Source organism: Acipenser ruthenus, chromosome 4, assembly GCF_902713425.1.
Source record: "Acipenser ruthenus chromosome 4, fAciRut3.2 maternal haplotype, whole genome shotgun sequence".
Taxonomy (NCBI): Eukaryota; Metazoa; Chordata; class Actinopteri; order Acipenseriformes; family Acipenseridae; genus Acipenser; species Acipenser ruthenus.
The window spans coordinates 70,334,311-70,464,963 of record NC_081192.1 but is presented as its reverse complement, the minus strand read 5'-3'; the positions used below and the strand labels follow the sequence as shown (position 1 = coordinate 70,464,963).

Genomic DNA, 130,653 nt, shown 5'->3' with positions numbered 1-130,653 from the left:
GATTGATAGATGGTGCCAGCCTGACATTTTAGTTACCCACTACTAATGCCTAATATTTCAAAAGTGTGCAGCAGTGTGGAGTAGTGGTTAGGGCTCTGGACTCTTGACCGGAGGGTTGTGGGTTCAATCCCCGGTGGGTGACACTGCTGCTGTACCCTTGAGCAAGGTACTTTACCTAGATTGCTCCAGTGAAAAACCCAACTGTATAAATGGATAATTGTATGTAAAAATAATATGATATCTTGTAACAACTGTAAGTCGCCCTGGATAAGGGAGTCTGCTAAGAAATAAATAATAATAAATACTTGCAACAAAAACGGTCTATGCATCTTTGGAATAATACATGTTATTTATAATACTGAAATTGAAGCTATGGTATTTTGGTGAACTATCAAGAATTTCCAAGTATTTCTTAAAACCTTTCACTAGGGAAACAACGTTTTGAGATGCTTCAGAGAATTCTCTGAAGCAACAAGCAATGCATTTACTTTGGCCCTATACCGCCATGCAGAAACTGCCACAAGCTTCCAAAGTAATTTGTGGGTATTGCAAATAGGTATAATGTTACAAAATAGATTTTTAATTTGTTTAGTTTAGTCTCTTCTCCATCCTTATGAAAGACTAATATCTAAGAATGTACTGCTTAAAAAGGCTCAATCCAAAAATAAATTGGATTCCCTTTATATTCTTGCAAATGGGATCTATGCAGAGTTGCTTGCAAAAAGCTATTATTCAAACTGCTGAGTCATTTGACAAAACTAATTAAAATGTTCTACTATCGTCACAGAACAGTGCACTTTGATATTTGTAGCAAGGTTTGTTTGTTGTTATTGATACATAATAAGGTCCTGAATGCATTACTAGGATCAGCATCATTCTATACTATAGCTGAACCAAGATAAAATGCAGTTCAAGGTGATTCAGTGGTTCTGAATGGCATTGCTTTATTCATTTTGGTTATACACTGGTAATATAAGGCCAGGTTTCTTCTTGTACATTTTTTCTAGCACTAAAAATTGAGCATCTTGTCTTTATTTATTTTCATATTTATAATGGCAAGAAAGGGGTTTTAAACTGAGCATCCATATCCAAAGTCAGCTCAAGCACCTTGAACACAAGCAGCCATCTATAAAAATGAATAAAACTGCATATCTGAATTACACAAGATTTTAATAATGGCTTTCATTATTATAGCAGCTTCTGGTTTCAAGCAGGTTACCATGGAATATGGAATAATTTCTGAAATTCAGCAGATAATGACAATTCCATTTAAGGCTTCATTTGATCCATACCATTTCCTGAACCAGTCTCTGCAGGTGAACCCCAGAGGACAGCATTGCAGTAAACATGGTGAGTATATACTGCTGAATCCGGCTTATTCCTGATACCAAGCTGTTCAGCATTACAGGCAGGCCCACCTGACACTTTGGAAAGCACTGGCAGAGTGTCGAGCAATTCAGCACAGTGCCTGTAATAAAATATATAGATGTTGTTTGTAAAATAAAACAACTTTTAAAATGTTTAGCTATTATTACCTTATGGGTATTTACCTCCTAAAGACACGAAACCTGAATAAGATATACCAAAGCTGCTCAGCAAGCCTGTGATGCAGTCATGCCCCACCCCTGAGGGTACAAGAGGACTGCGCTCACAGATCTCAGCGTCATTTTTTCCTTCAAGCATGCTGCAATCATGGATGCACTGACCTTGCAGGTTAATGGTTACATTTCTATTTTAGGGAACCAGGGTTATGATAAAAACGTTCCCTTTCAAGTACGAAATGTAACCATTACTGTATGGGTGAGTTTACCAAAGCTGTAGCAATGGCAATATTGCAGAACCACTGCAATGTTACAAGGCTAAGCCGAGAGGCTGCCTTGTGTGTTACCATACGGAACCCCAGTAACAGTAGCTAGGGCAAAAAAATTGAGGGAAAAACTCACCTCTATGCCTGTGTTGTAAATGTCGACAGGGAAGCCGCCCTTAACACTCCAAAACCAGGGTTTCTGAGGATCCACAACATTCAGTCTGTAGAACCTAGTGAAAGTATGGGGAGTAGCCCACACCGCTGCATTGTATATGTCCCTGACAGATACACCCTGGAACAAAGCCCACGAAGTTGCCATGCCCCTGGTGGAATGGACAGTGAGCTTTTCTGGAGGGGACCAGTTGGCAAGCTCATAGGCAGTCCGGACTCTGTCTGCTATCCACTTGGACAGCCGCTGCTTAGACAGGTCCCGCACTGGGCAAAGCGTATGGAGCTGTAACTCTCTCAGGTGGTTTGAGAGCCTCCAATTCCATAGGTTGACTGGTTGACATGGAATGCCGAGATAGTCTTTGGCAAAAAGGCAGGATTGGTACGGAGCGTAACTTTTGTCCTGGCCTCATAAAAATTAAGCAGGCTTAAGCTATGGAGAATGCCTGCATCTCACTCACCCACTTTGAGCGATACGTTTAGCCTCTAGCGAGCAAAAATGTCCTTCATAGGTGGCCAAAGCCACCAAGCCCATTTCAAAAATTGTCCCGCCAGGAAGCGAGCTCCTGGGGAGACCGGGTCAGTTTTGACATGGCAAGCCGAAATGGCTGCCAGATAAACAGTACCTTTAAAAAAAGGGGGTGGGGGGTTCCTTTGTCGAAAAGGTCCTGAAAAAATTGCAGTATAACTGCCATGGGACAGGACGTGGGGTCAAACCGACGAGGCAGACCATGTCTGGAAAACATCCCACTTGTACCCATACTGGGAACATGTGGACAGTGCTCTGGCATTCTGCAGGGTGTAAATGAACTTATTAGAAAGCTGAGTGCTGTAGGCCTGATGGGTCAGGATACCATAAGGTCCCCCATGCCTGACTGAGCAGGTTGCGACGCTTCGGTAGTCTCGACGGCTGGCCGCTCAGGCGCTGCATCAGGGTTGAGTCTCCTGGGCCAATAAGCAGCTACTAAGAGCACCTTGGCCTGGTCCTGTCTGACTTTCTCTAGACACAGCGGGAGACAAGGCATCTATTGCCAGCGGGTCCCTGCCTCCTATTATGGAGAACCACAGGGGGCAGTGGGTTGATTCCTGGGAGGCAAAGAGATCTATCTGCTCTCCTGAACCTCTCCCAAATGAGGCTCACCACCTCAGGGTGAAGCCTCTACTCAGCTGCTGGGGACTCTCCTTGAGAGGAGGTCCACCGCCCTCTTTGTCACCCCGTGGGTTCTTGTGTGCCCAGAGCAAAAGCTTGCAGGCCACAAGATGGAGACTGGGCGACCTGAGGCCACCCTGCTGGTTGATGTAAGCCACCACTGTTGTGTTTTCTGTATGGACAAGCACATCTCTCCCTCGAACCACCTGCAAAAAATTCTGCAAGGCCAGGTAAACTGCCTACAGTTCCAAAACACTGATGTGGAGACCTTGCAAAAGGGGGTTCCACACATCTTGTGCACCCCGGCCGTTCCACACAGCGCCCCAGCCTAGGCTGGATGCGTCTGTGGTGACAATCTCTCCTCTGGTGATACTGCCTTGTGCTACACCGAGGGAGTGCCTTTAGACAGTGACGAGACACTGTCAATAGGTGGTCGCGGTTCAACATGGGTTGAAAAACGCTGCTATTGAACCAGGCCTGCAGAGGGCGCATGCACAGGAGACCAAATAGAAGGGTCTGGGAAGCTGCTGCCATCAGGCCCAGAAATTTCAAACAGGTGGCTATTCTGTGCACTCTGCCGTCCGACAGAGTGGCCAGCATGGCCCTGGAGTCCAAGCACACTCTGAGATAAGAGGCTGCCTGAGAAGGCGTGAGCGGGCTCTTCGCATGATTCACCATAAGGCCCAATCATTAAAGGTGACAAGTTCTGTGTAGGCCTCTGCCTGTGCTGGAGACTGGGCACAAATAAGCAAGTTGTCCAGATAATTCAGCACTCTGATGCCTCTGCGTCTCAATGGGGTCAGGATAGCTTCCACGCACTTCGAGAAGGCACGTGGAGCTAGGGAGAGGCCAAACGTTAAGACAGGGAACTTGTACACTGTTCCCTGAAAGGTGAACCACCGTTATTTCCTATGCGCTGGTTTTATGGGGATGTGTAAATAGGCATCTTTGAGGTCCACCACGGTGAACCAGTCGCCTGGCCTGATTGACTGCAACAGCTGTTGCATTGTCAACATTTTGAACCTCCTTCGGCTCAGATACAGTTAGATTCCATTTTTTAGTAATTACCTAAAATGCATTTTAGCATTTTTTGATGTTTTGTTTATATTTCCTTTAATATGTTTAAGCATTTCAAACACAAAACGGCACAGTACTATATTGGAACTGTGTATAGTGGAAACCGGAAGTCAGCCATCTTGGGGAAAGAGAGTAGCTGCAAGTACTCTAAACCAGTGGTTACCAAACCGGTCCTGAGGAGTTCAATTAAGGGTCTAGTTAAGTAATTGAGAGCTCAGTTGGACTGAAAACCAGCAGACACAGTGGGTCCCCAGGACCAGGGTTGGGAAACAACTCAGTTGCAATCAGATACAGGTCAGACAACGATTAGATAAACCATGGCAACGGGCTGATTGCACACCTGTACTACAAACAACCTCTTAATCTTTTTTTATTGAATCCTAGTGTATTAACAGATGTGTTTGTTTTTTTAAACTTGACATACATATTTGCCATAACAAAACTGCACATGGGACACTGTGGCAGGATGGCTTGCAGTGGTGAGGTGTGGTGACGTCACGGACCAGGAAGTAACTGAATCAAAACAATGGATGGGCGGGTGAAACTGAACACAACGGCGTTCACCTGATTTTTATTAAATAAATAAAACAAAAGATTTAAACAAAACAACAAAACAGAAATCAAAGGGCACGAGGGCCAAACGAATAAACAGACAAACAAGTAAGTGTCGTGCTGGCTAATCCAGCACGTTTTAGCAATTGTTATTTTCTGTCTCCTCTCTATCTCCCCGCACCTCCTCTCTGTACACCCACCCCGCAGCACGGACAGCTGCAGGTTCTTATACTCTGGCCGAGGGGTTAACTAGCTGTTAATTATCTTATTACCCCTCGGCCACAGTCTGCACGTGTTTGGTAAGGATGCGTGACTGTCAGCTAGTTAAATAATCAGTAGCTGATCAGCCACACATCCTCACAGGTTTTAAAATTATAAATATAAAAAACAATACCAAAAGACGCAGCGCTTTTATCCGCGCCGCAAACAAATACAAATAATAATAAATAGGGGCGGGACACTCCGCCACAGACACCTACTTACCTAATGAAAGTGAATGACTTGATTTATGGAATTATTTAGGTCAGCTATAACATACTTTACTATTGTTTGTTATTGCACATTTGACCCCAGGCAGTTAACCTCTGTCCACAACAGTGTTCTGCTGTGCTGTTTAAAATGAAAAGTAAACTTACCGATCAATAAATTAGACCATTTTCATTCATTTTTAGAAGATACAGCCATACAATGTCATAGACTGATGTTAAACAGAAAAACTGGGATTACCATACTTTTTTTACTTTATGTTTTCTGAAAGTATTTGTGACAGGATAGCGTCAGGAAAGAGACTCAGAGGCACAGAAGCTGCAGTTTAATAAACAAATATAACAGAAATCAAAAAGGCACAAGGGCCAAAACAAAAGGTTTAAACAAAATACACAAACACAACAAAAGCTGTTGTCAGGCTGGGCAGTCGCCTTCACTGAACAGATCTTTTAAACAACCAGCAACACACAGAACAAAAACTCACCAAACTCCCCTCTTCCTTAATGGAGCCCCGGGCTCTCCTTTTATTCTATTCTCACATGTTTTTGGCAGGGACAGGAATTAACGCCATCCCTGCCAACCACACCAAAACTCACACAAACACCCACAATATTTACATGCAGAGCACTTGCTCTGCCACAATATCATTCAAGGTCTATGAGTGATTCAGACCATTACTTTTTCCCTCTCACTCCATTTTTATAAAGTTGACTACTACCACCTTGTGGTGTTTCCAAAGCGTTTTTCCCTCAATGTGTGTTTACACTACTTTTGTTATTAAATGGATAGAGAACATTGTGAATATATTTGAACTCATTACTATTTCTTTTTTGTGCAGACAATTATAACCAGCACAATTGCTAATTTTTGTGTGACCACTTTTTCTTTACTAGAGCATGTTAAGAAAGTACTCTGGATAAGGTCAAAAGTGCCTGGTTTCCACTATGTGCTTGCATGCTTTATATAGAAAGGTAAACACTCGGATCGGCAGTCTCCCGGAAACTTTTTTTAAGCATCGGTTTTGGATAGTGATACAGGACTATAACATACTGTATAAATATCCTCCAAACACTGTTCTATCTGAAACTGAAACTGTAGAAATATAATCGGTGCCACAAGGAATGCTAGGTGATGTAATTGTTATTAAAAATACATATGTTTTTTCTTGCTTTGACAGCATAATAAATAACATGTATAACTCTGACTTTTTCCTTAATTTCTCAACACCATACAATTTGACTGGAATATATATTCAAACAATATAATTATGAGTATAAAAATGCTGCTTAAAAAGATTAAAGTCAATTATATATATTATATATATATATATATATATATATATATATATATATATATATATATATATATATATATATATAGTGACAAAGCACAACTCACTCGGGTTCGTGCCCCTTTAAAAATACGACCCAGAACAATGAAATTGAGTTTTAAGCGCTGGTGCGCTATTTTTAATAAACACAAAAATCAAACAAAATACACAAAATAAACACCTAACTCCTCTTGGAGCACTGACACTGAAACTGTAGTGGTATTCCAGCAGCAGATCCCACAGCTGGGCCTGCTGCTCTGGGCTAAGTCCCTCAAAGCTGTGGTGCCAGACAGCAGTGACTGCTGCCAGGACAGCATCTTCACTGGCAGGTGACTGGGGCTTGTCTGGGGCTGTAGGCTGTTGTTCAGCCCGAGCTGGGCTGGCTGGTACCTGGGCGTGGATGTTGATGTCTTCCAGAGGTCTTGTGCTGATGTGGCCCGGATCAATGTGATCATCTCTGGAAGCCAGGCCAGGGCCAACTGGCTGGCCTCTGCCCCCCCTTCATGGATCTCAGCGTATCCCTGGCCTACCCTGTCTCGACCTCCCCGATCTAGCATTGGCCCAAGCACATTTCCTCTTGGTCGCCAGCTGAAGCACTTACTGCAGCGTGTGCGGTCGGGCCAGCTGGACTTCCATGCACAGTTCCCCGGGCCCCAGAGCCTCTAAAATCTGGTCCCAAGCCAGCTCCTCCTGGATCCGCTAGCGGCATGTGGGTGTATGCCTTCTTTGTTAGATCCTCTATCGCTGCCGCTCGTACCCTCAGTGGCTCCCCCGGCATTCTGCCTTGGCTGCAGAGCTCGTTGAGGAGCAGCTGGGCTGTCGGCTGCTCCCAAAATGGCACTGCAACGCCAAGTGTTAAGGTAACAAACACGGTAAGGCCTCCTCGGTTAAGGTTGCTGCCAATTTGATGGCCTTCTCGCCCTCAGTCCAATGCCCCAACTGTACAAATAATTAAAATTGAGCATTGAGAACGACAGTGCTTGGCTTGGACCCTGGTACATTTTGGAACTAGGCGGGGAGGTGGTGTACCGAGTGCAGCTGCCACCCAGGGAATGGAAAGTGGTTCTGCACTGGGACCGACTTGCCCCTTAGAGGGTGGAGCAGCAACCTCCCTGACCCTGAAGTGCTCAGCTCTGCCTTGCCTGAGAGCCCCCCACCAACTGAAGTCGACAGCCATTTTGGATACTTTGTTGGTGACAAGGAGGACTAAGGGGGGGGTTGTAATGACAAGGCAGACGAACCTGAGAAGAGGTTGGGAATGGTACCACTTGCAACAAACATTCTCTCACATGCAGCGCCAGCCCAGGTTATTAAGTGCAGGGTCCCCTTCATGTGGACAATGGGATTGCAGCCAATCACAGACATGACTGAGATATTGGGTGGTGGGACAGGGATGCATGCCTGTGATTGGAAGAGCGTGCACGGCGGCACGAATATGGGAGGGGTATTTAAGCCGGACAGAGGGAGGGGCTGTGTGTAGAGTGTGATTTTGGAGCTGTGGGAGAGTCAGACACACAGAGACTGTTCGCTTTGTGTGTGTTACCTGCCTGTTTGTTTAAACCCTGTTTGTTTTTTTTACTGCCTTTGTTTTATTGAACAACAAAGAACTGCTAGTTCTTTGTGTCTTGAATATAAACCGAGTAATTTGAGACAAGAATACCTGCTAGGATTGCTTTCTTTACCTCCACGTTACACTATGTTTTAACCAGTTATGTATCCATTTGAATGTACTTCCTTGTACTCCCACAGATTGCATCTTTATGATTAGTCTTTGTCAAAGGCTTTATAAAAGTCCAAGTATATGATGCTATTGGCTTTTATTGTGTCCATTCTTGCAGTGACTTCTTCAAAGAAATCAAAGAGATCTGTCAGACAGGAGCAACCTTTTCTGGATCCATCTTGGCTGTCTCCTATGATGTCTTTGCTATAGAGACACTATGCTTACTATTGATTTCATGATTTTACATATTATGGAGGTGAGGGTGAAGGGTCTGTATGTTTCTAGTTCTGCTCCCTTTTTAAATATGGGTACTACATTTGCAACGCGCCAGTCACCTCGGACATCTCCTGCCTTGATTGACCTCCCTTGTTTCTTTAAGCACTCTTGGAAATATACCACCTGGACCAGGGGATTTTTTAGCCTTGAGAGCCCCCTCCCCAGTCCTATTAGAACTACTAAATTCGTCTAGGATTGTTTGGGGACTAGCTGTGTCAGGATGCATGTTGTTGACAGACATCTTCACTGGTGAAAACTTGTACAAAATAGTCATTCAATGTGTTTATTATTCCTTTGTCATCCTCCCCATGTCCTTTAGCTGCTGATGTATTGGAAGGACTGTTTGGGGGTATGATTAATGTCTGAGGCAATATTATTATTATTTATTTCTTAGCAGACGCCCTTATCCAGGGCGACTTACAATTGTTACAAGATATCACATTATTTTGACATACGATTACCCATTTATACAGTTGGGTTTTTACTGGAGCAATCTAGGTAAAGTACCTTGCTCAAGGGTACAGCAGCAGTGTCCCCTACCAGGGATTGAACCCACGACCCTCTGGTCAAGAGTCCAGAGCCCTAACCACTACTCCACACTGCTGCCCTGGAGTCCTATAGCTCCTATTGCTTAAGCCTGTGCAACACTGATATGTTTCCCAACATCACTCCAGATGTATTTGCTGTAATATAGTTGTTAGTACGCAAGGCAAATAATTATCTAGCCATATACAGTAGAGAATCAAACACACAACAGGCTATTAAACTGGTAACAAATTAACACAAAGTGTAACATTAGCCCCTGCAACAAGCAAATGATATCAAAATAAAAATTATAAATGTTTACTATAAAGGGCAGGCGTCCTTAGCTTCAGCCATGGGAAACTCTATAGTTTTCCTAAATTTGTGTTGACGCTAGTTGTTTCTTGACATACAGGTCACTGACCGGCCAAACATGGACTTCGGAAGAGTTTACATTGCACACACTTCTGCCTTCGATTTAAGCCCTGTTCACAAGCCACTGTTCTACTGTGTTTAACCTTCAAAAGAATCATGATTCGCTATATAAAAATTAAATGTCAACAGACTGTCATTAGAAACAATGTTTGAGCTGCGTGAACAACATAAAATAACATTTGAAAATTACTTTATTATTCAACTCCCGTTTCTGTGCAGTCACTTGTAATGCTCCACCCCTCAGCCTGTCCTGCTGTGGTTGGAGATGACGTCATTGATAGTTCCACCAGCTGGAGGGGGAGTCGGAGGAAAAAACTGAGGGGATGAACTGCGCAGCACAAACAAACAACTGAACAGAAACACTTAAAATGATCCTAAAAGCAGGAGAACAATGTCTACAGATGACAGGAATTAACGTTGAAAAGATACATGCAAATATTGGACGTGGGAGTCAGGTGGAAGGGAGTGTATAATGGGTATAACAATATTGCAATGGAACGCAAGACGTCTCATTGCAAATGAGCAGGAATTTAAGAGATATATTGAAAAAGAAAAATAAATTGATATTGTATGCATACAAGAAACATGGTTGATTCCAAATCTTAATTTTAAAATGGCAGGATTTGTACAAATTAGAAAGGATAGAGAGGGTGGGAAAGGAGGGGGTGTGCTGTATTGGGATTAGAGAAAATTTTACATTTACGGACGTGAAGGTAAAGACGGGATTAGAAGTTAATGTACTGTAATAGTAAAGGTTGAAAAAGGGGAGGTGAAAATAATATTATAGTTAATGGAAGGAGAAAGGCAAAAAATGGCGGTTTGCAGAGACTAATAGTCCTAATACAAAATGGGGAAGTAGTTTTAGAGATGGTAACGGGAGGATGATAGAAGATTTAATTGAAGACAAAGAACCTCTGTATTAAATAATAAATAAGACGCGTATCAATGTAAGAACAGGGGAAATGAGTATGTTGGATTCAAGTTTTGTATCGGCAGTTAACATATAAATGTGAACGAATATATTGGATGATAATGATATGGGTAGTGATTATTATCTGATTATCATTAAGATTAACAGAAAATTAATTTAAAAAGATGACAGGTGTGGAAAGATTTAATTTTAGGAAAGCTAATTGTGTGAAATGTGAGGAAGTTTATAAAAAAAGTATAAATATTGAAAATATCAGAAGATATTGATGAATTTAATGAGAACATAATAAATGGACTAAATATGGCAGCACAATAATGTATTCCAATAAAGAAAACTAATAAAATAAATACAATAGCAGTTCCATGGTGGAATAAGGAATGTGATGAAGTGATACAACAAAGAAAAAAGCATTAAAGTAGAATGGAAATAAATACGGAAACACTGATACAATATAAAAAAGCTGAAGCAACGGCACACAGGGAAATAAGAAGTAGAAAAAAGCAGTACTGGCAAGAATATTGTTCAAAAACAACGGCAGATAAGAACATAAAAGAGATATGGGATCAATTTAAGAATATTGCAGGTAAAGGGAGGAAAAAGAGTTATGTCATGTCTTCAAAGTGAAGAGGAAATAGTATATGAAGATAAAGAGAAAGCTGATTTATTGGGAATAAAATTTGAAAAAAATAGTAATGGAAATTATGATTTAGTATTTTTGGTACAAATAGAGGAGTTTCATAAAGTACATTATAGAGAAATAAAAAAAAATCAAGAAGAAACATGTTAATTGTAGTACAATATTTTCATATCATTAACAGAGGCTATTAAACAAGGGACAAATACAAGTCCAGGAAAGGACAACATTTGTTATAAATTCTTTGAGTATATGAGTATATGCTATATAAGGTTTAGAGATTTTGTTGTAATTGTTTAAGGGTATGTACCAAAAAAATTGAACGAGGCAATAATAATACTGTTGATAAAACAGGGAAAAGATCCTACAGATGTTGGAGCATATAGACCTCTAGCATTAACATCTGCACTATGCAAAATAATGGAAACAATTATATGCACAAGATAAATTTTTTTCTTGGAAAATAGTAAGTTATTAAATAAGGATTGCTACATATGCAGAGGAAGCATAAAGCAACAGAGAAAACAAAAATATGTAAATTGTTAACCACAAAAATTAGCAAGAAAGGAAATAAAATGGAAACAAAAGGACAGGAATATGTTAAACAGAAGGAAGAAATGTTGCATATTTACACAGAAGGATCAAATCTGGGAACACAGGATATGCTTACAATATATACAGATTTGAAATTTACTGCAGAGTTGCAATACTTATGGTCATAGACAAAATAGAGGAATATAAAGAAAATAATGTTTTGATTTTTACAGATGCTCTAAGCTCGATACAGGCATTAGAATTTGGAAACGAGCTAGGATAGATATTATATATGAAATTATTCAGAAGTTACATACAAGCTATAAAAATTGTAAAATATTCTGATATGGATTCCAAGTCACTTGGGTATCTTAAGAAATTAAATTGTGGATTTTTAAGCAAAAAAAGCAACTGTAAATAGACAAATTGACATACTAATACCTTTGAGTCCTGCAGAGGTGAATGCCGTGGCTAAGACAAAGATAATTGGTATATGGTAAAAACAATGGGAAAACAGTGAAAAGGGAAGATTTTATTATAAAAAATCACTGAAAAGTAGGGGAATACAAACACATGGGGAAAGTGAAAAACAGTGAGGAAGAAACTAATATTAATAGACTAAGGTGAGGACATACAGCATTAAATCATCATTTATACAGGATTGGGAGCCATGAAAATATGTTATGTAGTAATTGTGAGGAACAAGAAACAGTGGAACATATACATATTAAACAGAAAATTAAGGGAAATAGAAATTGAAGTAACAACAGTAAATTATATTTTGAAGGTAGCAAGGAGAGAAAAAAAAATGGAGAAAGAAATGTACAGTCAAATTTATAAAAAGTATAGGGAAATGGGAGAAAATACAAGAGAAGAAATAAATATACATACATAAAGGTAGAGGGCGCTCATCATCTCCATTAGATGGCATGCGCCAACAACCCCTAAAAAGAAGAAAAGAAACTGAATGGGCTATGGCGAGAGGAGCCTGGAGGACAGCAACTGGTTTTAGGTCCTGAAAACCAACATGAGCACTGGAGAAACCGGCAACATCACCCAATATATCCACATTGATCAAAACCTGCTACTGTAGCTGTACGTCTAAAAAAATACTGATGATAATAATTAAACAAGAGGAAGACCAGTCACAACTCAGGAAAGTCTGCCCGTTAATGAACATTTGAATAGGATTACATCAGAAGAGGAAGACCCTTTCCAACCAACCAGCATTTTCTTTCGTTTATTGATGCTTTGTAATCTGCAATTGGGAAGTGCAAAACACAATCGAAAGTTCTGTACAATTGGTGCAGTTTTTAAACGGTTATCCTATGGTTAGTGTTTTCAAGGTTTAAATACACACTTTGCACTATTGATAGTGATATTACATTATTAGATTGTGTGATCACCAGCAGTGCTCTACAGTGCGGGAAACGCAGCCTTCCGCCCAGATATCATTGACGCACGGCGGACTTGATATAATTATACAAAAAAAAAGAAAGAAAGAAAAAAAATCAATCTCTATTAAAGATTTAAGAACGTGTATTTGGAGTCGGCCCCCGTCAAGATTAATTCATTGGTAAGTAGTAATGCTGGCCAGTAATGCTGGCCCTAATTTAAAGCACTATGCTATTTTGAAAAGCCTATCTTACCTATGCTAGTAATATTGCTGCTCCAGTAGCAGAATCGGTCATGTGCAGCGTTTTTTTATTGTTCGTGTATATTAATCACTCTGTTTTGCTTATTAGTTGCATACTATATACATATTTTACATCATAACGTTAATGTTTTATTAAGTGTAATGAGGATAACATGGATGTAAACACTGCAATACCTAGTGAGCTTCATTATTCATTCAGCCAGGACAGTATGCTGTCAGCATCCATCACTGATCATGACACTAGTGTTGTTTATAGAAATATGCATTATGAACTGCATTATTGTTAATTGTATTCACATAATATATCAAGGGTTAAGGGATAAGAATCTGCAGTAACATATCTGTACGTCAGTTTAATGTTATGAAAGGTGTCAGTAATAAATCGTCAGACACGTGCATTACCGTAGGGGGTTTAGTAAGTGATTTTTTTTTTTAAAAAAAGAGACTTATATACATTGCAGGGGAATTACACAAAATCTGATAAAGAAACGTGCCTTATGGAGAAACAGTGTTAACAATATTATTACTTGGGCTGGGTTGTACACGACGATGTACGTTGAAATGTGGTTGTGTGTTTTTCTATTGTATAAATTAATGCGCAATTACCTGTTATATATTGTATAAAATACAATAAAATAAAATAAAAGAATGCCTGCAAATCATCATGCTTCGTCGCCAGGGGACGTAACAGCAAAATGATATTGACAATTCTAAGACAATCACGACAATAGAATGTTGGTAGTGGGTCTGCATTGTACCGTTAGTCCATATATTTACAGTAATTAGTACTGCATATACAGTATTACGAACTATTACATTTTCTATAACACTATTTTTATAATACAGTTGACCTATGTTTTATATTAAATAAGAGATGGTGTTTAATATCACTGTTGTAAATTCCAGGAATTACCTGCAATGATGGTCAGAGCTTGCAGTAGAGCTGTTTAACTGGTCATGTTGACCTAGTTCTGCACTTATAAATGAAGCTCTCTGTTTTTATAGCAGCTTATTCACCTTTATGCGTTCCAATTCCCAGCTCTTGCTGGTCTGCATCTCACAAACAGGTCCCGGAAGTTTCAGCAGGGACGTGATATTATAAAATGCATGCTGCTCACTTTGGTAGAGAGCTGGTATTCAAATCGGTGGATCGTTAACTGTTTACATATATTTCAATCACATTCAATAGGAGTTTCATTTTGTAACCTAGAGATAAGAGGTAAACAACTCTTATTTAAAAGCTACAAAATAACCCATTAATTAAAACAACTATTCACAGTGTATTTTCCCTAGAGTTGTCTTACTGAGAGAGATGTTATGCAACAAGGTGTTATTAAGCCTCCTTGATAATCAAGGGTGGATACAAAAGTTGCACAGGAGAGATGCAGTGGTTTGATCCAACAAGCTTGGGTGTTTCCAAATAAGCTTGTATTAAAACCTATAGTGGTTCAAACTGCAGTGCAATGAGAATTATATTGCCATTACATGCAAACTATATGTCTATAGTAAGTGATCTGGGACCCCAGTGTTGGCAGGTCATGGATATACAAACAGGGAAATACATCTGACTCAGTCTGAAGCAGTTAAGATGTTTGCACCTTACAAATAAGATGCTCAATCTGTGATTTGGGATGGAACATTTCTAGATATGCAAGACTGTATTTAAAAAATATTTTTCCATACGTCTAGTTATGTGTGTGTGTGAATACAGGATAAACGACTGCAAAAAATAAATTAAGGGTGTAGACTTTGTTTGACCTTTTTTTTTTGTGCACCATTATTGCCTTTCCAGTCACAAGATACTCCTGACTTAAAAATTTTATTAGGATCATCCTCTTATACGTTTTCCACCAAGAAATAATTGACGCAAGAGCTCAATTTGGTCGACATGTGCTGTTTCCTTTTTTTTTTTTTTTTTTTTTTAACCAGTGTGTGTATGTGTAATATATACTGGAATTCTACCTAGTAAAGTGTTGAATCATCCAGTCCTTGATTGATATAGTCTTTCTCATGCAATGAAGACAGCAGACCAAAGTCTCACATGATGGAATGTGACACATACCAATTTGACTTATTCACAAGGGATACATATTTGAATTAGTAAACTGTAACCTAGACCCCATTCACAGTTGCGATTTAAGGCAGCCCAGGGCTGGCCTAAATTTAGGCCACCATTTTGATGAGGCCTAGGGCCTGCAGTTTCAGACCAGGGCCGGCCATATGTGTGAATGCAAAGCAGACTTAGGCCGCCTTTTTGTATTACCAATTTGATTTTCTATGATGACACGGAAAAACGTGTATTTTCTATGATTTTTTTAGTTTGTTTTACATTTGGGGAGGGGCAAAAAACATGCAAGGCTTTTTCTGTTTGTTATGATAATAACCAAATCAATACACTTACCATATATAAACATTAACACAGGCAACTTTGCTTTAAATTTACGTAAACATGCCTGTCTAATAAAACTACTTCCGGTATCCAAGTTCAGTGTTGAATGAGACTTCTAGCCTGGGAGCCATGTAGGGCAAATCTGGGATGAATGGGTCCAAAAAGTACCACAAATTTCGAGCTTTGTTTCACAAAATACAGGTATTGAGAAGTAAAACTGATGAAGTCTGCTCAGGATCTGCTCTTGCAAAATGGATTATATCAAGCAGCAAAGTTTATCCTATCCAGCGAAAAATCGCGTATATTAATTCTGCCCAATATTAAGATAAAACTCAAAAGTATATGCTCCTTAATGTTGAAAATTCACAAAAATGACTTAAATTGGTTTAACAGTCATTGTTGTACATAGAAAGACCATCACTGACTATTATTTAGAAACTTCGTCAGGCAATGGAGAGTGCTCTGCATCACAATGATGAACAGCTGGATGTACATAATGTTAGATGTTTACATTTGAGAGACTTTATATAGTTTCACAGTTCTTGAAATTTACAGTTGCAAAGGATTTACAGTTTATTATGGAGCATTGCTGGACAGTCGATTCAGGAAAAAGAACGACATACTGTTTTTAAGCATGCACATTCTAACCCCTTTTGTGAAAGCACGTGTTTTGGTAGTTAAAAAGCAGAACTACATAAGGTAGTGAGAATGTATTACACAAAAATAAATAACAGAAATCGATGCACTTCTCACGATTGTGTTTTGTCCACTATCCTACTCGTTTCATAGAGAGAGCTGCTACTTGAACCATGTTATAACTAATTACTCAGTTTTTTTTGTTTGTTTTTTTGGTGAATTTCAAAACAATTTCAGCAAAACAAGAATTTCAGCAAAACAATAATTATCTGCCTATTATGAGTTAATTTTTAGCGTTGTTGTTTTGGGGGGAATAACACCGAATTACAAAACAGCAACGATCATTGAAATGTCTGTATAAATTAGCAATGTATATTGAAGACATGAAAGGAGTTAGAATGTGTGTTGCATCGTTTTTAAAGTATTGCAATTTTAAGCCTGTTCTATCACAATTCAATTTAATTCTGACTAATCTCCTTTCTGCAGTATATGTAGTCACCTTGTCACCTTGTAGCATTCCCTAATTGGATTGTTTGGGAACTTTGAAATAAATTGCCTACCTGCTTAACTTTTTTCATGGAAAAGTATTTGAAAGGCATCAGCTGCAAAGTTTTGGATGTTCAAGTATTCCTTTCCAGTTCACACACATTTAAGAGCTTTCAATCCAGGAAAATTATTATGGCAGCCGTAAGACTTTACAAGGCAGTCCATAATGATTTGTGGCAAATCGTGAATATACTTTTTTTTTCTGGTATGTTGTCGCATTTTTCAAACAACTCCACTCCATCCAACAGCCACCTCATCTTTTACCACAGGGGAATCGTAATTCACACAAACAAAATGTGAGGAGCAGATAACACCAGCTTCAACTTCAGTAAATGTTCATGAAAAGAGAATGCAGTTGCAAGCAGCACTGACTCACTTTGTCTTATTGGTATCCTGTGGTATGAATTACTTAATACTTTGTTTTCACCTTCACTTTATTTCATAAATTTGTGTTTCCCAAAATTCCCTTCCATACCTAAAGGAAAGAATGGAAATAACTTTTAAAAACACCTTTCCAAAAGAGAGTTACTGTATGCCTCAAAGTGCAACCACTTCGCACAAAGCATTGGCTTCCTTTTTTTCCCCAAATATTCCTTGAAGACGATCAGAAGCAATCTTACAGTGCAGGTTCTTAAAGTTATAGAGGTGTGAGCACAGGGCTGTGCAATTCATATCGCACGACGCCTGGGAGAAAAGATTTGTGTGAGGGACAACACGTTTTCCTGTTATACTTTGCCCATCGGACAAGTACTTCTTTTCTTCTTTTGTCACAATGTTCTGTTGCTAGAAAAACTCCCGTAGATTTCTAGGGAGTCACGCAAGGTCCAGAAAACTCTAACCTGCAGAAATCTCGCACATACAAATTTAAATAAAAATAAATTAAAAATGTCTAACTCTAAACCACAAAGCAAAAATATGTACAGAGTACACAAATACACATATCCTTTTGATTTACAAACCCTCAGTCACACACAATAACAAACGTATTTAAATTAATGCAACAACACTATTACATTGCCTTTGTCTTCAGTAGGAGCCCAGTAAAGTTTGACCGCCAGCTCTAGGAAGAATATTTAACATAATAAAAATGACACAAAAACCTATATTACTATTTTATATGCAATGGTTCAGCAAACTGTTTATTTTTTAAAAAGCTACTCAATCAGGTAGGTGGCAGTAGGTTTGTAAAGCTATAGATTGACAATTATTTTTAATACAACTTTTGCGCTGTGAGACCAACAGGGCAACACCCTGTGAAATGGCCACAAAACAAAATTATTTATTTTTATCCAATGGCCACATAGGTGAATATTCTACCTATTTGAGGTCTGACTGTTATAAAGTGACTTTTGGCTTGTGTATCAATAGTGCTTTATATGTGGTAAGTTAGAAAATAAACCCTTTTAGGTTTAATTGTTCATTTAAATATGGTGTTTCAGCTGTGCAGATGTCTGATATGATGTGCTTGAATAAAACTTTTGAGTTGTATCCGAGAGTTTGTCTTTCATTTTAATACTAATGTTTAAAATGTAACTGTCATAATGACTACCCTGTGGCGGTTTTAGGTATGAGTATAACCGCGGCGGTTCTAGTGTTAACGTGGTAATTTTTGTGGCGCATATTTAGAATAATATTGTCTGGCATTAGGTTTGAGAACTCGAGTACTCAAAATCTTTAATGCTCGAGTACTCGAGAACTAAATTACTCGAAATTCCCACCCCTAATCAGGACAAATATCCACTGAAAGTATACAGTATTATACCTTTTTAAACAGCTGAGAATCTGAAGATTATTAAGAGAATAATGTTTACACTCAGTGATTAAATATACCCTACGATTACCTAGTTCGAATGTAAAAAAATACGTTTTAAAATGTACTCAAATTCATTTTTCTTTAGAAATGTCTCCATAAGTGTAATTTAGTGATGTACCGAAACACTGTAAAAGTATCAGTGGTAGCCACAACTCTCAGGAAGTAGGATCAGAAATAATTTTGTAAATACCATGTCTGGTTTTCATTTTACTCCAAATTGTTTGATGGGTGCGTAATGTAGTTTTTTGCGATACCTCATTTAGGGAGTATCGATACGATACCACGCACAATATCATGATATTCGATACTATCGCGATACTTTGGATCTTATGTTCATTGCATGTTAAATGGCTGCCAAATTCCTTTTTTTTTCAAGTGCAAAGTGCAAGAGGCTAAAAACACAGTTATTAATGCTACAGCGTGGTGGAATGCTCCACCATGCTGTAGTTCCAGTGTATTTAAAGGTCATTGCCATCGATTTATAAAATTCAAATAAAACTGGTAAGAAAGCGCAACACCTAGTGTAAAATACACCTTTTTTTTCTTACCTGTAAATAGAGAAATCTGGCATTTCGGACAGCTTCAAATACTCCAATTACAAGGAATCTTTTAATTCTTACAACAAAATAACACAGAAATGCTTACCTTGAAGCAGACTTTTTTGTAACTAGGCCAGATGTTTAACATACAGGATTATCTTGGAAGTGCTCTAAAAATGTGAGCAAGGAATGAAAACATGGAAGCGGATTCACACGGTACTTCAAGAAATGGCTTGATGAGGTTCTTACTTGGATCAATAAAACAACCAAATGAGCAAGATGCACCAAATGGACCTCCTTTTTTGTTTGTAACATTTCTTATGTCCTTAGTCACATACATCACGAATCTATACTGTTCAAATCTTTTACAAAGTAAAACAAGAGTATAAATGCTAAACTAGACTAGCCTGATTCATATACACTGTAAAACTTTTTTTTTTTTTTTAATGAACACAGTAATGTGTTACTTTAGGGAATACTTGTTGTATTCCTTCATTTTAAACACTATGGGCCTTATTTAGCAATGTTCGCAAACTCCTAATCGCAAAAGACTTTTGTGAACAGTTGGCACACCAGAATCAGGTGCAGGTGTGGGCAAACAGCGTGGAAGTGACCACAGGGTAGTTGGTCACTTCCATTAAGCGGAAATGAGTAAACTGAGTTCATACTGTTTTTAAAGCACACAATTGCAGTGTTTTTTTTTTTTTGTACTTTATTTAGCAGGAGAAAAAAGGTACATTTTTACATCTTTACCTCACATGTTTAACAGCGAGAGAGGTTGCCGCGGTTTAGTGTAGAATGACATGTTCTGTGTGGGTCTTTATGGTACAAAGTTAGGTTAAGGGGGGTTACGAAACTAATCCAGGTTGCCCAATATTTCATACATTTTTCTGGTTGTAATTTAAGAGAAAATGTTAATTTTTCCATTATGCAGATCTCTTTTACAATATCAGTCCATTGGTCATATGTTGGAGCTTCCTGACAAACCATTTTCTTGTGATTGCTTTCTTACTGGCTGCCAAGAGAACACCCAAAATATACCTCTCTCTACTTTCCATTAATTCAAAGGGAAGCTCTCCCGGGTAAAAAGTTGAGTAGGGGTGTCACGGTAGGGGTGTCACAGTATGACGGTATACCACGATATTAACTCGCCACGTTATTAACCCTTTGCAGTCCATTTATTAAGTGCGTGTCAGGCACGTCAGGTCCAATTTATTTTCACACGCACAGTTAATTTTAGACACACTGTTTAAAAGTATTTTTTTTCCCACAGTCAAACAGGTTTAAAAGGCCCTGCATATCAACAAAGCACTCACTAGGCATCTCCAGCCCCGCTCCACCTTTTCGTTCGCTATCGCTTTCACATATGCTAAGAAATAAATAGTAATAATAATAATAATAATAATAATAATAATAATAATAACAGTTGAACATACCGATCGATCATCTCCTGATCACTCATTTTATCACCAAACTCCTCAATAAATAATAATCCAAGTCATTATTTTATTACTATAACATCTCAAAAAAGCTCTGCAAATGTCCGTGTTATTCTCTGTGCGCTGATTCAGTAACAGGCAGCTTGTTTCCTTATGGCTGCCCCTATCTGATGCCAGGGGCAAGTATGACTATTCATGAGATGCACCCTTTTTTTTTTTCGGCTTGTCTCGGCTCCTGTCGCTCCCACTCGGCCATTGAATGGTTTTCTCGGCATTTTCAGGTGAGAAAACGACTAGAAACCCGTTTTTTGCGTTTTTTTGATGATGTCGGACAGGGTCCGACAATGGACTGGATAGGAATAATTGCAATGTCGGACCAGGTCCGACAATGGACCGCAAAGGATACCCTAGCAAAAAATATAATTGCGATAACCGTGGGATCACAGTATTGTAAATAAATTTTGCTATTTTAAATACAATCTTCGTCAGATTTTTATGTTTTTATAGGCAGTAATGAACATGTGAGAATTTCATTAGAATTTGGCCTTTTGTTTCCAAGTTTTATGTGCTTGTTTAAATATTGTTGCATTTGGAAGTATCGAAAAAAAATCCTGTCTATAAAATAATTTTTATGCATAAAGTCTTCAAAACTTTTGCCAGGTTTTAAATCTCTGGTCAAGCTGCACTGGTGGAAAATCTGAGTCATAAGCAATCCATTCCAGGTGGTATGTTTTCATAATCTTAAACCACAATGTAACAGTAATATTACCTGTGGCACCTCAGTTTTATATATCTCTTTTGCCAGTATTCTATCCCTCAAAAATGTTGACACTGTGGCTTCTTCCGATGGGATTTCATCATATATTTGTAACACAGATTGCTACCTGCACACCTCTACCAAACTACTGTAATATTTGGAGGCAACATAAGCGCAGGGTCTTTATGTAGTCAGAAGAAATTCACAAGAAGCTATTAAGAAACTTCAGCACAGCAGGCAATAGTTTTCAGCCCAGGGTACAAGATCAATTTAGTTGAACTGTACAATGATTGGGGGGTTATTTAAAACTCTTCCCTTGACTCAGTGTTTTATGGTTTTTGGTTGTCACCTTTGAAAAAGAGATTGTAATACGACTGAGGGTTTTCCTAGAGAAATAGTTTATGTATATAATGCAGCACATTTATTTTCCTATAAACAGCAGAGTTCACTGGTGATGTGAGAACCATAGTAACTCTAAGCGCCCATTCGCTGGCTAAATATGGTCTTCCCTGTGAGTATTTGTTTATTAATTTTGTTGTCATTTTACATAACAAAAATACAGCGTAGTAAAATTAACAAATACAATTTGTACAACATCTATTAAACCACACGCAGATAACCAGGTTACAATGGGAGCATTGACAATATATTCAGAAAATATTTTATGTTTTTATTTATGTATTTATTTGACGGACAACGTACAATTTTTAACATTCATGACATGTCATAAGATGCATTGCACCCAGATTTAGCTATGAGCTAATTTTCATTGGCAGTCCCTGGCCAAACACAAAAACAAAAAAATAATACACATAAAGTAACATTTACAGAAGGGAATATGGTCGAGCATCAGATAATTGTATAAGAAGGAAAAATAAAATAGAAAAATAAGGAGAGAAATGGTAGCTGAAAAAACACAGCAGACACATAAAAGCAAATGGAGAATTATAAACATTTAAAATGCACAACTAATTAACTAAAAAAAAAAGCAACATAACACAAAAACAGCCCAGAACAGCCTGTGTGCTTTTCCGATGTCCTTACACGATTGCCGCGCACACTGCTGCTCACACCGGCAGGGAAGATTGAATGCGTAGCAATCCTTAATTGGATGGTGTGACAGGTTGGCTTTGTGGTGACGTCAGACCCAGAAGAAGTAGCACACATAGACAGCACAGGGGTATGAAAAGTGCTGTGGCGCGTTTTAATTGTAAATAAACTAAAGGTTTTAACAAAACACAAAATAAACGGCATGGTGGCCAAAACAAATAGACAAACAAAACAGACATGAAGCGAAACAAAACAAGTGTCGTGCTGGTGTATAATCAACACGCACAGCAATTGTTATGTTTAAGCTTTTAGTTTCTCTTTCACGCACGTCTCGTTCCGCCTCTGAACACACTCTCCTCCATCAACCAAAGCTGCAGGTTTTTATATTGATGTGGCTGTCCTCAAACTGGCAATGAATTAGCCAGTGTGAAGACAGCCACATTCTACACAAGTATTTTCTAGCAGGGAAGGTTTTTAACTCCTTCCCTGCCAAATAAAACACCAATAAATAATAAATAAACAATAAGTTTTAAATAATAATAATAATAACAATAATAATAATAATAATAATAATAATAATAATAATAATAATAATAATATGCGGGGTGTACCCCTTCACAGATGGACGCAGGTGAAAACAACAAAGTCCAGTGATGTGCTATGACGCACACAGAACACTTGATGTTGTTGTTGTTGTTTTGAATGAGAAATTAAACAAAACAAACAAAACAGTAAACAAAAAAACACCCCTTTTGCCACCTGTCACTACACCCCAAAATAGCCAGTGTCGTTTCCCGATGTCCTTACATGATTGCTGCACCCACTGCTGCTCACATCGGCAGGGATCCATAGCAATCCTTAAAACAGGTTTTATCCCACGTCCCTCTAAGTACAGCAATCTTAATTCTCATTTTGGCAAAATGTTTCCAAGTTTTCTTTGTTTGCGGAAGACAATCAAGAAGTGTTGCTTCAGTGCCAGCCTTACAGGGTGTGAGTGCATTCTGTTTTTCTCATTTGCATTGTAGCCTTGACATCATCACATTGGATAATGTCCAGCCAACATGCCCACCAGCTTTTGTCTCTCTTTTCTGGCGTACAGCCTTTGTAAAAAGGCCTTTGCAATGCTGTGGCAGTCTTGTAGCTGGTTTGGGGGCCTTAAATTCAAAGAGCCACTATAGCTATTTCTCTAGATAAGCCATCAGACATTTTTTCATTAGGTAAATGAATATTGTGATCTGCAAGTACAGTACACAGTGTTTACAGTTTAGTAAAGGGCCTGTTCTGTGCCAGGTAGTATAATTGAAAATGCAGGCCTAAGCATAGCCGCCCACGGGAGCTTTAGAACAGTTGCTAAGTACATTTTGTGTGGTGTTTAATTGCAGAATTGTTCTATGAATTGTTTTGACCCCCATTGGATAATTGGTGGTAAACTGTAAAGTGAACTCTGCTGTATGTTTGTTTCTAACTTTGTTACAGAGACAAAACCAGTGATGTGAGGATATGTTATATGTGCTAGAGTTTGAACAGGGAAAAACATTTGAACCTGACATCTAATTAAAAAATAAACATAAAAAATAAAACTAAAAAGAACCTAACTATAATCAGCAAATACCAACATTTTAATATTATAAGTAACATGACCCACCCTTGGGTCTCCAAACAACCCCAAATGTTAGTAGACTGAGCAGAAGTCCCCCCCCCCCCCCCCCCCCCAAAAAAAAAAAAAAAAATCTGTTTAGACCCGTAACCAAAACCAAAAACCTTGCAGCACAAGCCATCCAAAATACTACAGGCTATAGTCAAAAAAAGTTCAAAAGTAGTAAGGTTGTTACACATAAAAATAAAAAGGGTAGATTTGGAGGGCTCTGAGGAGTTCAGACGTGGTCTATACAGTCTTGAAGGCCTGCACTGCTGGAGGGGAGGACCCAATGAACACACAACCCTACCATGTACCATGGGACTCTACAATCTTTGTTGTATAAAGGCGACTAGTTTCAGACCCTGGAAAGGGGATATAATCACTTTTTAAAAAACAAACAAACCAAAAAAACAAAACAAATGAAGCTATTATTTATGGGGGGAATTGCTAGCAATAAAAAAATGATAACAGAAGATATGTTTTGCTGACAGTTTACTACAAACTTTTGTCCTGAACTGTCAGCGTATAGTCTATAAAACAATAAATTTGTACTGATACAGTTCTTCATTTGTTACAAATTAAAAAAATATATAATTTTTTTTTTTTTATTTCACCCTATTTTAAAATTAAACAAGAACCACAGTCAAATGCATATGTACCTGCTAGATCAGGGGTTGTGAACCTTTTTTCTACCAAGTGCCAAAATTGTACTCGCTCTGAGTGTTGCAGTATCTTGAGTGCCAGCGCTAGGAACTTCAGTGAGACTTTTGCTGTTGCTTGCACTAGGAACGTTTTTCAATTTCTGCTGTGTAGTTGGTCACTTTGAGGCGGATGCATGATGCACTGTTTTCATTTGTGAGACAGCTGCTTTTGTCACACAATATTAGATTAATTTGAGAAAACAGCTGCTCACAGAAATATGTTGAACCAAATGAAGACAGGAGAGCTGTAGCCAGTAACTTCATTTGTTTGAATGATGCAGGCAAGGCATTCCAACATTGCAGAATCAACTGATCAGGTTTTTGGCAGTTTCTTCTGTGAAGAATGTTGACCAGATTCTAAAAGAGCTGCTGTGTCCCGCTGCAAATGTTCAAGTTTGTGGTTCATATTCACAAATTTTCCTGACCAAGTTGGGTTTTCCTGGAACTCAATCAGTTGCAGTTCAAGGTCATCAAGACCCAGCCGTTCAAATTTCTCCAAGATCATATCTTTTTTTTTGCTATTTGATGAGGCTGGACAAGGAATTTAAATGTGCTCTCTATTGTTGTGAACTGTTTGAAACACTCTAGAAATGTCGCAGTTAGATGCTGCAGGTACTTGCCATGCTTGTCATAAACTGGACTGATGTCTATGTGAGTGCACTGCTCAAAAAATGAGAATTATGCAATGGAATTGCATCAAAGGATGTTCCAGATTGTTTTCTAAAATGTTAACAAATCCTTGACGTACACCAGTCATACTGGGTGCTCAATCTGTTGTAACTGATACCAATTTTTTTTCCAAGTCTATCCCTCTTTCATCAAAATGCTTCTTAACTGCATTATACACATCCTCTCCACGAGTTGTGCCATGCATTGGTATTATTGCACACAACTCCTCTCTTAACTGATCTTCAACAATATATCATGCTACTACACCCAGCTTTGCAATATCATTAATATTGGTGCTTTCGTCAACTGCTATTGAAAATACATTAGCAGCTTTCAAGTCATTGGTTTGCTGTTCTTCAACATTCTGTGCCATAAACAAAATGCGGTCTTTCACAGTATTATTGGAAAGTGGCAATTCCTTCAAACACTGAATTATTTTGTCTTTTTTGGAGAAATCATTGTACATGTTTTTCAGCTGCTACCATCAAAGCCTGTTTTTAAATATGGACTGTCAGTAAATGATTTACCGTTCCGAGCCACATGCAACGAAAGCGCATAACTGGACTGCACAAGGCTATTGCCATGAGTAACAAATGCAGTAAAGGCCTGAGTTTGCATTTCATGATTTACATGCCCGCATCAAGTATTTTTTTTTTTTCATTAGCGTTTCGTGGGACATTTTGGTGCATTATGGCAAAGTGACGCTTAACACATGTTCGTGAAACCACACATTATTGCGGCCAATTAAAATAACTGCAGCAGACTTGGCCAAAACAAAGCTTTATTGGTCACCATTCCAAGCAGTTTATCAGTCACAGTCACATTTTACTACTACTAAAAATAAAAAATAAAATAATAATATGCTTACTCTTGTCAAGTGATTCAGGAGATTGGTTGTGTCTCAATGATACATCAACAGTTGTTTGCATTCAACTTTATTTCAGCAGAGCGGTTTGAGACATGTTTTTTCAATACAACTTACACTATACAACGCTTTGCTGTTGAGATGACGAAGTTCTGCCTCTGGATAACACAAGCTGGACGGGGGAGGGGCGGACGGTTTTTTAAATTAAAATTATTAGTATTAGCTTATATTGGGGGCTCCCGAGTGGCGCATCCAGTAAAAGCACTTGCGTAGAGTGCAGGATGCGCCCTATAGTCTGGACATCGCGAGTTCGAGTCCATGCTTTTCCTTTGCCGACCGAGGACGGGTGCTCCCAGGGGGCAGCGCTCAATTGGCCGAGTGTCGCCCGGTGGGGGGGTTAGGTCAGCCAGGGTGTCCTCGGCTCACCGCGCATCAGCGACCCCTGTAGTCTTGGCGTATATTTTGTATGTTTCAAACATATTCTAACTTAGCACTTCTCTTACGTTTTGTACATTAGGTATTCAGTACATATTTTACTGAAGCAATATAACCACTATAGGTAACCCCCCCCCCCCCCCCCCCCGTGCTTCGGCATAAAAGAACAAAAAAAAATAGTGCGTGAATGCCGCCTGACGAACGAACCTTTTGAAGACAGCCCGTATACTAATACTAGTAATAGAAACAACAATGGTAGTAATAACATTATCACTATTAGAATAGCCTCATGGAAAAGTATCCTTTTAGTTGGGGAATACTTCGGCTCGCACCCGTCTCAAGAAAGAGTCCAGCGCCTCTGACGAGCTGAAGTATTTTGGGTTGCCGTCCAGGTAGATTCGGAGCATGCTGGATGTCGCATACTGTAAGTAATCCCGGCGCATTTTTTCGAGCAGCAGACAGGATCTTGACCTTATCGTTGAATCGCAGGAGCTTTACCACGAAAGCCCGAGGCTTGTCTTGTTCTGTAGGGAACACTGCACCCTCTCATTCTCTATTGGGCTGTTATCTGGTAGGTCAATATGTTTAGGGTACATTCCTGTAAGTTATATGGCATTTCTGCCCTCCATCCACTCGGGGGGGGGGGGGGGGGAACACAAAAACTTTATATTTTTACATCTGACCCGATTTTCAAAGTCGTCCATTTTTTTATCTCGGTTCAGCATTGACTTTCATGCTCTTTTTTCAGTTCTGCAATGGCGTGGGTCCACAAAAGCCGTCTCATAGTGATTGGCTTTGGTTTCTAGCAAGGACACCCGTGCATTGGTAGACCTTTTTTGTTCTTGTTCAATTTTTCCCACTATGTTTCCAAACTGGCTAAAGCCAGTTTCAAGGATAGCCCTTAGCTGTGAAAAGCCCTTCTTCATTTCAGCTGTGAACCAGGGAAGGTGGCGGAACTGTCTGTAACTGTCTGTAAGGCACAGGCTGCAATATCTGACGGGGAGACCATGTCGCGCTTGTTTTCTATGTTATTTTTAAGTGCCATAATAGCACAAAATAACAGGAAAGAAAAGGAGATAACAAGGTAGAAGATAATAACAAAGTAAATCAACTAAAAGATGTCTTTGTTAAACCAAGATGAACAGCAGAATGCAAATAGATTCTAGAGAACCCAACAAATATGCCCGCTCTGTGCGATCCTATCTGGAAGTCCCCCCTGTACTTTATAGATCAATCAATACTGCAAATCCACTTTGTAAGTTAAATCGGACCTTTGTGGAGTCCACTTAAACTGACTGTCTCCCTGTGGAAACATAAAAGCTTACTAGTCTGAGGGTCAATGGACTTTAAATATAAGAAACAGGTTATCTTACTTGACAAGGGAAGGTCATTAAGTCAGTTTTAAAAGACAAAAGTGGATTACACTTTCAACAGGGAGGTCAAAATTTTTATTTTTTGTTTAGTTCTGGTTTTTTTCCCTTTTTTATTATTGTGACAAGGATGGCGTTGTGGTGCAAAATAACAAAAGACAGGCCAAACAGTAGAAGGTTTTGAAAGTAACCTTGTTGTTTAATTTAATTCAAAGCAACGAAAAGTTACTTAACTAATAACAAACACTGCAGGTTACCAGCAATCCTACTGTTAGGCAGCGCTGTGCAGCTCTGCTCCCTTTCCGCGATCCAGGTTTTTAGTGCTGCGGGGTCTGACCGTAAGGTGCAGTGAGTTGCAGTGCTGTGCAGGGCAGAGTGCTGTGGATCCTTTGCGGGCTGCGTGGTGGTAGCATCCCGTTCTTATTCCTTTGCAACACACAATCAACAAGTTGTTTTAAAAAATATATATATTTAAAATTAAGAAATGAATAGTCATCTTTTTCAAAGATGTGAAGTGTGCTAGTTTTCTTAAGAAAATAGGGTGTCCTGTATTGCATAAGAAAATCTGGAAAAGGTGGTGTGAACTGCATGCTGAAATTGCTTTAATTTGCCCTTTCTAATAAAAGGATAAGGCTGTATATTTAGAGAGGGCTTTATTTTACCGGATATATAACGGTCACATGAACTGCATGTTTTATTTAGCACCCGTGTGATCACACCCAATGAACTCATGTTTTAGTGATGGCAGCATGGCCTGTTATAACCAACCAGCCTAGTTCTCAGAAGGGTAACCTGAGGACAGCTGTGTTTGGACAGGGGACAGAACACATTATGTGTTACAGAGAACGATCGTGAAATATGAATATGGTTTATCATATCATCCCTGGTTAGTGTTGCTTTAAATGCTACTGTACAGACACTGTGTCAACTGTTTCTTTCATATTTGTGCTCTAGATTTGATTTGCCCATGAAGGGCAGTTACACAATAATGTATTGCTGTTCAACAGTATTTTTCATCCATAATTTCAGAAACTTGTCAAAGGTAAAGGAAAGTGAAGTGGTTGTTGGCGTTCAATCTTACCTGGTTTTCTTTCAGCCCCCTTCCCCATCCTGAACCTCTATTAAAGAGCAACCTGGTAGAGGTATACATACAGTCAGCACTCATATATCTGACCCTATAAAATGTTGACTTCAGTGATGGTTAAAAGAGTGTAATGCATATCTGACTGCAATTTAAAATTGTTTTTACTGAACAGTAAACAGTAACACGTAATCTTTAAGAGCTGCCTGCTGTCAGATCAGGACTACACTAATGCTGAGCATGGGAGCTGCAGCATGCTGTTTCCATATTACAACTGTACACAATTTAAGTTGAGGGCACCAATTCCATACACAACACTTGCTAAATGTTTAAAATATAAACATACTGAGTTCATTGCAGTCATCCGCTGCATAACAATTGGCGACCTTGGCCTGGAGCCATTGGCACTTAAAACAAAAAGTTTGTTTGGAGCCCTGTGATGAGAGGTATTTGCTATGAACTTTCAAAGTTACTGTGGTGAACTCTTGTAAAATAATTGGGTGGTGCCGTCACATTTTCAGTTAAAAAAAAAAAAAAAAAAAAAAAGGTTGTAATGGGGTAGGTCTCTGTTATACAACAGTGTTTAAGATTGCACATAGTTACTGGTACACCTGGTGGTACTTGAGATGAAAAGGTTGAAAACCATTGGTCTAGTGCATAGCTGTGTACTGGCAGTGATAAAGAGACTTGATATGAAGTAGCTTTTCAGTAGTTGCTGGCTCTTTCTATGAAGACATTTTGGCTGATCTATCTGGCACCTTACATTAGTCATAAAAAAACGAATACTATTAGCTCTTTCAAATCAACTCCAAAATCTAAATCTGTGATTTGTGTTTTTCTTTTGAATTGAATGACTAGAAACTTGGCCTACAAAGCTGCTGACACCCAAGTGCTGCGGTGTGTCACAGGAACAGAGGAAGATGGCCACTGCCAATTCTGTGTCTGAGATGCCAACCAGTTTTTTCTTTTTATAAAGTATGATTTATTAACAGTGTGTCAGTCTTTTGTTTCCATGGATACGTAGATAAACAGTAAAACACAATCCTTGAAAAAGGCAGGGTTTAAATACTTGGAATATTTCATGATCTGGGGTATGACTGGGAAACCACTTTCTGGAGATCTGCCATGTGGAGGGAATAGTTTAACAAACCCACTTCTAAACCTCAAAGTTGCTTGTTTTACCATTGTGAACTTTTTGTATGTGTCACTATAAGAGTTAATCGGTGAGTCAGTTCCTGCCTTGTGATTTCACAGGATAAAAGCAAATTGGTCACATTTTTTACTTTTTCAAAGCCTTACAGTTCACATACAGCCCAGTTATCTTCCTGGTGTTTTAAGATGATCAAGTGAAAAGGTTAAGGAAATCAGCCATTAATTTAAACGGTTGCAGATCTAAATTCTGCCTTTGGTTTAAAGTGTAAATCATGGTGGTGCATCAGTCTTCAGCTGTTACATCAATTAAACAGACCCCCACTGATGCTGGAGATCACATTAGTGAGGGGTTCGTGTACAATACAGTAAAATATGTGCTCCAGTCCAAAAAAATGTATATACACTAGGGGTGCACCGATAATTCGGTAGCCTATCGGCATGGCACTGATATGACGTAAATACAACAAGTAAACAATACCTGTTTGTTTTTGTCAAATACAACAAGTAAACAGTATCTCTATTTTTTTAATATTTATAATTATAAAACTGTTTAAATATAGGCCCTTATTCTAGTAGTTTAGCTGCACTGTATTTTATTATCGGTATCGGCCGATATGGGTAGATAACCATCAGCTATCGGTATCAGCCAAGAAAATCTTATCAGTGCACTAACATACACACAATGAGGTATCAATTCAACTGCAACAGCAGCTAACATATGCATGGCTCTCCACTTTCACACTACAGAATATCCAGTCGACTGTAATGACGTGCCATTTTATACTGCATTCAGCTGATTTCAAAGTCATTGGCAATCACAATGCACAATTCTGCCAAGCTGTGTAACATAGAGGAAGGAAAAAGCTCTTCCTGGCTCTTTTGACTGTACTTCTATATTTGCTCTTTAGCACGCATCACATGTAACTGGCTCCAGGCTTACTGTATTCTACATATTCTACAAAATGTGCTAGTCCTTTATTACAGAACACGCTAGTTTATGTGTAAATCAGGTTAACTGGGCATAAATGTAAGCTGTAGGAATATATGGGTGATTGTATATAATTAAGATCCCTAGTATTTACAGTTAGCTGGTGCAGGAAATGTAACTGGGGATGGGGGTGGGGGTGTTCAGGGCTATTTATAAGTATAGGACTTATAAAAAAAATGCTGGAAGGAGTCGGGATATACAGTGTGTGTGAGATGGAGGACTGGGTTAGAAGACAGACGGTGAACAACCAGCAGATGACAAGGTTAAAAGGATTCTGTGTGTGTGTGTGTCCTATAGTATGTATGTATGTATGTGTATGACTCTGAAATAACACTGTGGATACTAAAACTGCTAAGCCTAATTGGTTATGTACGGTATGGTTTCTGGTTGCTCCCAAGGATTTGGGTAAGTACTGCAAATTATCCTGTGTCTGCATTTCTGCTTTATTGTATTACAATGTTAAAATGAACACAACATAATATCATACATCTCTTCTATACATTTGTGATGTATCAGACAATAGCACGACTGCATGCTAAATATTTGAAAAACAAATCCAGTTAAACCCCTGCTTGGTTTATGGGGTTGCTTCTTCTGCTGCTGTGTTATGTAACTGATGGGGTCTTGAAAAATAGCTTGTTGAGGGGGCAGGGGCATTCAAAGAAGGCCAGTAGCTTTTAACTTTTTGTTATTGAATCAAGTTCCTTATTTGTTATGTTTATGAAGCCAAATGATGCTGATGCTGACAAAAAACATTCTAGCTAGAAGAAAATATCTGGGTCCTGACCAAATTCTTCGACGCACATTGTGTGCAAATATTCTGCAGCCCTGTGGAGAGTTAACAATTTGTTGTTATTAGTCCACTTCCTTCTGGGGCAGAACACCATCACTATAGTATTGGAAATCTGTGCATTCCTATGCAGTTACTTGGAGTTGAAGGGCACGAAGCCTAGATCTTATCCCTTAATGTGGTCTTTCAAGCAAACATAAAAAACCCAAACAAGCAAAATTGTAATAGAATTAATAATATCTCCCTCAATTAATGGTTGAATATAAATTATTTTTGCTGGCCATTATAATCGATAATTAAATGTTATGCAATATTATGTCAGTAATAGGCGGTACAAGACACAATACAAAGTGGAGTGCCTTTAACTCTTAAGTGTGTGGTTTTATAGCGTGTCAATATAATGCTATTATAAAACCATTATAAAATTATTAGACGTATTAACTGTACTTTAACACAGCAAAATAAAAAAGATCTTTCCAATAATAGACATATCACTACACACAAGAAAATAGTTATAGTGGAAAATAAACATTTGTTAGTGTTTTATTTTAATTTAAATTAACATCAGTTTATTCATAAATATAATAAATATTAATGTGTATTAAGTAAATCATTTCTGTATATCAATTATAACCTAGTACATGCTAATGTTACTATTTAATTAAATTAAATTACATACATCTGATATAAGTAATTACAGATCAGTTTGTAGAATAAATGTTCACGTGAGCATTGCCAGATATTGTGCAGTTTGAAAAAACATACTTTGAATGAACTGCTATTAATGGCTGTACTGCCAGAAGAGGCACTGCTACCAGTGAAAGCAGCGGTGTCCGTGTGACTTGCTTATTGCCTTCAGATTGTTTTTGCTTCTCCGGGTCTGCTGGTGTTGTTGGGGGATAGTGTGTTTTGTCTTTTCCACTTTGTCTTAGTTTTTTTAATTACTGCTATGAATAAGTTGTTAGCATTGTTAAATGCTGCATCTTTTGCCAAATTCACAAAAGTGATTGATCCCAGTTCGCAGACTTGTAAAACTTGATATGCTTTACTGCTCTCCATCTTCATTCCTTCCGGAACCATAAAATTCCCTGAGGATACTGTTCAACTTGTCCTTGGAAAGTAAATGAAATATAAGAGGTGAACCTTTTTCTTGGAGCCAGTTTTGTAGGACAAGGACAGCCCGTTTAGAAGCATTTATTGTGGGGTTTTTTTTTTGTGTTGGAATCAATGGTTCCAGTTGATTCAGTTCTGTTAATGTTATTTCACTGTGCCGTTTTTTTTTTTTTCCATCTTCATACCCTTCAGCAGTTTTCCATTAAAAGATATAAATTTGATTCTGGATGTGACTCTTTTTTTTTTTTAAGTTAGTGGTTACTTACAGATATAAAATATTATAGAATTAGGACAGGTAAATGGCGGTGGAATTTGAATCAAAGATGAAAGGTTGTGTGGGATTAAGGTATGACTGATAGATCACAGCTAACCAATCAGAGCGGGGCTTTTCCAAGCAGATATAGAATCCTCATTAAATCGGCGGTCTTCGCTGGGGATTCCGGAGGATGCGTCGCATTGGCTCTGGCTCTCCTTACTGGCCAGGTGCTGAGTGAGCTCAGGCGGACACCTGCAGGGCTGGCCTTTGTCCCCCAGGGGCCGGTAGCGCTCTGACACCGCTCTCGAGTTCCTAGGTGTAGACGAGGAAGCTGGCATGGTTGTGGGATCGGAGGACACCCACTGAACTTTCAGTTACCCTGAGTTATGTGGGGAATTGCTGCGGTGAGGGGAAAAACACATATTGTACATTCTAAATTGGGGAGAAAATTGGGGGTAAAATAATTGGGTACACTAAATTAAGAGGTCAAAACTATGGGATTTGTGTTTGCTGGCATAAATCTTAAAGGCATGCTATTTATAAATGTAGTATTCTGTACTGGAATAGAAAACTAGAAAATACGTTATTTAGGTTAGTTTACAAACTGACAGCCAGCCAGCAATCCTCGTTTTATGCACATTGGAATATCTACAGTATTGTAACATTTTAAATTAAACCAGTCAGACAGGTTTTAGAATATCAGAATATGTAGGTAATAGAGGTTTTATATCTGTCTGTCCGTTCCGACTGTCTTGTCTGAACTGTATGTCGTTACTTACATTCAAGCTGAGCAGCAGTGTGGTGTAGTGGTTAGGGCTCTGGAGTCTGAACCGGAGGGTCATGGGTTCAGTCCCCGGTGGGGGACACTGCTGCTGTACCCTTGAGCAAGGTACTTTTACCTAGATTGCTCCAGTAAAAACCCAACTGTATAAATGGGTAATTGTATGTAAAAATAATGTGATATTTTGTAACAATTGTAAGTCGCCCTGGATAAGGGCGTCTGCTAAGAAATAAATAATAATAATAAAGCTGTGATGAAACTCAAAAGGAACTTGTTAATTTACTACTAGTGTAGAAAGACTAGGTGGTGATTGCCAACCATATTAATATCCTAAGCTAAACTAAATGAATCCCTTGGTAGATAACATAACCGGATATAACCTTGGTTTTTTTGAAGCGCAGCCCTAGCTAGTATAACGTATATCTATTTTACACAGAAAAGGCCAAAGACATCTTTATCAGGCAGTACTGACTGAATATGTAATCATGTCCGATATACAGAGTAATGATACAAAGTGCTTGCAAAAATCCTTAGACGAGGTAGGCAGAAAGGTTGTCTGTTTCAAATATGTTGGTTTACAATGAAAGCTTATTTACAATTGTAATTGTTTCTTATTCTACATGATGTTAATATATTCTGCAAAAATATTTTAAATATAAATTGATAAAAAACACTTCTAGTTAATAGCATGTTGATGTTACATTTTCAATGGATTTATAATTTTGAATGTGTAATTTTTTACAGCAGCACTGTAATGTACAGTAATTACTCTCAACATAAATCCCAATAGTACTCTTTAGGCACTTGCCTGACTGGAACTGATCTACCAAAGGGAGATATGTGTTGCTAATATGAATTTACAACTTGCTGGATACAATAAAGTTACCATGGGATATGAAATCCCATTTGTGGTGAATGAGGCCATAGGGGGCACCGCCGATATATCAAATTCAGTGTTCGCGCTAGGCCGCGCCATTGCGCCAATGCCCCCCTGAAATAAAAAAAAGGCCCGTTGAATTTCTCTTAACGTGCCTGCATGTCCCCCGTCCCAGAAGAAACGCAATACCAATACGCAGTAAATTAATGCATTTTGTATTAACATGACATGTCTGGCGACAGGCTAACCTTTTTTACTTGTTTGTTTACACTTGCGTTTTCATAATTAAACTCCTGTGCTTTTATTCTGCAGTCCAGTAGAATGCGCTCGCACCCTCCCTGGTTAGTCAGTTTCACAGTAAAGCTTGGACGACATCATCAGGCTTGTTAACAACATGGTCCAGCGCAAATATAACCTTGTATCCCTGTTACACCCGACCATTACGAAGAATAAGTAATCAGCTTCGGCAGTGATTGTTGAAATGAAGGCTATTATATTTGTGCTTAAATATACTGTGAAATTCATCCGCTGTTTAACTTATCTATTTGCTAGACAAAATATCTGTCTGATGTTTGGAGATATGGAGTGATCTAGCAAGTGAATGGGAGAAATTTGAAATGATGCGTACCACCGGCGTAGATTTAGCTAGGGACGGTAGGGACATGTCCCTACCAATGTCAAGGGACCGTTGAATTGTCCCTACCAATAATTTTGATAAATCTGAAACGTCTTTTGTCAAGTCATTTTATCTGCTCCACAAAGGGTTAACTCTCTCAAGCCCCCCCCTCGTTACTCCTCCCTCCTCCAAAAAAACAAACAAACAAAAAAAAACGCTAATTTGATTGGCTTAGGCCCTTCCATAATGCATCACTGTAACACGGACTCAGTGCGTGGCTGAGGTCAGGGACCAGCAGAGTGTGTTGTTTTCATTGAAGTGCGAAAGTGCACAAGGACTCGGGAGTGAAAGGTAAATCTCCGGGTTTAAAATAAAAAAAAATCTAGTGATTCTTAAACGGTGTATATTGTGCCACAATTTTCACATTTATTTTAAAAAATAAGAATAAATATAATCAGTTTAATTCGATATTTAGTTTGTGTTTGTTGGTTAATGCGTTGTCACATTATTTCTATCCTCCTCCTTCCTCCCTTTGTAACTAACTTACTCCTTGCTTGATATTTTTGTATCGTGTGTGTAAAAAGCGAACACGAACATATGTATTTGATTGAATGGACAGTGTGACTATCCAGGCGGCTAAATAAATGCACTATATTATATAGGCAGTAATAAAAATATATATATTAAAAAGTCAAATTAAACGGGGGCGGGGGACGACGACAGATATACAAATAAATTTCAGTGGGGCGTGAGTAAAAAAAGGTTGAGAACCGCTGGCTTAGGCTGGACTCTGGAAAGACGCTCATCTGATGTTGCCGCTTGCCGGTCAGTCTGATAGGAGTGTGAGCCACTGACTGAATGAAAGCCAGGTGCCGGGGCTGAAGGTATTGTCAGCTCGTCAGCAACATAGTTTGAGTGAATAAACCTACCGACCTACTTACCTACCTATTACGTTAGCGACCCATTGCTAGCTGCTAACCCCACGTCCTTGGTGGCTAGCTAGCTTGTTTCACAGCTAAATCATTATGTGTGTGTGTGAGAGAGAGAGAGAGAGAGAGAGAGAGTGTGTGAGTGTGAGTGTGCGTGAGCATGTTTTGATATCGTCATCCAACTAACGTTAGCTAATCACTTCAATTTGGCTTTAGGTGACTAAAGCATAATAGCAACCAAAAAAAGAAAGATGGACATAAGGAAGTTTTTTTTTACAAAAAGTCAAAGTGTAAGTAGGAAGATGTTATTAAAGTAATAAACACAATTGATAATGATTCTCATAGCAAATGTAAAAATAATTTACTAATGAAGTTAGCAGAGTCATACTTTCTCTCTAAACAGCATGCATCAATTTATCATTTTATCAGGCTAGTGAAGCAGTGCAACCTGGTAAAAGCAGTACAGAGGCAGGTGGAGCAACAGGGTCGCAGGTGAGGTCTGTAATGGCTTAGTGATTATAACAGTGAAAGTGTTAGACTCAGTTTTGAGATATATTATTGTTTGAGGCACATTGTGATATGATAGTAGGCTAATGCTGTATAGTAATGCTCAGCAAATAAAGTTAGCATAGCCATATATTTTCTCTCTATATGGCATGCATCAATTTATTATTTTATCAGGTGAATGAAGCAATGCACCCAGGTAGGAGCAGCAGCACAGACACAGGAGAGGCAGGCAGAGCACGTAAGCGTGCATGTGCTCATGCTTGTAGCGCCAGGGGTATTGGTAGCTTACAGTAAGGCTGGGATAGGTTATAATTCAGGTTATTAGTAATTCTATAGCAGGAATGTCAAACCAGCTTCCAGGAGGGACACTTTATCATAGTGTTTTAAGTGTATACCAGCCAACTTCATGTCAATCAGATTGTCCTCGATTCATGTCCAGCATTCATTTCAAGCCACCAGAAGTTACCATTTAACAGCTGTCTCCTAAAAAATTTCTTCCCGGGGGGGGATGCATCGAACCCCCCTAGCGACTGTGACTCCGCCCCCCTAAAAAATGGTGTCCCCACCAATGTTCAAACCAAACCTACACCCTTGATGCGTACTGCAATACAGTTTATAGACGAAGTGCAGTAGATTTGTGAAACGAAAACCGCATCAATTAAAAAAAAGTAGCCTACGGTTACGTTATAAAATAAGTGAAATGTGTCTTTTCTATGACAAAAAATGTTAAAATGCAGTCCCAAAATAATTCAGTATGTGTTAAGCACCAACTGTCTCTTGGCCATTTCGCCAGTAGGCCTATAACGGCATGATTAAATAAAGAAAAAAAAAGAATATATATATATATATATATATATATATATATCTCAGTATGTGATTTTATACGGCACTGTATATAATACATCTTGTATTGAGATAACCTCAATGGAATCGGAATAAAGGAAATTATTATGTAATGAAGTTCACGTGGAGTCACGGTTTTGGTAAGTAGCATTTTCAAAAACATCATTATGTGGAGTATTAAAATATAGCAAATCCACAAAACCAACGAAATACATATTGTATATATGACATTTCATTTAGTGTTCTGTGAAACGGGTCATCGTTTAACCTTGAAAAAAATTCAATACAGTACCTGAAGCAGATACGCTCATATCAACAACATCAACGTGTGTTGTAAAATAAAGCAAAAATTGCTTTGAAAACTGTTCAAAATATTTACTTGGGGGCAAAGAATGAAAAATATATTAAAAAAGCCATTATTGATAGGCAATTGTCAAAATAAAGGGGCAGCTGGAAGGTAAGAATTTACCAGTCAGGTCAATGGCATTTAAATACGACTATTAAACTGTATCTGTTTGGTAATATGGTTTCTTCTATTACAAACTTTTATCATGTAATCAACATTTAGTCGCTAACACCAGACTGCTGTGCTGTAACAGGGCGTTCAGTGCACACATGGCTAATTTACATATTAAATATGTACGTTATAAATAAACTATGTTTAAATGTCATATAAACAGTTGGGCGGTTACTGCAGTCTGTCTTTGGTGGGAAAAAAATACATATTTTAAAAAACTAAAAGCCTACTCTTTAACTCATTTAATTTCTTGTGTGCGTTCATGCTTGCAAGTCGATTTTTATTTTTTTTCAATGACCCGATTAAAGTTTACTGTAACTTAAGTACTATCGGTTCATTTCAAAATACATAATGTATGGCGAATCAGAAACCGAAGTATTGCCATGCGGTCTAATTTGACAAGCCGTTACATCTGGTGTGAGAGAGTTTTTAGCTTTCAATCCAGTGAACAAATATGGATTTTTGGCTCAATACTAGTACATTACTAGCAAAGAGCGATCAAGACGAAATACCGTCAGATTGAAGCTCTGTCCAACTAAATCATCAGTGATTTGTGTGGTAACAAGCAGGGACATCCATCACACTGATACTAGGTAAGCGTTTTATTGTTGTTTTTTTAATTAGCATCAGTACTGTACTTTTTAGTCACCAAGAATTAAAAAATGCCAATATGTTTTCGTAATGAGGTCAGCTGTAGAGAGCCTTGGATAATGAACTTTTCTTTGCCGCCTTTTCTGTAATTGTATTATCAATAAAAATACATGATTTGCCATTTGCTATCATGGAATAGTCCTATGTCTTTTCGAGTGACTGAGTTTAGCACAGAGGCTTTGTTGATTTTAACAACTAGAAACCTGTTTTTCTGTTTTAATTTTATAATGACTGTATCTCAGATGGGGGTATGCAGTGGACTACTTTTTTTGGAAAGGGGTATGCAGCTTAAAACGATTGAAACCCCTGTTCTAATGTGATCTGGTACAATGAATGTCCTCTACTCAGTGATACACCAGCGTCACTGTGACACATTAACCCATATTTTCCCCAACAGTGACAGTGAGTATTTTAGAGACACCTTGGTTGTATCTACAACTTTACAGTTTTATTTTTTGTTCTTCAGAAACAAAAGGTAAGTAAACTGCTGGGATATTTAAAAACAAACAAAAATAAGAAATGGTGGTTGGTTCTGAATTATCAAATATATTGACCCCCTCACTGAAGAAAATGTCCCCCTAAAATTTAGAGTGGGGGCCACATTGACCCTCAGTCTGTAAGTCCTGGAGCAAACACTGCAAATTGTTAGAACCAGCTGCTGGCAGTTACCATGCTGACCCTGAAAAAAGATACTTGTACATTCATAGGATCAATTTAAATTGTTTTAAGAGTAAATTGGCTAGAGTACAAAAGTAAATAATAATCATGATGAGTTTTTAAACGTTTTAAGAATAAGGTTCAAGGATTTGACGATAAAAATAATAATAAAATACAACAGACTGGAGAAGAAAGATTTCCTCCGATGTCCGATATTGAGGACTGGCTATTGTTTTTGTCTCTATGATATTCCTCCACTAGGAGGACAGATTAGAATTCTTCCAAGCCGTGCTGCAGCAATTAACCAGGCAAGGATGTCCATGTAGTGTAGTTAACTTGAATTAACTGAGTGTTGGTGCCTGCTTATTTTAAGGTGCTTTCATTATTTACTTGTATCGGGTTTATTGGCTGCTTGGTGGCCGTAAACACAGGTTACATTCGGACCTGACTCAGATGCTTATTTATTTTGTTCACTCTTGCAGATACGTGGAGAAATCCATCAGTGTGAGTGAGCCAAGGCTGCTGCTGCTCTGCTTGCCTGACCCAGTTGCCAGTGCTGGCCTGCCTGACCCAGTAGCCAGTGCTGGCCCCACTCATGGCACTTTGCACTTCCCAGTGAAAGCTGCCACGCTGGACGCCACAGCTTTGCACCACAAAACCTCGGCCATCGCCCTGCCCTCCACAGACCCCAGCGATAGCCCAGAACTAGCCTGTGGAGCAGGCGTCCATGAAGAGCACTATGTAAGCGAGGCAACCAGTTTGGAGGATGCTCCAAATTACAGAGATGCTGGCACCATTACTGGTATGTATAGTAGTGTACAAGGTGCAAAGCAAGAGGGGGTGTTGTTGTAAATGATTATGTGTATAGGCCGTGTGATGTACTGCGCGCAACCTGTCGGAGCAATGAAGTTAAAGCTCTATAACCACAGATGCAGACAAGCTCTTTTACATAGTGGTTGAGATGCTTGCTTATGGTTTACGTGGTCAGAAGTTCATGCCCAGTCTCAATAGAACAGTGTATTTCACATAGACACTTGGCCTCAGCAGCTGATATCCCTAATTGACTAATAGCTAATTGGTGCGTAAATTAGGATTTTGTTCTTTAATGTTCAGTAAAATGTTTCTAAACAGTGCTGTGCAAATAGGAACTGTATAACAGCTGGGACAGCAGTAATACAATACAGATTTGGGTTAAAGTACTTTATTATAGGTGAGAAAGGAAATGGCTTAATCGTAAATCCCTTGTGTCCTCACAAGACAATTACCTGACAGAAATTCCTGTTTTGGAGTGAGGTTTTATCATCAAAAGGACTCAGTTGGCTGGGTCACATTTGAATGTGTACACTTGAAATCATTTAAAGTTGTAGGATGGGGGTTCATCTAAAAGATCACAAAAGGTCGAAGATCTGCAAGATCAGCTGCAGTAAATCCATGCAATTAACGAAAGGTTTGCTTGAACACTGAAGGCTCTGGATAAAATCTGTTGATTAATGCAATGAATTAGATATCTCTAGAGATTACAAATATGTCTCACAATTCACCCTAATGGACCAGCATTAGAGGCTAGGTGTCACAGCAAGCAATTTTATTTTCATGTCTTTAAGCTCTAGAGCAGGGTTTCCCAATCCTGGTCCTGGGGGACCCATGTGTCTGCTGGTTTTCATTCCACCTGAGTCCTCAATTACTTCATTAAACCCTTAATTGAACGAATAATGTGTTTAATTACACATTTTTAATTGTTCTCAGCTCCTAAAAAGTTGCAGATTGCAAGTTACTTATAACATTGTATAGTTATCTTAATCTCCCAACTGTTTTTAAAAGCCGAAAAAAATAAAAAAGGTCTAATTAAACTAATGAATAGTTCAATTAAATCAATCTAGAGCAGGGCGTCCCAATCCTGGTCCTGGGGACCCACTGTGTTTGCTGGTTTTCATTCCAACTGAGCCCTCAATTACTTAACTAGACCCTTAATTGAACTGATAATTTTCTTAATTAGACCTTTTTTATTGTTTTCAGCTCTGTCACAGAGCTCAAGTTGCTTATAAAATGTTATAGCTAACGTGAAATCTGCAACTGTCTAAGAGCTGAAAACAAGTAAAAAGGTCTAATTAAGCAAATTATCAGTTCAATTAAGGGTTTAATTAAGTATTTGAGAACTGAGTTGGAATGAAAACCTGCAGACACAGTGGGTCCCCAGGACCAGGGTTGGGAAACCCTGCGCGAGAGGCCTAGGTCACAAGTGAGGTGAGTTGTGTATCTCAACCTAAGATCAGGGTTGAGGTGCTCGCACTGCTGTAAGGGGAAGTTCTCGTGTGCCAGTCATCATCCTTCCACAGGAATGTTATAATGACTATGTGGCAGGGCAGAAGCCCTGCCCGTGTAAATTGTGTGTGTGTGTGTGTGTGGAAATGTAAGGTTGGCAGGGGTGAGGTTAAATCTGTCCCTGCCAGCGATCACAAGTGTGACCATTCACCAGTTAGGTAACTGGTGCTAATTGGAGAGTGGCCACATGTATAAAAAGATCCAGAAATAATTTGTTCGTTGGAGGAGTTTGGGGGGGGGGGGGGGGGGCGGTGAGAGTTTTGTTGTAACTTTTGTATTGTTGTGAAAACGTTATAATGAAGGCGAATGCCCAGCCTGTTTTGAACGTTTGTTTTGGCCCTTGTGCCGTGTTTATTTGCTCCTGTGTTGTGTTATTTTGTTTAATAAAGTGTGCAATAGCTCTTTAAAACTGTAGCTTTCTGTCTCTGGGTCTGTTTCCTGCGGTAGCCAGCCTGGGTGATGGCGCTACCCTGTCACGTGTAGTGTCTGAAGTGAGATAGTGCCCCTTGTGACTGGGGGGGGGGTGAGATAATTGGATCTGCTTGAACCCCGACACATTTCTGGATCTTTTATACATGTGGCCAGGTGGAAGCATGTAAATATTGAATAATACCGGCCCCAGAATGGAACGCGAGACCAAACCGAACAGACATCAGACTTAAACCCACCTAAGGTAACAAACTGCTTTCTATTAGACAAATAGGAAGTAAACACATGTATTTGCAACACATGACATCGATGACATTATACAGTACCTTCACTAGAAAAAAAAAATGTGTGGTTGTTGTTGTTGTTGTTTATCTAAATAGCAAAAAAATTGAACAAAACACAGGGGGAGGGGGAAATAGACCTCAAATCCCAGAGGGTTATGTTTAATTAAACATGTCCCACGTTAAGAGTTTACATAAATTAAGTCTTGCATCCTAGTCACTGTGGATACCCAAGGGGGGCATGATATCGTTTTCACATGTGTTGTAATAAACAAGTCTTTTTTTTTTTTTTCTTACTGTAAGTCCATGACTTTGAGCTGAAGGACATTAAAGGACTGTGCGGCGATTCAAAATGATACAACACTGCCCTCAGCTGGTAGAATATGTTACTGCATCTTATTCTGAGTGTGTTTCTGTCTTGATTTTATAATGCATTGCAACAATTAATATATATTTTTAAAAGATGTTAATGTAGGTTCACTGATGTGATTCTGGTTCTCAACGATGCCCTATCTGCGGCTTCACGTGTTACAGTTTCTATAAAGGATTGGGACTGATGAATACAATAAATGCAGAACAATTGGAAGGGGGGCAGTTATTACCAGACAAATCTACTCAGACCCCTTGCTTTCTTCATTTTACCCTAAAAAGTGGGTTTCTGCAATTGGTGACAGCCAAGACTGGTACCACATAAAGCCTCTCTTTGTGTTTTTCTGACCGTTCCATACCATACATTTTCTCACTATCATTTTATTTCACTAACCTGATCTCCTATTTCAACATAATATATTGTACCATCTTGTGGTACGGAAGTGTAACTGTATTTGTTAGGATTTCTTACTGTCTGTAATTTCATTTTCTGGTGTTGCATTGTCCTACTGAGTACATGATATGCAGCTTTGGGAATGCTTGTATGACTGCTTTGAAGGTTAGTTATAATTTCCAGTATCAAGTCTCTTATGTCACATGATGTATTAGTTTTTGAGTGATGTCCCCCTCCTGTATAGGCAGATTGAAATGCTTTATGTGTATCTAAAAGGACACCTGCTTTGTGGATTACTGCTTGTCACCAGGCTCCCTTGGGTTAAAGATGAGGCTAAAAGTCAGTTATGTAATATTTTTTGTAATACCAGTTAAGGCTGAATTTGCTGTAGTTATGCATGGTTACATGTCTCTAGATAAGTAGACCTGTGGTTGAAAAAAGGGTGAGAGGGAGACCTGAATAAATCATATCTGGGTAAACAGGTTGTGGGGACGGAGGGAATGAGAGTGTCTAATGCTTCAGCGTATGATGCTCCTTGAAGTATGGATCATTTTAATTAGGAGTTTTTAAATTATAAATAGCCTGGCTAAATGGCAGTCGGGAGTTCAGTTCAAAGCAACAGACAAGCAAACCAAGTCCGAGAAGGGGAACGGGTCGTTTTGCTTTTGTGAATTGAGGAAAAAGTTATTTCAGCAGTTTTTTTTGCAAAACTCCAAAAATGCTAATTCAAACGTATTCATACCCTTTGATGCTGTGATAGTATTGTCTACAAGGTGCTAGAAATGTCAATATGACAATGCAGAACCTAATTCTAGAAAATGCTGGATTGTAGGTGAACATTCTTAAAGAGTATAAAAGGGTTAGGCATAGGATGATTGCTGTCATTACCAATAAGTAAATACGGGAAAAAGTAAAAAGCTATCTGAAGATCTTAGGCAGAAAAAGTATTTATTGTCATAAAGTTGGAGAAGGATTGTGGCAATGTACCCCGTCCCTGTGTGTATTTTTGTGTTTTATGTGGTATGTTGCGTGTGTTAATGTTGGTGTATAGTAGTTGGTACACGGGATATAATGTGGGTAATGAGCACAAGTGTTTAAAATGTATAATCGTATTTAGGCACGGGGATTGCACTTCACTTCATGTGCATTTAAAGTATTTCATATGTGAGCACGGGGTTACACAGAATTAGTTCACGTGCTGGGATTCAAGTGAATAATTAATTAGTAATTGAATCCCGGCACAACAGTATATACAGATGCACAAAGCACTCATCGGGGTTGTGTGTTCGGTGAGTGGAGAACGGGTGTGGAGAGGAGAAAATAAAAAGTAAAACTAAGGAAAAAGTAAATATAAGTTTGTTTGACTCACCATGTTTGTTTGTCTGTTCATCCACTGTTTGTTTAGTGTTTAATCAGTTTTTGTCTATTTATTTTGGCCGTGTCCTGTGTTTTGTTCAACCTTTTATTTTTGTTTCTTTATTAAACGCACTGAGCGCAGCCATTGCACTTCAGTTTCAACTCCACTACTGTCTGTGCGTGTGATTCTTTCTGGCCTGACATCATCCCTGCAGCTAGCCTGTCACAAGGATACAAGAAGATTTTCAAGCATTTGAGTATCCCAGTTTCAACTATTGTTTCTATTATCAAGAAGTACAAGACTCGTTGTACTGTCACAACTCTCCCTCGGTCTGGAAGAAAGAAGGTTCTTTCACCAAGAACAAGTAGAAGAATTGTGAGGAAGGTTAATAACAATCTGAGACTGACTGCCAAAGATATTCAAAGTGAATTGGCTGCAAGTGGGACTGGGGTTTCCATTTCAACCATAGGTTGAGTATTGCATGGTGAAAGTCCAATGGTCACAGGCCAAGGAAAAAGTCACTCTCAGGAAAACATCACAAGGACAATCAATTAAAGTTTGTAAAACAGCATTTGAATGATGGTTATGAGTTCTAGTCAAAGGTTTTGTGGAGTGATGAAACAAAAATCGAGCTATTTGGTCACACTGGTAGTCGTTACGTTTGGAGAAAGTCTGGTGAGGCGTACAAAGATAAGAACACCATACCTACTGTCAAGCATAGAGGTGGTAATATTCTTCTATGGGTCTGTTTTTCCTCTAATGGCACAGGACATTTAGTTCCAATACATGGTAAAATGAATTCCATAGCATACCAAAAGATATTGGCCAATCATCTGAAACCTTCCGCTACAAAGCCCAACACGACAACGATCCAAAGCATACATCAAAATCTACTTCAGAGGGGTTAAAAAATAATAAAATTAAAGTTCTGGAATGGCCTAGTCAAAGTCCCTATCAAAATCTGATTGAGAATCTTTGGTATGAGTTGAAGAAGGCTGTGCACAAGAGAAGTCCTCAGAATCGGAATGAACTGAACAATTTTGCGTTGAAGAATGATCAAAAATCACTAAAGAATCTTACCAAAAGCTCATTGACAAATATTATAATCATTTAAAAAACATGAAGTGCACCATCGAAGGTCCACCTTAATATTACTGTGTATTTCATTTGCCATTTTATGAAACTGGAAAAGAGAGTCCTCTCCATGTGTCCAAACCCCCAAAACATAATATACAAACTGAAAATATTGATGCACAATGAAAATGCAACAGTTTGGTATTTGAGTGGAGTTTCCAAAATTAGCTGATTTAAGAATCTGTATAAATAGCCATTCGAAAATACATGATTTTAATTAATGCAAGAACAGCAAAAGATACAACCATGCGCCGCTTGAGTAATGAAGATCACCTGGTTGCGATCTGCATGATTGAAGGTGCTCTGTGTGTGAGAGAAGTTGCCCAGAGAATGAGATGTTCTGCTTCAACAAAATCAGCAGACTAGTCCAGAGAAACCAGGAAACTGTCTCTGTGAGGGACTGGCTACCTCCTGGAAGGCAGAGGGTCACCACACCGGCCCAGGACCGTCACACATCCGACTGATCCATCTGCGTAATCGTTTTCAGACTGCAGTGGCTACAACACGAGAAATTCCAGGAAGAAATAACCTGCACATCAGCAGAATGACTATAGCTCGCCGTCTGCATGAAAATGATTTACATGTTCGGAGACTGTTCAAGGGTAACATGTTGACAGCAGAGAGACGAAATCGCGCTCTTCTGCGGGCCAGAGAATATTTGAGGTGTAAGTGTGATGATGTGGGGAGGAATCTCCTTTAACATAAGAACGTCTTTGGTGCAGATTGAGGGCAACCTTACTGCTCAGTGACACATTGACGAAGTCCTTGAGACACCAGCTTTTCCGTTCTTGCAAGCCAATCCGGAAGTGTCGATTTTCCAGCAAGACCACACAGTGCTAGGATTACAATTGCATGACTTCAAGAAAACAAGGTTGAGGTCTTGTCGTGGCCAGCTGAGTCCAATAGAACATCTGTGGGACCAAATTGCCAGTGCCATTCACAGGAGACAACCGCGACCAGCCAACCTTCGCCAGCTGGCTGCAGCTGCACATGAAGAGTGGCGGAACACCCCTCAGCAGTCTGTCCAGAGGCTGATCCGGTCTATGCGTCAACACTGCCAGGATTGTGTTAATGCTCAGGGAGGTCATACCCGATTAGTAACTTTGTTTTCATTTTGACAGTGTGTCACGTTTCATACTGAAAACTAATTCTTTGATCTGTATTTTTGTTCACATTTTCTGTGATTTTTGTTTGAGATATCTGTTTTAAAATGTTTGATTAAATCCATCAGACCCGAGTGTTGCGTTTCATTTGTGCATCTGTCTGTGTGTGTGTTTGTGTTTATATATATATATATATATATATATATATATATATATATATATATATATATATATATATATATATATATTAAACACACAGTGGTTTCCAAAAGTATTCACCCTCCTGCATAGTTTTCAATTTTTTTTGCCAGCTGAGTGTACTCCACGTTTTCAAACTACTCCACATTGATAAAGTTAAAAAATGCATGTAGAATATAAATAAGTAAGATTTACAGAGGAAAAACAGATTAATCTCAGTTTCATAAGTATTCAACCCCTTTGCTACTGCAGCCCTAAATCAGCTCTGGTGCAAATGATTTGTTTGAAAGGTCACAACATTTGTGAAATAATTTCAGCCTGTGTGTACTCAGAGTGGTTTAACTTGTAGATAATTTCCCTCAGGAAATTATTTTTTCAAGCTGCAACTCACATAGTGATCCAGCAGGGACTGTGAAGCTTGTCAGGATAGAAGGGAGAATGGATGGTGCAAAGTACAGGCAAATCCTTGAGGAAAACCTGTTTGAGTCAGCCAAGACTCTGAAACTGGAGAGGAAATTCAGCAGGACAATGACCTGAAATACAAAGCCAAAGTCAGAATGGAGTGGTTCAACAAGAAGAGAATTAATGTTCTTGAGTGGCCCAGTCAAAGTCCTGACTTGAATCCAATCGAAAATTTATGGCGAGACTTGAATATTGCAGTCCATCGACGATTCCCAACATAGCAATTTTCCCGTGAAGAATGGGCAAAAATGTCCATCCTACTGTGCAAAGCTAGTAGAGACCTATCCAAAAAGACCATAGCAGTAATTGCTGCAAAAGGTGCTTCTACCAAGTACTGAAATTAAGGGGCTGAATACTTATGCAACCAGTAAATTTCATTTTGTACATTTTCTTTGCAAGTTTTGCTGACATTTAACCTCCTCCTCATATAACAGTGTTCAGTTTAACTACTACAGCTTTGAATAAATAAAGTTTGTTTGAAAAACTGTGCATACATTATTTGTAATTCAACCAAATGTCACAACTATGTGAATACTTTCTCAATCCTACAGTTTTTGGTGACTTTTGGCCATAGCTGTAGACTTGAATTTTTAATTTGCAACATACAGTATATTTTGACTGAATACTTTTATAAATGTATTTAACAAAATCAATACATCTGAGGTTTAATTGGACACGCACTAGCTATTGGGCCAGTTCTTAGCACTCAAATCACTAAAATAGTCTCCAAGCAGCCCTGTTCTCATTTCTGATCCAGACAGGCTCCTATGCTGGTATTACTACAGCTATACACAGTGAATGACATTCCTGCTGGAATAATGAACTAGCAAGAATGTCATTCAGGACATAGATGTCATTCTTTTTCTTTTCTTTTATTGGCACCTGTCACAAAGACGGCCGGAGTGGGTGGCGTCAGACCAGAATCAGGAATTCAAACAAAGACAGTGGTTGTGATGAGCTGAGTGCAATGGCTGCACTCAGCGTTTATTAACAAATAAAAGGTTTGAACAACGGAATACAAAACACGGGACACGGCACTTGACGCCAAAATAAACAGACAGACAAAACGACTAGACACTAACACACAGGTGAAACGGAGACGAACAAACACGGTGAGAATACACTTATTATATTTATAATTACGCTGACGATTTTACTCCTTCTCTCTCACCCGTTCTCCACTCTCTGAACACCTAACCCTGACTGAGTGCTACGTGTCTCTATATATACTGTTGTGCTGGGATTCAATTACTAATTAATTATTCACTTGAATCCCAGCACGTGAATTAATTCTGTGCAACCCCGTGCTCACATATTACATTTTAAATGCACGTGCGTGATGTGCAATCCCGTGCCTAAATACAAATATACACTTTTTAAATACACGTGAAACACAGACCCGTTTATATCCTGTGTACCAATGACTATACACCAACATTTACACACGCAACATACAACACAAAACACACAAATACACACAGGGGCGGGGCGCATTGCCACATATACCCCCCCTTGTGCGCAGCACACATGGCCTCAACGGCCACCTCCCCCCTTAAAAACCCAGCAGTCCAGGACAAAGTCTCGGGCTGGGAAGGGAGGCTTCAGTGGGCCCATGGCTGGCCATGCTGTCAGCACCCCTGCCGGTAGTGGCACGGCTGACAGCCTGTTGGTCCCGTCCTGCAGCGAAAAAGCTGCAGGGGCAGGTGGTCCCCCGACCTCCCCCTTCTTCGTAGCCGGCAGCTCCCTCCTGTGGGGCTCCGGCCACAAGACCTCCTGCAGCGAAACTGCTGCTGGGGAAAGTGGTCTCCTGACCTCTCCCCCTGTCTTTGTAGCCGGTAGCTCCCCTTTCTGGGGCTCCGGCCACCGTACTCCCCGTGGTGGAGGTATGGGAAGCAGAGACAGCTCCTGCTGTTCTGCTTCTGGCAGTGGCAGAGGCAGCTCCTCTGCTCCTGGAAGTGGCAGAGGCAGCTCCTGCTCCTCTGCTCCTGGAAGTGGCAGAGGCAGCTCCTGCTCCTTTGCTCCTGCCGGTGTAGGTGGCGGAGGCAGAGGCAGCTCCGGCTGCTCTGCTCCTGCCGATGTAGGTGGCGGAGGCAGAGGCAGCTCCTGCTCCTCTGCTCCTGGAAGTGGCAGAGGCAGCTCCTGCTCCTTTGCTCCTGCCGGTGTAGGTGGCGGAGGCAGAGGCAGCTCCGGCTGCTCTGCTCCTGCCGATGTAGGTGGCGGAGGCAGAGGCAGCTCCTGCTCCTCTGCTCCTGGAAGTGGCAGAGGCAGCTCCTGCTGCTCTGCTCCTTCCGGTGGAGGTGGCGGAGGCAGAGGCAGCTCCGGCTGCTCTGCTCCTGCCGGTGAAGGTGGGAGCAGCGTGTAGTCTCCTGCCGATGGAGGTGGGAGCAGCGTGTAGTCTCCCCCTTTTTCAGGGGACTGGTGCTGCTCTGCCTCTCTTGCAGCGGACTGGTGCGGCTCTGCTTCTGAAGGGGAAACCAGCAGGCATTCTTCCTCTGCTGGTTGTGCTGGGGAAACCAGCAGGCATTCTTCCTCTGCTGGTTGTGCTGGGGAAACCAGCAGGCATTCTTCCTCTGCTGGTTGGGCTGGGGAAACCAGCAGGCATTCTTCCTCTGCTGGTTGTGCTGGGGAAACCAGCAGGCATTCTACCTCTGCTGGTTGTGATGGGGAAACCAGCAGGCATTCTTGCTCTGCTGGTGAAGGTGGGAACAGCTGCCTCTCAGGCTTCGGATTCCCGCGGTCCCCCCGTCTGGGCGCTGGACGCTCGCGGTCCCCCCGTCTGGGCGCTGGACGCTCGCGGTCCCCCCGTCTGGGCGCTGGTTCCTCCTCTTCATACTGGGTGGGGCATATGGCTAACGTGTGCCCATAAGCCCCACAGCCAGGGCATAACTCTGCTGCGAGGTTCTTTAAAAAAACCTCCCAGCCATCATCCTCGACCTCCTCCCTTTTGGGCTGTGGACGCCCCGACTCCTCCCTTTTGGGCTGTGGACACTCGGGTTCCCCCCACTCAGGCGTAGGACGTTCGGGTTCCTCCCACTCAGGCGTAGGACGTTCGGGTTCCTCCCACTCGGGCTGTGGACGCTCAGGCTCCTCCCACTCGGGCTGTGGACGCTCAGGCTCCTCCCACTCGGGCTGTGGACGCTCAGGCTCCTCCCACTCGGGCTGTGGACGCTCAGGCTCCTCCCACTCGGGCTGTGGACGCTCAGGCTCCTCCCGCTCAGGTACTGGAGAGGGCAGCGACTGCTCCTCTCCCTCTTGCTCACTGGAAGGCATCCCTCCCATGTCTGCAGCTAGGTAACCCAGCACCACAATGGTGAGGTCACGAACGGATGCCGGGTTGTGCTGTTGCTCCCAGTCCTCCCATCGTTTCCCATCTCGCATCTGCAGTGCGTGAATAACCATGGGGAGGTCACTGGCGAAGTTCCCCTCGGGGTGCACCAGCCAGTCCCATATTTCCCGGGACGGTGGGGAACCCGGTGGCAGTGGGGGTAGAGGGGTGGCTACTGCCCCGTTGTGGCTGTCCTCCTCCCAGCCCGGCATGCAGGATGAGGGCTGCAGCTGTTGTTGTTGCTGCTGCTGCTTCTGCTGCTTCCTGCAGCTCTTTCTTCCCATCCTCGCTTTACTATTTTTTTTTTTTTTTTTTTTTTTCACAAAACCCCCTCTCCTGGTCTGACGCTTGGAGGCGCTATTATCCCACGATGACACCACGTGTCACAAAGACGGCCGGAGTGGGTGGCGTCAGACCAGAATCAGGAATTCAAACAAAGACAGTGGTTGTGATGAGCTGAGTGCAATGGCTGCACTCAGCGTTTATTAACAAATAAAAGGTTTGAACAACGGAATACAAAACACGGGACACGGCACTTGACGCCAAAATAAACAGACAGACAAAACGACTAGACACTAACACACAGGTGAAACGGAGACGAACAAACACGGTGAGAATACACTTATTATATTTATAATTACGCTGACGATTTTACTCCTTCTCTCTCACCCGTTCTCCACTCTCTGAACACCTAACCCTGACTGAGTGCTACGTGTCTCTATATATACTGTTGTGCTGGGATTCAATTACTAATTAATTATTCACTTGAATCCCAGCACGTGAATTAATTCTGTGCAACCCCGTGCTCACATATTACATTTTAAATGCACGTGCGTGATGTGCAATCCCGTGCCTAAATACAAATATACACTTTTTAAATACACGTGAAACACAGACCCGTTTATATCCTGTGTACCAATGACTATACACCAACATTTACACATGCAACATACAACACAAAACACACAAATACACACAGGGGCGGGGCGCATTGCCACACACCCCACACTTTATATAAGATAATTCAAGAAAACATGTTACATAGAAGCATTTAGTGAACATTAACCATTCATAGCTAATGACATTCATAATGAAATCACATTCATAGCCTGGATGTGCCACCACAAGTTGGGCATAATTTAAAATGTTGTGCATTTCTCTTCAAAATAAAATAGATTGCAGAGCGGCAACGCAGACATGCTGTTCTAGGTTCGGGATCTTTCTTCTACTTATTCTCTTATTCAGGAGCGACCCGAGGACGGGCACCATGTGGGAAGGAGACGGCACGTAGTGTGAAGCCCTGACATGGGCCCTGCCCCGCGCCAATCGCGGGAGAGAGAATGAGCTGAGTGAGAGTAACATGATGCCATGGGTGGGGAGGAATGCGGTGAAGGCAGGCTGCTATGAAGGGAAATCCCTATGGGAAGCGTACCACGCCAAGTTTAGAATGGCGGTGCTTACTAACGGCTGGGGGCCAACTAAGAATGCTGGACAGCTGGCAGCTACATTGGAGGAGGAAGTGCTGCAGGTTCTACTGGACCTGGGCCCAGACGAGATGGTCCAGTATGAGGTGTTAGCCAAGCCCTAGAGTGCCACTTTGGGAGGGCGGAGCCTGCAATCGGCCTGCGTCTATGCCTGGCTAACCGAACCCGAGGCCCAGGAGAGAAACTGGGCATACTGGCGGCTGATGTCAGGTACCTGGCCCGAAGAGGATACCCCAATTTTCTGCCAGCCATGCAAGGATCTGGCCATGGACTAACCCCGATTGCCCTGCGTCAGCAGGTCCGGGTCGCTGCCCCAACTTCCTTAGAGCTCGCCGTGGCTCATACAGAATGAGTCAAGGCTGTGCTCGAGGAGGGGCAGTGTGACATGGCCGGAACCAGTGAAGAGGAAGTCCCAGACAGCACTATCACCCCCACCTGGCCTACAGAGCTGGTCATCCTCATAAGGGCAGCGATCACCCAGCCTGCCCGGGCACTTGAGCCCTGCTCGCGGCTGTGCAGGGGTTGCGGCAAGTCTGGTCACCTACAGTGCCACTGTGGGACAACACGGGCCCCCAGCACAGTCCATTTCACTGTTGGGCACCAAGCCACAAAACCCATCACGAGGATCCACCAGTGCAGCTGGGAGAGTGGGGCCTCGCTCTCCCTGGAAGCCACGGACAGCACAGTCCGGCTGTAGTGGTTGGGAGGACCATGTCATTTCCCCATCCGAGTCGAGGGGGTTCCATATACTGCTCTAGTGGACACAGGTTCAACAGTGACTCTGGTCCGTCCCGATGTGCTCCCGGTCTCCGGTGCTGGCTCCCCCGGACCCCTACTCCCTTTTCCTGCTGGACACAGTGAGGAGGGCATTGCCACTGTTTTGTCATAACTGGGGCCTGAAGGAGAGCACATAGTGGTGTACTATAGCCGTTCAATCATCAAGGCAGGAGTTTCTGGCGGTGATTGAGTTGGACCGCCACTTCCGTCACTACTGCTGTGGACTCCCCTTCATCATCTGGACGGACCAGGCCGCCCTGCAGTGGCTGATGACGTTCCGGGAGCCAGAGGGATAGATCGCCTGCTGGATAGTGCAGTTAACGAAAGACAAACTATACATTTACATTTAAATGTGGATTGTTTATGTCTTTAAAATCTCTCTCTCTCTCTCTCTCTCTCTCTCTCTCTCTCTCTCTCTCTCTCTCTCTCTCTCTCTCTCTCTATCTCCTCAGACAGTGTTCATACAGCCAGATTACAATGTGAGGTCATTATTTTTTCTGACAGTTAATGGTTTCCATAGAAACATAGACCTACATTCTAAGTTAGCCTGGGGGTGACTTAGTCAGTCTTAATTTTTATGCAACTGGCTAACTTGCATTAGACTAGTCTAAATGACAAAACTAAGACCGGTCTAGCTGTTTAGACTAGTCTAATGTAGTTTTATGCAGCCAGCCCCTGGTCTCCCAGAGTCTTAACTCACTCACTGAACGACTTGAAGATCGTTACAGTATGTTAGCATGGTCATGGCTGTTGCATGATAGTTTAATATGATGTCAAATGCAGTAGAAAACCACATTAATGAAAATGAGTAACAACACCATTTACTTCAAAGGAAAAACTAATCTGAAAAGCCAAAAAAACACATACAGTTACAAAAGTTAAAATTACACAACTCAGTAATTGAATTCAAGTTTTTTTAATATGGTATATTTCTGCAAATGTTATTGTAAAATAGAACACAGACTTGATCAGCAGACCTGGTTACTGGCCTGGCATTAATCAGTCTATGTTTAGTCCGAATATTCACGGCCCATGTGATTGCTACTCCTGACATTCCAAACATTGCAGGACAACAGCATGTCCCAGCCATCCAAATTACAGCATGCCCTTTACTGCAGCTATTGAAAATGTAACTCCTAGAAAGACAAAACTGGACCAGGGTCACCAAAACCATGAGTGAGTAAAACACTTTGTGCAGCTGTAACCACCAGTGTTGTTTTTTTCTGTTTGCCTTTGAAATCTACAGTATGGTCATATTCCTGGTGGGTCTCTGTGCTATTTTCTAGAAAGGATGTTGTTGTTTGCAGTACAAGGTTATGCCGTACAAATGCCTAATGTTGGTGTATAATTAAAACACATCTATTTTAATATTAAAGGCAGTTGTTCACCTTAAATATAAATAGCTATATTTTCAGAACAAAAAGCAAACAGTATTGGTATCATAGCAGTAGGTTCATTTAAAATCTGCTATTTTAAAGTATAAAACATTAACACATTTTAATTAGATTTTGATTAGTTTTTCTATAGCAATTTTAAATTCAAAGTCAAGTTTGTATGTGAAAAAAGTACAATATACTTTGAAAATTGTATCCTTTGTAAAAATGAAGACGGGTGTCAAAATGAAGCTGTGTCCAGCTTATATTCAGAACAGCAGACAAGTAAGAGCCTAGATATTCTATTTGCCAAATAAAATGTGGGTCAGAAATATTTTTTTTATGAAAATCTGTGTGTTGTGCATTGATATTTTAGCCTTTTGATAGTAATGGTGGGACACGATGGTAAAGGAGAAAAGAACAGCAAGGTCAACATGGTCATAGTCTTCACTAGATGGCTAGCCAGAGGTGTTCCAAATATAGCCAACAACACCCGGGTTGTCGAAAGCATTGGTTTGGGGAATGACACTGTTAGGAAATGTACTGTATTTTATGTGCAGTACACAGGAAGTGTAGGCCTGGAACAGCATCCCTAATGTATGCAGGCCTCATTTCACCAGACCCTGCTGATTTGTACAGTCTGCAGCCAGACATTATCTCACTGTGAGGCATGTCTAAGGGCTTTTGTTTGGAAAAACAGAGTAACGTCCTGAAATGTGCTGCAGTAGTGTCTATTTTATTATTAGTTGTTGAAAGCCATGTAACTTTGGGGGAGGGGGAGGGGGGTGTCCTGATTTTACAAAAGACATTTCACATTTTATTAAGGTTTAAAGACGACCTACCACTAGAGTTGCCTACGTTTGAAGGGGTCAAACCTGGACTCGGGGAGCCTGAGAGCAGCCCAAGGTTTGAAGGACTTCACAATGTATGCTTCATCTCCTTGGTTACATTTAAAATACAGTAGCTCATCCACAAACGGTGTTGTATATTGTAAACATCAGAATACACATTACGAAGACATTAATACATATTGGATGAGAATATGGAGTCTAATGAGTCTACTCAGAAATAATGTGTTACCTTACTGACCAATCTTAGCAACTGTGAACATGCAGCACAAAAAAACATTTCAAGGATACAAATATTTCCCGTCCTGTAGCACCCTGGTGACTAATTAGCATTCACAGCTATTTTTTAACTAGGCAGTTGATTTTATTGTGTGTGATAAATAGTGTACATTAGTATTGGTGTTGTGCCTTCAGCTGCTGCTGCCGTTTTTGTTACTGGTGCTTGTAGTTTGGAAGGGAAGCGGGAGTCATTTTCCATGCTAAAGATACCACCCCAGTCTTGCAAAGAAAAGCCAGGCATACAGTAACATAGTGAGGGACTCAAACCCCTACTGAGAAACCATATAGCATGAAGACGATTTGTAATGCGTAGTTGGTGTGCATGCCAGGTAGATGAATTCTTGGAATCTGGAGTACCTGGTACTTAGAATGAATTACTGCACTGTAAGTGAGGCGCATTTTTCATATGCTGCACAAACCACTCAAAAAAAATACTGTGCACTGTAACACTTCACTCTGAAAGTCTGAATACGCAGTCGTTAAAATGTCGGTATTCTGTATGTAATTTTATAAAATCCCCTTTAATTCTGTAATTCGGATTGTTTTCAAATCTCTTATCTAAACTAAAGCTGAAGCCGAGTGTAACTCATTTTGCCACTAGGAGGCTCATAGCCCTTTGTTGAAAAAGAACATAGTGTTTATTTTCCAATGCTCCAATTTGTTTTTAAAATACCCCTTCATGCAAGTTAAATATCCAATTTTTAGGAAAAGGCAATATGAAAAGAAATGACATTCGTGAATTAACATGACATGGCTGTAAATGCAAATAGTGCAGTTAAAGTATGTGTGTATATCTATCTATGTATATCGATCTATATATATCTATATATATATATATATTTTTTTTTTCTTTACCAAATGGGATAAATCATACTGTATTAGTAGGGCACAGTTGAAAATAGGGCCCATAGTCATTGCCTTTTCAATTGTCATTTACCCCAGATACACAGGGCCAGGTTAACACATAGGCAAATTAGGCACCTGCCTGGGGCCCAAAGTCATGGGGGGGGGGGGGGGGGCAAAACAAATTCTGTACTTATTTTTTAAACAGATACGAAATTGTGCGCAAACTGGAAGAAATTCACTCACTGACATTTCATCCGAGGCAGTGTATCTCATTTGCGTTCACACAAAATAAAACTGGCTGACCCGGAACTTACTCTCGCTCACTTTCGTGTGGCAACACAAGTAAATTCCAGGTCAGTCTGTTTGATTTTACTTGAATACAGCAAATTATGTCTCTTTCATGGGCAGCAAAGAATAAACACCTTATCCCCGAAAACCTTATCCCCGAAAACCTTATCCCCGAAAACCTTATCCCCGAAAACCTTATCCCCGAAAACCTTATCCGCGAAAACCTTATCCCCGAAAACCTTATCCCCGAAAACCTTATCCCCGAAAACCTTATCCCCGACCCTGGAGAACAAGCATTTTCTTTAACGAACGTGTCAAAAAACACTTCAGATCAACAGTAAAGCAAGAACAGCTCACTGCCTTTGCTGTGTTGGCGATTGAGAAATAGTAAGCGACATTAAACTGCATTTGACTTAAGGTTGCCAACTGTCCATAAATTTAAGGCCAGTCAGTAAAAAAAGTCACATTTTAACACAAAAATGTAAATAATTAAAATGTGTCTGTGATTTTGTATCGAAATAAACATCGTATATTTTTCTATTGCTTGCGGCTTTCCCAGTCAGCTCGAATGACATATACCTGCACCTTATGTGATGGCAGTGAAAAGTATCAAAAGAAGAATGCCAATTAACAATACTGTGCTTAAATTAGTATGCGTTCTTCAACCAAGCAGCCAAAGCACAGCGAGCTCGAGAGACATCGTCCAGCTGGCAATTTTTTGTTATTGGAAATATGCTGGATAGCCTAGATTCAATTTATGCAGTAACAAATGACTGACTTGACGGATCTTAGACAGGATCTGGCAGCTGATGAAAACTGGCACAAAATGTCACTCTTGTCTACATGTAGTCCACGTTTTCTTACACTTGCCAAGGTTGCCATTAATATGTTGGCTTTGCCACACAGTACTGCAGAATTAGATTAACCTTGTAAAAACAGACATAAGACATCAATTGTCTACATTCTGAATGGAAATTTGACTATCAAAGCTTCAGACGAACGAAGCAAATGATCCAGTCTGCAAATGTGTCCACGTATGACCATAATAAGACCTAAAGAAATGCAAGTACACAAAACTAATTATGTCAGTAAAAAAATAAATAAAAAGGCCACTGTAAATCTGCATGTCAGTAAAAAGAAAATGACAAGGTTGGCAACCCTGATTTGACTACACATCAATGTACAGGTATGTTTGTTTTTTTTTATATATTTTTGTGGACTATAGGGGACCTACAGTTAGTGGACAAATCAACATATGGTGTTCTTGTCCATATTCGAACTGTTGTATTTTTATTCAGTAAATCGAGAAAGGTGGTTATCACGCTCACGTAGGCTTCAGGTTTTTCCGAATTTATTTTGAAATGTATTTAGCACACCGCCTTCAACGAAACTGTTTCTGTCAGATTAGGTCAGTCGTTCAGTTCAGAGCAGTGCGCGAAACTTTCGGCATAATTAATATCTAGAATTCGGCATAATTGACCGTTTCTGATCAAAACCATGTATAATAACTTAAAAATGGAAATTGGAGAAGTGTGAGTTAAGCTAATATGTGCATATATATATAATCATATTTGTTGTTATTCATATAAGAAGATAGGGTACACCACACCCCTGTGTGTATTGTATTATTTGTTGTATTATTATTTTAAATGTATGGTTTAGTGGGTAAAAACACTCTGTTCTATTGTTAGTGTTTCACTGCCTGGATGGGGTTAAAATGCCCCATCCAGATAATATCGTGAGAATGCGTGGTCGCATCAGCGAGTGATTATTGACAAACTGGCTGGTGACCATACATATGAGACACCCCGTGCTGAATGTGGCAGATGGATAAACTAGGTAATTGATAGCCAGTTAATCCCTCGGCCACAATATAAAAGACCCGCAGCTTTGGCTGAACGGGGTTAAGCTGCATCCACACTGGACGCGAGTGACACGAGCGAATAATTTAGAAGTCACTGCAATCAAATGGGAGTATCCACACCAGCAGCAAGCAACGCGAGCAACATCGCTTTGAGAAAATTTCACGTCGCTAAAGTAGAACCTGTTTCTATTTTTTTTTCGTTGCGCGATTGGAATGAAACTGACCAGTTAGAAGCAAGGTTAACACCCTTGACACACGTCAAACACACGCCTCAAAACACGTCACGCCTCAAAACAAGTTAATCATGGACGACGAAAAAGGTGCAGCAGTATCCATTATTATATGATTGCAAACTGACTACAACTGTATAATTACTACTAATAATAATGATAACAATAAAACTTGGATATATAGGGATGTTCAATAACTAAAGTCCAACCTTTATTTTACAACGGAGTTGCCGCAAATCAGGGTGGTAACCAAACAAGACCTGTTTTGTAATGGGACAGCCCATCTCTTGTATGTCCAATAGGAATGCATGGGCAGGGTCATGTATTTATTTCCGGTCTTTTGAATCGTTTCCAAGTCGTGTCTGGTGTGGATTGACATTCAGCGACTTCGCTCGTGTCCAGTGTGGATGCAGCTTTAGTGTGTTCAACGGGAGTAGTGAGTAGGAGTGAAACCTAAAGTAAACACTTGCTAAGCGTGCTGGTTATACACCAGCATGATACTTGTTTGTTTTATTCCTTGTCTGTTTATTTTGGCCACTGTGCCATTTTGTTTTGTACAAATGTTTTGTGTTGGTTAACACTTTTTTATTTATTATTAAACGCATCAGTTACTTACTGGTCTGACGTGACCACACAAGCCAACATGTGACAGAGCCAGAATATTATGTTTGCCTAGAGCCCTGTGATGGATTGATCCCACCCTGCAGATACACAGGGAAGATGGAAGTGTACTGTATGAAGTACATTGGTATTTCATTTGTTCAGTAACTATACTATATACTGTACGTTTGACAGAAAGCCATTATTATTATTATTTATTTATTTATTTATTTAGCAGACGCCTTTATCCAAGGCGACTTACAGAGACTAGGGTGTGTGAACTATGCATCAGCTGCAGAGTCACTTACAATTACGTCTCACCCGAAAGACAGAGCACAAGGAGGTTAAGTGACTTGCTCAGGGTCACACCATGAGTCAGTGGCTGAGGTGGTTACAAGCCCTTTTCTTTAACCACTGGACCACACAGCCTCACAATGTCTGCATTTGCACAGGTTGGGAAAACTAGTGAAAAGAGTATCTGTACTTCAGTATATTTACACAGGCATGGTGAGTCTGTTGAGCTTATTTTCCTTCTCGATTTGCTTATTCAAATTAGTGGTGCATGTATATAGAGGACCCTTTCAGAAAAGGATGCACAACTTCTTTATTCTTTTGTCCAGCCATTTTTGTGTTGCAGTTTTTTTTGTTTTGTTTTGTTTTTTTATATATGAGTACCTCTAAAAGCAATTTCTGTTGCCTGGTAAACATATTAATTGTATGGTGAGGCACAGAATTTCTATGGAATGGTGATTTGACTTGCAGGCATTTTGCATAATAAATCCAGAACCTCAGACACTCCATATTGAATTCCTAGGTCCATTTTTTTGTAGAAACTCAAGTACATAACAATTTTGGTTTATACTGTCTCATCAGCAGTGAAGATATTATCAAATGTATCTGACTTAGTTTTTCCTCATAGGGAAATGTTGAGAATCACTTTTGCCAATGCACAATTGAATGCATTTTTACACTGATTTGTCTTGAATTTGTTACTATATAGTGTTTCAGCTTGTAAAATACCCAACACCTTTTTACAATAGCAGATTGTTAGAAAACTATAGTACAGTAAGTCCATTTAAAATATTACAAAATAAATGTATGCTATTGATGCTTCTTCTGTATTGAGTTTCTAATTGAAATGTACATCACAATTCAGTTTCTGCTGCAGTTTACTATGTATTTGATTTTGTGAGTAAAGGAGTAAAGTGAATTGTAATATTAATATTCACCCTCATACCAGGTATCTTACTATACACAATCTGGTCCTGAATAATAATTCATATTTACAAGATTGAAGGTCGACGCCCTAAAATGTAGTGTAGCACCACAGATACTCACCTCATTAAACAGGTGATATACATTTTTTCTCATTAAACAAAGCTTGTTTTTCTTGTTGTTTTCTTCCAGATGTGTGCAATAGTACAGATCTTCCAGAAGTTGAAATCATCAGTCTACTGGAAGAGCAGCTGCCCCATTACAAGCTAAGAGCTGATACGATTTATGGTTATGACCACGACGACTGGCTCCACACCCCGCTCATTTCTCCTGATGCCAATATTGACCTAACCACTGAACAAATAGAGGAGACGCTAAAGTATTTCCGTAAGTCCTTGTTTTTGTACCAAGTACATGTGCTATATATATATATATATATATATATATATATATATATATATATATATATATATATATATATATATATATATATTCATTGCAAAAAACAATGTCAATTCAGCAGTTAGGGTTGAACTCATTGCCACAAAATCTAGGAAATGTGGCGTTAGGGTTTTTAACTCTAACTTGCCATTCCCACCCTCACACAAGCAGCCAAAGGAACCAGACGACACAAGCAATATGGTCCACTGGTGCTGTAGCCATGGTATACATGTACACTTCAACACACACACACCCACTTCAGGCTGCAGAACCGTATCAACTTCACAAAAATAGAACTGTATTTGCAGCCCACACCTGGTATGAAGAGATGGCTGCCAAGTGCACTATGAGGGCCGTCAACCGTAGGCCCGACTGGGAGGGACCAGAGGTAGACCAGTATGCTCGCCACTGGGCAGGACAGTGCCCTGACACCAAACAAAGGTGTAGCATTGGTGGGTCGACTGCTTCGGAGAGGCCTGAATGACATGCATATAATATTCTTTTACCCATTTAATTCTGTCTGGAAGTTTGCTCCTTCTACCCATCCGTGTGGTATCCTCCTCGGCACAGGCCTGTGACATCAGATGTTACATGCTGGAAGCAAGAATCGTTGTGCCATATATCAGGGGAGGTCGTGGGTTGTTTGATGTGCATCACATACCACTCCTAGAATTACAGTTACATGTGAGTAACCCTGTTTTCTAGGGACATGGATAAGGTACACTATCCATACTTATGGCAGAGTCCTAGCAGTTCTCTGGGAGGAGGGGTAAAGGCACACACTCCCTATTTAGGAAAAAGACAGAACCAAGGCTGCAAGACAAGCATCCCAGCGTAAGGTCGATATGGTAATGGGAGGTACAGGTGTGTGCTCTTTCAGTAGCAATCCTGCAGATTTCTGGATAGGAATGTCCCTGGAAGCAGCCATTGAGGCAACAGTATATTTGGTGGAATGAGCCTTAAGCCTCGTAGCAGGCTCCCTACCAGCCAACCTACACTATATGGTTATTTGAATGCTTTGAAATGCTAGAAAACAGTAATAGTGCATTGAAACATGTCAATTACTTTCATACTTGCATTGAGATCAAAAGTGCATGCAATTATAGTTCTATTTTTGTGAAGTTGATACGGTTCTGCAGCTTGAAGTGGGTGTGTGTGTGTTGAAGTGTACATGTATATCCATTGCTACAGCACCGGTGGACCATGATGATGGATGTCTCTTGTGTCATCTGGAAAGAGTTGCATGTTTTATGTCTTACCTGATGACGGCAGTCTGCTGTTGCTTGTGTCGTCTGGTTCATTTGGCTGCTTGTGTGGGGGTGGGAATGGCAAGTTAGGGTTAAAAACCCTACGCCACGTTTCCTTGCTTTTGTGGCGATGAGTCCAACCCTAACTGCTGCATTAGTGTAGTTTTTTGCAATGAATTTTCTTGCTTTTTTATTATAAACTACACCACTTCTTTGGAGGTGTTCATGCATGACTGCTGCATTTTAACACATTGTATTGGACATGTTAATGCAAAGAGTGCAAGCTCAGTAATTCTAGCAAAATAGTAAAACAATGTTGATCGTTTGTATCTACATAGTTTTTGAAATCTATGATGCATAATTGTAAGGTAAGAAATGAAGTGTCTCTTAAGGTTTTCTAGACAACATATGTGACAACGTAACGTAGTAGCCCTTTATGTCAGTTTAAACAGGTTTTAATTGACAAGACATAAGGTTCATCTCACTCAAAGTGCCTCTTATGTTTTGTCCATAAAAAACACTTTAATTATCATTTATTAATTAAACATTTATAATGCAATCTTCATTAACAGTAAGACAAAAAGAAAAATTATTTAAATCATGAACATGAAACATAAATGTAAATATTTTTTTTACAATTGAGAGCAAAGATTTAACATATTGCTCATTCTTTATTAGACCTTTCTTTTAAAAAAAAAAGTGATTCTATTAAATGTAATGTTAAACTGAAGTTAGCGTGATTTTTACTGCAGTTCCAATGTGCCAGTTTATTGTTAAACTGCAGGAACAATTCGACTGTACTGCAATGGGAGTTAGACTGCAGATCCAATGGAGTTTTACTACATTGTGGTGTTAAACTGCAGTTACAATGATTATTACAGTCTGGTTGTAAAACTGAAATTGCAAAGTTATTTTATTACCGTCTAGTGTTAAACTGCAGTTACAATGTCATTTTATTGCAGTCTAGTGTCAATGTGATTATATTACAGGCTACTGTTAAACTGCAGTTGCAATGTGTTTTGTACAGCTTTCTTGGTGTTAAACTGCACTTACAATATGATTCTGCATCTCCGTTGAAAATGTCACAACAAATTGTATCTAGTAAGAGTGGGAAACTTGTGCATTTTTTTGGTTAAAGTACACTCTGCTACCCCTTAACACATTTCTTAATATGAGACAATTTAAAGGATTTAACAGATTTAAAGAACCTAACCCTAATTATATGTAGTGGATTTTATTTCATTTTTTTTAGGGCAAAATAAATTGTTTTTTAGTAAATATCCTTATCCACAAGTAGTCCCATTTATAATTTTGAACTACACATTAAGTTAAGCTGAGTAAACTGATTTTAATTGAAACATGCAAAAGTAAGTAAATATATGTTATTTGTGTTGAATTGATGTGTTGAATTGTACATTGCCATTGAAAAGATCCACCAGGAGGCGGACTTGAGACAGCACTGAATTCATTTTTTTTTGTTTCTGTGAATGCGAGATGCTGTTTCAGCAGAACGGGAGTCAAAAATAAATAAATAATGACGTCTCGGATTTAAGTACTTTTTCAAGGTCTGTCAGAGGGGTGGATAATGTGTAGAAGTGTCTTTTTGTGTTTTTCTGTAGCGTTTACAAACTGCTAAAAAGACATTATTTGAAGTGACAAAGTCGGGGTGATTGAGTATAAGAGTGAGTTTTTTTCCCCCTGTTTTGCTATCTTCCAGTTCAATTAATTGTTCTTCTTCCAAATTGGCATGTCTACTTTTGGGATTTTTTGCTGGTAATTGGTGACTTAGTTCCTGTACATCTGTAACTGTAAACAAGATGGCTTCCTGTACTTTAAATTCAGTGATTTCAAATATGTGACAAGGCTGTAACTGTCCGTATCCATCCAATATATGGACAGCTGGAACCTTGCTCGACTGGAGAGCCTTGTGAAGGATTTTGTACTGTGCAACTCAAATGCTTCCCCACATCACATCTCCACAATCTGCCTTTAGTCTTTTCAACAGCAATGTCTGCTGGAATAGTTAGTAAGCATATCAAAAAACATCAATAAAGAATCACACAGAACAGACATGATTGGGTATTAAACTGGTTATCCCTTTCTTGGAAATGTTCCTAGATATTCCATAAACAGTTTGTTTATTGATATGTTTGTTTCATGATCACTCACAGTATAACGATGACTGGTTGTGTGATTTATGCCTCCATAGCCTGACAATCAAAATTTGAGTTCCATCCTTGGTCTGCCAGTGGTTGACCATGGTATATGATGAGTAAATCATGGCCATATCAGGGTTAACCATGTTAATAGTTCATGGTTGTTAATTAAGTTCTTAACTAAAGTTCGGGAGGAGGGTCAGACACCAATCTTAGCATTATAAATACCCTCTTCACTTCCCTCTCAGTTGCATTTTGATTTCATCGTAACCCACCACCTCCCCATCTCCACCTTTCTTAAAAACAATTTTAGGTTTTGTCAATGGGGGTCTCCTCGTCCAGTTAGCCAGGCGGCGAGCCCTCAAACCAAGTTAGGTTTGATGCCAAATGAATGTATATATACATGTGGCAATGTGCCCCGCCCCTGTGTGCATTTCTGTTTTATGTTGTATGCTGCGTGTGTTAATGTTGGTGTATAGATATTTGTCCCAAACTACTGAAATATTGTTGGTAACATTGTTTAATCATCAAACAAATGCCTGGGTGGTGCTTTAGGCCTTCAATGCATATTTGTTTTTAAGCTAGCTCAGTCTTACCCAATGCAGTGAGTGTCACATGGTGCAGGATAGCTCACAGATGAAGCCTATCTAATTTGACTGCAGACAAGGTGACGTTTGCATTTTAAATTCCGTTTCAAATTCTGTGGACAGCTGCTTTAGAGAAGACTAATCTACTGAGTTGCTCATCTGTGTGGAGGCTATGTGGTCTAGTGGTTAAAGATAGGGGCTTGTAACCAGGAGGTCCCCGGTTCAAATCCCACCTCAGCCACTGACTCATTGTGGGACCCTGAGCAAGTCACTTAACCTCCTTGTGCTCCGTCTTTCGGGTGGGAAGTAATTGTAAGTGACTCTGCAGCTAATGCATAGTTCACACACCCTAGTTTTTGTAAGTCGCCTTGGATAAAGGTGTCTGCTAAATAAACAAATAATAATAATAATCTTATTTTAGACTACATGGTTTTTGAATTACCTGCTTATTTGGCTGGTGACCTGCCTGATTTAAATAAACCATTTTGTTGAACCTACATTTCAAATTACCAACAAATACTGGCCACAGTTATTCTGATATAAAGTCTGTTTACCAACCAAAAAGCATCAATAAAAGTCGAAAACAAACACCGTCAGCATGTTCAGGCTAACAGATCACAGAATGTGAGAAGAACACAATAACGATTATGACCGAGAGCAAAGCAGCCCCTAATACTTCATGTTTATGGGAGATTGCAGTGCACTCTGTATGGAGGTTCTCTGTCTGATGCAAGTTACTTTGGGATACAAGAAAATGTAATTTAGAAATTACAAGGCAGAGTTCTGCTGTTTGCTGTTGAGTGCCTGGGTTGTATTAGTGCAGCTGCTGCTGTAAGGTTGCTACAACAAATACAGTGACCACTCCTAAATAAGAACTATTTTTAGATGCCACCCTTTACACAAAATGGGAAGTGGAATAGTGTGAATTCTATAAAGGCCCCTGGATGCCACATTGGAAATCTTGTTAATGTGAAAAGCCATTTGGCTCATCCCTTTTTAGTACATCATTCCTGACATCAGGGCACATCTATAATGACTTCATCAAATGACATGTATAGTGGATATCCTATGATTAGGGGTCTCCCTAAATCACGCTATCGCGGAAATCGGGAAATTGAAGGGTCACCGCAAAATTCACCTCTTTTAGGGGCCAATGCATACTGGACAAAGAGAGGAAAAAAAAACTCATTTAAATTAACTACTGCACAACGCAAGCGACGCAAACTACGTATCTTCCTTCTGTAGATAGGCTTTCTTTTATTCCTTCGCCATCCTGTGTGCAAAGGAAAACGTACTTAGACAAATAACATTTACAAAACAATACTCCAAAGCGGTTAATGTTCTTGTTTACTGTTCGAATGACAACAATGTTTTAATCAGCCTATCAGTGCGTCTGTACTGGCTTTTCTGTGACCTGTACTGTACAGTAGGGGGTGGGACAAAGTCAGTGCTGCGTTGTTTTGATTTAGGTTGCTAAAATCTGGTTTTCAGCATTGGAGGTAAAATACCAGAAATATTTAGCTTCAGAATCACTCATTAAATGAAAGGCTACTACAGAGGCTGCTGAACAGAATGTAAAATAAACAGCTTTCAGAAACCAAACTGGAAAGTCAGCGCAGACAAGAAGTATTCCTGTCGGTTGTAGCCAAGTTAAATCAGTACTAGAGACAGGTACGATCTAGCACAGCCACCTCGCTTCAAACAACCTGCTGCTTACTTTTTAAACGCAGTCAGAATTTTAGACCCGAATAGTCACGTTTTCTTTGTTTTGACTCGGTACTAATAAAATGAATTATTGGATGGGACAAATAACATAACAACGAACGTGCTGCATATATTGCCTTTATTAAAGTATGCCAGATGCCCTTGGGTAACCGAGTTTTGGGACTGTTTCTAATCGATTTCCACATCTATATAACTTGGCAGTGGATGCAGAACGTGCAGTCTAAACGTGTCTCCCGACAGTTCGAAACTTGCTATCCCCGCCTCTTTTATCCCAACACTTAACAGAGGTTTCCCGACGGTCGGAATGAGTGAAATTAGCATAAAAGTGGCGGAAACACGGTTCTCTATTGAAATGCGAAATCTTTATGTAAATGACGTATATGACGGTTTTTGCATCATCAGTCGACAGGTAGAAGGTAGAAAAGTTGAGAATCAAAGCAGACGGGATCCAGAATATTACGGAGAAAGGGGACTGTGTAGATTTAACAGAATATAATAAAGTAACGAGAAAGAAGGGAAAAAAACAAAACATGGAGTGTGTAAAAACTAGATTTACTGATGATGAGCTTGAACTTCTAGTTGATGAAGTTATAAAACACAAACAATCCCTTTTCACTTGGTCGGGGACCAACATGGCACCCAAAGGTCAGCGAAAAAAGATATGGGATGCTATAACTAAAAAAATTAATTCCCTCAGCTTTGCTGGGCAAAGTTGGAAACAAATTAAAAAAGGTGGCATGACATTCACCTTCTTACCAAAAAAAATGTCATTTAATAAAAGAGAGGCAACAAAAACTGGAGGAGGTCTGTCTAAAGAAATTCAGCTGACTCCCCTGCAGGAAAGAGTCTCCCAGCTCTTCAGCAAGGTGGCCATTGAAGGTGTGGGGGAAGCCCCAGTTGTGTAAGTGAACAGCTGCATCTTCATGTAATTTTTTAATATATGTTCTGTATTATTTCAGAACAATTTTATGTACACATTTGCACTTAAAAAAAGAATATTGCTCATACTAGGAAAATAGGATTTTATTTAAAGAAATATTGTTATTTTCTATTTTTCAAATGCATAAAAGCATAAAAATGCTTTATGACAGTGTTTATAATCCTGTAAATTATATTTTCTTGCATGTTTTTTTTAATGCTCTTTATTAATTTTGTTTATTTAGGTTACTTAGTAACATGCATTCTTATTACGTGCTTGTGCTTTTCAATATTTTTCTATACTTTTTTAAATTATTGTTATCATTTTAACTTTTCTCTTGTACAGTGCTTGAGTGCAAATCTTTTGTGAAAGACGTTATATAAAATAAAGATTAATTGATTGATTGGTGATCACTACTCTGTTGACGAGAGATAGATGTTGAAGAAAAGGAAGAGATAGGTGATGAAGAGGAACAAAAAGAACAAGCAGATGCAAATGAAGACTTCACAGAGGAGTGTATTGTTGAAAATGCAGAACTCCCCAAAAAGAAGAAACAAAAAAACAATCATTCAAATGGCAGCAAAAAACAGAGAGCTGTGCAGGCTATTCTATAGGCTAAATAAACTATCAGCACAGAAAATGGACCAGCACAGAAAAGAACACATAGAACTTAATGAACTAATTAAACAACAAACCGAAATATTGAATAAATTCACCACTTATTTAATGAAAATGGATGCCATACACGACACCGTGGCGGAAATAAATAATAATATGTTTGAAATAGCTAGAGATCTAAACGGATGTATAGATAATTTGCAACAACACATGTACAGGAATAACCAGCTGTCACATTCAAAAGGCACATCGCCCAATAACACCTTCACATCAGTCCGTTTCCCACAAAAGTAACACAGAAGAGTCACTAATGTGTACTGAGGCGCCTGTACAAGATAATGTTGAACTGTTACAAGAGAGTGTGGAGCCTGTACATTGTGTACAAGATGCTCCTACCCAGGTTCCAAATGCTGAACAAGGCAATCGTTCAACTAGAAGTGGCAGAGTAAGGCGACCTGTAAAAAAATGTAACATATAAATGGTAAAAAATGAATTGAAAAACAGACCAAAAAAAATTGTGGCATGGCGGGTGGGGTGGAAAATGCATTGTTGCCAAAACATTTGTATACTTTTAAGTTAATTTAGTTTTTTATTAATACAAACATGGCTTTAAACGTACACATTGTAAATCGGATTATTTTGTCAAGTATTTCATAGGAACATAAATTGTTACATTTACAACATTTAACCTGATTCTATGTGTGTGTGTGTGTGTTTACTACATCAACCTAACATTATATATATATATATATATATATATATATATATATATATAGTAACCGGACGGCACTCACGGTCGTTTGTTTGCCCCTTTAAATTATGACCCAGGACACAGAAATAGGTTTTTAAGCGTTGATGCGCTATTTTTAAACAAAACAAAAAACAAAAACAAACACCTAGCTCTACTCGAGCAGTAACTAAAACACAGGAACCTAAACTATCTTGCAGGACGGCTAAGCCGTTTACCTGACAAATAAACAAAACACACAAACAAAGCACACCACACAGGTTTTAGACTACCTTTTTCTTGTTACGCTTGAACACACTATCAAGCGGGCTTCTATACACACCAGCAGCCCTGAACAGACTGGCTGCTTCCTTTAAATACCCTGCACCTGGCTCTAATTTACAATGATCACCAGGTGCAGAGGATAATTAATGATAAAACAATTAACAAATATAATTATACAATTAAACAAACCGTGCATACGCACATGTTTTATGCAGGGAGGATATTAACCCCCTCCCTGCTGTCTTACTATATATATATATATATATATATATATATATGATATAAATATATATATATATATATATATATATATATATATATATATATATATATACACGTAATACTTTACTGTAGGCTCGAGAAGATGTATGCACATCGTTATATTTATTTTCAGCTTCTGACTGTGGATTTAAAATGGGAGTCATTAACCAGGACTTTAGACTATAGGCACTATCACCTATAAGCCAACCATTCACATCAGGGTGCGTCTCAAACCACGTACTCTGTGATGAGTTATCCAAAATGAAAGAGTCGTGGCTTGATCCAGGGAATTCAGCACACACATTCATAATGTGACAGGTGGTATTGCACAACACCTGCATGTTCATTGAATGGAACCTTTTCCTATTGTAAAAATCGAATGTATTCACAACAGGAGCACACAGGGCCACATATGTGCAATCAGCTGCTCCCAGGATCCCAGGAAAACCAGCAATGTCAAAAAATAAATCTTTTAACTCAGTCTGCTGCTGCAGTGTATGAGGAAAACATATGTATTTGTGTGACCTCTTTACTAAAGCAGCTGTAACCCGAGACACACAATTAGACATTGACATCTGACTGATTCCAGATGCATCACCTGCTGGAGTCTGAAAGGAACCAGTGGCAAAGAATGACAAGGCTTCAGTTATCTTGAGGAGTACTGGTAATGCATGACCTCTCAGGGTACTTGACACTAAATCTTCTTTCAGTTCATCACATAAATACAATATAGTTGCTTTATCCAGTCGATATCTTCGTAGCACTTGGTGTTCTGTGAGGTTCAAAAAGGTGACGCTTTGACGATACGCCCGTAGGGTATACCTTCGTCGGCGTCTTGGGTTCCGTAGTGAGGGGCAGCTACGTTATCGCAGCAATCCCGAGCAGCACATTCAGCTCCATCACCATCAAGGAGTCACTCCTCCCACATCAGATCATTTTTATTGTAGCATGGGCCTGTTTTGGTTTGTTCATTTCCATTAGTACACTTTGAAACAGGTGGGACTGTTTTAGATGGAAAAGACTCATCAACACCTCTAATTTTTGCACGGGTGGTATGGTAAATAGGTACCCGCTTCATTTGCATATTATTATTAATATTATTATTATTATTATTATTATTATTTGTTTATTTAGCAGACGCCTTTATCCAAGGCGACTTACAGAGACTAGGTTGTGTGAACTATGCATCAGCTGCAGAGTCACTTACAACTACGTCTCAGCCGAAAGACGGAGCACAAGGAGGTTAATTAACTTGCTCAGGGTCACACAATGAGTCAGTGGCTGAGGTGGGATTTGAACCGGGGACCTTCTGGTTACAAGCCCTTTTCTTTAACCACTGGACCACACAGTCGGGGGTGGCGTTTCTGACTGTTTTGATGCTTTCTGGCGATTTTTGATTTTCGCTCAGAGTACTAAAAACCATCATAAAGCTAAAACTCCAAAACCCAAAAGCCCTTCCCGACTGTCGGAAAGGCTTTGATATTAGGGGCCAAAATGTCGGCAGCAACTGCTGGGGGATGTTTGCCTTTAACAAATGACAGCACTCTGTTTTAGTAAGGAAGCAAGTACCACTATTTTTAGGCTTTTATAGTGCTCTGAAATATTATCTACTTAGGTTTATTTAATGTTTAAACAGGTCCGCGAAATCCTAATTTTATTCCATAACCTACCCATGAAAAATACGTAAATTTACCGCGATTTAAGTAGACCCCTACCTATGATGTTTAGATAGACATGTACAGTATAGAAATTATTAACACCGGTTTGGTATGCCTATTTACTTTATCTCTCCAGTGTTCTCATAGTAAAGGTATATTTAACCTGATTAAAATCCAAAAATCATTATCAATCCTCCCCTCCCCTTGTAAAGAGGTTATTTTGATCTGTTACCGTATTTAGTTATGAATTGTCTGATTCTTTTTATCCGAACCACTACAAATTGGAGACTGTTGGAAATAGAGAGATTGTTTCTTTAAAATACTATTATTAAAAATCCCCATTTTACCTTGACTGAGTGTGGTTGTGCCTTCCTAGCTTGTCTTCTTGTCTAAGTTTCTTGCGTTGTTTAAATGATTGACATCATTTAGGACATCATTGATTCAGAACTCAATTGAGATGGAAATTATTGATCTCTTTTTTCCCCAGTACCTATTGTAAATAAATCACTGTAAATAACAAATAACTGAAACCCATAATTAAATCCTGTGTTGTTCAACTGATTCGATATGCAGTGCTGCAATACAACCACCTGGCAAAAGTAAGGTGGGGTCTTCTTCATTTAAGTAGCACTGTATTATCCAAAACATTCCAGAAATAAACATGGAAAAACAAAAGCCCATAGATATGTGTTTTTAGCCAGGTTGTCAGTTTTCATACTCACTCTCAACCTTTGTAACCGATCAGATCTGTTTTTGAGAGGGAGAGTGGTCACACCCTCGTCTGTACTGTGTTTATCTGCCACCATCGCAACCTGATCTAATTATTTACTTTTTGTAATCTGTATTAGATATGCAAATGCCCCTAAGCATAGAAACAAAAGCTTTATACATGTTAGATTTGAATAAACAAAAAATGGAAAGTAAACCCATATAGGTAGTTACATTCTCCTATGCATATACCTGTTACTGTGGCATTGTTGTTATTTATTGAAAATAATACTTATTAATATTATTATTTATATTTACTTTACCATTATATTTTAAATTAACTAATTTTCACACTATGTGAATATCCCTGTACTGGGGATGTATTGTATATCCTGACTCCAGGAGATCTAGGCTATGGGAAACGTTTTGTAACAGCCTTCATAGTTTTATATATCTAGAAAAAAAACAGATATCCAAATGCTATGAACCTTTCTTAAGGACATTCCTGATAGTTATCTGTCTGTCTGTGTTCCACACTTGCATTTTTTTCATGAATCTAGAGATCCTCTTCTCTAATTGAGCTAAACCTTGATAAAGGCATTCTTTAGGCCACATTGTTAAGAGCAACATAATCTGAGTGTATATGGAAGCATCTGTCCATCTGTCTGTACTGTATATAAAGCGTATATCTGTACATATCCAGATAATGTATGTATTATAGTATGAGGAGAGTCCAAGTTTAAGATTTTGCCAGTGTAGGGGGGAATTAGCAGGCTATACACTGACCTGACCAAACTGTTCTTAGTCGGGATCCGATGAGATCAGATTCCAGGTTTATTATTGGCGTTGTTTGTGTAGCTATAGAGGAGAAACTATTTATTTAACATAACAGGTGGTAATGTGTATTTAGCTGAGGAACCCAGGACTGGGTGGAATACTAAGTGCGAGTTTCTAATCTAATCTTAATGATGACGAGTGAAGGTGTGAGCTCCTGTATTTGTGTGAAATTGAGGGTGTAATGTCTGATTATCCCCCACTGGAGATTAAAGTCAAGGATGTAGTGAAGACAGAGTGTAATGCAATAGGGACAGCACTGATTCAGTATTCCATCAGCAAATATAAAAGTATTAGGGTGGGCAAACCAGGGGTTTGAGAGTTCTGCTCCTATGGAGAGTTCTGCTGTGCTGCTCAGTTTTCAACTCATCATATAACTGAATGCTAATCAGTGAAGCCCAATCTTTCTACATACAGTATTTTAGAAGTATAAAGGCTCCATTAAACTAAATAATAAATACAATCAGTCAAACTTTGACTTTTTTTGTTGTACTTCACTTTTAAAATAAATATATTTTATTGTGATTTGACTGTGGCAAAGTGGGACATTCTTTGCCACTTTTGAGACCTTTTCACTCTGTCCTGTGTAAATGAACACTGGACCACAGATATTTTGCAAGACAGGCCAATGCCTGTATATTTATTTGCATTTACAAACAAAATAAACAAAACAAAAGCCTAACTCCTCCAAGGAGTACTAACTAAACTGCAAGTCCTTAAACTATCACTGGACAGCTACGCCGTTTACCAGTACCCAAACCATGTATACTTTTCAAGTATCACAATACCTTTCATAAGGTTCCCCATAAGTCTCTTCTCAGGCCATAGCCTTAACACAGACAAAACCCAAACACTTTTACCTGCTTATACACCTGCCTTAATTACTACCAGGTGTCACTAATTAAATTAATAAAACAGACACAAAACACACTCCCCAGTGTGCAGGGACTCACAGACTCACAAACAGCATGTACTCTTCCTATTACCCCCTGCCTCTTCCCTAGTGCTAGCCCGTCCAATCGGGTCCCTGTAGTTGTTACAAAAGCTTCACTTTTAAAAGGCATGGTTTTGTTTGCTATCAAACAAAAGAATTGCACTAAACTTATGTCTCTGTTTCTCTAGTACTGCTGTCAGTTCAGGAAGTGCCTATTTTTTTTTTCTTTAGAAACATACTGTAAAAACATCCCCGAAAGACTTTGCCCTTTTGTTTTACTTAATTGACTTATTCAACAAAGCAACTTTACAGATTAAGTAGCTGGGTTCCAAAAAACATGAGCGTTAAACATCCCCACGTGTTGCTACAACTGTTTGTTGTAGCAACACGTGTACCTGTAATGTTTCTTTTCATTGTTAACATTATTATTATTATTATTATTATTATTATTTGTTTATTTAGCAGACGCCTTTATCCAAGGCGACTTACAGAGACTAGGGTGTGTGAACTATGCATCAGCTGCAGAGTCACTTACAATTATGTCTCACCCGAAAGACGGAGCACAAGGAGGTTAAGTGACTTGCTCAGGGTCACACAATGAGTCAGTGGCTGAGGTGGGATCCTGACAACTTACTTTGATGTCTGTTTCAAAGGTCTTTTAACCCTTTTTGGAACCCCGCTACTTACTCTTTAACCTCAATCAGTTTTCCTGTCACATAATAATTATTGTGCTGTACAGTTATTTGTTCTACTGAAAGTTTGCTCAACATTGTAGAGTAACACTTGCAAACCGAAAATCCTTTGTACATGGTATTATTGTGATGTTGAGCACAATTCACAAATATTTAACTCATGAGTGAAGTTTACTGTATTATGTTGTGATAGAGGTGCACACACTGTTATGCTGTTTTTATGATTTAAGAAATCTGTAATCCTGGTAATCTTGCCTAAGAACCACTCAATTCATTTTTCAAAAGTAAAAGCCCAGATAAAGACTGTTTAGCCATCTAGCAAAAGCCAAAACATTCCAGAAATAAACATGGAAAAACAAAAGCCCATAGATATGGCTTCCAGCCTCTTAGGCAGGTTATCCAGGATTGTATCTTTAGCCAGGTTGTCAATTTTCATACACAATCTCAACCTTTGTAACCGATCAGATCTATTTTTGAGAGGGAGAGTGGTCACACCCTCGTCGGTACTGTGTTTATCTGCCACCATCGCAACCTGATCTAATTATTTACTTTTTGTAATCTGTATCAGATATACAAATGCCTGTAAGCATAGAAACAAAAGCTTTATACATGTTAGATTTGAATAAACAAAAAAAGGAAAGTAAACCCATATAGGTAGTTACATTCTCCTATGCATATACCTGTTACTGTGGCATTGTTGTTATTTATTGAAAATAATACTCATTAATAGTATTATTTATATTTACTTTCCCATTATATTTTAAATTAACTAATTTTCACACTATCTGAATATCCCTGTACTGGGGATGTATTGTATATCCTGACGCCAGGAGATCGAGGCTATGGGAAACGTTTTGTAACAGCTTTCAACTGTTTCTGGCAGATTCAGTCAGTCATTCAGTTCAGAGCAGTGCGTCAAATCTTTGTCATAATTAATAACCATAATTTACCGTTTCTGATCAGAACCATGTCTAATAGCTTAACAATGAAAATGATACCTTTTGCAAATTGGTGGAGCATGAGTTAAGCTAATATATACATATACATAATCATATATTTGTTGTTATTCATATAAGAAGATAGGGGCCCAGAAGTGTTTGCCTAGGGCCCCTTGATGGGTTAATCCGGCCGTGGGTAGATGTGTCCAGAGAGTACGCGGGACAAATTGTGTAATGGTGAACATTTTTAGTTTTTTTGTTTGTTTGTTTGTTTGTTTGTTTGTTTGTTTTGCATTCTGGAGAGTCAATGCAGGCGTACGAAATGTTGCTGGTTTTCACATTTCTTAAGCCTGCATTATCTCTCCATAGAATTTTTTTGCCTAACTCTATATACCACAATGCTTTGCACGCAGTGAGACAGAAGTCTCCATTGAAAATCAGCAGAGTCGAGTATCTTGTTAAATAGAATATCTTTTGAAACGCCCTTCTAAATATTATTGGCTGAAGCAATTTTGAGTGAGGCTGGATTTTCATTGATTAAAATATTAGTGTGTGCTCCTATTGGCTAGAAAGGTTGCAGTGTTTTCAGCACAGTGCGAGATTGACAGTCGGAAGTTTGTTTGTTTGTTGGGTAGTTTGTCTGGTTGATTGGGAATTTGCAGATCCGTGCAGCCTTTCGTATTAATGAATTGAAAAATTAATTAATTAATTATTAGATGAATTAACAAATACGTTTATGAATTACTGTATGAATTGACACATTTATGGACGAATTGCTGGACAAATTGACCAATTCACGAATTGACAAACAAATTGACAAACAAATTGACAAATTCACGAATTGACAAACAAATTGACAAACAAATTGACAAACTAACGGCTAGATAGTTTTGGCACAAATGGTGCTCCATACTGGAAGGGGTTACGTGGCAATCAAAAAGTTTGGGAACTGCTGTTCTATATTTCTCAAAACGCCGTCTAGCGGGTCTCCTGAGTGATGCATCCAGTAAAAGCGCTCCGCGCGGAGTGCAGGATGTGCCCTATAGCCTGGAGATCACAAGTTTGAATCCAGGCTATGTTACAGCCGACCGTGACCGGGAGTTCCTAGGGGGCGGCGCACAATTGGCCGAGCGCTGCCCGAGTAGGGAGGGCTTAGGTCGGCAGGGGAATCCACGGCTCACCAGGCATCAGCGACCCCTGTGGCCAATAGGGCGCCTGTGGTTCTGCAGTGGAGCTGCCAGATCTGTGTTGTCCTCCGGCACTATAGGTCTGGTGGCATCGCTGTGGATCCGCAGTGCAAAAAAATGACGGTTTGGCAGGAGCACATTTCGGAGGACGCGTGCTCCAGCCGCCGTTTCCTGAGTCGGCGGGGGGTTGCAAGTGGTGAGCCGAGGATACAGATAATAATTGGGCATGCTAAACGGGAGAAAACCGGGGTAAAAAATTGGCGACGACTAAATTATAAAAAAATAAAAATAAAATAAAAATAAATAAAAAAAACACTGTCCAGCAAAATGTGTCAAAGGGTGTCAGATCCACATTTTTAGTTTTAGCTGTCCTGGTCGATGTTGATTCATGGTTCTAAAATAAATGAAAAGTAGACAGTCTAAGCTTTCTGACAGTGTAGGCCTAGTAATTTGGACATAGAGGAGAAAATATCTAATTTCCTTCCTTTACTCTGGAATTTCACAACCTAAACCAATCAGGCCGACGTAAGATTTACACTATTTGCTGTTGAAGGTGTTTATAATGCATCATCACTTAAACCAAGAGCCAGCCAGGCTTGGGTTTTAATTATGTGGGTGGAAATATGACCCACGTTTGGAAAATTAGCATGGATGTAGTCCTTTTGCTACAACGAACCCCGCGATATAACAAACAAAAGGCTTGGACCCCAACAGGTTCGTTATAGCGAGGGTGTACTGTAATAGTATGAGCAGCGCTCCAGATAAACATCCAGTACACAGCTTTTTTTATTGGAAAAATATTGAATTAGGTATGATATTTAAATTGCATAGCAATTTTGCAGTACATTTTTGCTGCACAGCTTGAGTTTGCATGATATCAAGCTTCTTGTACTTCGCTGGTTCCTGTCGTCTCAATGGTCAGTGTTTTTTTCTGGTGGAAAAATAAAGAAAGGGACGTTTTTATTGTAAAAATGTTTTTGCACAGTAGTTCAAAGTAACATGGAAGGCTGTAATAACAGTTAAAATGCAAGGCAGTAATAATGTATACCCCATAAGTTAGCATTAAAGTATGTACTGTATTTCTTGAAAGACTTCAAGGTAAAGTTGCATTGTACTCACCCAAAATAAATTGTACTCACATAGAGGTACTAAGATGGGCCGGTCGCAGCGCAAACATTAGAATTTGCATTTTCGTTATGACAATTCGCAAAGTGCACATTTTGTCGTATGTATTAAAAAATATATATGTTGATGATAGACGCAATATACTAATTTAAATAATATTTGCGTCATCTTAGCGGGATCTCTAGCGAGAGTTGTGCAACATTTTTTCAAATAGCAGTTGAGTTGTGGTTTGCTGCAGCAGAGGGTGCCCGAAGGATAATGTCTATACATTATTATTTGTTTATTTAGCAGACGCCTTTATCCAAGGCGACTTACAGAGACTAGGGTGTGTGAACTATGCATCAGCTGCAGAGTCACTTACAACTACGTCTCACCTGAAAGATGGAGCACAAGGAGGTTAAGTGACTTGCTCAGGGTCACACAATGAGTCAGTGGCTGAGGTGGGATTTGAACTGGAAACCTCCTGGTTACAAGCCCTTTTCTTTAACCACTGGACCACACAGCCTCTGCAAGGGTAGCAGTGTGGAGTAGTGGTTAGGGCTTTGGACTCTTGACCGGAGGGTTGTGGGTTCAATCCTAGGTGGAGGACACTGCTGTTGTACCCTTGAGCAAGGTACTTTACCTAAATTGCTTCAGTAAAAACCCAACTGTATAAATGGGTAATTGTATGTAAAAAATAATGTAATATCTTGTAACAATTGTAAGTTGGATAAGGGCATCTGCTAAGAAATAAATAATAATAATCAAAATAACATTGTTTTTTGTTAAATGTAAACGTCATCTGTGCACTGCATTCTGTTCTGTCTTCATTTTACCTGTTTTAATACTGTTATATATAAAAAATGAAAGGCAGTTTTAATCCCATCAGATTCTATAGTGGGGCCCCAACCTTCACCCCCAAAAAGCTTTTCATAATCATACAGTAGCCCATCGCTAAACCAGACATGTTTGTCTGACAGAAGGAAGTGTCAGGTTTAAAAACAATACAATAAAATCGCACACACATACATTTACAGTTCATGTTGTATTTTGAATTTAAGTCATTGCGCTGAAATAACACTAATGTGTTTTGGGTAGGCTACACATTACATTATGTAAAAATATATATCTGTACAGTAGGCCTATACAGTATACAGTACAGCAGTAAAATCAAATGAATACCTAGGGCACTTTTTTGTACTTTAACCTCCTGGTAACACAAAATAAACCATGCTGCTGCATTGTACACATTGGTGTACAATGCGAATAAAAGATTATTTTAAATTGAAACTAAATGATTTTTTTAATTTTATTTGTATTATTATTATTTTTAACTTGGTCTACTTAGTAGCCTAGACAATTAACACACAATACATCATGGTCCTATACAGATGGCACATGTGTGCAGTCTTTTCCTCCCAACACACTGGGAAAACCAGAAATGACATAGAAATTTGTTTTCAAGGCTTGTAAGTGCATCCTGACTTTAGTGAAAATTAGGTACTTGGGTGTTCGTCTCAAATACATTGAGCACAACTGGCAACACACGAGAAAAAGCGGACTGGAAAATGCCAGCAACAATTGCGACTGTTTAAAACATGCTTTTAAAAGTTCTTAACAAATTGATGCAATTGTAAGTGTCGCAATTGCCCGCAGCTCGTTACAATGTTTTTGATCCCTCATTTGCACTATCTCCACCCAGTTTTTGCAAATTCCTGCAGGAACGCCCAGAATTACATATTAATTTAAGGCTAAAGCGCAAATAAGAACTGAGGCTGCAAAGCATTCGTTAAAATGATGCTAACAGCGTTGCGCTTGTTTTGTACATTTCACGCTACATACACTTCCTTCTGGTTTGCATGTGGTTCGCAATGATTGAGACAGACGCAACACTTTAGTGCATCTACCCCATAGTGTCTAAATTGGAGAGTAAATTACTCAATGACCCAAAACCTTATCTGGAGTGCTGATTATGAATATTATTATTTTCCCCACAGGGTATGAAATCCCAGTCTACAGGGATATAGTGGAGGCAGTCGTAATCTGCAGCAAAGTAATTTTTCCAAATTTGTATCAGTTTTGTTTCTTGTCAAGAACCAGTATGCATCTAGAAAGCCAATGCCAGCTGATGGCCTACAATGAACCTAGCATTCCATCCTACCTGAAACTGAATTGCAGGAAGAGGCACATGCTTCATAAATATTGCAGCTGTTTCTATATCCAGTCCCTTTTTATTTATGTGTCAAGTGATTCTACCGACTACAAAAACAATTCTAGAATATTACTGGTATAATATTGATCAAAGCACAACATAAATAATCATGTGCAAAAAGACAGGGTTATTGGTGTCATAAACAGCTGTGCGTCCTATTTACTAATAGATACGTCCCTCCTCTTTTGGCTCCCTTTTAATATGAAAAAAGCACATTGGCCAATGAAACCTAACAGGAGTGACGTACATTAATATTCTTTGAGTCAAGTCAGAGCTAGTCTCCATGACAACCGTATCTAGTGAAGGAGGTGCAGTGTCCTGAGGGAGAGGGGGATAATGAATGCTCAGCGGTGGTGTGTGTCCCTGACGTAAGTCTTTCCGACTGCCCGATAGGCTGGTTCTCCTTCGACTCCCACCCGGACGCCTTTGGGTGGAAGCTGGACTTGCCAGAGCTTTAGTTCTACAAGTCTGCCACTTTTTTTGTTGCTGCTGCTCTAGTCTCTCGAATACAATGTGCAGCTCAGTTTCCATTCCTGGCAGTCTCCCTAATAAGTCTTACAAAAGAAGAGTGTCGTGGCTGCGTTTCACTTGACCTCAGAATGATAGAAAAATCTGGACTTTTCTGAAGGACACTGACTATGCAGAAATTTATTGAGGCGGACTACTACGAGCTAGACTGGTATTATGAGGAATGCACGGATGGTAATGGTTTTTTTTCTTCCTCTTCCTTGCTGCATTTTGTTTCTGTAAGGAGGTTGTGTCTCTGGAATGATGCTGATGCAGTGTGAGTGTCGTTACTTCAGTACAGCTACATATTGCATCAGAAGCAGAGTACCGAGTTTACTGCAGGGTAAACTCAACACAGATACTTTATGTATGACAGTTGTTATATGCTATTTCTTAAGGGTATGTATTTAATTCTGGTTTGTTTAATGCATAGCAGTGTATATTTCTAGACATGAACTTATACATGTCTGTTTGATTCTATTACAATACAGTACCCATGCTGCCATTTTTCAGTTCAAACACAAAGCCATTTTTTAATGCAAATAAGTGGATATGGAATTGAAGAATGTATTTTCAGTGATGAAAAGTGCAGAACAAAGTAAATATGTCTCTTTTGCCATAGTGGAGTCTGACTATTTTGTAGCCATTTTCTCTATTGAAATTACTATGAATACAATGGAAAACAATGTTGGAGTTTTGCTGGATAATAGAGAAATACAGAAATGTATTTATTTGATATTTCCACAGAGAGCCTCTATAAATAGTGTATCTAAGGTTTGTGTGGGGAATCTTGTGGCATTTCTTGCTAAACTATTAACTTAATAAAAATGTTTTATTTGTAAAACATTTTCAATCAAATTATAGATGGAAGTGAATTCAGTGTCCTTGCACAGTAAAGTGAGGTAGTGTGGTCCAGTGGTTAAAGTCCAGGGCTTGTAATCAGAAGGTCACCGGTTCAAATCCCACCTCTGCCACTGACTGACTCACTGTGTGACCCTGAGCAAGTCACTTAACCTCCTTGTGCTCCATCCTGCTGATGAGATGTTAAATCAATGTCGTATTGTAAGTGACTCTGCATATAATGCACAGTTCACAGCCTACCTCTGTAAAGCGCTTTGTGATGGTGATCCACAATGAAAGGCGCAATATATATATATATATATATATATATATATATATATATATATATATATATATATATATATACATACATATATATATACAGCTCTGGAAAAAATTAAGAGACCACTGCAAAATTATCAGTTTCTCTGGTTTTACTGTTTATAGGTATGTGTTTGGGTAAAATGAACATTTTTGTTTTATTCTATAAACTACTGACAACATTTCTCCCAAATATAAATATTGTCATTTAGAGCATTTATTTGCAGAAAATGACAACTGGTCAAAATAACAAAAAAGATGCAGTGTTGTCAGACCTTGAATAATGCAAAGAAAATAAGTTCATATTCATTTTTAAACAACATAATACTAAAGTTTTAACTTAGGAAGAGTTCAGAAATCAATATTTGGTGGAATAACCCTGATTTTCAAGCACAGCTTTCATGCGTCTTGGCATGCTCTCCACCAGTCTTTCACACTGATGTTGGGTGAATTTATGCCACTCCTGGCGCAAAAATTCAAGCAGCTCGGCTTTGTTTGATGGCTTGTGACCATCCATCTTCCTCTTGATCACATTCCAGAGGTTTTCAATGGGGTTCAGGTCTGGAGATTGGGCTGGCCATGACAGGGTCTTGATCTGGTGGTCCTCCATCCACACCTTGATTGACCTGGCTATGTGGCATGGAGCATTGTCCTGCTGGAAAAACCAATCCACAGAGTTGGGGAAGATTGTCAGAGCAGAAGGAAGCAAGTTTTCTTCCAGGACAACCTTGTACTTGGCTTGATTCATGCGTCCTTCACAAAGACAAATCTGCCCGAATCCAGCCTTGCTGAAGCACCCCCAGATGAGTCCAATTTTCAGCTTTGCCCAACACCTGGTCGTCTAATTGTTAGACGGAGACCTGGAGAGGCCTACAAGCCACAGTCGCACCCACTGTGAAATGTGGTGGAGGATCGGTGATGATCTGGGGGTGCTTCAGCAAGGCTGGAATCGGGCAGCTTTGGCATGAATCAAGCCAAGTACAAGGTTGTCCTGGAAGAAAACTTGCTTCCTTCTGCTCTGACAATGTTCCCCAACTCTGAGGATTGTTTTTTCCAGCAGGACAATGCTCCATGCCACACAGCCAGGTCAATCAAGATGTGGATGGAGGACCACCAGATCAAGACCTTGTCATGGCCAGCCCAATCTTCAGACCTGAATCCCATTGAAAACCTCTGGAATGTGATCAAGAGGAAGATGGATGGTCACAAGCCATCAAACAAAGCCGAGCTGCTTGAATTTTTGCGCCAGGAGTGGCATAAAGTCACCCAACATCAGTGTGAAAGACTGGTGGAGAGCATGCCAAGACGCATGAAAGCTGTGCTTGAAAATCAGGGTTATTCCACCAAATATTGATTTCTGAACTCTTCCTAAGTTAAAACTTTAGTATTATGTTGTTTAAAAATGAATATGAACTTATTTTCTTTGCATTATTCAAGGTCTGACAACACTGCATCTTTTTTGTTATTTTGACCAGTTGTCATTTTCTGCAAATAAATGCTCTAAATGACAATATTTATATTTGGGAGAAATGTTGTCAGTAGTTTATAGAATAAAACAAAAATGTTCATTTTACCCAAACACATACCTATAAACAGTAAAACCAGAGAAACTGATAATTTTGCAGTGGTCTATTAATTTTTTCCAGTGCTATATATATATATATATATATATATATATATATATATATATATATATATATATAATTATTATTATTATTATTAAAGTATAGTGCTGTACATGACCATTTTTGCTGTCAACGTGTCTTAAACATTTTTAAATGAGGGAAGACGGCTAATAGCTGCTAAGCTTGTGAAACTGGTGAAGTTTGATGTGTGAACTGATGAACTATAGGTCTGGTTTGAGACAATAACAGGATAATCTGTTGAGCTTTCTTAGGTTGGAAATGTCTATAGCGACACCATTCCTCAAGTTAAATCACATATATAGGGAGTTTTTAAAACTGGGAATATACAGCAATGGTGCCGAAAAGCATGAACGTCAATGAATGATAGATAACAGTGCCCCCAAGAGCCACAGTGGAAGTTGCAAGTTTTTGAATAGCTGATATACAGGAAGTGAAGTCAAAGGTTGGTCAACAGAAATGGTGGCTCTCAATCACAGATATTTGGTGCCGAGTCTGGGGATGTTTTGAAATCCTGTTGCCCTTGGACTGAACCTTGAATGTATGTACAGAAGGGTTGGAAATAAATAAAATTATTTATTTCAGGTTTTACACAACATGACTGAATTAGACACATCCAGTGTCTGTTACAGAGGTCACAGGCTGCTAAGACACATGATTCCAGCTGCAGAATGCTACCCTTGCATGGGCTTGAGTAAAGAACCAAATCTACGTATAAAATTAGATACCTGTTATAACCTATCCCTTTTCAACTCATGTGGTGAAGCCTAATGCATTGTGCAGATGTGCCAACTCATTTTCAATGCAGCTGTTTATAGGGTTTATTGCATTGAAATGTTTTATCAAAGCAGCATCTTCTCACACCTAAGTCTCAAAGTGCTGGGGACTTCATATCTTGGTAGTTCCTCACAAGCTCTGGGCTCTGCTGCAACACTACTGCAGTTGATGGGAATATTGATTGCTGAGGCAGTGGGAAGTCATTAGTATTATTTGTTTTTGCCTGCTGAGCTACAGTTTAAGACACACAAGAGAAGGGCAGTCTCAGGTAGGAGGTGAGATTCCATGGGTCACGCTAACTCTGTCTCGAACAACCTGAGAGGCCATTTTTCCTGCTTTGCATTCATTTTTGTTAATGAGCATCGTCTTTTAAACAGCTTCAGTCTTCGTATGTAGTTTGACATTATGAGAGGTGGTAAACATTAAAAGATTATATCGTTTAAAGATGGTGTGCTGCTCACATGGACCTAAAATAAGAAAAACTGCAGACGTGAGCCAACACAGAATTCAATACGCATGGAACAAATAGGCTAAGTGGCAAAAGGCAAGCTGCAATCTGCAAATATACCCTGAGGTTCGACTATTAAAGGTTAACCAACTTTCATAGTAAATATTTTGTTTTTGGACATCACTTGTTGGCAAAATTCCTGTCTTATAAATGCTAAATGTTTTTACCTGGATACGCTATCACAAAGAACACCAGATCTGTTTAACAAGTATGTTTAAAGGGAATTTAATATGTACAGTAAATACACATGCACATACACACCTTTGCTTGTCTGATCCTTAAGATTGTCAGGTTTTATCTGTGCAAGCACAAAGCCACGAAAACCAGGGCTGGTCTTGGAATGTATCTACAGTAGTCCGTCACGTACAGGATTTATTTACATATCTAGTAACACTGAACAGCTCACGTGACACTACCAGCAATGGTAGCGCATGGAGCACATACAACACAGTGTATGAAAACTTTGGTAGGATCTACAATCTCTGAACTAATCTTTGTTGAATAAACTAACGTTGCTGAAAAGCTTGATCATGATGGATATGTGACGGGCGGATACATGACGGATTACTGTATTTAAATAGCGAGGGGCAGAATCTGTAATCAACAACTTTATACAAAGCAACACCACCATGTAGCATGCCTAAAAATAAATCGCATGATAGACAGATAATTTATTACAGTGGGATCAGCATGTTCCGACCACTAAATCTTCAGGCAGAATTTACAGCACAATTGAGGTTGATGTGCGATTTTGTTTAAACTGCCATTATGTGTTTTGCTTGATAGGTGACACTATGTGGCTAGAAACTGGAATTATAAGTGAAATACATCTGTTCACCAGCAGGTGTCACACGCTCAAGATAAACGGGCCCGTCTGCCTTGCCTTCCAGTGACTCTGAGTCCACCTGTGCTGAAGCAGGGGAGGGGCGGACCTCAGAATCCGAATAATAAGTGCAAGTTAATTCTGTTCAACTATCTCTAGTTTTTGTTCTGTGCATATTATTTTACCTGTAAATTTATGCTATAAAAGTCTGTGTAATACACTTTTATATGCTGCGGTTTCGGCGGTTTATTTGAGACCATTTTCAAATGTGTGTAGGATCGTTTCTATACGTACATCTCTTGTGACCAAACGTTATTTCAATTAGAATGTTGGTAACCATGGTTTTGTTGCATGTTGAATATGATAAAGGGGTTTCGCTAAATGAGACGTTTCTCAAGGACATAAAAAGTCTGTTTTTTTAAAGCATAAAGGTTGATTTCACCCATTCTCTGCTTGAATGGAAAAATAAAGATCGAAAAAAAACGGTAAATTCTTTAATCAAAATTAATAAAAAAAAAACAAAAAAAAAAACGAGTGCTACATTACATGTATGGAATGAAGATGTATCTAGCAACAAAGCTGTTTTCAGAATATGGAATGATAATGTAAATGCACGTTTTAATCTGAGTTTTTGTTTCAATATGGTCCATATTCATAAAGCATTTTCAACCAAAATAAAAAATGAGCATTTGAACTGCCTATAGGGACTGTTAAATTAGCACATGAAAGATTTACAGTATCTGACATTACAAGTTCTTTGTGTTATTTTCCAATAAGGAAAAAAAGGTAAATGCTCTATAAATGTGGCCCTACAGTTTGTTTTCTACAGATCTCTTGGAAAGCCTGTGAGTCAGGGACATTTTGTATTGTACAGATAAAGGCAAATGTTTTATATTATTTTTTTAAATTCACTGTTTTGTTTTTTTTTTTGGGGGGGGGGGGCATGGGTACCGTTGATTCAGTCAAGTTGCTTATATATTTAACCCTTCTAATGCCTTGTTTTCATCAGGCATTGAGGTTCTACTTAAACATTTACAACTGCAAATTAAATGGTTTAATTATTTTTCCTCAAGTTAGTTTTATGTAAAAAAAACTAAATATAGCTTTTGTAAATTGTTAAATAAAAATCAAGCTGAAATAAACAGCCTGCTTTTTACTAATTGTTTCCAGCATACAGAATCTATTTGACCTGCATTAAAGTGTATGGAGGGCTGTACAGCAAGGCTTGGCTAGTAAATGGTAATCTCTGATCAGTACATTTTTGTGGTTTCGCTATCCTAAGGAGTGTACTGTGAAGAGGTGTAGAGCCTGGCACTACCCAAGTTATTTTTACCTCGACAGATTTCAAGGTCATCACCACTCTGTTAACTGTAATAATTACCGGCAGTATCATTGCAACTGCTATCTGAACCGAAGATAACCCTAACCCTGAATCATTCATTCACTTGCGTGATTCAGGCATTATTTGGCATTGGTTATTAAAACCGGAAATGGATGGTGAAAATTTGACTTTCAGCACAAAGTTGATCGTTCAAACCGGGACTTTGACTCTGCAGAATCCGATACTGTAAAAGCCTTAGTTACCACTCCTTTAATATTAACTGTTAAGCTAACATGTCCAAAATATATAGACAGGTACCTGCAAATATACTGTGAAATATAAAATACTACTTATTTAACTTGCAACTGAAAGTTACAGCTTTCCAGTAAGAAATCGGACAAGTGTTAATGCCAGAAAATCCATGCAAAACTGTATGGGTGGCTACTGTGGAGACATATCAAGGGACACTGGTCTGGCGTAGAAAAGTAAATGTAGGCTGGAACATGCTGAAACAGAGACTTTGAGTTTTGTATTGTTACTTATCTGTTCTATTGGACCTTGATTATTAAACCAACAGCATATATGAAATACTTTCATTGACTGCTACAGAAAATAACTATTTCTATAACTATATGACATTTTCATGTACCGATACCCGTTCAAAATTCATATATTCATTAATTTGTAATAAGTAATGAAAGCCATGATATTTACCACTGTATTTAATATATATATATATATATATATATATATATATATATATATATATATATATATATATATATATGAAAAGTACAAATAAGTTGTGAGGCCTTACTTTACCCTGCTGCATTAACTACAAAACCTAGGATAGTTTAAGTGTGTATTTCAGGGAAAAAACAATACAGAAGTAGACATTTCGTTTTAGGTTTTTTTTTTTTTCCCCTGCCATTGCCGCTTCTTTGCAATAAACAGTGGCCATAGACACATTTTTTGTAGTAATAATGTCATTACTGAGGTTTACTTAGGCCTTTTTTTGCTGAAAAAGCAAACAAAAACTGTCAAATTTAACTTGAATAAATACATCAAATAAAACAAACGTGAAAAAGGCATTGTAATAATGAAAAAACAAACCTCAGTTTTGGTTCTCCTTTATTACATCCCACATAAAAGCCTGATCACTACACAACATTTCCTGCAAGTTGGGCCTGTGCTGAAAAGCGTGAGGAATTTGAGTGACATACATGCATCTGTATTCCCTGATTGTGACTCGCTTCCCTAATCTGAAGCAGCATCTGCAGCTTCAGGTAGAGCTCACATGCACATCCTACTCTGACTGGTCGGTCTACTTTTTACTGTCTGAAACTTTTAAATAGAGGGTCAAGAACAGCTGTGTTGATTCTGTTTTATTTTTAAAATATGTGAATTCTACATATCAAACAGGGCCTTTTTTCACTTGGCATTTTAGGCATTGTTACGCAAATTCTTGCAGCAAGTTGGTGCAAGGAAAGCATGTTGTTGCACATGTTTTTCAGTGATGTCATTTCTGCCGGATGTGGACACTGAATGGATTTGTGTCTTCAAATACGTGTCATGAAATGTTCATTCAAATAGTCTGATTATTTGTCCCAGCACTACTTGTTAAAAGCAAAGTACAATGAAGAATTAGTGAGCAACTTATTTTGTCAACTTCCATCTTCAGTGTGTTTAGAATTAAAAATAAATATATTGTTTAAAGATGGCACTCAGATTAAAAAATGGATGCAAAATAGGAAAAATGACCTTAAAATTAGCACAAGTGGATTCAATGTACATGGAAACAATAAGAATGTGTCAGTAGGTACTGCAAGTTAATTCCTGAAATATACCCTTTTGGTAATTCTATTGAATGTGAAACCTGCAAAGTGAATTAGTTCATTTTTGGCCATCACTTGTAGGCAACATTCCCATCTTATAGTCCTGTTGGTTGTTCCCCATACCTGTACACATTTTGGTGAAAAAGCTTTTTTCACATGGCTCAAAGGTTTTGGAACACTGTCCCATTTATAACTCTGTTTTATAGGCAGAATTATACCTACTAACATTAAATACGTTCTTCTAGTTTGTTCCGTCTAACCATGTCTTGAAGATTTTTATTTGTTTGATTTTGTGTCTAGGACAACACTGGAAACAAGGTCTAGGTCTCAGTGTTTTATAATAAAAATATTAATACGTGCTAATTGTGCAAGTTACTATGATTTCTATAAATACAAAGCAGTTGCAGGAATTTTCATTAGGGAGGGTGTCACTCTTCTCTGACCAATCAAACTTCAGTATTTCAACCCTTTACATAGACACTGTAGCTGAGTGAGAAAACCAGGTTACCTGCTGACTAGCCCCTCCCCTTCTGCAGGTGGACCTGTGCTGAGGTTTCCAGGCTCACAGTGAAGTTTCCGTGGTGCATTTCAGGCACATACCATTTTAGCACAAATATAAAAGCAGAGTGTGTGTGTGAACAGTGAACCAGTCATATCTGTTAAAGTTGTGATGCAGTTGTCAAAATACTGCATGAGTAACCGCATGTGTTGAGATAGTAATTTTAAGTTGTAAAGATTTTTTTTTTAAAAATCAAGGAAGGTGGGTGGACCCCCCTCCACTTTAGGTAGAAATGGTTCAGCACCACTGTTTACATACCGTAGCAAGCAGTGTTCCGGTGCCTTTACCGTGAGTAATGTTGCCCTTTATGAATGAAGGGAGGCAGGTGTGACAGGGGCATTTCAATGCCTGGGAGACCCAGGCATGGCATTGTGTTGTAGGGTATGCTACCCAACCCACGCCCAGGATTAAGCTCTGACAATGTCATTGTTTCCTAATGAGCTTGAAGAAGAAAGCTTTGAGTACAACTGTCCACCAGAGTCAGAATGTAACGACAGCAATGATTTGGAAGATGCTATTGATGAAGAAGATCAGGACTCCTTGGAGGAAGGTACAGTGTATATATGTATGTCATTTTTTTAAGGTAAAAAAAGGTAAAGGTAATTTAAAAAAAAAAAGAATACATAACGGTATATTTTCCACAGGTATATCAACTACACCCAGTTACACTGTGCACTGTACACTGCACCATTTACTAATATATCCCATAATTCTGTGACAGTGAGGATCCATACAGTACATTAACATGTATTTAACAAAGTTGTCTTCCCGATAACTTTACATGTATTAAGCAATGTAACTGATGTGTAAGTATAGTGTAGTTAATGTACATTTAAGTGTGTGTATACACACACACACACACACATATATATATATATATATATATATATATATATATATATATATATATATATATACAGACACACACACACACACACAGCTCCCTTGATGTAACGTGGGTCTCAGGGGACACACAATATGTAATTGCAACCAAAGAGCATTATAAGCAACACACCTCTGACTAAAATACAAAATAAAATAACTCCCTCTGTATAATGCACATATAGTGAAGCAAAAATGTAGCTTTCGGTGAATTAACCATGCAGAAAGCACCATGTAATCAATGCTATATTTTTTACCAAAAAAAAAGGTAACAGTCCCACTCGTGGATCTTTTTAATTAGCAGTTTTTAAACTATAAATGGCCCGGCTAAACGGCGGTCGGGAGTTCAGTTCGAAGCGACAGACACGCAAACCAAGTGCGAGGAGGAGAGCGGGTCGGGCGAGGGGAAGAGGGAATGGGCTCGCCCCAGTTTCGGGGCTGAAGCGTCTCGTCTCCTGGAGAAAGCCGCAGCTCCTCTCGCAGCAAAAAAGTAAATACATTAGGAAAGATAACCACGTAATGGGCCTATTTATTTATTTAGTTCTAAAACGAATGCTGAATAAGATGTCTGTGTTATAAAGTGCCAGCGCAGCTTTTCTTCAGTTCAGATACTGTATCAAAAGGGAGAGACAGAAACGGAAGTTTAAACACTCAATTACAGTCTCTAAGTTTAGAGACTTGATTTTATGATTGAGTTTTTAAATTTGTAATTTCTTAAAAACTGGGATTTGAGGTAGTCTAAGCACTCATGTTGCTTGTTTGTAAGGTAGGTGTGGAAAGGGAAACATTACACACTGAGCCCTGATATGATCAGGAAACGAATGTTACAAAGGCATTCTCATATAAATTATTTTACCATCATAATGCAGGGCTGGATTGATTATTTCCGCTTTTCATTATTTTTAATTGCATTTTAAAATAAAAATACATATCTTTACAAAGTCTATAAATATATCATTTAAATGTGTTTTAAGACTGGCTCTCCTATGTTTTTATCTTTTTAACTAATCAAAAACAACAACAAAAAAAACAACCACCACAATCTAGACTTGCATGAGTCAATGATAAAAGCTTTATTATGTCTGATAACCAGTTGGTGATTGTAAGAGGAGCGATTTTGCCAGAGAGGACCTTTTTACAATATATCTGTAGCCTTTCACAATAAAATGTTTCTTTTTAAATGTTAAGAAATATGTGTAGACATTTAAGCTTGTTATATACACTAATGGGCATTCTGATAATTAAAAATCACAAATAAGTAAGCAAACTACCAACATTGAGAATATGTCAAAATTCCACTGCTTCTTATCTTGTCTATAGATGTAATTCTGGGGATAGAACATACGGTATTATTATTATTATTATTATTTATTTCTTAGCAGACGCCCTTATCCAGGGCGACTTACAATCGTAAGCAAATACATTTCAAGTGTTACAATACAAGTAATACAATAAGAGCAAGAAATACAATAACTTTTGTTCAAGTGTGACAAACCACAATTCAATAATACAGCAGATAATAGTGATAGTTACATCAGGATATGATTAAATAGTGATAGTTACATCAGGATGACAGAATTCTAAAGTTAAAAAAAAGACTTTGTTAAATAGTAGGTATATATGTTTTAGTAGTGGTTCCTTTGTTTTTGTGATTTTATAATAAGTTTATTATATGTATTTTATTATAACAGAAATCATTTTGCACAGCTTAGCTGTCCTGACATCTTATAACAGTAAGAGGCACCCTACATGTGTCGTATTACCTTATAGTGTATAAAAAAATATATGAAATGATGAAAGAAATATATTATGTATAAGACTGCAGTATATATGTTGGGTTTCGTCAGTTCATAATCCCACAAGTTGACATTTGCATACAATCTTATTATTGTAGAGTACTGACTCTTTATTGAAATGCATTCCTAAAGGTTAACACATTCTGTCCATCAAAGTCCTGCACAGCAGGTTTGTCTGGTGTACAGTATGCAGATTTCCTGTTCAAACAATGTAGTTTGAAAGTGCAGCTGTATGTTTTGCCAAGGTTGAAAAGTGAGGTGAAGTAGCATTGTGCTACTCAACGTTCTTGCGCTGCCCTTTGCGTTACAGGTTGCTAGGCACGCCATTATCTTGTTAACTGGTGTACAGTTACCTTTTCTTCAGCCTACAGTATTTCTAATCTGTACTATTGATTTGGAGCTCTTGGCTGTGCTCCCAGAGCAATGTCTGGATAATAGATATAAGATCAATGAACTATACATTTAGGAGATTATGTTTTTTGGCTTTTGAGATTTTATTTTTGAGATCATTTATAGACCAGGATACTTAGTGAAACTAAGCAACGCGTGAAACTACATTATCTAAGGAGGGATGGGATTATTATAGGATAGAGTGGGAAAATAAGTTGTTGGTATCACCGAGTTGTTTTGTATAATCTCTTCTCACTGAAAAGTAAACAGTTCTCTGTATTTCCTAAGAGTGTACAGTAAACCCTCTTCATGTGTTGTCCTCCATACATTTCATTCAATACAGTACATATTTAATACTTAAGAGTTGTACTAAAGGAAACTTGGTTATACAGGAAAATCAAGATGCATGTCTAGGTGAATGGGGGTTGTAAACAGATTTGTTTGGTAATTGACCAACAAATTCCAGTAACAATAATAATAATGTTGTCAGTATTTGGTCATAAGAACCATTTGAAGCAAGGCAGTAAATTGCACAAGGAAGCAACCCAAGATTTAGATTAGTAAGTCCATTTAAACTGTTTCCTTTGTTGATTGCTTAGTTACAATTTCGGTGTGCTGCGTGCTACCTGCATTGATAAAGAATGGACCTGTTTTTTTATAACTAGGATGGGTGATGTATATTTTACCATGGGTGTTCCATGTAGAGCTAACATTATCAGACTTACTCATTTACAGATATGGCAGTCATTTGTTTCTTTAGTGTTAGTTGCTGGAGGAATCACATCCATTATTAGTAGTATTATATTCATATCAGAATCTCCATTTGCTATCAGATATCCTGAGTGCTACATTACCAGCTAGAAGATTAGTGTATGCAACTCCTTCAGTCCTAAGAATGCAGCTTATAAATACACATTGCCCAGTTTCAAACTAGATTTGATTAAATCTTTGTTTCATTTTCTTGAGTTATTTTTGGTGAGATAGCATAAACATGCCTCCTAAGTAGTGCAACAGGTCTTTTATTTAATCATATTTTGTCATGTCCTATGGTATGTTGAAATTCATACACATGTAAATATTAGTTTTGCATTTTCACTTCAATTTACATTATTTCCACTGTCAGCCATTGACCAGCTTTCTTGTGCTTTATTTTGAACTACTAATGAAAAACTTTATTAACCTACTGAATTTTGCGAGCTAGGTCAAGGCAGCACCAAGTGCCTTGAATGGCGAGGTCGCGTGCCAAAATGCTGTGATACGAGGCTGGGCGCGAACCAGATTCAAACTAACAGTGGACAATGAAGCAATTTGGCAGTGGTAGACCTAATAACCCCACTGGGGTTATGTTATTGGCAAATAAACACTGACTGGGAACCACCTATGACTGTGTTTAGATCCTCAATTTGTGACTGCACTGATTCAGCTGAAGTACATGAACACGCACAGCCAGACAAGACTGACCTTTAAAATGAATTGTGCACAATACTTAAATCAAATGAAAGCTTCCTTTTAAAATCATAATCCTGTTGTCATAGTCCTTTTTCTAGATTTGACTACGTGTTGGTTTCTTCACTAGGCCCTAAATGTTGTAAACATGCATCTCCTGTTGAGCAGCCATGTTCAGTAAGCATGTTACTGGTAGGATAGTGGTTTTGCTGTTACTGCACTGGTGATGATGAGTTGTACTGGTTTTACAGCAATGACTGCTGACAATGGAATCACATCTCTCTACACCTTCCTAATATTGAGTTGCACCCCCTTTTGCCCTCAGAACAGCCTCAATTCATCGGGGCATGGACTCTACAAGGTGTCGAAAGCGTTCCACAGGGATGCTGGCCCATGTTGACTCCAATGCTTCCCACAGTTGTGTCAAGTTGGCTGGTAGTGGATCTCTAATCTGAATAGCTCGTTCCATCTTATCCCACAGATGCTCAATTGGATTGAGATCTGGTGACTGGGCAGGTCACTACAGTAAGCTGAATTCACTGTCATGTTCGTGGAACCATTCCTGGACAATCCTAGCCTTATGGCATGGGGCATTATCCTGCTGAAAAAATCCATTAGCAGATGGATACACTGCTGCCATGAAGGGATGCACCTGATTGGCAGTGATGTTCAGATATCCTGTGGCATTCAAACGTTGCTCCACTTTTATCAACGGGCCCAATGTGTGCCATGAAAACACACCCCACACCATCACACCACCACCACCAGCCTGCAATGTTGACACCCGGCATGATGGATGCTTGTACTCATGTGGTTTACCCTAGTCCTCTCATCAGCGTGAAACAGCAGGAACCGGGATTCATCAGACCAGGCAATGTTTTTCCAATCCTCCAGTGCCCAGTGTTTTCGTTCCTTAGCCCACTGCTACCGCAGTTTCTTGTGTTTTGCTGAAAGAAGTGGAACTCTGTTAGGTCGTCGGCTGCCATACCCCATTCGTGTCAAGGTTTTCCTAATGTTTTGTACACTCAGTGTATATATGTGTAAACCAGGGTACCAGAAAAGGGAATAACTAAATCTATTTAATATTGCTCACACAGCTCATGAATTGACGCTGGCTGTGTATACACTTTCTCGCCTTTAGCTATAAAAACATATAACTCAGACCATAATTGAGGCTAAAATATATAAGATAATTTATTTCAGTGGTTGTGTTAATACACAAGAGAAATTTACATTAAGGAAGTAGGGCAGCTTATGACCAATTAACCTTGTTTCAATACGTACATCAATTATGATACTGAACAAGTTTGAAGAGAGGAACAGTACTACATGAGAAGCAGTTGATTTGCTTTTGCACTAACGAAAGTCAAGGTCAGCTACCACATGGTAGAGTAAGGTTCGAATAATATAGTCTGGACAAAGATTGTCAAAACTAACAAACTCTTTATTGTGGAAACAGAAAACAATGTCTCGATACAAAAATGAAGGGCGATTCCTCAGATCTCAGCTGGTGGTAAGCTGAGCTTCAAAGTGGCTTCAGCAGATGTAGATGTAGCACAGATGTATATATCAGCTTTACAACCACATTTCAAGCCTAACTGGAGAAAATCATGTGACAGTTACACCCAAAACCATAAAAAAAAAATCTTTCTCCTGTGGCAGCTCTTATCATAAAGAAGCACATACTTTGCTTCCCTTACCCATGTCTCCTCTCTCCTATCTTCTATCAAATTGGCCAAGAATGCATTGCCTATCTCTCCATTCTATACTTTACGATCTGAGTGTCATATAATTCAAACAAACCCACTCACCCCCCTTTTGCACACACAACCCAATTGTATGATCTGTGATACATTCCAGGGCATGTGCTGAATTCATGCTGATTAGAACTAGCTGTATGCAAGCCTTGTCTGAGAATTTAATAAACTTTGAAGTCAAAGCTTACAGCCTTCATCAAGAGGGCACTATGGCTATTGGAAAATTATTGTTCTCATTATTGTCTTTAGAAAAACACTTTAAAACCTAGATTTACCTTGAACTTGTAATGATTAATTGGGTACCCTTCCGCTGAGGAAAGTTTTACGAAAACATTCATAAAGGATCGCATAATTAGAGGGGAAAAAAAAAACTTTACTAAATGGTGACAGATATCTGAATGGAGCAATATTACTGAAGTGTCAGTGTCTTGGTTTGTTGTTTTTTTTTAGGGCACAGGATTTATTGCTTTTGTCGGTGCAAAGTATTGTTTGACTGGTTTTGGTGGATAATAAAATAAATTTGGACCATTTGTGTCTCTGGTTAGTATTTGCTGTCAAAGATGTGTACTGAGCTTTCATTAAGGCAAGTCAAAATCAAAATGCCGCTACAGTACTTGCGCGGTGGATTTAAAATTTCATTCACAGGTGATGCAGTGACATTCCAGCGGGCATCTACTGTCTATTAAAAACCTGCTACAGCTGGAAGCTGATTGGCTGATGATACATAATCGTTTTCTAATCACTGGTTTCTACAGGTGGCCATTTTCAAATGTGAGGTAGCACAACAGTTCAGTTAAACTATATTATTTTAACCAGGTAATAAATGACATGGCGTTTTACCATCAAAGTGCATATTTTATGTTTCATATTGTACCTTTACGGTGATCTTCATATCCCAGTAGACTTCCAGCACAATTAACAACAAAGCACAGATTTGATGCGCAGAATAAATACAATCCTGCCATCCATTATTTTGCATTTAATAAAATGCTATTGGCATAGCAGACCATCCTAATAATTGCTGGTGGGTGGTTGTTTTTGACACCCAATGAAAGATATCCAGTGATAAGTTTTATTGCACAACCACATTTGGGGCAGCAGTGTGGAGTAGTGGTTAGGACTCTGGACTCTTGACCGGAGGGTTGTGGATTCAATCCCAGGTGGGGACACTGCTGCTGTACCCTTGAGCAAGGTACTCCAGTAAAAACCCAACTGTATAAATGGGTAATTGTATGTAAAAATAATGTGATATCTTGTAATAATTGTAAGTCGCCCTGGATAAGGGCGTCTGCTAAGAAATAAATAAATAATAATAATAATTTTGCACACGATGTGACCATGTGACACTGCCATCAAGAAGATGACTGTTAATGGCAATTCTGTGAGCTGAAACAGGCGGTGGTTGTGGTCTTTGTCAGTTTGCAACGAGGTGACTCATGGCTGCATTGCTCATTGGGTGTTGTATAAGTGTCCTAAATACACATTCTGTACAGTATAGGGCACTAACCTGCTGCAGCAACACCCGGTCCGGCTTTCTCGTGCGGGTTGATATGGGTGATAGTGATGGAATGGGGGTAGTGTCTAGCTGTGATTCCACATTGTCCTAGTAAGTGGTTAATTTCCTTCTCAATGGAAACAGTTACAAAACCTACGGTATGAACTGTTGTTTCAGGGTGCAGCCATATTTATTTTGTGTGTAATGTACAGCATATTTCATTTTTATTTCTAAGAGTGAAGTATTAAATCTGAGTTCTTTCTTTATAGTTCTATGTGCTGAAAGAGTGGGCCAGATGACTAAAACATACAATGACATAGATGCTGTTACACGTCTGCTTGAAGAGGTAAGTCTCATGATTTTATACATGATCACTTCTGTGTCATTGTGCATGACCTTGTAGAAAGGGTTATTGTTCACTGTGGAAGAGTGTTAGACCTGAGCTTTATTGGATCACAACTTTGGAAGCCTTTACCTCAGTCACAGAAAGGAATGTTTTATGTCTGTTTCAAATAACTTTATGGACAAAACTTTTTATGTTTATCATTAGAAACCACGTATAAGAAATCACCTGCATAACAGGTAGTTGTGCATATAAAATATGGCTCAATTCTAAAGTTAAGTTTAATAACAGTTCCGGGTTTTCCTTACACTGCACACTATACATGATACTATGATAATGTTTACATAGCAAATAAAATTACATCTTTATTGAATCATGCCTGTTGTACTGACAACACACCAGCACAATGGTTGTTTTATCAAAAATCCATCCTGGAGTTCTAGTAATGTGGCCTTGTGTTAATTGTTAGGAGAAATTTAAAAACAAATGGTCGTCATGGCGAAACCTAAGCCTGCCTTGGTGCCTCACTGAGACATGAAGCTGCCATGAGAATATACCACAATATACCACAGGATTTGTGGTGAATTGGGTTTCTAGGTTGTACCCGCCCTGCAGTGGGTTTTGGAACTAGGGACTTTACATCCAAGTTTGAGGGAACAGTTGGAAATAAACGCATAGGATCACCACGGGCTGGCATTAAAAGACTGTGGGGGAAGCCTGAGGCTTTTCTTACTACAGCAATCACTTTTAGAAGGTTATAGCAGCACATTATTAGCTTTAATAATGTACTGCTAGCCTACTCTTTCCTGAATCTTCTTAATGACTATGATACAGTACCTCCACACGTTTATAAAAAAAAAAAAAAAAAATGCTTTCTCAAATGTAACCTGTAGGTGTATCTGACATACAGTTTTGTTTGCATTAGTAGATCACAGTTACAACATGCATGATATTGTTTATATTCATGCATGGTTTGTATTGGTCTAATTTATCATTTATATTAGCTAGTATACTAATCAAAATTGTGTCGAATTAAAAAATATATTTATTTATTTATTTACAGCTTATTTATTTTTTAAACATTTTAAGACAGTCAACCTTTATTGCATCCTATCCCAAAGGAATAATATTGGAATTTATAGCGAGTTAATACTGCATATCAGTATAGAGAGCAGTATTTTACAGTATTGGTATATTTATGTTATCACCAGGCAGAATATTGATTGAAAAAATAGACTCATGTTCTCCTAGTTACCAGGGAAACCTGCCAGTTTCTTCTGTGCTGCTCACAGTTTGGACTGGTAGGTTTGTTGTTCAATAATGGTTAGGGCTCTGGACTCTTGACCGGAGGGTCGTGGGTTCAATCCCCGGTGGGGACACTGCTGCTGTACCCTTGAGCAAGGTACTTTACCTAGATTGCTCCAGTAAAAACCCAACTGTATAAATGGGTAATTGTATGTAAAAATAATGTGATATCTTGTAACAATTGTTAGTTGCCCTGGATAAGGGCGTCAGCTAAGAAAATAAATAATAAATAATAATAATGCAAAAGAGCGGGTGTACGAAAATATCGGTCTGAGTCGTTGGGTATTAGTGCTGTTCAAAACCTCAATTTAAACACAACCTTTGCTGTTGATGGGCTTTGTCACTCCTGTCAGCTTGAATAATCACAATACAATCTCTGTCCTCCACAGAAAGAGCGGGATTTAGAATTAGCCGCACGCATTGGCCAGTCACTGTTGAAGAAAAACAAAACACTCACGGAGAGAAATGATTTCCTCGAGGAACAGGTGGAACACATTCGGGAGGAGGTGGGTACTGGGAGACAGCCTGTCCCTGCAGTACTACAGTCAGTCAAAAAAAAGTACCGGACGGTCGATTTGACAGATTTTAAAGTAAACAAGCTGAGAAATTACCCTTATATATGATTTTTATATTGTTTTTAAAAGTTTTAATGACAATTCTGAAGATGAGGTCCCGTGTAAAATGATTTCTGTATATAGCTTTTTATTAAATGTATCAGTCATTTTGCTTAAATGTGTGATATATGAAAAGCAATGTGAAAAACACCCCCTCACACAATATAGAAAACAGCCAACAGCAATAAAAAAGTACACTTTTTTGCTTATAATTATTAAAGCGAAAGCTTAAAAAACCTATGATAAATGTCAACAGGAAATTAAAAATATATATATTTTATATTAAAATATGGAATTTATGAAAGTTTCCTTGGTATTCCATTATTTTCTTGTTGGAAATTGTGTGAACAAATTAGTCCCATATGTAATGGTACAGAATGTAAATAAAGCAGCATTTTGTGTCCGCAAGCTAACCTCAGTGTCACAGTAAATTCCGTGTGGCCTCCTTGACCTGTTGCTATTGATACCAGGATCAGTGTCCAGTTACATGAATGTCAGAATTGGTCTCCAAGGTAAAAACAAAAAAAAAAATAGTTAATTATTGCTTAAACAGTGAATGTACACAGTGTGTGCACAACTAGATTACTGGGGGTAAGGTTAGTGACACACACACACACACACACAAACACTAAAATTGCTAAATTATTATTATTTTTTTTAATATATGTTTATAATAATAATTGGTGCTATTGCTTTTATGGACAATTAATGTATGAATTGGTAGTTATGCTATCAATTTGTTGATCTATTTATATTATATTTATGTAACCAGTCATTTTGTAGTTTTCCCAGGCGTATATAATGCCTTCCCATAGTTTACCATGTTTTCGCTATGCTTTGTTACACTTTACTATGCTTTTATCATTCCATATATATATTTTTGCAGTGTAGTCCTGGCGCTGGATAAAAGAAGGACAAAATGAAGCACTATATTCTATCAAACTAAACCATTCTTTATTGAGTGTAACAGAGGTGGAACAGGCACTGTATTTGCTTTTGTAATATGCAGTGGTAATGGGGTTACTGTTTGTCCAGGTTTCTCAGCTGCGCCATGAGCTGTCAATGAAAGATGAGCTGCTTCAGTTTTATACAAGTGTTGCAGAAGAAAGTGAAGCTGATTCAGCCTGCTCAACTCCGTAAGTCCTGCCTGTACACATTAACACACATTCTCTCTTTAAGCAGATGGTTTCTCTAAATGTCTCTGTCCTAAGAGCTGCATTGTTAAATTTCACTTTGAATAAGCACACATCGGGTAATAAGCTAATCAATCATGTGGATAAAAACTGTCCTAGAAATACATTCCTTGACTAAAAGGCAGGTTGCAGTAAAGGTGTAGATATTTTTAGCTACATGTCGCACCCTTCACACCTAAAATTGTTAACTTTTCGTATTAGTCTGTTTCCTAAAAACTTTAATTAAACTCTCACATAAAGGAATATCTCAGGCATGTATAATGCAAAATCATTTGTTCTTAATGTTGTTGTATTAATATGTGCAGGATAAGACGGAATGAGTCTTCGTCAGTCCAAAATTACTTTCCCCATGATTCTCTGCAGAGGAAACTGAAGGACCTCGAAGAAGAAAATGTTGTCCTTAGATCAGAGGTATGGAGTGAGCTTACAATCTACAATAACAGTGTCTAGGTCTCCAAAATGGGCATTTGTACCTCCTTTAGACACATTCTTAACATGTGGGACATGGGTTACAGAGCTCTCCTTTTGCATGACGGCACCTACAGTCCCATGGAACCCCTTTCTGTATGTTTATGTATCATCACAATAATGGAGCATATACCTTCCCAAGATTGGGTATACTTGAGCTGGAGTGACCCGTTACCAAGTGTAAATATTACTCATTTTTTTAAGTAGCAGGTAGTGGGGGAGAAGGGTTTCTATAACTATTTGCCTGCTGTTGCATTGTTCCAAAAACAAATACCTGTACTATGCTCTTCTCCTGCAATAGGCTTGTCATTTGAAGACCGAAACGATCACTTATGAAGAGAAGGAGCAACAGCTTGTGAATGACTGTGTGAAGGAGCTAAGTACGTTATTCGACATTTCTTCAGGATGCTCATCATGGTAACAGCACTGGGTGGACTGGGTAGTAGAGAGTTTTAGAAATAATAAAGCATGGATTGTATACCCTAGAGCCAGGGATTGAATCCAGACTGAGACAATGATTGAAATCCTTACAAAGTCTTATGTTCAGAATAGCAACTGCTCGTTCCTTGCTTCAATTGTTCAGCTCCAGGGAAGCAAGATATAAATAAAACTGCTGCTGTACAGTTGGTGTACAGCTAAAACACTTAAGGAAAGGGCCCTTAACAGAAGCCATTGATAATAATGATTAAAGGCAGTTGGTTCATTTTTTTTAAAATTTTGTATGAAACATTTTTTCTTTTCCCAAAGGAGATGCACATGTTCAAATCTCTTCCATTGCTGAAGAGTTAGCCAAGAAAACTGAAGATGCTGCCCGGCAACAGGAGGAGATCACCCACCTCCTCTCCCAGATAGTGGATCTACAGAAGAAGTCTAAATCAGTAAGAAAATAATGATTGGCATGAGCCATCCTGATCACAAATGGTTTATAGTCTGTAATGCTAGTCTTGCTTGTGGCTCAACATATCTCCTTGTGCTTAAGGGTCAGTTGGGCAGGAACATTTTGGCGAAAAAAAACCTAAACATAAAAAAAAAGCTTTGACAAAATAAATACCCCAGACACCATTTCAAACATCAAAAAACTATATATAAAAACTATATATATATATATATATATATATATATATATATATATATATATATATCCATCCATCCATCCATCCTTAGGCCAAATCTGATAGACTGTACATATAGTGAACTTTCCGTGAATTAACCATGCATAAAGCACCATGTAATCAACACTATATTTTTTACCAAAAAAAAGGTAACATTCCCACTCGTGGATCTTTTTAATTAGCAGTTTTTAAACTATAAATAGCCTGGCTAAACAGCGGTCGGGAGTTCAGTTTGAAGCAACAGACACGCAAACCAAGTGCGAGGAGGAGAGCGGGTCGGGAGAGGGGAAGAGGGAATGGGCTCGCCCCAGGTTCGGCTGCCGGAGTGGGGCTGAAGCGTCTCGTCTCCCGGAGAAAGCCGCAGCTCCTCTCACAGAAAAAAAGTAAATGCATTAGGAAAGATAACCACATAATAGGCCTAATATTTATTAGTTATATTAATTCTAAAACGATTGCTGAATAAGATGTCTGTGTTATAAAGTGCTAGCGAGGCTTTTCTTCAGTTCAGATACCGTATCAAAAGGGAGAGACAGAAACGGAAGTTAGACTGAGAAGTTGTTTACAGTTTGAACACCGGTACTGTTATTTACTGTAGAAATATTGCATGAATCACTAGTATAGGGAATTGGGGGACATGCTGTAGGAGCGTTATATCCCAGGCGCGTTATAACCTAGAGCATTATAGCAAGGGACCACTGTATATACAGTATATATATATATATATATATATATATATATATATATATATATATATATATATATCGAGGGGTTGTTATAGCGAAAGGACAGTAAAAATGAATGACAAACTGTTGGAGTATGTTAATGAGATGAGATTGCAAATAAAATTAGAATTACATGTACCTGTTCATTTCATGTACATGGTACTCTGCCTTTGCTTTATCCTATTCATTAAAGAATTAAAACGCAGTTCAAAAAGCAAAAATCCTGAATTGAAGTTTTTATTCCAAGTCAATCTGACATGAAAAGTTCATCAGATCCTCAAGTTGTTTTTTTTTGTTTGTTTTTTGTTGTTGTTTTTTCTTTATTCAATATTGCTTTGCCGCTTGGTTACTCATGTGTTTTCTGACAATCTGTATTCACGACAGAGATGCCTGTGTTACTCCTTTTTTCAAACTATCAATATAGTTCCCGACTTTGTTGCAACATAAAATTATTTTCATTTCAGATGCATAGTTACACAGCATGCACTTTTTATTAAAAAAAAATAGATCTGACCTCACTGTGGATGTGGCATCCCATACAGACCGGGATGTTGATAGTGTGTGCTTATATTATCTTTTTTATATTATTTTATTTGGGGTCCAATGGCCAGATTCGTTATAGCAGAAGGTTTGTTATAATGAAGGGCGTTATAGCGAGGGAGTGCTGTATATATACACAACATTAGTCAAATGTATTCAAAACACCATCACCACATAGATTTGTATTTTTTCCAACACCACAGCTCTGTTACAACCACAAATGATAAAGCATTATATCTAAAAACACACTGGGACCATAATTTTCTCTGTTTTCACGAAATACAGCTCATAAAGCACCTGTTTTTCCCAATGTTTATTTATCCAGAGTAGATTTAATATAATATGGCAATTTTTGGCAATTAGGTTACTTTTTTCCCTACCCCTTAGGTGATGGGGTTAACTGCATAATTTCCCTCTCCTTCAAATCTAGAGGTTACACCACACCTTGACCTGCTAAACAGGGAGTGCCAGACCATCACTGTGATATTCCTTATGGAATGGCTTTAAATAGGGAAATGTTGTTTTACCTCTTTGCAGTACGCAGTAGAAAATGAAGAACTTTCCCAACATCTGGGGGCTGCTAAAGATGCCCAGCGCCAGCTCACGTCTGAGGTGAGTTCTGTTTTAGTATCTGTATAGCACGGTATGTTAGCTATTGAAAGCTATACCTTGCTTGGGAACCGCTTGATTTTGATGAATGCATGTCCATTGTTATGAGACACTTGATTGGCTGAGCAATTGTGTATCTGCATCCTTGGTATGGGTTACGCCAGTGCATGTTACTGACACCCTATTTTGTTTTATATTGTTCCTCAGTTACGAGAGCTGGAAGACAAGTATGCAGAGTGCATGGAGATGCTTCGTGAGGCGCAGGAAGAGCTGAAGAACCTGCGCAACAAGACTATGCCCAACAGCACTCCCCGGCGCTACCATTCGCTGGGGCTCTTCCCGATGGTAAGTTGTCTCTGCATCCTTTTCTTTCAACCCTAGCCCCAGTGACAGCATTCTCACCTTGACACACATGGACTGCTACTGGTTACTAAATTCATTTTAGAAAATGCAGGTGAAGAGTAATTTTATTTCCTGGATCAAAAAAGATGGAGATATCTTACAAAGTATATATATATTCTGTTTTCTAGGACTCGCTGGCAGCTGAGATTGAAGGCAGTATGCGAAAGGAGCTTCAGCTGGACGATCCCATTGCTGAAGAGCAGAAGTATGTGTTGCTGCTCTTTTTAACCACCATTTGATTTAGATACAATTCTCATTAAAACAAACTCAGATTATACAAATTTCCTGATGCTAAATTTAGCAGTCATTTATTGGAAATTACTTCTTTATAACACAAATTTACTCATCACAATCTTTTTGCAATAGCTGTAACTTCAATAAGTATGCAGTTTTAGACTCCTGATAATACAAATTACTGATAATACAAATTATTTTGCTGGTCCCTTGATATTCATATTAATGATAATTGACTATTTGAGATATATGCAAGGCTATTAGATATTTAAAGGTATTTTATAATGACAGTGTGTGAACAGATAAACAGGTGTTTTACAAAGGGTTAAGATAGCTTTTGTCATTGAATGCTCAAGGGGATTGAACCACCTGTATTTTCAGGATTCACCACAAGCGAGTGTTTGAGACAGTGAAGAACATCAACCAGACCGTGAAGCAGAGATCACTGGCTCCCTCTCCCATGAACATCCCTGGCTCTAACCAGTCCTCCTCCCTGAACTCAGCGCTCTCCAGCTGCATGAGCACACCACGCTCCAGCTTCTACGGAGGAGACATCAGCAACATTGTTATAGACAACCGGACGAACAGCATCATCCTGGAGACAGAGTCGCCTGATGGCAGGTTTGTCCAATCACGATTTGAACAGACTTGAAAGGTTAATTTGAGGATTCTGAAGGGGTGTCTTTTTACTTCTGGGAGATATGTGAAGGGACTTTTGTGTGATTTGGAGATGTGCTAAATGCCTCCTGCCTGTCCTGTTTTTTTGTAGTGAAGACACTAACAAGAAGCCAGGGACCCCGGGGACACCAGGCTCCCACGACTTGGAGACGGCTCTAAGAAGACTGTCACTACGGCGTGAGAACTACCTGAGTGAGCGGCGCTTCTTCGTGGAGGACCGGGAGAGGAAGCTGCGTGACCTGGCTGAGAAGGGCGAGCTGTACAGTGGCTCCCTCACCCCCACCGACAGCATCATGTCACTCAGCACCAACCACTCAGGCCTGTCAGGACTCTCCTTCGTTAGCCGCTCCTACTTGCCCGAGAAGCTGCAGATCGTCAAGCCTCTCGAAGGTGACAGGAGGAGGCCCCGGCCCCTCTCTCTCCTCCTCTTTGACTCTATCTGGTCTCTCATGCACCACAAGAAATCCGGCAGCCTCTCCACTCAGTATTCCTTCTATTTCAGGGATAGCCAGCCCCGCTGCTGGTTTGAAAGCCCCTGAAAAACACCCACTCTTACCATACCCAAGGCCTAAACTGGTGCTGATATTGCAGGATTAGGATAATATTTCCAGTGCCTAGTAGTTACAGTCATTTCAGGGTTTTACTATGAATGTGATTAGTCACATTTCAGCTTAATCAAGAATCATTTTTTCTTGTTAAGATCGAAGTACTGCAAGTCTGAAATGGCAGAAATTGCTGTGCAGTGGGAGTCTTAGTCGAGAGGAGAGGTTTTGCTAAAATAATTCGTACCCCTAGGCATACCAAAGCAAAGGATACATGTAGGGTTTCAATGGAAAACAACATGGTTTTATAAATAGAACAAATATTATGCATAGAAAAAAATATATATTTTTAAAACAAAGTATCTTTTTATATATATATATATATATTGCCAGGGTTTTCCTATATTTCATCTTCCCTTTTAATTAGTACTGCTACTAAATAGTGGCACCTGCTAGAGATTAGCGGATCTGCTTGTTAGGCATAACACTTTATTATGCTGAACTGGAAAAACACTTATTTTTCACCTGCCTGTAACTCCATAACAATGTGAGTATAATTACTGTATTACTGAGCATTGCCAGTTAGATGTCACAGTTATTTGAACTAAAGGTACTATTATTATTATATGCAATTCTCATAGCCTTCCATTTTAGTGGGCTACAGTAGTGTACTTTAATTTTACTCTTTGATGCGATTGGCAATGTTTTAAAAAATCAGTGTGAGGGTTTTGATTCAGTGTGTTCTTGTGCTGCAAGCATGACAGGTACTCTAGGTGCTCAAAAGATTAGGCAACATTTTGGATGCATTAATGATCTGTTAATTTGCTGTTCATTTTTCTTCTTCACTTCATGCTATCTTTTACATTCGTTGTGTTGTATTACATTTATCCAGAAATGTATCTAATAATTTATTTGTTCAGCTTTTTTCTTTACTCTTTGGAATGCCTTTCTAACACTGTCGCTTAGTGTGTGTATGTGTTTTTTTTTCACATCTTCAATAAAGACTACTCTTTCTTAACCATTTCCCTTTTGCTTTCTTTCTGTCTTCCACTTTCTTTGGTTATTTCTTTAAATTTTAAACTTCCCTCTATATTGCACCTAATCTTTTGAGTACACCCTGTAGCACTTGTATTCAAAGGTGTTTAGCGAGAGGGGTTTTAAGCATGGTATTTATAGATTTTAAGATGGTAATTAAAGGGACTTTTTATATCATCTGCATTTTTCATACTGAAATTCTTAGTTGAAAAAATGATCACTTGGGGTGTGCAGCTATTATCTTGGCCCCCTGTAAATGTGATTTGGTTTAAAGATTTCTCCATTTAGTATCTTACTCTATTGCAAAGGGGGTGATGAAATTATTATTGCACGCACATAGTGGTCATTTTAAAAACCTCACTTTAGAAATGTTGCTTTTACTGCACCTATTGTTGAAAAGGGATATTAGTAAGCCTGGTAAATAATGATATATGACCATTTATACAAATATTGAACATGTAGTCACCCTACAATAAAATATCAGTTTCCATAACAGGATTGTCATTGCTTAAGACACGGGCCTGTTTTAAACCAGCAGTCGACCTGAACTGAATTCTGGTGGTCTCCTTCCAGGTGAGACTGGAAGCTGATGTGCATTACAAATGGCTGGTTTTACAGACCTCCATAGGTAGTGATAGTGTCATCTGTAATTTCAAAAGGTTTCAAAATCTGAATTCTAAGGTAAAACTCAAGTGGTCAGATAGAAGAATGCACTAGCTGAAAAATGTGTCTACCTGAGTTTCTTATAAGTTTGACCTTAGTACTAATCTTGGACTACTGTATCTTACCTACACCAGGTGGTAAACTCGTAATGAGAATGTGATTTAGATGTGTCCTTGCAAGGCAACAGCCACAGACAATAAATTATCATAGTCACTGTGAGTGGGAAGATAATTTCAATATCACTACTGAAATCCTTTAGCCTTTAACCACTCCTGCCTCGGCACAACACTTTGTAACCGCTATAGTATGTTATGCTTGCACACCAGCCTCAAAAGCCAACAATTTTATATTTGTTCCATTCTGTGGCAGATGGCTGGATCTGTTATTTTCTATTTATGCAGGGTACCTAGTTATATGAATGCAAATTGTTCTGCAAAGTAATGAAACATTTGCCATTGCAGGATTTACATATTTGTTTTCTTACCTTTAATCCTGAAGGCATTTTTGTAGGTTAAGCTTATACAGGACCCTATTTTCTGATGTCTGTCATGTTATTCCTGCAGGTTCAGCCACTCTGCATCACTGGCAGCAGCTGGCCCAGCCCAATCTAGGGGGGATCCTAGACCCGAGGCCTGGCGTGGTCACCAAAGGCTTCAGGCCGCTGGAGCTTGACCTGGAAGAGGTGTACCAGCTTGCAGATTTTGAGGAAGATGAGTCAGGTGACGTTTTTTTCCAGGAACTGCCTACCTCAACCCCTGCTCAGCACATGGAGACCTCAGGTGAGAGGTCGCGAGGGGAGCAAGTAACTGTTACAGAGAGCGGCACTTTCCCCAACCAGGCCCAGCTTGATGTCGTGGAGACACAGGAGCAGAAGGCTGCCGATGATGAGGTGTCTGGTGAGGGAGCCTCCTAATGTCCTGTGGAGTGGGACATCTGACAAGATGTTGAATACTGGGGTGTTCATTCACATCACGACCGTTTGACTTCCATCACACACACAACACAATCCTGTGTTGTTTTTTTAAGTATATTATTTTATTTTATTTTTGGTTTAATTTGTAAATTTCTTTGGGGGAAAAAAAAATCATAACTTAAACCTTTTGGTGACCTTGAAATGAAACAATGAAACAAGTGTCCTCAGAGAAAAAGGCTGCTAAAGAAAATAACTAACCGCACAGAAGACTTCTGACTGTTTAATTAAAATGGAGTTTTAGCAAGTCATACACTTGGGTGTTAATGCTAGTCTGTGTTGTTAATGGTTTTAAACAAGCAGGCAGTATATTCCAATTACAAAGGGCCTAATTCTAAGGAAATGGTGTATCAGATTAGTTTTAATACAGTTTGTTTCCTTTTGCTGCTGTTGCACTTTTAATAAAAAGTATATTGTTGGACTGGCTGTACTAGCAAGCAACAACTAACTAGATCACTTTATAATCTGCAACATATCCCTGTATTGAATACAATGCATCAGGTCTCCTTTTGATATTCATAATATTGACTTTAGTAGCCGTCATCTCTCAGGAGTACTGCTTTTAGCAATAGATACAGTGTGCTCCTTTTCAATCTAATTAATAAGGCGACACTAAACTGGCTGAGTTGTCTTTTGTTTTTTTCTCTTTTTTTTTCTTTTTAAGATTTTTTTTGGTTTCAATAGCACTCACTTGAACTTTTTTTTAGTTTCCCCAGTTTTTTTGTTTTTTTTCTTTAAATTCACCATCTTGTCAGAATGATTTTCTTTGGTGTTTCGTTTGGAATTGATTTAATTTGTTGCATCATTTCATTTCTAATCATTCTTCTTTTAAATGTTGCATCCTGGGTAGCTTGCAGTTTCAGAGCGTTGGACAATCCAATATCACAACATTCCTAATATAAAAGGCATGGTCACAAACGCTTGGGCAAAAACGAATCACAACACACCGCACATGTCCTTGGTCATAAATCAGTTTTGACCATTTTATTTTTCGTTATCAGGCTATTTAATCTTTATGTAACCAGGAGAAGCAACCAAGTCTCCTAGCTATGCTTGTAAAATACAGTCCTATATCATCATGGCTCTGTTGGACTGCTGCCTGAAATATTAGGGAATGTTGTGCCTCATAATCCTTTGACTAATCATGTTCATTACTTAATGTGTGTGTTTTCTATATTTACTAAACTATAGCACTTAAAGCTGCCTTACTGAACAATACCTTGAACAATACCTTTTAAATAGAGGGAACTGGTCACAGTGGAGACAAATTGATTATTTAAAATATATACTGTATCACGTTTACGTACTGCATATTTTGTGTTAGATATTTCAGAGAATTTTGATATACTGCACAATTGAAATGTCATATAAATATTTATTTCTCTGTACCGCTGAGGCAAAACTCGGTCAAGTAAACAAACATTTTGGCTAGTGCCTTCAGTCTAATTTACAAAAATATTTGGAATAGTTAGTAGACAATTTGTAATATTACTTTTAGTGTTATTGTTTGAGCTTAACATTTTTATTGAATGGTTTATTACAAGGATGTTATATCTAATAAATGTATATTTGTTACGCAATATGTACTGGCAACCAAATCCTTCTGGCAGTTTCTCAAAATCCTGTTGCACCACTGTAGGTCTAGATTCTCATAATGTAACGCAGCTTTGTGTTTCATCTTTTCAATACAACACCTTGTGTTATAGGGATGACAAAGTATTTTCTTTCTCTTTCTATTCAGTTTATCATCCTGGTAAATGTATGTCCCACACCAGCTCCACCTACACCTTCACCACCTGCCGAATCCTGCACCCTTCTGATGAGCTCACTCGAGTTACTCCAAGGTGAGCCTACAGATAGCACTCTGTCAATCTCCACTGAGGTTTCATTTTTTGCAAAGAGATTTAGAAGAGCTCCTAGGGATGCAAAAATACTCCATGTTGTTCAGGCCCTTTCAAGTTGTGTTTGTAGCATGTTTTTGCTTGTTTCAATGTTTATGGCTTGGCAACTTTTAACACTTTCATGTTTTAACCGCACATTGGTCTTCATCAGTGGTCTTCGGAACATGGCTATGTCTAATTCAGTCTAGTACAGAGGTGTGGCTTCAAATGACTTTTGTGCAAGCAAACCCTTTGTGAAATTAGATCCCAACTATCAATGTGCCTCTGTCACTTAGAAAAACCTAAGCATTTTTGCAGAAGTGGTCTAAGACAAAACTGCACTTTCAACTGATTTGCTTGGTTCTCTGTTGCTCAAAGTGATGAGGGCCAAAAAAAAAAATCAGGCCACGCAGAGTGGGGGTGTATCTGTTGTTTACACAGAAGTCTTTGGAAGCCAGACACCCATGCTAGATACTACAGAATGCAGACCTGTTCAAAAGACCTTTATGAAGACCTGTGTGAGTCTAAAATGTTGCCAGTGTGTTAACATTTAAACAAATAAAAAACAGAAATGTGTCTTTTGGAACAAGACATAAGTTAATAAATGATTTTGGTACCCCTACCAACTTGCTATTTAAGATTAAGTTAGTTGCTTTGGGAAATTCATCTATAACTGCAGAACAGACACCAAATAACAAAAAATGCATAAAATGTCCAAAACCATACATTCTTACATCGTGAACTCCTGGTCTCTGTGTTGCTTGGGACAGGAGAACAAACCAATCTTTTAACAGTGATGAGATTCTTTTACTTTTTTGGCAGATTTATGTAAATGTTTGGCAGTCTGGTAAATTTGAGTTTCAGATTTATTTCTTTTTTGGCTGTTTCAAAAAAATTACCTTTCAGGTAAGAATGTGGTTTACCGTGATCAGCAAAAGTAACTAGCTTATATATCATAGTTTAATTTTGATTGGTAACGAAATCGCCAGCAAATGTGATCACGGGAAAGGTAAAAATTACAGGAAACTGTTGAATTCTCTATTGCAAAAGCCTGCTTAATTTTTACAGAGGCCAGGACAAAGGTCACACCCCGCACCAATCCTGCCTTTTTGCCAAAGACTATCGTGGTGTTCACATATGAACCTGTGGAATTGGAGGCTTTCCATCCACTTCCTTTCCAGTCTAACAGGGAGCGACAGCTCCAAATGCTCTGCCCAGTTTGGGCCCTGGCATATTATCTTGACAGGACAAAAAGGTGGAGGCAGTCCGAACAACGTTTTGTCTGCTATAGGGCGAAGTCCCATGGTCAAGCCCTGTCTAAGCAGCGGCTGTCCAAGTGGACAGCAGACACCGTCAGGACTGCCTATGAACTGGCCAACTTGCCCCCTCCAGAAAAGCTCACTGCCCATTCCACCAGGGGCCTTGCAACTTTGTGGGCTTTATTCTAGGGTGCATTTGTCAAGGACATATGCAGTGCAGCGATGTGGGCTACTCCCCATACCTTCACCAGGTTCTACTGACTGAATGTTGTGGATCCTCAAAACCCTAGTTTGGAACTAGTGTTAAGGGCGGCTTCCCAGTTGACACTTATAACACAGGCATAGAAGTGAAATACTCCCTCAATTTTTTCACCCTAGCTACTTGTTACTGGGCTACCGAATGGTAACGCAAAGGGCAGTCTCTCGGCTTAGCTTTGTAACATTCCGGCTTTTCGCCAGCCACATAATAATAATTAATAATGACGGACGGTTTTCATTCGCCTGCATAAAATACAATAATAATAATACAAGTGAAAACATAATCATACATAAAATAAATACACAAGGGGTGGGCACCCCGTCATACTCTGGTTTCCTGAAATTGCAGCAGGCTTGAAGGAAAAATTACAATGAGATCTGTGAGTACAGTCCTTTTGATCCCTCAAGGGCAGGGTCACAAATGCGTTAGGCTCAAAGAGCAGCTTTGGTATACAATATTCAGGATTCGGGTCTTTAGGAGGTAAATACCCATTCGGTAATGGTTGCATTTCTATTTCAGGCAACCAGGGTTATGATAATATCCTAACAATTTCTCCCTTTCCCCAGAGCCAGACTAGTAAACTCAAGGTTTTACATCAGCAAATCAGTGCAGCAAAAGCCAAACGTACAGCTTTTGAGAAATTAAAGAAATTAGGTGCCAGCTCTAGTCAGGCAGTGTACACTACCTTCCAGAAAACATTTTTATCCAAAGGAAGTACCCAAGATGGATAATGCACTACGAAAAAAGCTGAAAGTTCACTCTCAGCGATTTAGTGGTTTTTCTGTATATCTGTGGACCAGCAATGGAGACAGTAAAGCTTACATGAGCCTAACAGTTTATTACATATCAGAACGGAAATTGCAAACATACTGTCTGGAAACCAGTTTTCATCCCCCAGGACCACAGTGTTGAAAATATTCAAGCCTTTTTTTCAAGAGCTCCTTTCTTAATGGAACCTGAACATCTGCAACCTTGTTGGCATAACCACAGACAATGGGGCAAACTTGAGAAAAGCCTTTACAGAGCTGTTTGGATTGTCTGCAGTGTAGCTTAACTGCTTTAGCCAGAATCTGAATCTGTCACTGGAAAGGACTTAACACTAGCACCGCCATAGCCGCTTTTTCAACGGCTTTTGCATTTCAAATTTAAATATCTCCGCGTATGTGAATATCTCGTGCATGTCCGTTCTTAAGTGTTACTAAATATTTGAATTAAATACACATACGGTGTTTCAGCTGCAGAATCATAAAAATGAATATGTTATAAGCACTTGCTTCTTCAACCGCCAGACCCTCAGTTTATGCGGCATATTGAAATCAATACAATATAGCCAACAATTTAGTCTGGGCTTTGTAATAAAATCAACGTCATTGTGAAATAACGTATTATAATCCTGTTGAGTGCTTGAAACACTGATGAAAGTAATTCTACACATCATATATTATTATTGTTTACACTTCATTTCTCAGGCAGAACGACTGTGCCACCCTGAGTGTGACGGTGCAAATTTTTTTTTTTTAATGTGTGTATTCTAAGCTCTGCACAGATCAGTGACCATCGGGACTGATGCTAAACAAAAGCCAGAGACTGTTGCATTTTACAACGCAACAAAGTACGGTGTGCATATACTGGATCAAATGGCACAGCTGTATTCTGTCAAAGGTGGTACTCACAGGTGTTTTTTATAATGTTTTGGACCTGGCAGCCATCAGCGCTTTGGTTTTGTACAAGGAGTGCACCGGCAACACAATCACTCGGAGGGTCTTCATTTTGCAGATAGCCCTGGAACTACAGCAGAAACATTTTGATAAGAGACACAAAAGCCGTCTGGCAAATGCCCCTCAACCTTCAGCCAATGCTGCGCCCACTGGCACATGGAATAAAAGACAATGCCAGGTTGCTAAATGCAATAAAAACAGAACCTTTGATGTCTGCGCCCGTTGTGAAAAGGCAAGTCTGTGGCAAATGCACTGATATAGTTGAAAAGCGTGTTTTCTGCGTAGATTGTACTTAGAAAGCTGTAATAGAACTCTGAACAGACAGACAGCCTTTGAACCTTGTTTCACTCAAAGCGCTTTCACGTTGCATAAGTTATGTTATATTTTTGTTTTATGCTATTTTTATAACTAGTTATTTATGTTTTATAATTTGATATGTGCATACAGCTTTCTACACATGTTTACTCAGAAGTTTATTGTGTAAAGTTAATTTTATTACTGTTTTTCATGTTTATGTATATGTGCTCTTTTTGAAACAAATAAGAAAAAAGTTTAATTTTCAGTGTAAAAATTGTGTTTCTGCTCTGAAAATGTTATCTATGATGTTCATAAATAAAAAATATTAAGTTGTATCCGATTGTTTGGTTTTCATTTTCATATCGAAGCCATTTTAAAATGGAGCCGCACATTTTGCAGGTGCGGCGGTTGTATGTAGTCTGAAATCTCGGTGGTTCTTGTGTTAAAAATAAACACAATAGAAACTCCTGTGAGAGCTTGTCAACATCTTGTCCAGGGCTTTAACAGAAGCTGGAAAAGGAGAAGGGAGCTTCTTAAAAAGCAGGTTGATCTTAATGTCCCTCAACACATCCTTATCCATGATATAGTTACCAGATGGGGCTCCACTTATTCCATGGTGTCCAGGTTCATTGAGAAACAACAGTCTGTGTGTGTTACTCTGGCATATGATAGAAGTACATGGCATTTAATGCCAAGAGACACAGATTTTTGCCACCCTAGAAAATGTCTGCAAAGATTTTGGGCTGTTAAACATCTTCACAGATTCTCTGGCTGCTGAAAGCTATGTCACTGTATGAGCACTGAAGCCAATCCTGACAGATTATTTGCTCACAGAAGAGACCAATGACAGTGAGTTGCCCAAACATATGAAGGCTACCATAAAGCGTGATCTGACTGGTACTAATAGACATTGCTTGTTTCTTAGACCCCAGATTCAAGGACAGCTTCTCTGAAAATGTTAAAGACAAACTTGGCATCACAGAAAATGAGGCAGTAATAATTGCTACTGTTGTTAAATCGGCCCAGCAAGAAGTAGGCCTATGCATGGGAACAGAGAATGCAGCTGAATGTAACTCAAGTGAAAAGAAAGGCTTCGCACCAGCTACTGCAGAACATGACCATAAAGCAGCCAACAGCAGATGAAATGTGCTGAAGTGGAGGACTGCAATCAAGAGCCAGCAAAGAGATCGCTCACTATTTAGCTTTGCCACAAATCACTGCTGACAAAGATCCTCTGATGTGGTGGAGTAAACATGCAGCAGATCTACCAATCTTAGCTAGTTTGGCCAAGAACACCTTCCTATATTCCTCTGTGCCACCAGGGCGTGTTTTTTTTTCTTTGGGTCATATTTTAACACTATTTCAGTCAAACTTAAAACCACCATAACTTGAAAGAAAAATTGAAAAACAAGGAATACATATCTATTGACTGTAAATTATTGTGGTGGTGCCTGTTTTAATTAACTACCTTGGTATTAAGTTAAACTGTTATTTCTATGGTTAACAAAGAACACTGAAAAAAATGCTTGTCAAAACTTTTGACTAAAATTACTACTAAGTTTATTTTAGTACTTACTGCAAGTTGTTGTTTTTTTTCTGGTAAACAATAGATACACGTTTTCCTTTACATGACACATACGCTTCATAGTATATTAAGCAAAAGTTGAGCATTTAGAATGTTAACACAGGTTAACATAAGAAATTATTTATGTTTTCTAAAATATAGTATAAAGCAGGGGTGTCAAACTCGTTTCGTTTGGCGGGTCTGATCCGATAATCTACGGCTAACTGGTTTGAATTCTTTTGAGCCAAAAACAACAATCATTCTCAAGGGTTTACAAATGTTTTCACTATGCAACATGTTTTGAATATGTTATCTTGTTCAATAAAACTTTTTTTTAATGAACAAAAAAAAATGTTTCATTAATATTGCAACAAATACTGCAGTACTTGTTATTAACATACTAAAGTGTAACATACTGTACACACCGATAAACATGTCTATTTGTGGCTGTTCGTTTTTTCTGTGTACTTTGTGTTTGTACATTAGTTGGCCATCTGTAATGAAAAAATGCTGGCATTGTCTCCAAATGATGTATAATACAGAAACCTTACAACAACCAATACATCTATGGAGACGTGTGCATGGATTAAAAACAAAACCCACTTAAATATATGTTATCAAAAATACCTTGCAATTACAATAAATTGAATAATATTAGAGTAAATATATCATATATATATATATATATATATATATATATATATATATATATATATATGGTGCTACACATGATCTGAAATGTCTCTAAATTGAATTGTCAACCACAATGTTCATTCTGAGAACTACCAAGGTAAAAGTCTAATTCCATATTCTATACCAATGCATATAATGGGAAGTTCCTTAATATTAATCGGTTCTTTTCAGGTCATCTGATGAGGAAGATGACCCTGCACTCTATCACGTTATTCTGAGGGGCGAGTTAGAGCAGACACTATGACCCTGCCTGTTGGGGGTGAGATGGGGTCATGCTAGACTAGGAGGAATGCAAGTGTGAGACATAGGCTAACATTGCACATGGTTTCATATTGTTCTAACCTTACTTGGGTCCATTCACCAGTAAGCAGTTACAGTAGACCTAACTTAAACTTTTGTCTAGAAATTCCGAACCCTTGTACTTTGCAGCTTACGATACAACCATGGAGCAGTCTGTTGTTCACTGCATTCATGTTTAACAATAAAAAATACAATTTAATTGTCCTAGAAGATTACAGTAAATCTTATAAATAAACTGAAACACTATGGGCTTCCACCCAAACTTTAAACATACAGGGCCTGACTGTACAGGTTGGGCAAATTGTCTATTTGTCTTCAGGAATACAGGCCTCATTCTTAAACTCTTGAGGTGTAACTGTCTACTTGTCTGGTTTATTACAATTTCATCTCAGTTTCCAAAAAATATGTAATTTAGATCAATTGCTGTAAAGTACAAACTAACTCAAATATTTTTTTAACAATAATGGTTGGCTTGTTTTTACTCAGGTTCTTTATTTTGTGAAGAAACAAAGATGGTATTGGTATTGTTTTGGTGTAAACCATCAGTCAGTCTGCCCTCTTAATATTTTCTTGAAGGCATTATGATGGTTTCATCATTTCAGACAAAATATCTAAATGAAAGTCATTAGATGTGTACTTATTCTATATATTACAATTAGTCATACTTGATAATAAGTGAGAACATTAGCTTGTTTGTTTTGAGCATCTGTATTTTTTACTAACTATGTTAGTTAATAAGCATGTGTTTTGTAATTGTACATGCTTTTAATCTGTTAACATTAACCAAGGCATCAGCTGTAGAACACGCTCCAAAGAGTGTTGTGTGCCTAAGCATGAAAATAAAACCATAAAACGAATCTAGCATTTAAACCTGTTAAAGCCTGTTGAAGCATGTAACTGTTATTGTTCTTAGATTTGCTAACCACGAATGCCGTTATGTGGTAGTCTTACATTTATGAATGTTTTCCGAAAAATAACTTGTACTTCTCTTGAGAAATAATTGGTGACATTATTCTCTTTTTTCTCCCTTTAGCTTTAGCATGGGACCCACTACCACTTGCGTTAGCATGAACAGCCTGAAATCTACTCCTGTAGCCACCCCATGCACTCCCCGACGCTTAAGCCTTGCTGAATCCTTCACTAACCAGCGGGATTCCACCAAGACCATGAGCACCTCCTTGGGACTGGTCCGGATGCTGCAGGAGAGGGGCATCTCAGCCGCAGTTTACAATCCTCGGAGCTGGGACCGAGCTGACTCCCCCCTCCTCATCCCCTGTGCACCCAGAGCTGATGTCCTTCCTTCCACCCCACCCAACTCCCCCACTACGCAGCACCAGACCGAGCCCCCTTTTGAATTCAAGGGTTCCAGCCCCCTCTATGACAACTTCTTGGCTTCCAAGCCGGCCAGCTCCATTCTGAAAGAGGTGAGGGGCGAAAGCAAGAGCAGCTGCAACAGCGAGTGCCAGACAGACGTCAGCGTCTACAACCTCAACTTGGTGGACAAGCTCAAGAGGTTTGGGATTGCCAAAGTAGTCAGCCCAGGGGGAACTCCACAGCCCCCACCAGTGACAGGCATGTCAAGACCTTTTCTCAGTGGGGCTCACCGATCGGTGCCAACCTTCAGGCCCGGAGGCCTGGGGAGGGAAGGCCTGCCTTTAGGCTCCCCTGTAGTGGTCACCAGTGCCATCGGGGGGCTTCAACTGAATGCTGGCATCCGACGCAATCAAAGCTTTCCTGCCATGGTGGGGGCCAGCATGCAGATGAAGGGCCCTATGCCTCAAAGTTCAGGAATACTAATGGGTCCCAAGTTGCCCAAACAGACCAGCCTCCGATAATAGACTTTCTGTAAGATATTGTACTCTGGCCTCTTTTTATATTTTAATCTGGTGTTTGGCACCTGTTAGGAATAGAACATATATACATTAGGGTCGTCCTTATTTTTGAAAATCACAAATCTCATGCTCTCACCCCCTCAATCTATCACATTTCACTAGAAAACAATACCTGTGAAATTTCAAGGAAATCGAGATTTATATACTGGTGCCTCACAGGGGTCAAAAGTCAATCACAAAACTTGAAGGTTTTATTTTCTGAACAAATAGTTTTTAGAAAAATAGAACAGTATAGAACAAATTTAACAGGGGTCAAAAGCTGATGTAAATGGCACTGAAATGAGGCCTATGTTTGTGAATGAATTGTATTTCAGAAATGGATGAATACCGAATTTGTACTCTAGGGCTGAAATCACAGTGGACTTCTTGGAATCAAGATTGTCTCTCAGCTTCTGATGCTGAGAGACAACATGGAGCAAGAACTGCTTTTGTTTCTCATTGCGAGTTAGGTGGTCAATAAACTCTTGAATCAGAGCCACGCCTCTCTCCACAGTGTCACTGACCACGTTCAATCCCTTGACAATTTTCAGGGCAGCTCCATAGTCACTGCCCTGAAGCCAGACCTCTATATCCTTGAGGAGGAAGCCTTCAAGGGAGACCCAAGGCATCGAAGAAGCCTTTAGTCTGTTGTGTGATGAATGCACTGGCTTCCTGGTCACTCCAAGATCAGAAAGCTGCATCTTGATCCTCTTTGGCAGATCCTCTGTTCCTTTGACCTTCTCTAGTGCTTGCAGCATGACTCTTCTCATTGAGAGGGATCAATGGGTCAAAGAAGGCTAAGTCTATCAGCTCCTCACTCAAGTACCACATGTGCCCTAATAATTTCTGTATGGCACCATCAGCAACACCTCTGTTGATTTTGGAGTACTTCTGGAGCCTTTCCAGGAACTTCAGACCATTCAGTGGGGTTGAAAGTAGCTATGGCAGCAGAGAGCCAGGCTTGGATGTAGTCCCCTGCAATGACAAAGCAAAGGAGTTCATGAAGTCCATTCTCCTTTTGCTCTGACCTTGAATAATCTGCCATCTTCCTTTGCCCAACCGAACATGAAGATCTTGAAGCTATACAGCAGGCGTGCCATCCATCGTGCTCTTTGAAGTCCTGCTGGAGCTCGGAAGCAAACTCTTCCAGGAGGCCCCAAGCTGGCAGCTGCTGCGGCAATAATAAGAACAGCCTTCCTATCACTTATCTTGCAACGGTCAGGGCAGAGGCTAGCTCTGGAGTGATCACATTCTTCCAAGCTCACTTTACCAGTGAGGGAGTATGTGAAGGACCAGCACCACCCACTGCACCCCCTGCCTCCTCTGCAGTGCCAAACTCGTCATCACTGGTGCTTGAGGACTCCAATTCAATAGTTTCCTCCATTCTACGTTTCTCTACTTGGCCTTTTTGGACTCTTTCCTGAGTTATTTCCCTCTTCTTCTGCTTCTTCACCTTCCTCCTTGTCTTTCCATCCACAGCAGCCTTGTCGACCATGTCTTTGTGCAGTGAGGAAGACTTTGTCTTCCTGTATGTTCATGATCACTTGCAGAACTTGTATACTTGATGGTAGTCTCGCCCCTGTAATCTTATCATTAGTGCTTCCAATAAGAAATATTTCCTTCTGACGCCATAGTCAAAAAATCTGAATAAGATAAAAATATAATGATAAAGCAAATAGCCAAACATTTTGCTTTCAAATTAGGTAAGGGGAAATTTAATTAAAATAAAACAAACACACAAGGATTTCTTTTTTAACATTTATATAAATAACTGGACCCAGGTAGCGATGTGAGAGGTCCACACTTCCTATGCGCAATCACATGGACTATTTCAAGGGAGAAGGAAAAAACCTCAAGGTTGATGAGGCACCTCTAAATACAATCCAATTTTGATGAAATTTTGCAGGGAATAGTTTTTCACCAATTGAAAAAAATGAGGGGGTGAAAGGTCAAGATTTTATATTTTCATGTTTTACCGTATCTATAGCAACCACCCTAATATACATTGTACAATTATTTTTGTAAATACCCTCCACCCCCAGACTGCACCCAAAATGTTTTCCAACTTGATCATGACAAGCCTGTGCAGGTGAAGTACAGCCACATTATTTTTTGTCTCCATAAACAGTAATGCTTGGATCAATATGGCTGAATCAAAGACTTCTACATGTGAACTCTCACGCACAACATTGCCTTTTTTATTCACATCAAACATTGCAGCCAAGAAATGGAAGGGGGCACAGTAGGGATTCAAATGGTGCCATGATGTACATCATTGAGTTTGCAGTGTGGAGGAATTGGGTGTTTTTACATGAAAGCACAAGACAAGAAGAACCACATAACCACATAACTTATTTTTTTGGTGACAGACCAATATAGCTTTGTATAGTACAGTTATTAAACCAAGATGTCTGGAATGGTCTCTTAGTAACATTATAAACCGCATCATAATAAAAAAAATATATATATATATTTTAAATATTGTCTCCAGTTTTTGGTCAAATGAATTCCATTGAGGGTTGTGTCAAATAGTACTGATATGGGGGAATTTTAGTTTCCTTAATGGAGCTAGCAACACATCCATATAGGATGCTAGTAGGATAATACTGAAAGAGCGTAGTGATCATGTACTTTTAGCTTTATAGATTGTAAGACTGAATTAAACAGCCACTGATCCTTCACTTTCTGGCTGACTAACACGTGGTCTGTCATCCCATGACTGAATTATAATACATACTGATCCTTTTGTTAATAGTGTTTTTTTTGGTTCTTTTGAACAATTTTAACCTAGGTCTAAATGAAGTGAACATGATGTAATACATGTACACACAGAGAGAGAAAGCACATGGGACAATAGTGCATGTGTTTTAACAAAGACAAGGGTATTTATTCTTTACCTAAATATTTTACTAAATAACTGTCAGTGGCTTACTTTATTTGCTGTTGTATGTGTGCACTTATTGTCAGTAACTTGAATATCTCTTTTTTTGAATGTATTAAATAACAGCAGATAAGAGGAGCATATGATATACATTGGTTTAAATGGTTTCAGCATAAAGGGAAGTACAATATTTGTAAATTGCAAATGGTAAATATGCAATAAAAGTAGAGTGACTCATTTTTTTAAATAAATAAATTTAAAAAACTAGAAAAAAAAAACTGAAAGACACACAAAAAAAAAAAATCCATAACATCAGTGACACTGTTAACATCTCAAATGTTGTACTTTCAGGAATTTAAAATGCTGTTCTTCTCTAATGAAATATCAATATAATAAAATAAAATAATTTATATGACTTACATTTTATGTGAACCAGTTTTTTTCAATGCCAGCGTTACCTTCATAAACATGGTTGTAAAGTTTGCCATTTGGAATCTATTTCTAAACTCTCTGGCCACCTTAACTGTTTTTTGCATTGTCCTGAATTAGAAATGAAGTTCATGTTCATGTGATGTGACATGTTATCCCTGCAACATATCATGCTGCTAGATCAAGTCACCCAACAATATAGTGCTGCACTGTGAGAGCAATGGCTACTTTCAAGGCAATAATAGACCCCTCCACCATGTAAGAATTGTACATCTATGGTATGAGGAGCATGATAAAGACTTCAGGCATCTTCCATGGCTACCACAATCCCTGGATCCCAATTCAGTTGAGCGTGTCTGGGAGTAACTTCAATGATGCATTTGTCAGCATTCATCTATCTACCTCTCTGTGCCAAGGGTAATGCACTGCCTAAACACATCTCACCCCAAAAACACATACTAACAAATTTATAACAGATATCATTTACTGTAATTGTTGAATCATTTAGGTTATCATTGGTTATAGTTATGTTGCTTTTTCAATTTACTATTGCAGCAACTCTAAATTGTAATTTATAGAGCCATATAATGCTATCCTTAAAAATATTGTTAGTGATGTTGTGTCAAATGTCCTAACAAGTCATAACTCTCCTAGCAGCAACAACAGCCAGTCAGGGGAGGGGTTCAGTAACAGCAGCCGGAGAAGGAGTAAGAAACCAAAGACTCATGGAAAAAAGAAAACCAGAAGGATGGTACACCATATGTCTCAAGAATGTGTGAAATCTGAACTGGATCTGTTTACCATCCCCTATACTCAAACAAGTATTGATGAAAACCTCTATGTGGAAATTCCCCCCCTGTCGGCCTTGTCTGACACGGCTCTGCTCGAATTTTACATAGCGGGGAATGGGGAAGATTAATACTCTTTTAAGACTTTCATGCAAAATTACTAGGGCTGATGGCACCGATTTAGTCGCGGGGAGCATAGTGGGTATTGTTAATTACCCCACAGCTACCAAGTGGATGTGACTTTAGGAGACTGCCTAATCCAATCAATCAATCAAATTGATTTTGTATAGCGCCTTTCATCCCAAAGCTCTTCACAGTACATATATATATATATACTATACAATAATATAATATAATTAGGGATTCTGTTTTTTGGGTTTTATTAATTGTATTTTTCTGTGCTTATTTTTAGCTATTTTTTAATTTTATGTAAATCGTTTTTTTCGGGGCTTTTGTTTTTGATATACTGTATGAAATTAGTGTTTTTGGTTACTTTCCAAAATGCTTGAGCGTTTTTTTTTTGTTTGTTTTTTTGTGTGTGTGTCAAAATATGTATAGTAACTGGACAGTACTTGCACACTTAAGTTGTACCTTCTTTGTTTTGCTGTCTTCACAATGAAATCCCTATGGTCACGGGCACATTCTTTTAGGGTTTTTGTGTGTGGGCATTTTTGTACATTTCGTCACAATTCTGTTTTAAATCCTCCGTATCTTAACTGTAATACAGCTTTAAATCCCGCTAACAAGCCTCCATCCTGATTGTAATCTCGTTTTAAATCTCGCAGGCAGAGTCTCCAATAGAAATGTAGGAACGAATCAATGATAGATACAAGTCAGGAAGGCGGGACATTGCCTAGCAGCCCATCTATTTATTATTATTTTTGTAGTGGGTTTTATTTTTTTTAATGGGAAAAGGGTAAAGTCAACTTGAATAGATTAACCATTTCCACAGTTTTTACGGTGTTTTCCGCTGTTTATTGGCTATCCCCCGATTTAATTATTTTTGTATTACATTTTTTTGCCAGGGAAAGTTGTCTTGAAATGCTTCTAAACAGTAATTTTTTTTTTTTTTAAACATCCCAACATTGGGATAGTAAGGTAGGTTCTTATAGGATATAATCAGCACCTCGCTTTTATGTAGGACACAGAGTATAACCGCAACTAAACATTGTGTGCTATACAAGCGCCTTTTTCCACAATTCCCAGTTAATTCTCAAATGTTCCCTGTTCCTCATTCAATCAATCTATTCAATCTTAATGGCTGCTGCCATACATTCCCGGTTCTGCTGATGGAGCTTCATCAGTGGACACAAACTGGTCTTTGGAGCATCTTGAAGGTGATCTGGAGAAGAGGCTGCAGCTCAGCAGTGGAAGTATTCAGAAGAAGTGTTTATACCCAAGGAAGAGATTTCCAAGGACATCGACCAGTTCAGGACAATCTCACTGCTTAGCGTCGAAGGGAGGATATTTCTCAGTTGTGGCACAACGACTAACTGCATTCCTTCTTTGCAACAATTATATCAACACTGCGGTGCAGAAAGGAGGCATTCTCCAGGTACCAGGCTGCCAAGAGCACACAGGAGTCATAACTCGGCTCATTAGAGAAGCTCGAGAGAACAAAGGGGACCTTGTTGTGTTGTGGCTTGACCTTGCCAATGAGTATGGCTCCATACTCTGTAAGCTTGCAGAGAAGACACTGTAGAAGTACCATGTTATAGCAAAGGTGCAGCATCTCATCATGGATGTGGCGTGTGTTCAAGGCTGGCCTGCCCTCTTGAAATGGTCAAGCCAGACTCAGATTCTGAAATTCAGCACCATTTGCGCACTTCTATTAATCAAACAAACTAAAAATCACAGGGACAAACAAAAGGTTTAAATAAAACTCTACAAACAAATCATTTAACAAAACAACACCCAAGCTTCGGCTATCCTGGTGCCAGAACTACACTCTCTTACTTTCTCTATTCAGGCTAGGCAATCGCCTTCACTGAACCACCCCACCCAATCGAACATTTCTTTGTCTTTTATGTAGTATGTGGTTAGTGGTTGGTTGATAATCAATAATTAAATTTCCACCTGGACACATTCCACACTTTCCCCATTATGCAATTAAAACATTCCACACTTTGTAATAAAACAATTATACAATTTAACAATTAAACGGTGTGGCTGTTCAAAGGTGGCCATCTCAGCTCCAGGCTGTTCCTCCACATATCTCCAAATGTGCAGGGCCTCTGCCCTGTCACAATGGACTACTACAGTGGCTTTCAAATAATTCACTAAAGGTTTGATTACAGTAGAGTGGCACAGGCTTGAGGAGGGCATCACAACAGGTTGTACCATCTCTGTGATCCTCTTTGCCCTCACAATGAACATACAGATTAAGTCTGCAAAGAGGGAGTGCACGGGGACAGCAGTCAAAATCAGGTGTTCGTCAGCCACCAATAAGAGCCTTCCTGGATGACCTCCCAGTGTCCACCCAGGCAGTGCTAAGAGGAAGATGGATGGACTCTGCTGACTGGAGAAGCTTGTTGGATGGGCGCGTATGCGATATAAATCATCACAGTCTCGTAGTCTAGTAAGAAAGGAAAGGTCACAGATAAGTTCTGCTTCACCATAGCAGATGAATACATTATTTCTATTACAGAGAAACCTTTGAAGAGCTTGGAGAAGATGTTCAATAGCACCCTCAGAGACACAGACAGTATTAGAGCCACCAATCGGCTTACTAGAGATGCGGCTTGACTCTGTTGACAAATCTGGGCTACCAGGGAAGTTTAAGGCCTTGATATACTCAGGTTTAATTTAATTGCAGGTTTAATTAGGCTGGGTTAAGAAGTTTAATTTTATTTTCCTGAAGCAAATCCACACATTTTTATATTAAACATTTATCTGAACATTCCATTTGAACCCCATTGTTGTTTTTATTAGTTACAGAAATATCCTTAATTTCCATGAATTTAAATCTGCTTTGTGGTAGTTCATTAACTTGCATAAAAAACATCTCCAGCAACACTATTTCCATTGTCCACAAGATGGCGGTGTTACTCTATATTTGATCTATTTCCTGACAGGAACGTATAGAGGAGGCATCCTGTCTATGAATACCAATTTAGCATTTGAAAAGAATCACATCTGCTTGCCTTCTCAGATTTGTATTGCCTTAAGTGCCCATTAAAGTCCTTTGAATCCTAAGACCTTAGCAGGGGTCCTGGCCAAATGTCCCTTGAAAGGGATTTTTAATACAGACATTAAATCTGCAGAAACTGAATGCTTTCCTGTGAAATTGCAGTTTTTAATTCTGAGAGAGAAGACACACATTTGTAATATATAAATTGTTCTTTCCTCCACAGCATTCATCCCACGAATACTATGGCCACTACACATTTACGAGGCATCTTTTTCCACAGTTGACGGTTTTGAGCTACCTACACAGATGGCTTGGCCTGCCAAGAAGCCTCAGCAGCATCACCCTTTATAGTAGGACCAACAAGCTGCAACTGCCATTTAGTGCCCTGACAGAGTGGTTCAAGGTCACTAGGGTAGGGAGTTACTGCAGTTTAGGGACTCAAGCAGGGATTAAAGTGAAGACAGGCAGAAAATGGAATGCACAGGAAGCAGTATGCCAGGCTGAGTCTCACCTACAGCACAGCATCCTAGTGGAAAGAGTGGTACAAAAGCGTCGGATTTGGTAGCATCTCAACCCCCAGATACGACACAGCCACAGACAAGGAGAGACGTAAATTGGTACAGGATGAGGTGTGATCTGGCATGGAGAAGGACTAGATGGGATGGGGCACAGGAGCGGAAACACATCTGGACCTCTGGTAGAGAGAACCTCAGTGAATCAAGTTCCTCATCCGATGTGCTCCCAAGCCCTTCAAACCTTCTTACCTGGGGCAGGGCAGAATCATCAGAATCATCTGCAGAATCATCTCAAGGTGTGGAAGTCTGGAGTGCATCCTTAGGTGCTGCTCAAAGCCTGCTGGACTACGACACCTTTCATTGCCAGGGGCTCCACCAGGCACCAAAGCACCTACAACAGATGGAGCTTTAGCAACAGCAAGCGACTGGCACATGAGAGTAACCCTGGAGAGGCTGTGCTTAGACAAGATGTTGTGCTTGTGTCTGCATGAACAAAGCAAGTCACAATACTGGAGCTTACAGTCCCCAGACTGTATTGAGGAAGCAAATGAAAGGAAGAGATTCAAGTATGAGGACCTGGTACAGAAGTGATGAATGGCTGAGAAACAAGGTGTGAGCTGATTGCAATGATTGCAATCTCTTTGGAAATCCTTTGGCACACTTGGCATCACAGGGGGCCACTCGTAAGGAAACTATCAACAACATCAGTGAGGCAGCAGAGAGAGCTTGTAGATGGCAGTGGATTAAGATGAAAGACCAGTGGGCAACAAGGTAGCACACCACTTGGACAGCTATTGGGGCCTGATCAGCCTCAGATGGGTCTCCTGGGCGAGGGTGCCTGATATTGAAAGACCCGAAACACTTATTGTCCTCATGATGTGCCCAAGAGCATCTTACAGATGTATCCAACAAGTAATCCTTTGTTTTCTTTTATTTAACATGGTAAATTAAACTGTGTAGCTACATGAAATGACAGCATGTAAAAAGGAAAACCGTCTTTTTTAAGAGCTGAATTTACTGTTTTAGGCCCATAATAAAATGAGCATTGATCAGTTTCCATCAGTACCGTTCAGTTGGTAGCAGCACGTGTAAACGACACATGTCAGATGTCCATTGGTTAATAGAGGGTATAGGATCGGAAATTACCAGTTCTGCTGTAATAAACCTTTAGACCAACTGTATTAAACTTTTACACTTTGTAACCATGCAAGCAATTCTCTGCTGTCTATCCCTCTGCTAACGCTGTTCTGTACTAGGTAGGTCAGTTCACACTGTCTACGCTACACCAGGCAGCAACAACCACCAGTGTCAGCAGCAACAACACCAGTGTCAGCAGCAGTAACACCAGTGTCAGCAGCAACAATACCAGTGTCAGCAGCAGTAACACCAGTGTCAGCAGCAACAACACCAGTGTCAGCAGCAGTAACACCAGTGTCAGCAGTATTAACACCAGTGTCAGCAGCAGTAACACCAGTGTCAGCAGCAGTAACACCAGTGTCAGCAGCAACAACACCAGTGTCAGCAGCAGTAACACCAGTGTCAGCAGCAACAACACCAGTGTCAGCAGCAGTAACACCAGTGTCAGCAGCAGTAACACCAGTGTCAGCAGCAACAACACCAGTGTCAGCAGCAACAACGCCAGTGTCAGCAGCAACAACACCAGTGTCAGCAGCAGTAACACCAGTGTCAGCAGCAGTAACACCAGTGTCAGCAGCAACAACACCAGTGTCAGCAGCAGTAACACCAGTGTCAGCAGCAACAACACCAGTGTCAGCAGCAGTAACACCAGTGTCAGCAGCAACAACACCAGTGTCAGCAGCAGTAACACCAGTGTCAGCAGCAACAACCACCAGTGTCAGCAGCAGTAACACCAGTGTCAGCAGCAACAACACCAGTGTCAGCAGCAACAACACCAGTGTCAGCAGCAGTAACACCAGTGTCAGCAGCAGTAACACCAGTGTCAGCAGCAGTAACACCAGTGTCAGCAGCAGTAACACCAGTGTCAGCAGCAACAACACCAGTGTCAGCAGCAACAACGCCAGTGTCAGCAGCAACAACACCAGTGTCAGCAGCAGTAACACCAGTGTCAGCAGCAACAACACCAGTGTCAGCAGCAGTAACACCAGTGTCAGCAGCAACAACACCAGTGTCAGCAGCAGTAACACCAGTGTCAGCAGCAACAACCACCAGTGTCAGCAGCAACAACACCAGTGTCAGCAGCAGTAACACCAGTGTCAGCAGCAGTAACACCAGTGTCAGCAGCAACAACACCAGTGTCAGCAGCAACAACACCAGTGTCAGCAGCAGTAACACCAGTGTCAGCAGCAGTAACACCAGTGTCAGCAGCAACAACACCAGTGTCAGCAGCAACAACACCAGTGTCAGCAGCAACAACACCAGTGTCAGCAGCAACAACACCAGTGTCAGCAGCAGTAACACCAGTGTCAGCAGCAACAACACCAGTGTCAGCAGCAGTAACACCAGTGTCAGCAGCAGTAACACCAGTGTCAGCAGCAGTAACACCAGTGTCAGCAGCAGTAACACCAGTGTCAGCAGCAACAACACCAGTGTCAGCAGCAGTAACACCAGTGTCAGCAGCAGTAACGCCAGTGTCAGCAGCAACAACACCAGTGTCAGCAGCAGTAACACCAGTGTCAGCAGCAACAACACCAGTGTCAGCAGCAGTAACACCAGTGTCAGCAGCAACAACACCAGTGTCAGCAGCAGTAACACCAGTGTCAGCAGCAACAACACCAGTGTCAGCAGCAGTAACACCAGTGTCAGCAGCAACAATACCAGTGTCAGCAGCAACAACACCAGTGTCAGCAGCAACAACACCAGTGTCAGCAGCAACAACACCAGTGTCAGCAGCAACAACGCCAGTGTCAGCAGCAACAACACCAGTGTCAGCAGCAGTAACACCAGTGTCAGCAGCAGTAACACCAGTGTCAGCAGCAGTAACACCAGTGTCAGCAGCAACAACACCAGTGTCAGCAGCAGTAACACCAGGGTCAGCAGCAACAACACCAGTGTCAGCAGCAACAACACCAGTGTCAGCAGCAGTAACACCAGTGTCAGCAGCAGTAACACCAGTGTCAGCAGCAGTAACACCAGTGTCAGCAGCAGTAACACCAGTGTCAGCAGCAACAACACCAGTGTCAGCAGCAACAACACCAGTGTCAGCAGCAACAACACCAGTGTCAGCAGCAACAACACCAGTGTCAGCAGCAGTAACACCAGTGTCAGCAGCAGTAACACCAGTGTCAGCAGCAGTAACACCAGTGTCAGCAGCAACAACACCAGTGTCAGCAGCAACAACACCAGTGTCAGCAGCAACAACACCAGTGTCAGCAGCAGTAACACCAGTGTCAGCAGCAGTAACACCAGGGTCAGCAGCAACAACACCAGTGTCAGCAGCAACAACACCAGTGTCAGCAGCAGTAACACCAGTGTCAGCAGCAGTAACACCAGTGTCAGCAGCAGTAACACCAGTGTCAGCAGCAGTAACACCAGTGTCAGCAGCAACAACACCAGTGTCAGCAGCAACAACACCAGTGTCAGCAGCAACAACACCAGTGTCAGCAGCAGTAACACCAGTGTCAGCAGCAGTAACACCAGTGTCAGCAGCAACAACACCAGTGTCAGCAGCAACAACACCAGTGTCAGCAGCAACAACACCAGTGTCAGCAGCAACAACACCAGTGTCAGCAGCAGTAACACCAGTGTCAGCAGCAGTAACACCAGTGTCAGCAGCAGTAACACCAGTGTCAGCAGCAGTAACACCAGTGTCAGCAGCAACAACACCAGTGTCAGCAGCAACAACACCAGTGTCAGCAGCAACAACACCAGTGTCAGCAGCAGTAACACCAGTGTCAGCAGCAGTAACACCAGTGTCAGCAGCAGTAACACCAGTGTCAGCAGCAACAACACCAGTGTCAGCAGCAACAACACCAGTGTCAGCAGCAACAACACCAGTGTCAGCAGCAGTAACACCAGTGTCAGCAGCAGTAACACCAGTGTCAGCAGCAACAACACCAGTGTCAGCAGCAGTAACACCAGTGTCAGCAGCAGTAACACCAGTGTCAGCAGCAGTAACACCAGTGTCAGCAGCAACAACACCAGTGTCAGCAGCAGTAACACCAGTGTCAGCAGCAACAACACCAGTGTCAGCAGCAGTAACACCAGCGTCAGCAGCAGTGTGAAATTTCTTCTGAGTGTGGTGAGAGAAAAACATTTTATTTCTATGATTTACTGTCTTTTATACTAATGCTTTCTTGCATAAATCTCGCTATTGTATTTAGCTTGGGCATGTCTTTATATTATGTGTGCCCTCTTCGTGTCTTAACATTAAAAAAAATCTTTAAAATGTAGGGGCCCCTCAGGGAGTTTTGCCAGGGTCTGTCACTGTCTGGATATATACATACATTTATTTTATTGTTTTAA

At 39.4% G+C, this 130,653-nt stretch overlaps 1 protein-coding gene across 10 annotated transcripts; it reads left to right on the top strand.

The window, feature by feature from the left end:
• Positions 1 to 9,818: 9,818 nt before the first annotated feature.
• Positions 9,819 to 121,767, top strand: LOC117400320 (trafficking kinesin-binding protein 1-like). Of its 10 annotated transcripts, none has more exons than XM_034000105.3 (18): positions 31,492 to 31,610; positions 40,368 to 40,687; positions 61,256 to 61,450; positions 97,466 to 97,542; positions 99,234 to 99,350; positions 100,494 to 100,594; positions 100,957 to 101,062; positions 101,421 to 101,499; positions 101,867 to 101,997; positions 104,031 to 104,105; positions 104,310 to 104,447; positions 104,633 to 104,709; positions 105,120 to 105,359; positions 105,508 to 105,806; positions 108,220 to 108,552; positions 110,368 to 110,470; positions 116,468 to 116,555; positions 117,630 to 117,762. In XM_034000105.3, exons 1-17 carry the CDS (start codon positions 31,525 to 31,527, stop codon positions 116,538 to 116,540), a joined length of 2,550 nt encoding a protein of 849 aa, XP_033855996.3. In that variant the 5' UTR covers positions 31,492 to 31,524; the 3' UTR covers positions 116,541 to 116,555; positions 117,630 to 117,762. The 10 variants fall into 10 exon arrangements, with proteins under 10 accessions (XP_058878698.1, XP_033855991.3, XP_033855990.3 ...); XM_034000106.3 differs by having other exon boundaries at positions 31,493 to 31,610; positions 108,220 to 108,435; XM_034000100.3 differs by lacking the exon at positions 116,468 to 116,555 and having other exon boundaries at positions 31,491 to 31,610; positions 108,220 to 108,435; positions 117,630 to 121,767.
• Positions 121,768 to 130,653: the final 8,886 nt, after the last annotated feature.

Excerpts from the sequence above, each read along its gene's own strand:
- LOC117400320 (XM_034000099.3), top strand. The coding sequence starts at position 31,525 with ATGCTGGAAGGAGTCGGGATATACAGTGTGTGTGAGATGGAGGACTGG. Across the intron at positions 100,595-100,956 it reads GATTCAGCCTGCTCAACTCC|GATAAGACGGAATGAGTCTT; the intron begins GTAAGTCCTGCC and ends TAATATGTGCAG. Across the intron at positions 101,063-101,420 it reads ATGTTGTCCTTAGATCAGAG|GCTTGTCATTTGAAGACCGA; the intron begins GTATGGAGTGAG and ends CTCCTGCAATAG.